Here is a 144,179-nt window from a genome sequence, read left to right on the forward strand (position 1 = left end):
CTCCCAAAGCAGATTTTATTGTTCTTTAGTTTCTGTTTCCCACACCTACAATCTACTACCCTTTCTAATCAATCAATTAACTCAGCATTGTGTACTAAACGCTGGGGATTCAAAGAAATGCATATATACAGTTCCTGTCCTTTAGAAACTTACATTTTAGTGGATGAGATAACATGCAAGAAACTAGATATATATGAAATAGATACAGAATACATAGAAGGTAAACTCAGTGAGGAGGACCTTTGCTTACAGAAAGTGAGGTTTAAGCTAAGTATTGAAGGAGATAAGGGAAACTCAAAGATGGAGGTCAAGGGATAGAGCACTCTAGACATTGGGAACAGCTACTCTAAAGACTTGGAGTTGGAAGATGAAACCAGGAAGTTGTTGGAGCTCTCCCCAGATTCCCTCAAAAACTATACTAAACCAAGCCACTGAATAGAGTCTGACTGAAGGAAACCACTCTCCAGCTCAAGATAGACTGGAAGTACTTCAGGAAAGGTCAGTCTTACTGGGGTGAAAGAGATGTTCAGCCCAGCTCAGAGGAATCTGGAAAAGCCAGTGAGAGGGTCTTAATCACAGTTGATCAGCAACTGAGACCCTTGGTCCTAGCTCAGTAGGCAAGCAGACCAGTGGGGCAGCCTCCAGTCCCAGCTCAGAAGACAAATTCTGGAAAACCAGTCTGTTTCCTGGAGAGTTCAGGTAGGGCTACTCTTTGCTGTGAGCAAAACACCAAACACAAAGGTCCCTGTGCTCAAAGCCAAGGTTGAGAACTGCACAGGAAGCTGGGAACAGCACCATCTTTACCCTAGGAGCAGAGCTTAACCACAAAAGTCACAAAAGAAAAAATGTGAAAAGAGAAAGGAAAGAAAATGAGCAAGAAATAGAAAAGTACCTTAATCATAGAAAACTATGATGGTGACAGGGAAGACCAAAACACCAACTCAGAGAAAGGCAAAATGTCCACAGAAGAAATCTCAAAGAATGATATGAATTAGTTTCAAGTCTAAATAGGTTTCTTGGAAGTGCGCATAAAAGACTTATATGGTAATTAAAGGAGGTAGAAGAAAAAATGAGGAAAGAAATGAGAGGTATGTATGAGAGGGTCAACAGCTTGGAAAAGGAAGGAAAAAAATTGAAGAGTTGGCATTGACTTTGGAGAACAAGCAAGCCAGTATAGTCATTTGTAAAATGCATGGAGGAGAGTAAAGTGAAAGAATACTGGAATAAGGGGCCAGAACTTTAAATTTATATTTGATCCTGGAGAGTCTTGGAGCTATTGGCAGGGGCAGGGGAAAGATATGACATAGTCAGAGCTATACTACCAAAAAAAATCACTTTTTCATATGAATGGAGGGTCAATTAGAATGGAAAGGGAAAAAGACATGGACAGCAGGCTTCTTCTACCAAATAATTTTTTCCTTTGCCTTTTGATCAACCATATTATAAACTACAGAGGGAAAAGAGGCCCAGTGCCATCCTGTTATATATGGAGGGTAAGTAGAATCTTGCATTTGAAGAGATCCCCAAACTCCTTTAGTGGTTAGTTATTAACTAGGTACTATGATTCAAATTTCAACAGAACTGAGAATGCAGGCTTTTACATTTCCTTCCTCATTTCAACTGCTCTGAAACAGGGAAATGCATTTTCTCCTCTGAAAGTCAATCTCAAGTTTCTTTTCTGTCTTTCTTTTTTTCTTTTTAAATAGCATTTTTGTTTGTTTGTTGATGGTGAAAGCCACAAACCAGGTAGAGCCCAGAGACCAAAAGAATAGAAGCTCCATTAGCAAAGTCCTTTCCAAATTGGGCAGGACTGAGTTTGGAAAGGAACTATGTGAAGAGAAAGTATCCAAAAGGAGAAGCCTTGAATATATTTTGCAGGTTTACCTTAATTTCATCTATTAAAATAAGAGTCCTTAAAGTCCAAAGTATAATTAAGTTAACTGATTGTAAAATGAAAAGATTGGATTAAATGACCCCTGACATCTCTGCCAGCCTCATGATGATCCCATGAGCCTGTGCTCTTTAATACTAAGATGGTGGACTACCACAACTAATGTTTCCCTAAAGAGCCTCTGTCACAAATTGGCTCTGGGATCTTTGGAAAATTAGTTCACATCTCTGGACTTCTATAAAAGGGGTATACTGGGGTAAATCATCTATCTCATAAGATGCTCCCAATTCTAATATTCTTTTATCTCTCTTGTCTATGGAGCACCCTTTGTAATTGATTGTTAACCTCCTCTCTATTACTCCTCTAGTGCATTTCTTAACATTTTATCAGAATCATAGTCTTAGATGTGGGTTTTAGAACTTGTGACCCCCTTCCATCAAATATTATATAGTCAACTAATTCTTTGATAAGGGTTCACCCTCAGCACTTTGTTGATTCAAAACCACCCTCATATCTGACTTTCTTAATCACTATCACTCAGCTTTTGTTTTGCTTCTTAGCTTTGCTTTTTTTCTTGAACTATGTTTCAGAAAGTTTGAGAAATCCACCTGCCTGACAATTTAGAAAACATGGCAGAGGTGGGGACCTTGGAAAAGACCCAGTAACTATGATTTCATAACTGAAACTTTCAGGTTTTGGTGTGTCACCCCGATATTGTAAGCCACACACAGGAAGCCCACCTTCATTTCTATAGTGTTTGACTCCAGATATTATCAATGATATTAAATTACTCAGGACTGGCACCATTTCTAAATATGTCTTCATCTAAAAGTACACATTGTTCTCAGATATTAAAAGATTAAGGAGACTTTCATTTTCTACCCAACATTGACAAATAAAGTACCTACCACAACAGGTGAAATCATAATCTTCAGCTAAAGCTATTTGGAAATTTCCTGATATTTTGCTAACATAATTATGGTCTGTGCTTTGAAGTCTCTGCCTCTCCACCTACAAGACTGCCTTGATAGTAGTATCTAAAAGGATTTTGATATTCTCTATCCCTATGGTTTCCATATTCATCATATTACTCATACATCAAGAACTTCTAACTTACCTGATGAGTCAGAACCAAGAAGTTTTGACATCTTTGATTTGGAGACCTTCAGATGACATTATTTGTAGAGTACTTATCAATACTTTATCAACACTTTCTAGTTTCCTCCTTGGTACCTGAGGAAGTACAGCTGGGAGGATGAATTTGTGTGCATATGCGACCATATGGTTAGTTTCAACTGTATCCTGACTTGCAAAACCATTTTAAGAACTTTCTTAGTTGATGTTTTGGCACTTAATATTCGAAAATATCTGTAATCTCATCAACATTGCATTTCTTTCCAATAATGTACGATCTAGCTATCCATGTCTGCTCCTCCTGTGAAACTCTAAATCATATTCCCCTCACCCCGACCTCCACCCCAAATTCACCATAAGCAGTCCACTCAACATCCTGGAGTCCTTCTTGCTATCTCCCAATACCACAAGGGTACTAATGGGAGATTTTCTACTTTTCATGCTTTACTCTTGCTATGTGACCAGACCTCTTTTTTATTATAAAATTCCTTGATGATTTTCTTTATTTCTCTTTCTCTTCAGAGTTCCAAGTTACTTACATGTTATGGTCTGTTCATGTTCACTATACATCTTTCTATTGCCTTCCTACTATTCATCTTAGAGTTCAGAGAAATTTCACCAGTCGTTCTTGTAGTCTAACCATTATCTGAAAAATGAATTCTCTCTACAACTTTCACATGGGATGATCTGGCATTTTTACTTGAAAACCCTCAGGGAGGAGGAACTCATTATTTATCCAGGCAAGCCATTCCGTTTCTATATACCTCTTCCATATCCAGAGAAAACTGTGGAGTCTGAATGCAGATTGAAACATACTATTTTCACTTTGTTGTTGTTTTTTTTTCCTTTCTCTTAGTTTTCCCCTTGTGTTTTGGTTATTTTACAACATGACTAATGTGGAAATCCGTTTAATAGATTGTACATGTATAATCTATGTAAGATTGTTTGCCATCTTTGGATTGGGAGGGGAGAGAGGGGAAAACAAATGGAAATCAAAATCTTATAAAAGTAAATGTTGAAAACTAAAAACAAACAAAAGAAATAGAATTAGGAGAAAAATATAGGAAATAACCATAAATCAAAGGAAAAAAAGAGTGGGCAGCTGATATAGGCATTTTTATCGCTTTTGCCTGCACACTTCCACCCATCCCCACACTCCCACCCAGTCTCTGTTCAATTTTAAGTTCTCCACAGTTCAGATCTTCAAACACATCCCAATATTTTATGTTATGATCTAGAAATCCAAATCTTGTTCTCCAGTTCTAAATCCCTAGTAGCTAGTTATTTCTCATATCATCCTTTCTTTTCTCAAGTTCATGTCTTCAACTGGAAATAGTGAGGAAAATGCCATCGGTGTCTGCTAATGCTGCCCTCATCTTCAAAATCTCTAAAGATGCTTTCCAGTTCCTTTTGATTCTCATGTGTCTACTTCCCATTTTTATCACCAAGAGGAGTGTATAGCCTTGATTATTTATGTCAGGTTGACCCTCAGACTTTTCTGGAGTACCCTCACCCTTGTGGGAGTCACCATCTATCACAAAACTTCCTGTGGTAAAATAGATATTTTTGCTACTGGTGCCACCTATGGAGTCTTTTTATTAATTGTATGGAGATTTAAAGACATATTCATTAACTAGCGCTAATGAAGACTAGTATAAAAGACTAGTTTCTCGTTTTGCTTGTTTTTGTTTTTATCTCTTTGAATGTTTACTAGAAAAAAACTACATTTTGGGGAAATTTTGTTTCTTTTTTTTTTTTATTTAGTATTTTATTTTCCCCTAGATATATGTAAAGATAATTTTTGACATTTGTTTTTAAAACTTTGAGTTCCAGATTCTTTGCCTTTCTCCCTTCCTCTCTCCACCATGCTCCTCCCTCAATTGAGAAGGCAGGCAATTTGTTATGTTATACAAGTGTAGTCATGCAGAACATTTTCATAGAAGTCATGTTGTGAAAGAACACCCCCCCCCCAGAAAAAACTCAAAAAAAAAAAAAAAATCATGTTCCAGTTTGTATTCAGACAGCATCAGTTCTAGGACTCTAGTTTTAACAAACAAATAATTATTATTGATAACGTACAAATAAGACTATTAATTTACTAATTGGCCTTTCCTGGCTTAGGCTTGGTCTGATCTTTAGCCTATGTATTCTCCTTTTACATAGTTTTGTATATGTGTGGATATTGGGTAAATTAAATTAATTAAAATTGAAATTAATTACTTTAAATAAATACTTGCTGAGTATTCTTTCCAAAATCATTTAAAGAAGACAAAACTGCCAAAGTAGAGACATGGACACACATGAATAACTTATTTATAGTTAATGGGCTATGAAAACTCATATTTTAATGCTTATTAAAATAGATGAAATTATTAGAACCCAGATCCTAATCCCCTGTCAAGGTAAAAGAGATTGGATATTGAAATGATAATGCTGTTTTATCTTAGCTGGAAGAACAAGAAGCAATATTCAATTCAATGGAAAATTTGACAGGAGAATATTCTAAGCTTAATCTCTATCTGGGGCACCTTTTGATCTGAACAAATAATTGATTTATAATGTTCATAGCCTTGGGTTATCTACTGGGTAAAATTATTAACCCAATGGATTCATGATTATTCTCTCTGTGGGTTATTGATTATTTGATAAAGGTAAAAGAAAAGGTATAGACTGTGATATTCTATCATAATTTGTACAGAATAAGAGAACTTCAGAGTTGGAAGTAATGAGGGGAGCCCCAAAACTCTCTGATTTTGGGGAAAAAGCTTGAGAAACTCCCTCAGAGAAGCTTTCCCCTGAGAGACCCACCCCAGGGAATCAAGATAAACTGGCTTCATTCTGTTATCTGGGTGGGACTAATTGAGTCAGGACCACTCCTACTTAGCTGGAGATCTAGATTTTGGCCTCTATTGAGGTGGAGATTAGTCCAGGGACACTCATTCAATTGGCAGATTCTCTATTCTGATTTCAACTCAAACTGCTCCCAGCCCCCTCCAAGAGCTACTCATATAACAAGCTTCCTTCAGCTCAATTCCTTGCAGAGAGTGCAAAAGCAGGAATCATGCCAAGGAACCTCTCTCTCCTTAGCATAGCTGTGACCCTCTGCCTGCTGGGAAGACATTCTCTTTTCAGTGTTACTCCCTCTTTATCTCTCTCACCTATTTTCCTAACAGGACCTTACCCCTCTTTACCTCTCAGTCAGGATTTCTCTGTTAGATCTTTACTTCTCTGTTGGTACCTTGCCACTGAGGAAGTCAGCCTGCAAAAAAAAAGCTGACTTCTCAGTTCTAATAATAAACTTCTTTAGCCAGTTTAACTTTTCAGTTGGTAAATTCATTCACGAAGGACCTGTGCCAACTAGAAGGGGGTTCCCATAACTCTCTGCCCTGAGCCAAACTTCATCAGAAGGAATATCAATAATCAACTAGTCTAACTATTTTCCTAGAGAAATAGCCTTTGTTTCTTTGATGGTCTTCTAAACTTCTGATTGAACACTTGAATGATGAGTTAATTGCTTTGGCAGAAAGACCATTCTAAAGATGAATAACTTTAATTATTAGATTGTTGTTTAATTATGATAAATTATTACAAATTATAATTATTATAAATTACTTAACAGTTGTATCATTGTTATTTATTCTTCTTGATCAAAAATTTGTAACTTCACAGCTACTGTGTCTTAGTGTTGGGGTTCAAAGGAAACTCCAAAAAGTGGGGTCATAAGGTATCTTAAAAAATTTTCAGGCTCGGACCCATCTCCAAATCAAAAGGCAAGTTTATTATAAATGAAATACCAGTTACAGCTGGCCAAGTTATGAAAGAATTTAGCAAAGAAACAGGAAAGAGAAGATATTTTTATAGGAAAAAATTAAAAAGACCAAGTGCTTCATGTCACAGGTGGATTTAAGGAGTGATTTGGTATGCACCTTTTTATTGTTATCACAGACCAAGAGCTTGTTACCTGACAGCCAGCAATGTTTGTGGAGCTACAGTACTCCCAAGGCCAGGGGACCTTAGGGTTACTGACAAAGAGCTTGCTATCTGACAGCCACCAAGGTTTGTAGAGCTATAGCCCTCCTATTGGCAATGGGCTAAGTTCCAAAAAGGAGTTAACTTCACCATTACCAAGGGGAAACAGTGGACTAAGTTTCCTACTAGAACTAAAAATTAACAAAGGGGAAAATGCCATAGCAGGGCAAAGCTCCTAAGGAACTCACTATCAATGGATGGGAATGATAACCTGACACCTTAAGGAAAAGTTCCTAAAGAACTAGCAATTAACAAGGGAGAGGGAACAACTTTATACTGTCAACAAATGACCTGAGGGTTATAAAACAAGCAATTCAACGAGGGTCTTCTGCAGCAAAGGCCCACTTACAGGCAAGATAATCTTATCAATGCCCTTGGCAATGGTCTGTCTAGACATTGGATTGCTAGTAAGGACATGGCCTTTTGCTGGAGTTTTATTCATCCCAGCATCACCTTAAGCACATCACTTATTTTAGTGCTTTCATCTAAATTAAGGGCAATTAGATGATTTTAAAGGTCTTTTTCATCTTCAACTGGCCTATTTTCTTCAATAAATATTTGTTGTGATTGATTAATTAGGTTCTGGAACAATTATCTAAACTAATCTATGTCCCTCCTCAAACTGTATTAAATTTCCTGACCTGGTTATGTGTAATATCGCTTTGCAGAATGTAATCTCAATCAGGACAGAGACTGTTTTATTTTCTAGCTTCCCCCATACAACATGTTATTATGATGTTGGCTTTTCTTTTTTTTTTTTTTTTGGGGGGGGGGGTGGTCATATCTAATTCTTTGTGTCCCTGAATGGAGTTGTCTTGGCAAAATACAGAGTAGTTTGCCATTTCCTTAATTGAACTGAACTGAATTGAATAAGGGTAGACTTTTTCTGGAGCAGCTAGGTGGTTAAGGTTGGAACTGGGTAGGACTGGAGTTAGGAAGAAACTGGTCTTCATACCCAAGAGGAAGTAATGGGACCTTTCTTACTTTGCTACTGCATTTTGATGATTCTGCACAGCTCTTTCTTATTTAAATCCAATTCAAGTGCAAGTCAAGACATGCTCCTCCTGATGTCTTTGGTCCTCTTCCAGAAAGGACAAAGAACATCATCATCATCATGGTCCTGAGTTCAAATCCAGCTTCAGACACTTTCTAGCTGAATCACTCCAGGCAAGTCACTTAACTGTTCTCTCATCCCTACAAAGAGTTGGAGAAGGAAATCACAAACCACCTCAGTGTGTTTGCCAAGAAAAGCCCAAATGAACAAGGCTTTTCATGGGATACATCAGTTAGAAAATTGTTCTTTATAACTCTCAGGAGTAACATTTTCAGTTATCAAGGGTGTGGAAATAAGCCCAAGCAATTCCATAACTGAGTAGGAGAAAGCTGTGTTTATATATAATTAGGCTTTTTTAGCTCCTTTTAATCTCTTTTTTTTTTTTTTTTTTAATTTAATAGCCTTTTATTTACAGGATATATACATGGGTAACTTTACAGCATTAACAATTGCCAAACCTCTTGTTCCAATTTTTCACCTCTTACCCCCCCACCCCCTCCCCTAGATGGCAGGATGACCAGTAGATGTTAAATATATTAAAATATAAATTAGATACACAATAAGTATACATGACCAAAACGTTATTTTGCTGTACAAAAAGAATCAGACTCTGAAATATTGTACAATTAGCTTGTGAAGGAAATCAAAAATGCAGGTGTGCATAAATATAGGGATTGGGAATTCAATGTAATGGTTTTTAGTCATCTCCCAGAGTTCTTTTTCTGGGTATAGCTAGTTCAGTTCATTACTGCTCCATTAGAAATGATTTGGTTGATCTCGTTGCTGAGGATGGCCTGATCCATCAGAACTGGTCATCATTTAGTATTGTTGTTGAAGTATATAATGATCTCCTGGTCCTGCTCATTTCACTCAGCATCAGTTCGTGTAAGTCTCTCCAGGCCTTTCTGAAATCATCCTGTTGGTCATTTCTTACAGAACAGTAATATTCCATAATTTTCATATTACCACAATTTATTCAGCCATTCTCCAACTGATGGACATCCATTCAGTTTCCAGTTTCTAGCCACTACAAAAAAGGGCTGCCACAAACATTCGTGCACATACAGGTCCCTTTCCCTTCTTTATAATCTCTTTGGGATATAATCCCAGTAGTAACACTGCTGGATCAAAGGGTATGCACAGTTTGATAACTTTTTGTAGCTCCTTTTAATCTCATCAATCCCAGCAGGTTTTCTTTGAAAGTTAAAAGGTTTCTTTGGAAGAGCCTCATAAAATGTCTGGCTTTGGGAAAGGGGAAAAGAGAAAGAGGAAGAAATACCATCAAATACAACTTTAGCTTAGAAACAAGAGTACATTTCAGTGTGTTGGCTTGACTTGGCTTTTCTTATTTATAGAATGTAGCATGTGTGTGCATCTTTTCTCTTTCAGCCCACTTTGAAAATATTACCCAATGTACCCAAGAATACCAAAACATGGCATTAAGATGCTGTTGCCCTTAGATTCACCCCCTTATATAACACAGCGGGCTATGCCCATAGGATTCTGGTTTTTAAAAAGGAAAAATGGAAAATCCAATTATTGTATCCCTAGGCTGTAAGGCAGAAACATCTTCACATGAAAATCAAAACCATTCTTGGCGTTGCTTGAGATAATCAGATAAGAATAGGACCTGAGTGGCAGAAGATGAGGGGGTTTTACTTATCTGAGAATAGTTTCAATTCCATGGACATATCATGAAGGCAACTGTGACAGGTGGAGAGTTAGCACAGCATTGTCATGCTGGCAGAAATCAAGGAAGGCTTCTAGTATGTTGAATGGACTCCCCGTGGAAAACTTATGGAAAGTCATGGGGAAGAGGGGAACATATGGGCAGATTTTCAATTGACATTGTTAGGGAAAAACTTCTGATCAAGACCATTTGAGTATTATGAGACTTAGAAAATGAATATTCAACTCTGTACAGTTTGTTTCATAGGCAATGGCTGGGAACTCTCCATGAGAATAAGTAATGGCTTCCAAGTTTGGGGAGCTGGGAAAGGGAGAAATTTGTTGCACATTCAAGGAGACAAGAGTCACAAGGGGATAAACTGATCACAGAAATCGGGAAAAATAGAGGGTGGAGCAGAAGGAGCAGAGAAAGCAAAGACAAAACCAGGAATTACAACCCAGTCCAAAGGAAGACTTGGGGAAGAAAGAGAGAGATGTAGGAAAATAATTTTGGACTAGACTACTTTAATATTGAACTAAGAAATAAACAAACCATGAAATTTGACAAAGAATTCTATTTTTTATTCGAGCATGTTCCATGGGAACATGCCTATTTTTATTACTGGACTTGAGCAGCTGGCCCCACCCTTCAGCTCCTTCTGAATTCCCTTCAGTGGAAAAGCTCTCCTGGGCATCCTTCTTACTCTCACAGGCAGGAGCTAACTTTAGGAGGAGATGTGGAAGACAACTCTTTAATGAAGAAAAAAACTTCCTTTTATAAGAAATCTGCCTTCCTTTTTTTTTTTTTTTAACTTTTTGATACAAGGAAAGGCTCTTAGACAGACATTGTAATTTTCAGATGCCTTCCAGTGAAAATATTCAAATGATATATACTCTTACTGATATGTTTTGGTAGATATCAAAATATATCCTCTGAAGATTATGCTTCTGGCTTTTCTTTAAAGAACATTTCTATCATGAAGATGAGAAGGTCAATCAACTTCCTAGTATTTCATTGGAAATCAGTATCTCTTTGGTGTAAACAGATCATCCTATGACCTCACTGAATAATTAGGGATAGCTATTTCTTCACCACCATTAGTAGTAATGAGATGTGGGAATAAGGGGGAGAGGTTCCCTCTGCTCTGAGATGGGCCAAAATGCGAAAGAATTTGTGAACCCCAAAAAATGTGGCAAAAGGAAGTCTTGTTGTTCACTAAGAGGTAGATTATTCTCTTAGTGGGCAAATTCTTAATGAAGAGATTTGCAGAGTGTGTAAACAGAAACCTATTTTATGAGCAAATCTTGGTGGGGGAGGGAAGGCTGGGGGACAGTTTGAGCTGATTATCAGACCAAGATTTCCAATTGAATGAAATAATTTTTAAGGCTTCTGGAATTTCCTGAAGAGGATCGACATCCCCAAAGGATCAATGGAGAGTGATTTGACCAAGATCTCCAATTGAATGAAATTATTTTGAAGGCTTTTTTCTCAGACTCTGGAATTTCCTGAAGTGGGTCTGTGCCACCCTAAAAATCAATGGAGGGTGATTTGACCAAGATCTCCAATTGAATGATGCCACTTGACTGGCTTGCCTGGCGAAATATACTTTTTCCCAGACTTTTTGAATCTGAGACCCCAAATCTAATTTCATTCCAGTCAGTAGGTGGTGAAAAAAATCAATTAAACACTTAACCCTTATTCCTAAATTCATTTACAAATGAGACATGTACTTATATATGTGTGTGTATATCTATATCTATCTATATCTATATATAGATATAGATATAGATATACACACACACATTTATATAGAGAAACACATATATGTACATATATGTAACAAAAAGCTAAAACATTGGGAAAATGTAAGTTTTTTAAGTGATTATGAAACACTCTGAAAATAAGCAATCAAGAATAATAATTAAGGAATAATGATTACTTCTTCTTTCTGGAGGAATACAGAATAGTGCAGGGGAAATAGCAATGAACTTAGAGCTTTGTCATCAGCCTGGCCACAATGTGTACTTACAGTTACTCCCATAATCTTTTGTGGTCATCTTTGCCATTGGAATGATCACATAAACTGACCTCAAAAATCCACTCAGTGTCCTGCTTTGCAAACTCTATGTCTCCTTTCAACAAAAGTGAGCATATGACTTCACTAAAATGATCACATTTTAGGAAGCCCTTAGGTACTTTCACCTGTGTGTTTGAGTTCAAGGTCTTTATAGAAACAGAGATTGTTACTTTCTTTTTAATCAAATAAAATTAATTTTTTAAATAGACTTATTTTAAAATGCATAGACCCAAACTGGTCAGATAAGTATTATATGTTTTGCATTTCCTTCTTTCTTTGTTTTTCTTTTTTTTTTCCTTTAGGAAAAAGACCTCTAAGTAGTGTCATATAGTGGAAAGAATAATAAGCATAGAATTTAAATCCCAGCTCTTTAGCTTATAATGAATGGCTTTAGGGAAGTGACTTTACCCCTGAATCTCAGTTTCATCATGTGTAATATGTGGGAGTTGGATCAGTGATGTCAAACTCAAATAGAAATGCAAATCAGAATAAGAATCTCTGTGACTGCATATTAACAAGTTTTAAGACAATGGACAATGGGCCATAGCAAGGTTGCCCCCAACATGTAGTGTGAAAGTCTCATTACAGTCAGTTGTTGTGTGGCCTAAAGGGAGGCAGAAAAGACATTCTTAGCTTCTTCTCCCATTCTCTTCTCCCAAGAAGACATTAATTCAGACCAGGAGAGGAAGCAGGAAGTTGGAGCTAGAAGCCCTCTTTTTGCTCTCTTCAGAGAAGAAGAACATCAGAAATGAATCTATTTGCTCCCTTATTATTATTAGGGAATGTGATTACTTTCAATCTAACTTCTGATTATTATATCATTATTAGGGAGAAGGGATACTCAAGCTTTATATTCAAGGCTTGATCTCTTTCCCACCAAATAATAGTTCTATAATGAACACACATAGTGAACAGCAAAGAAAACCCATTTATCCAAATCAATAGCAAAATAGATATTAGAAAAGGTATAAGTAAGAGAACATATACCAGACAATACCAAGTGAAGAAGTTCTCTCATTGGGAGTGAAATATTGCAGCTCAACTGGGAGAAAGAGTCTTAGATCTCACCCCAAAGTCTCTAGTGTAGCAAAGTGGGAATAGGGACATGGTGGAAACTGCCAACTCTTCTTATTTCAGCTTCTTGTCAGTCTTTTCCTTCAGCAATCTGAAGCAGGATTGACAAATTCCATCTTTCCTCTCAAAGCTTTAAGTCAGAAGCACTGAACATGATTGCAGAGAGCCAAGAGAATTGATAAAAACTGAAGAGCTCTCTTCTCTCCTATTCTCCATTGGCCCCCGGCTCTTCCCAAAGGGCAGTGCATTCTGCAGAGTCCTATACGAATAGGCTTCAAGACAGGAGGTCGTATTTAATATAATGTTATTTATGTTTTATTGTATTTTTATTTTAGGAGATATTTCCCAAATACATTCTAATATGATCAATGTGTTTGATATCTTAAGGTTAGATAACCTGGAAGGTCCCTCTTATTTCTATGATCTTTTAATGGACCAACACAAGACAAATTCAGGATTCAGTTTACCAGACATAAATGACATTAGTTACATAGGCTTTTGAACATTAAAGTGAGATTTCCAACTTAATTCACAGAGTTTAAGTGAAGAATGATGAAAATGATAACAATTAACAAATAAAACCTAATATGAGTTAATAAATAATAACAATACTATAGGAAAAGAAGTGGACTTCCTTTTATACTATCTAATGAAATCTCTCTTGGGATGTTTTAAACTCTTAATCTTAAAATCTAAGGAAATCACCCTACCTCCCCTTCACACCTCTCTTAATCCCTCTTCTCCTCCTGACCCAGGCTAATTTTAGAACATTTCATCTTGTTTCACATGAAAGGAATAGAAAAAAAGAAAAATAATCTCATTAGGGAAAGTTCTCATTTTATTGCACACTTGACATTACAGTGAAGATATATTGCATGTGTCAAGGGAACATTTTTTTGTTGGGCCAGTTTTCACTTCAAGGTTTGGGGCTTTCCCTCCCTGCCTTGTGTATCCCTCACTCAAATAATTCTGCTCCGCTGGGCAGCCCTAGCCCCCTCAATTAACACAGAGAAGAAGAAGTAGGCTTCTAAGTGGTCAGATTTGCAGAGATGCAGGTGTGTTAATACATGATGTAATCTCATTGGACTGGAGAGGTTGAAAGGTTAGCATTTAGCTGTCCAATTAGGTTAGAAAAAGAAAGCAAAGGGCAGCTTTTCACACCAAAGGAAAAAGACAACAGTTGCTCACATTAGCCCATTTTTGTCAGATGCCAAGATATTATGAGTGTTGGTTCCACTGAGTACATGAGGCTGTTGTTATATAACTATACAAGCTGTCCATTTTTCAGTTTTTTGTCAGCTGGTGGAATTATAGGTACCTGAAATTCTCATAGGTCTTGCTGGTTCCCTTAAATTATTATTTCCTGGGAAAGAGGGATTTAATATGGTTATAGGTCTAGCCAATCAAGAGTCATAATTCAAATGAGAAGCAACTATTAGAACCAGCAATCTAATTCATGTCAATCAGGCAAGGGTTTCGACTTTTTGTCAAAACTAGAGAAGGCAATTGGCCTCTGGACACTGGAATTTAGAGAGCACTGGCAGTTCTAATACTCCTTTAATATCAAAGAAACAACTGAGTTTAGCAGCTAATTTGCAAGAATGAGGGTTAAAATGGAAACTACAAAAATCATGTTTCTTACTCTCTACTGGCCACATGCCAAGTGAGCTACTCTTTGCCTTTAGTGTTCTCCTCAGCAGCAGCCTTACAGGGATTAAGGTCTTCCCTAACGGGAGCAGTGTCCCAGGACTCTTTCTCCTAACAGGGGCTTGAAGTCCCACCTCAGTGCCAAACTGAATTTGAAAGGTTTGTTTGAAGCTATTTTGTACTTTTTGTCCCAGGTGCCAAAATTGCTAATCATTTGTTAAAAATTGTTGAGTCAATATAAGTCATTATTCCCAGCCCTGCTTATCAATTAGTGGTGAGGAAAGGTTCTGATGGGGAAGGAGACACCAAGTGTATCTCCTTTTTGTATTTACCCACTTTTCATCACAGTATCCTGTACCTTCATATTATCACATTCTTACAAATAAAGTCTACTAACTCCAGATTCATGATGCCTTTGTAGAAGAATATTGGTAAAAACTAATTTACAAACAGCTTTTGTTATATTGTATCCAGGTCTCCATGGACTCAACACTCTAGTTCCTATTTGCAGAGCTCAGTACTCCTTTGGTATCATTAGTTTTCCAAGACTTTTGGTCCAAAAGCAAAGCCTTGTATTGAAAGGAAAATTCTTCTTTTGGGCTTTTCATTCTAATTAATGAGGACAAAAACTGAGGACAAAGAGTTATAAATTAGTTATAAGTAAGTCAAAGTAGCAACACACTGATGATCACTGAATGGAATTAGTAGATTTCCATTTGAATCCTGAGGTCTTCTACTTACTAATAAGTGACTTGACATTGGATAAATGTCTTGAGTTCAATTTCTTCATTTGCACAGTATGGGAATGGGACTACCTGATCCCTGAGATCCCTTCTAGCTCTAAATAGCTGACATATTGATTTACCGTATTAACTTAAAGGATGAAAGAAAGAAAATGGCTAGGGCTATTCCCAAAAGGCAGTGAAGATATCTCAGGATCATTACCAAATAACCTTCCTAGTCTTCAAAAGTGGGAGGATTGTAGCAGTTTAGCTCAATCAAGTTTAATAGAATGCTGAACTTGTAATCAGAAAACCTGAATTCAAATCCTGTTTGAGACAAATCCCAGCTGTGTGTTTCTGGGTAAATCACTTAACTTCTCTCAGCTGTAATTTTTTTTTTTTAATATAAAAAGGTGATATTAATAGCACCTACCTTTTAAGGTTGATGGGAAGCTCAAGTAAGATAATTTATATAAAGTACAAGTGCTCAATGAGTATTAGCTATTATTAAAAATAGAGCAACTTGGTGGCACAGTGGATACAGTATCTGGTCTGGAGTAAGAAAGATTCATCCACCTGAGTTCAAATCTGGCTTTGGATATTTGTTATGTAACCCTGGGGAAGTCACTTAAGTCTATTTATCTAGAGAAAGATTTGACATTGCTATTCTGAATTTTGTTATCTTTTGCTATTGTTTTCATTTACATTATTGTAACTCTTCTGTGTATTGTTTTCCTGGTTTTATTTTCTTTGCTCTGTGTTACCACGTAGAAATTTTCCTGTATTTCTCTGAATTCCTTATTTGTTGTTTCTTATAAAGTAACATTATTCTGATACGTTAATATGCTTCATTTTATTCAGCCATTTAATAATTGATACTTTTGTTTCCAATTTTTAAAGGCATATATTTATTATGGAGCTATCAAACCATAAGAAATGTAAAAATATTTTTTGTAATCATAAGAATTATTAGATAGGGCTTTTGGATGGCAGTACAGAGAAAAAGAAAATTCAAATTCAAAACTCCTATCCACACTAACACTCCTTTCTGTACTTGGAGAAAAAAGGAACTAAGCATTATAAATGGGCCTTGGACTGTGAGTTTGAGACCAGGACCAACAAACTAATTTTAATCCTTCTAATATGAGAGCTCATCTTGTATTTAAACCAGTAATCCCAGTTATTACAAAATCTTAGAAGAGACTTTAGAGTCTAATTCTTTCATTCTAAAGATTAAGGGACTCTATTTGCCTCAATTTCCTCATTCATAAAATGGGGATAATTTATCACCCAACTCTTAGGGTTGTTGTAAGGATCAACTGAGATAATTGTAAAGGGCTTAGACCAGCAACTGGCACATAGTAAAAGCAATACATGTTAGCTATCATCATCACTATCATCAGTTATTATTATAGTTGAGTTTATATAAGCGATCACCTATGAGATTGAAATACATTTCTTCTATAGACCAGTTCTGACATGGATCTGAAGTAGGAATGAAACTTCAAAAGTACTGGAAGAAAAACAATGGCAATGAGGACAATAAAATATCTGTATTCATCACAGCATCGTTTAAATTGATGTTAAACATTCCTCATTTAACTATCACATTAACTGTCACTGCCCTCTATTTGCCTCTGTCCAACAGAACCTTCCAAAGGACCAGAGAGGTATTCCATATCTGACAACATATGCCTTTGTTTTGATTTATAGTTCATTTCTTGATCAGGAAGAGGGAGGTTTTAAGAACAAAACTTCTTTTTTTTTTTTTTTTTTTTTTTTTTTTTCCGTTTTTTTTTAACTTTACAGCATTGACAATTGCCAAACCTCTTGTTCCAATTTTTCCCCTCCTTCCTCCCACCCCCTCCCCCAAATGGCAGGATGACCAGTAGATGTAAGTATACATAACCAAACCGTTATTTTGCTGTACAAAAAGAATTGGACTCTAAAATATTGTACAATTAGCCTGTGAAGGAAATCAAAAATGCAGGTAGGCAAAAATGTAGGGATTGGGAATTCGATGTAATGCTTCTTAGTCATCTCCCAGAGTTCTTTCACTGGGTGTAGCTGGTTCAGAAGAACAAAACTTCTTAAACTGTGTGTGAGGGTTACAACTCCATATGGGGTCATGTAACTGAATGTGGGGATGCAAAATTATGATTTATTATCAATAAAAGTTTGATTTGTATACATTTTTATATACTTACATACTTGGGGTTGTATAAAGATTTCTTGGCCAAAAAGGGGTTGTGAATAGAAAAAAGTATAAGAAGCCCTATTTTAGTGACAGTCATCTGAAGTCAGGACTAGTCACTGCATTGACCAAAGCAAACAACAAAACAAAGTTTTTTTGTTTTATTGTTTGTTTTTGTGGACACTGTGCCAACTGTTCTCTTGATTCTGCTTACTATGCTCAGCATCGGTTCATAAAGTCATCCTAGATTTCCCCAATATGTGTTGTCTCTTACAACATTCAGGGGGGTTTTAGAGACAGCTCATACTGGCGCCTGAGAGATGATGTAAAATTTTCCCTGTGAGCATTTACATTTCAGAAACCGGCAAAACTTACAAATCAGAGCTTGACTTATTGTTTTGTTGATTGTTTATATTTAAGAAAGTAAAGGAGATGTTAATGAAGATTCAACTTTTCATGGCCAACTTTTTCCCTCCCCCATGAGAGAACTGGTTGTTAAACACTAGCACACCCATGAATTTTTTTTTTTTTTTAATCAGTCCTATCCAATTCTTTATGTCCCCATTTGTTTTTGGGGTTTGCTTGTTTTTTTTACAAAGATACTGGAGTAGTTTGCCATTTCCTTCTCTAGCTCATTTTACAGATGAGCAAACTGAGGCCAACAGGGTTGAGTAATTGCCTCTGGTCACATAGGTAGTATCTGTGGCTGAATTTGAATTTAGGTCCATTCTTTCTACTCTGCCACCTGGCTGCCTGATGATTACATTTACACCATTAGTTTTTTGGTTTTTTTTAATCCAACAATCACTGGAAATACATTTTGTTTCTAGTTCTTTTCTATGCAAAAATGCTGTCATATTCTTTCACAAGGAAAGGGGACCTTTCCTCTATCTTTGAGCTTTTGGGGGCCTATGCTTAGTGGACATCACTGGATTAATAAATATAAAGGAAATAAAAGTTTAGTGTCTTTTTTTCCAGTTCAGAACTTCCAGAATGGTTGGACCAACTCAACATTTCACTAACAGTGCATTATTGTGCTAGTTTTTCTACTGATTTGATGAGACAAAAACTCAGAATTGTTTTAAAGTGCATTTCTCTATTATTAATTATTTTTATCTTACATAGTTGGTGACAATGTATATTTTTTCTTTTGAAAACTATACAGTCACAACCTTTGATCATTTATCTTTTGGAGAATAGATATTCTTTTATTCTTGTATCACTCTCTATATATCTTGAATGTCAACTCTTACCAGATATTTACTGGGAAGTTCCCCCCCTTCCTCCCCATACATGACTTTTCTTCTGAATTGTTTTTGGTTTGGCAAAACATTTAAACATTTAACTTAATCAGAATGTTTATTTTTAATCCCTTGTTCTTTATTAATTGTTCCTTTATTTAGAGTTGTACAAGTTATATTGAACTTCCTCTATTCTTTTCTAATTTTGTTTTTGATGTAACCTTTTGTATTTAGGTCACATATTCATTAGAATTTGATATATGGTGTGAGATGTTTTTCTAAATCTAATTTCTATCAAAATGTTTTCCAGTTTTCCTAGTGGTTCTTGTAAAAAAAAAAAAAAAGTGGGGGGAATCCTTGTTAAGTAATTTGTGGTTTTGGGTGTAGTGAGTAGGAGTCTATCAGGTAGGATTGCATCTGTGCCTGGCTTAACTAATTTTTTTTCATTGACTGACTTAAAATTTTTAAATCAGACTTAAAATTTTTAAACCAAATAGCTTAGTGCCATACAATGACAGAACCAATAAACAGAAAAATCTGGGTTCAAATTCTGATACATGTTGACTGTGTGAAGTGGAGCCAATTATTTACTTTAATAGTGTCCTACATGGGTACTAGGAATATAAGTTGCTAAGAAGGTCATCCCTATATTGGTGGAGGAAGTTTCTTCATCTTCTAGTTCTCTAACCAATGAAATCACAAGTGTAGTTCTCATTCCTATTTCAAATGGTTTGATAATTGTTGTTTTATATCAAGTTGAAGATCTGGTAATGTTTTGTTCATTATTTTCTGAGATTCTTGACCTTTTTTGCTCTTGTGTGAGTCTGAGAAAGTCATTGAGCCTCTTTTTTTGCCTTAGTTTCATTTGTAAAATGGAGATAAGGTTATCAGGATCAAAACACATGGTAATTTTAAGCTGTCTATTTTTGTTGTTATTCTTTTGTTTTAAATTGTGTCTGACTTGACACAACTTGAGGTTTCTTGGCAAAGATACCAGATCAGGTTTGCCATTTCCTTCTCCAGTTTATTTTACAGATGAGGAAACTGAGGCAAGCAGGATTAGGTGACTGGCTCAGGGTTACTCAGTCAGTGCTAGGATTTGAGTCGAGCTGCCTTTCAGGATGCTAACCTCCATATTTATTGAACATCTATGACCAGCAAAACATTGTTTCTAGGACTTAGTTCCTGCTCCTTGACAGCTTATAATATCCTTGGTGAGATAAGACACAGGATCATAGATTTAGATCTGGAGATCTTTGAGGTCACCCAACCTCCCCTTCAGCTTTCCTTTGAGGGTCTTCTTCCCTATTATATTGTCATGAAATGATTGAGGGAAGCATGCAGAACCAGAACAATTTATATAACAACATCGTGAAGACTAACAACTTGAAAAAATTTTTAAGGATGCTGATCAAGAAGTTCAACACAGCACTATTGATGAAATATTCTATCCACTTCTTGATAGAGAAGCTATAGACCCTGGGTGCAAAATGAACCATGATTTTGGGGAGCTTTTAAAAAAAATATGTCCAATTCAATTCACTTCACTATGCATATTTATTTAACGACTTTTTACTTATTAGTTTCAATGGGGGAAGGGAAGAAAAATATTTTTGATAATTCAAAAAAAAATAACTTTAAAAAGGAGGGAAATGTTTCTTGAATGGAAATGCCGCAAAGCCATAAAATGAATGTGGGGAACACTGGATCCCCACCTAACCTAATTCATCTATCACAAAGGGGTACAGTGCAGGGGATGTCCGAAGTCCCAGTAGGGACAATACCAAAAAAAAAAAAACCCAAGCAGGTTAGCCCCGGAGTTCTGATTAGCACCATGCTCATTCAGGCATTAAAGTCAGAGCAGCAATTTCTGGTAATAGACCTCCCTGTGTTTCAGACGCGCTAGAGAGAAAAAAAGTCCCAAATTTTACTTAGAAGCAGACTTAGACATATCACCTTGTAACCTTATTTTAGCCACCCTGTCTGCAGATCACCAGACACAGCGCTGGTTTCTGCCACCCACCAAACCCGAGCTTCATACATCCTTCCAGGAATGAAAGCGTAGCAGCAGCAGCAGCAGCCCAAGCAGTCCGACCGCGGCTGCGGCGGAGCCTGCACGCTTCAGGCAGAGTGACTGTCACTGCCTCTTCTCCTCCGCTTCCCTCCCCCCGCTCCCATTCTCCGCGAGCTGCACATCGGAAGTTGTAGTTCTCCAACCCGGGGCCGAGCCTGCCTCCCCTCCAAGGGTGAGACTACAAATCCCGTGGAAGGAAGCGAGAGTCGTGCCGGGGAGGGGTGCGGCGAGGGCCGCGGAAGGGTTAAGAGGAGCTTTTACTTGACTCACACGTGGGGGCGGAGAAGGGCCAAGCTTAGAACCCATTTCCTGGCAAAAGAATCCTTTTACTTCAGTTGGTCTCGGGCTCGGGAAGTCCCTAGGCGCCCGATCTTCTGGCGCCGGGAGAAAACCAAAAAAAGGAAAAAAAAAAAAAAAAGAAAAAAAAAGAAAAGTATAGAAAATCTCCCTCTCTATCATTAATTATTGTTATTTATCTCGCGTGTAATCCATTCCTTCCTAGTGCCTCCTCCCTTTCCTGCTTCTCCTCCTCCTGTTGTAACATGCAATTAGCGATCCTGCAGCCACATTTCCAGGGGTGCTAAAGTTCATTTCGCTTATAGCCACCATGGGGAATGGGATGAACAAGGTAATGTATGTTTCTGTTTGTTTGTGCTTGCTTGTTTGCCTGCTCATCTCACCTCTAGGATCGACGACCGGGAAAGGTGTAGGAAACCTTGATTCTTAGCCCCTTCCCCCTGGTTTCACTCCCCATCCTGCTACCCTTCTTTAATTGTGCTTAACCAACTCTCGGGGGGGCGGGGGGAGGCGTAAAGGGGGGTAGAGAAGCATGCTTTGCATCTCCGTTCAGAAATATGTTGTCATTTTTAACACTGGCTGCAGTTATTATTATTTTTTTAATATCTGGTTGGGGCAGGGACATGGATGATGCAAACGGTGAGGAACGGACCTAGGATGAGATGAATGCTTCTGCAATTTTTTTTTTTTTTTATTGGGGGAAGGGGGTGCGGATAGAGGTCAAAACTTGAAAATCCCCCGCCCTCCCTTTTGGGAAGGCTTCCCGGCACACAGCCCCCAGGCATTTTCCCTGCTCGCTGGATGCCGTCTGCGGCTGAGCACCACTTGTTCTCTCCAACCACCGTGCCCTTTTAAAAGCTATTTACATTTGCTAGGCAAGAACATGGTTCCGACCTGTCCCCAGCGGGAGCACGGTGCAGCTGAGAACCTTGCGGTTTCTTATTCCCTTCCCTCCTTTCTGAGACTCTTTAAATGTCGCCCACCCATCTCGTGGGTCCTTCTGGGCGTCTTCTCTGCTGTAATTTCCTTTATCTCTTTGGATACCTCCCCACCCTCCTCTCCTCTATGGTCTTTCCCCCCCATGTGCGTTTAGAAGTTGCATGGGACAACTCTCCATCAGGTTGGTGGAGTGTAGAACCCTTCTTAAAGACAGCTGTCTGTCGAGGAGGAATCGAATTTAGAGTCAGCTTTTGGCACTGTTTGTGCTCGCCTTCTTCTCCTTGGGGGAAACCTGTTGTCTACCCCATTCCCCATCCCCACCTCCCCCACCCCAGGCTGAATGACCGGGTTTAGAAAATCTGCGCCTTACTGCTTTTGCCTAAATAAGACTCATTTTTCTCCTGCCCGGTGCTTTGTCTCCCTGCTGTCAGCCCCACCCTGGGCTTGTCCAGTTTCCCCTTGCCCCACCCCTAGGCGGCTGTTAACTCCCGTGGCCCAGGCTGTTCCTTTGACGTTCTCAGGAAGAATCCAGGCTCTGCTTTTACTTCTTAGGAGAATTGTATTGAACTGCTAGCCAGAGATCCCTTGAAAGGAAATGACCCTTTTCAGTTAGTGTCACATTCCCCGGACCAGTGCATTCATTCCCTTTTTCAAATAGTCGGACTAAGTGGAAATTGTTGGCATAGATTCTGCATCTTTTAACTCGGGCCAGCATCATGGGCTGTAAAAAATGGCCCATGAATGCCACCAGTGGAAATACCAAATAGTGGAGAGGAAAAAATATAGATGGGGGATAATAGAATGAGAGGGAAAAAAAATGCATAGAATGACGAATAACATAAATTGTGTAAATTTTTAAACTTTCCAAACTAATAGTTTCCAAATGAACTATTGAAAAGTAGTGTGGAAAGGAATCATTTTGTACACAAATTTGGGTCAGGGTGTCACCACCCTGGTTTTAGTTCGGAGGATCACATATCTGGAAGGACCTTAAAGGTCATCTATTACGATTCTCTTATTTTAAAAATAGAGAAACTGAGGCTCGGATTTAGCAGAATTGGGATTTGAAAACGGGTGTTACTATTCCAAGTTCAGCATTCTTTCAACACTACTGGCTGGGTCTTTATAACAACTTTTTTTTTTTTTTTTTTTTTTACTCTCCAGAACATGTTTGAATGAGAGAAATAATTTCTAAATATGGAGATATTACTTTTATTATTATGTCCTTTACTTCTTTGATTCTCGGCTGTAAAAAATGTCTGTTACCAATTCGTGAGATAGATCAAGCTTTGAATTAATAGCAATTATAATCTAGTTAACTGGGTTCGCCTTTAAAATGTTTCTTAATTGAATTGTTACCTCTGAATATTTAATTGATAGAACTGTTTTTTATGCATTAAATATGTATACAGATGAAAATGATCAGGAATTCTACAAGTTCATAGTTTTAGTTTTTATGAACAAGTGTCTTTTTTTTAAATTTGCCCATTTCTTCCAAAACTTTTTCCAAGTGTGTTATTCTTATTGCTAATTTCATCCTTATTGCTAATTCACAATTGCTAAATTCATGCTAATTTCACAGCCACTTGCAATTTGTAAACATAGACAGTGATTTGATCAAAGCCATGGACCAAGTTATTGCTAGAAATGGGATCAAAACTCTTACCTCCTGACTCCCTGACAAACAGTGACTTGGTTGGTTAGATCTGTACTTTTTTAATGCAGTTTGGCAGCATTGTGGAGAATGGTTTGTAGAAAGGAGAAGCTAGAGCAAGGATCATTTTAGAAGACTGTTGTAATACTCTGTAAATGAGAGATGAAATGGGTCTCAGACGAGCAGGGAGAAGGGAATGATGGATGAAGAGATTTTGTGGAGGTAGAATGAACAAGATTTGGCAGTTGATTAAATTTGAGTGTGTGTGAAGAATTGAAAATGACTTTGAGATAGTGAACTTCAGTGACGAGAATAGTGGTGATGCCCTCTACAGAAGGAAGTTTGGAAGAGTTATGGGTTTGGTGAGACATAAATGAGTTCTGTTTAGGACATGTTGAGTTTGAGGTGCCCATGTGACATCTTGTTTGAAATGGCCAATAAACAATTGATGATCAAGAGAGACTCGCTCTGGAGACCCAGATTTGGAACTCAGAGATAGATATGTAGCTAGAAATGATAATTAACCATGGGATATGATGAAGTTACGAAGAGACTGTGTAGACAGAAAATGAAGACAATGCATTGTCTGATTGAATGCTATGAAGATAATGTTTTCAAGTTCTCATACAGACTAGAAATTAATAGACAACTATCAGGAAGCATTTTGGTAATAATAATAATAGTCATCATTTATACAATACTTACACCTGTTATCTCATTTGATTGTCACAAGAGAAAGGGTGAGGAGGCAGAGAAGGAAGGAGGGGTGTAAAGATCGCGTATTTTAAAATCAGTCTGAGTCAGGAATTCAGGTTAGGGGAAAATCGTCTATCTTTATTTTTAGTGAAGAAGGATCGAAGGTGGAAGAGAATCAGCAACAGCAATGTGCGTAGCTGAGTCGAGAAGCTAGCTAGACCAGCAGCCACACGACCAGCAGCTAGGAGTATCGAACCCAGGCCCAATCTCCCCCAGCTTCTCTTCCAGTCTCCTTCTGCCTCCACCCACCAAAATCGTCATTTCCTCTACAACACATCAGGACTTGCACAGAGAGTGGGCAGGGACCATTCTTTATCCAATCATGTATATTAGTAGAGTATAGCCCAATTACTATTTAGCCTCACGTACTTGGGACCTCAGTGCATCAACTCAAACCTCAGCCCATTAAAGAGGGGAAGCAGAGAAGGTAGGTGTTAAATGCCTTGGATCACACAGTTGTCATTAAGCAGCAAGATTTGAACTTGGATCTTTTAGACTCTAACACTACATCCCCTGGCCCACCTAGTTGTTTAATGTTGATCTTGTCAGAGGTATATACTTGCTGAATATTCAGTTTATTTAAAATTTGTATTACAAGTAAATGAAATACTTTGTGATGTCTTGGAAAAATCTGATAAGAATGTGATGAAAGTTAAAGGTGTGCTGGACTTGGATTCTAATCCTGGCTCTATCAGTATTTGTGATTTTGAGCAAGTCAACTTTGCCCATCTGGGTCTTAGTGTCTAACTATAAAGTGAGAGAATTTAACTTTAAAGTCAGATGGACTTCTGAAATTAAATCCAAATCTGGCTCTAAAACTATAATAATCCATTGGCCCCTTCAATCTCTGAACATCCACATATGAGTGGGGTGGCTTAAACTCACAGTGGCTTAATTCCTTCACCTATCACATGAATTCATTAGACTAGTTAACTGGTAAAGGTTCCTCTTTACTTTCCCAATTTCCGTGGGTGACCTTGGATTTTAATCTCCTTTCCCTTCCAAATTCACAACTTTTAAAGATATATATCTTGAGACAATCTGTGAGGTAGATAGTTATTTTTATCCCCATTTTGCAGATGAAGTAAAGGACAGTTGATGAATGGCAGAAACACAGGCTTAGTGTCCTTTTCAGTATATCAGGGTAGAGTGGTGCTTCCTTCAGGACAAGAACGAGAAGCTTATGCTCCGTAATGTTGCTCAGTTTCATTAATTCTTCATAATCATGACCTCTTGTTGCATTGATCATAATTTACAGTTATTTCAAAGTTTACATTTGTAAACAAAGGTTTACAGTTGTTTCATTGCTGTTTGTCTTTACAGTATTTTTATTGTTTAAGTTATCCTTCTCGTTCTTCTCATTTTTTTATTTTTCAAAATTGTTTATTTGTATAAGATTAATCCAACAAGCATTTATTAAGTACCTATTGTATATGAGGTTGTGTTACAATCTGATTTACAAGTGATTATGGTTGTAGTATCTTTCATGTGTTATACTAGGATATTTTCTTTTGTCCACACGTGGAATGATTCTGTCATCCTTAGAAAGATAAGCTTTAGCTAAAAAGTAGTGATAGAGGAGTATAAGAAATCTTTTCTGGATGCTGCAGTGCCCAGTCCAGTAATCAAGAAAATTTGAGTTCTTCTCTGGGATCAGATACTTAGTAATTGTGCAATGTTGAGTAAATTATTTAACCTCTCTCTGCCTCCATTTCCTCAGCTGTAAATTAGGTATAATAATAGCATCTCTTCCAAAGTTGTTTTAAAGAAAAAGTGAGATGTTTGTAGAAAGTGCTTTGCAAATCTTAAAGTGTTATTAAATGCTAACAGCTGTTATCTTTATTATTGCTGTTGTTGCTGTTGCTGCCATTCCTACTATCAACATTCTTTATAAGTTTCAAGATTTTCTTGTTGTAGATAAAATCAAAGATATTTATGAATTATAGAAAGACACAGGAAGGGAAAAAAACATGCTCCTCTTGTTCCCAAATGCCTCATAACTTTCATGATGCTGTATCTATGTGGCCTCATGTAGGAGAGGTGTCTGTACCTGTGGGAGGTCTTGTGGTACAATGGAAAGAATGATGGCTTTGTAGTGGGACGACCTGAGTTTGAGTCCTAGGTCTGTTGCCTACTAGAGGTAGCTTCACTTGGTGGTGGAGCACTGAGTTTGGAGACAGGAAAATGTAAGTTCACGTTTAACCTTCTACTAGGTGATCCTTGGCTAGGTAAGATTTAGGCAAAGAATGGCCTAGTTCAAAAAAATAAAATAAAATCCAATCTGGGACAGGGAGACCTCAGGTTTTTTGGCCAAAACAAACAATTGCTATTTATATTTGTTCACAGTCTAATCAGAGGCCCAAACCTTGATCCACTGGAGCTTGCCTTTGGACCTTTTGTAGACCAATCCTTGAGAGCAGGTGTGATTTGGGTTTAAGGTGTGGTCTTTAAGAAAGAAATCTATCTTGGGAGGTTTCAGCAGTCATTCAGTCAACAAATTTATGTTGCTTTGGGTGGTACAAAGGTATAAAAATTAAGACCTGTTAAAGATCTTAACCTTAGAAAGGTCAAGGACTTTCATTGCATATGGGACCATCTCCAGGCTTGTTCTATATCTTGCCATTGGACCCTGATGGCTCTGGAAGAGAGAGTGAGGCTGGTGACTTTGTACAACCCAATCTCATTTAAATCCAATTTATTTGTATTTGTAGGTCATGATATGACCTCCCAGACCACCTTGGCATTTTCCAGAAGGAAGGAATAGCAACACATAAGATAACTTTTGTAAAAATGCTTAGTTAGCATTGTGCCTAGCCTAGAACACAATAGGTGCTATATAATTGCTTATTCCCATTCCATTCCCCTTTTCTCCCCAGCCACCAGTCAGATGAATGCATTAGACTAATTAGCTGGTGGTAAGTTTCCTCTTTACTTTTTCAGTTTGGAATTTTTAGTTCCTTTCTCTTCCATCCTTTCCTTTAAAAGCTTTTTTTTTTTATTTTTTTAATATGGAGGGGAGAAAATATAACATTAAAATTTTTCATGCATCAGCTTTGAGACCCTTTCCTGTATAAGTGCAAACCTGTTGGCCCAGTGGCATCAAGTAACCATCTGTAACTTATAATTCTTTGGGAAGACAACTAAATCTTCTTCCTGCTTTTATACATGATGACTTGGACTCAAAGGAAGTCTTACAGTGCCTGTTGACTTTGAGGAAGGAAATCCAGTCTTTCTGGTTCCCAGTCTTGTTTATTGAGATATTTTGTAACTTGTGCCTGTTTGGATATGTTATTAGACCTAGTATCCCAGACACTCAAAGTTGAATTGAGAATTGTGGGTAGATGTATCTGCTTCAGATACAATTAATGATACAAATATCAAGTACAAATTAAAAGGTAGGAATTTTTTTTTTTTTTTTTAAATGTTAGACCCCCATGCATTTCTTCCTTTTGAAGCACTGGGTCAACTTTGTCCATCCTAGTTCATGCCATATACTCCTATAGCATAGTATATGATCTCCAAGAGTGGAAGGCACTGATTGCTCAGGAATTGGGTGGTTTTATTTTTAGGAAGAATCATTAGGAAGATCTCAAACTACTAATAAGCACTTCCTTTCTCTTGGAAGGTGAGTGCCTTTATTGTTTATCCATTAACAATTCTGTAATACAGACCAGAACACTTTGTTTCTTTCTGACTGGTATAGCTTCTCCTTTTGTTTATGGGGTAGCATTAGGCTGGGTTTTGTCTCAACCACTCTTAAAGTTTTGTTGTTTATTCCTGCCACAGTCACAGAAGAATTCTTGAGGTGCCTATGCTTAGTTTTGGGATCTATCCTTTTTTCACTTAAAATGCTATTCACTAGCTACTGCTTCAAGATTTTCATCCTTCTCATAGTCATTCAGTATAAGCTATTTTTCTTGTGAGACACTTTTCTTCTCTTCATTTTCTTTTGGTAAGGCTACTTGTGTTTACTTGTCTGACTAACATCTGAGATTGTCCTATAATGAGATTTTTATTTTATTTTTTGCGGGCCTTTAATCATATAGGATCATAAGATTTATAGCTAAAAGGGAACTTTTAGAATACCGTTATTCCAAACCCCATTTTACAGACAGGGAAACTGAAATCCTAGGTTAATTTTCTGGTTGGGGTTTTTTTTGATTCCAAGTCCAGTGCACTTTCACAATGCCTCTCAATGTGGAGCTGTTGACTAAGTAGTGGTGTGGTGGTTTTCTCACTTTTCCTGAAAATATACATTTTAAAAGGTATCTGCTGCTGACTGCCTTCTTGTCTTTTAATCATAAGCTTTAGAGTTGGAAGAGATCTTACAAGCCATTTAGTCCATTTACTTCATTCTACAGATTAGGAATCTGAGGCTTTGGAAGGATAAGTTACTTGTAAGATCCCAAGTGTTCTGTCTCCAGAGTTATTGATCTTTCCATCATTCTAAATAACTTAATATCTTGTTATATACAAAAGTAAGGAAGCCATGGCCTGAATATTGGATGGGCTATTTGGTATTCATAAGTCCATCTCCAGCTTTTGAAAGTCTGCTTTGATTTCCCAGTTTAACATTGGGATAATTTCGCCTTATTGTTCGTACACATGTTTTAGTAGCATAACTTCATCTTCTGATGGCTTACACTAAGAAATGTCTTCACATTGCATTTGAGATGCTCATTTCTCTTTTCCTCTTTCTCAGTTCTCCAACTCTGATTTGCTGTTTTCAGGATCCCTAGTTGGCTTTTAGCACCTGTCTCTCTTCTTTTGTAGCTTTAGTTAGTGACTTCATTATGGATGCTCATAAAATGAAGTAGGAAAGAAGGTCCATTCTACTTCTAGCCATCAGCCCCTCAGAGTCCTCTTGTATCTGCTATTTTCCTCTCATATTTGTTCCCACATTTGTTTGTCCCACAGATATTTATTCATTAGCTACTATGTGCAAACCATCATTCATAGTGGGCAACTTGGATCTTCTGGGAGTTTGTAAATCTAGTAGGAGGAGGAATTGAATTAAAGGGGGGTAAACAAATTACCAAGGGAGTCATCTGCAGAAGTAAGGGCAGAAACTCTAGGACTGGGGGCTTTAGCTAGAGAGGGTGGCTATGGACAGTATCTTCGGAGCTAGATTTGGAAACTGGGATGAGGAAAAGGGATCAGTGGGAATAGAAATATTCCCATATGAAGTGGCACCTGAACTGTCTTAAAGGAGGTGAGAGATGTTTATTCTCTATCATATTAATAACCTATTTTAAATTAGAAACTAAGCTTTTTATTTCCACATGCACTGATCAGCCCATGTAAGTCAATCACCAGTCTCTAAAGGTCTTGGCTGATAGAGATTTGCCTTAATTCTTGGACTGGGTTATATGCTTCTCTGTGTTGGGCAGGATCCCACTCAACTAGGAGATCTTACTTCTATTTGAAGTGTAAACAGAACCTATTTTAGGGGAATTCTTGCCTTGAGGGAATAAGCTCTTGTTCTTGCACTCCCCCATTGACTTTTGGATAACTGGAAAAAAACTAGTGAGAGTGGTCTGGTCTATGTAGTGATAGATTCCATTGCCCTTATTATTGAAGGTGTCTGAGCCTGGTCATCAAGACTCTCAGCTGGAGGAACTAAAGACATTAGCTCACCCCCTTATTCACTAATCAAGGTTGATTTTCACCTGCTGGGGCACCCCTTTCTCTTAACAGCATATTTAGCTTTCCAGTCTCTTCATGTCTTTGTCTTTGATTACTGGAAGAAACCACCAGCCATCAGTTAATTGGTTATTAGGTTAATTATTCAACTTTACCCCAAGTTTTTCATTGGTCACAGAGGCTAGGGTTATTTGTTGAGGTGAGAAGGGAGGATTCTCCAGGTATGAAAGGCAGATTTGGGGAAATGGGATCAGAAATATAGAGCTAGTAGGGATGTTAAAAACTCAGCAAGTCTAACTTCTTTTTTTCCAGAGGAGAAAACTAATGTTGAGACATGAGATGACTTGATAGGGATCATACTGCTAAGTGTCTGAGGGAGGATTTGAACTAGACTTTTTCTGATTCCAAATCTAGTGTTCAACCCTGGCCCAAATAGCTATCATAGGATCATAAGATTTCCCCATACAGATGGGGAAATTGAGGCCAATTGAGCCCCAACTGATAGGGTTAAACTTGTAAGGAATGCCAGTCAGAATTTGAACCCAGGTTGTGTGATAGAAAATAATATGAAATAATTTAGGAAAGTGGGCATCTTCCTATGTGTTTGATAAAACTTGAGTAGGTAACTTTGTTGTCCCAGTAGTAAATATCTGCATGGTACACTTGAGGCAGGGTCCATCTTTATATCATCAGGAAATACAAGAAAAACCAGGACACAGGTTTCAATTGATTGGACTGGAATAGAATAAATGGCAGTTTTCCCTTGGAACAAGTAATATCTGAAAGAGTACGTGCTGCTTTTGTGCTGACAAGAGGGTGTTGCTAGGATGTCAGGAGGGAAATGTCATTAATGATGGCATGTTTGGTATGCACTTAAAAAAAATCACCATACATTGGAGCTGACATATTTTTAGATATCCCAAACTCTTGGACATATATGGATTTGAGAATGCTGGTGAGGTATTCTGGCATATCAGAAAGCTCCTTGGATGTGAAAGGAGTGTGTGTATGTGTGTGTGTACAATACATGCCATGAATGCCTTTAGAATCTCTATTTTATCTGCAATCTGATTTTTGGAAGAGTGGAGGAAAGCCCTTGACTTTTTATATGAAGTTCCATTTTATCTTTTTAGGGCTCATCTGAATTTACAGATTCAAGAAAATTGAGTGAAAAAGGATTTGGGGAATTTAAGATGGCAGGATGGGCAGAAAAGAAAAACCAAGAAAGTTTGGTTAGTAGTAGTAATTTTGAAGGACTCTTGTTAACACCTGCCTCCCATCACCTTGATGAGAAGGTCCAGGAAAAGGGCATTTGTCCCCATATCATCTAATTCCTGTGATTAGAGTCATAGGATGTAAGACCTTGAAGGCATCCTAACAGTATTCTGGTATAGGATTTCTTAACCTGGAGTCCATGAATAAGTGTTAGGAAATCCATGAATTTGGATGAGAGGGAAAAAAAAAAAAACAATACATCTTTATTTTTACTCTCATCTAACTTAATTCATAAAAATGAATATTGACAACAATAGACTTACCAGACTGTTAAAGAGATCCATGACATAAAAAAGTTAAAAATCTATAATCTAAGTCAAGTTTTTTTGTTTTTATAAAGGAGAAAGTGATTGTCAGAAAGGTCAAGTTACTTCATCAGATCTCTTTACACTGGTTACAAGTTTGGTACCAAAGTCTAAATATTGACTCCTCATTCCAGTGCCATATTCAATACAGATGCATTCTTCTGGTTGCTCTGAGTTTTTCTTTGCCATTGGATTACAGATTTAAAACTGAAATGGACCTTAGAGTAGTTATCTGTATTAACTCTTATTTTACAAATGGGAACACAGAGGAGGAGGTCAGGGGAAGTAGTAGGAACTGCCTCCCAAGTGCAAAGTCTTTGCTTGGAAAATGGTCAGTGGATCGCCTAGAGAGAAGAAATTGGGAAAGAGTGGAACCCTTTCCCTGACCTTAGCTCTCATGAATTTGACAATGACATTTGACCTTTCATAAAGCCCTTAGAGTGGATTTCTAATGGGTCTGAGAATTAGATTATAAATTCCTTACAACATGTTGTTATTAAAATAGTGTCTTTTGGACTTGCTGAAGCTAGAGGAGCCCAACTAGACTCTGAATGGACCCCACACTGCTTCTCTACTCTGCCCTTTCCTCAGTGCAAATGAATTTGCCACCCTTTGTCCTAGTATTTACATTTTTGTGTGTTTCTCTTTCCCCTAGATCCTGCCTGGCCTCTACATTGGCAATTTTAAAGGTGAGTATCTGATCTAAAAGAATATTTTAAACATCCTTATCTGGGTTTGGAGGCAACTTTCACAGATGGAAGAAATGTTTTTAAATGCATTAAATGAGATCCCCAAGGAAACCAATTAATGTTGAAATACAGTTATCAAACTACTTTTTTAAAAAGAAAAAGTTCACAGAGACTCAGTTAAGAATCCCTTCTCTACTTTGATGCAAATTCCTAGATGTTTATTTTCACTCTAGAGGAGAAAAATTGGTTTTGATTCCATCTCTGATTGAGGATTTATTTTATATTCTCTTATCTGCATACTCTTATCTGCTACCTTAGTCAATCAACAAGCATTTATTATATGCTTATAATATTCCAAGCATTGTTTCAGTCTCTGAGGATCCAAAGTGAGGTCTTCCTTGACTTCTAAGAGCAAATTATAGCCTGTTGGGCAATCAGTGCATACATAGATAAAACACTTGGGATACACGTATACATAACCAAAACACCCTGATTAGAAAGGATCTAGTGGAATGTTTGTTACCTCTTTCTTTTGTTACTGAAATTATAAAATAGCCTAAATTCTTGACAATTTCTTAAATCCATGACAAGGACTCCTCTGGTAGACTTACTATTGCCTTTTTCCTTCATCGTGTTATTTCTTTTTAGAAATTTTTCTTTACTCCCTTTCAAGTAAATTTTTGTAATTTATTGTTATTGTTCAGTCTTATCCTGAATTTTTATGACCCCATTTGGGGTTTTCCCCATAAAGATACTGGAAATTTCCATTTCTTTCTCCAGTTCATTTTATAGATGAGACTGAGGCAAACAGGGTTAAGTGACTTACCTAGGTCACACAGCTAATAATTGTCTGAGGCTGATGTGAACTCTAGAAGATGAGTCTTAGTCTAGCCACTGTGTCACCCAGCTGTCCCAGTTTTGTAATTATAATAACAATAATATTACATTTATTTTTTTTCACACCAGTTATTTCCCCTTAATCTCTTTCAATTGAACTTTTGTAATATTAGCTAGCATTTAAATAGTGCTTTAAGGTGGTCAAAGTACTTGATGTGGATTATTTTATCGTATCTTCATGGCAATCCTTGTCATGAATTGGTAGATCAGTATTCAATTATCAGTTTCCTTGGTAGGATATCCTGGTCATTATACGCATGAAGTTCTTTAGAACCAGAAGTGATGTGAGTAATGGGTGGACTAGATTAAGAAACTTGATAAAGACCATGTTGCTACAGGTACCAGACTAAAGCAAAATGGCCTTTTTCCACACACGCCTGCTAGCACATCCTCTTCCCACATGGGAAAGCCAAATATAACCTGGTTAAGGGGTGGCACAGTCACTGATGTTAGGCATTTTTAGCTACTGTTTTAATTTGTATGCTTTCAGATGCTAGGAATGGTTTTTCTTTTAAATTGATTTTTATAAGGAAAAAATCCTACATAATATTTACTTTCTCCTCTTTACTCCATACGCTCCTAGTGCCAACTATTTGGCTTCATAGGGAGCTCAGCTTAGGGAGCTGACAGATACTAATTGTGATTAGAGCATATTGTTAAAAATAATACCATTTATAATTATTTTTGAATTGCTAACTTAGTAAGCTGTGAAATTCTGAAAAAGCAGCCATGGTAGTGGGGGATGTTTGTGTACATACCTTTGGGTCCTCACTTAATAAATTATATATGTAGGGAATTCTATTTTCCTCTGCACTAGGTGTTTGTATTTTTTTTTTTTTTAAACAGACCTTTTCTACTTCAGGTCCACACTTTTTTTTTTTTTTTTTTAATTTAATAGCCTTTTATTTACAGGATATATACATGGGTAACTTTACAGCATTAACAATTGCCAAACCTCTTGTTCCAATTTTTCACCTCTTACCCCCACCCCTCCCTAAATGGCAGGATGACCAGTAGATGTTAAATATATTAAAATATAACTTAGATACACAATAAGTATACATGACCAAAACATTATTTTGCTGTACAAAAAGAATCAGACTCTGAATTATTGTACAATTAGCTTGTGAAGGAAATCAAAAATGCAGGTGTACATAAATATAGGGATTGGGAATTCAATGTAATGGTTTTTAGTCATCTCCCAGAGTTCTTTTTCTGGGTATAGCTAGTTCAGTTCCTTACTGCTCCATTAGAAATGATTTGGTTGATCTCGTTGCTGAGGAAGGTCCACACTTCTAAAGTAGCCTCTCACATGGTCTCCTGATTCAGTCTTTTTCTTTTTTTTTTGGTCTCTACTGTATTCTGAATACCACCACCAGATTAATATTTTTGCATCCCTACTTTTAGCATCTAATTTCTCCATTCATAAATGGTCCCCTATTGCCTATTCAATTCAAGGAGCATGTTTGAGCTACTATTCTATGCCTTGGGTGCTGTGCCTAGTTAGGGACTGTTATTCAATTTTTTTTTTTCCCAATTGTGTTTGATTCTTCTTATATTCTCCATTTTACTATCATTAAAGTATTGTCTAGATAGTGGTACTAGGATGATTCCCTTCATAGTGGCTTCATTATGCAGAATATTTGGCTAGTTGCTCTTCTTCCTTCTCCCTTTCTCACCTTGATTTCCTTTTCTGTGAAATATAGAGAATAATGATTATTTTCCAAGGCACTGGGCAAATAATCCGACTCCCTTCTGACGCTAGCTCAATATGGCCCAAATTGACTGCCTATTAAAAATTATAGACTTAGGATTGGAAGGATTTTATAGAACTCAGGCTTTATACCCATCTAAAGCAAAATCCTGACCATCTCCTCCCTGATAAGTGATACTTTACCCTCTACTTAAGGGCTTCTAGAGAGAATGTAATGCCAGAGAAACTGAGGCAAGATAGAGATTAGAGAGTTTTTAATATTTTATTTGAGTTTCTGAGAGGGAGAGACTGTTTGGAGGCAGAATCCATTTGTCCCCCAGGCTGAATTGGACTTTCTTCTCAAAGAATTCTGTATCTCGTGAGATTCCAGTGACTTTTATATGGCTCTAGTGATCAGGGGAGACAGAGTCAAGGGGTGGAGTCCAAACATTGGTGAGGTGGGAATTTCTATGAAGGGACCATAAATTAGGTTCTGACAGGTTGGGGGTAGGACCATAAATTCTGAAAAATTGGGAGAGAAGGAGGTATTCACCTAGAAACAGAAAGTCTGGAACAAGAGATATGCTTACATATCTCTAAGTAACTTTTCTGCAATTTATGGCTCTATGGAATGCTAATGGTCAAGGTTCCCAGCCCTAATCATCTCAGTCCTAATGGTTAGGAAGGGAGTTTGCAACCAGGGGGATTGAGGCAGAATAATTCAAGGAACTGAGGCAGAACAATTTAGGGAAACTGAGGCAGAACAATAAAAGGAAACTGTGACCCAACAAAGAAACTGTTAAGTGATTAACCAAATACCTCTTAGGGAAGCTCATTCCTCCTTAGGATAGGTCTCTAATCATTAATTATTAACTGTTAATTAAGAAATGTTTGAATTTTATTGAAATTCTTATGTCAATCTGAAATTTACCTTCCTATAATTAGGTTACAGTTTTGCCCCTCCTGGGCCAAGTAGAACAAATGTAATTTTTCTTTTATGTGGTAGTCCTTCAAATTTTAAAAGATGGCAATTGTGTCATTCCTCCTGCCCACAAAACCTCCTCCCTGCCACATGTTTTCCAAGCCAAACATGCTCTGTTCATTTATCTGAGCCTTAGGATGATGTGGTTTCAAGGCTCTTACCAGACTTGCCATTGTTTCCCAGATGTGGTCCAGTTTATCTGGGTCCTTTCTAAAATGTGGTGTTCATCATTAGATTATGATCTAATGATCAGATTGTAGTCCCACCTAGACAGGGCAAAATGGGTCTATTACCTTCCTCATTTGAGACACTTTTCTTCTGTTAATGAAATGTAAGATAACATTGCCTTTTAAGGTAGCATTATTATTACCTGTTTTTAGCAGCCATGATATACACTGATAACTCTTATCGAGCTTGTACTTCACCCAGTGATAGATAAGATCATTTATTAAATGCCCAGTACTATATGAAATGCTGGAAATACAAATACAAGTAAAAGTAAAGATGGTTCCTTCCCTCAAGGAGCTTATAGTCTAATAGAGGAAGACAATAAGTAAAAGGGAGCTACAAATGAGTTTGGGGGACAGAAGGTGCCCATCCAGGTGGGAATAGAGTGAAGGAGTGAGCATGGCTAACCTGGATACTTTCTCAAAATGGGAGTTTTGAAAGAAACTCACCAGTGGGAGATAGGGGTCATTTTCTGGGGTGAGAAGGCTGATGTGGGAAGAAATGGTGAAATTAGGAGAGTCAGGGATGGATTTTTATTTCTCCGTGTTCTCTGTGAGGATATAGTAACTGATTTTGCTAAATGTTCCTAGAAGTGCAAAAACTGTAATGTTCAGCTCATCTTGAAGGAGACACAAGACACACCCTGAAAATAGCAGTGTTCTCCAGAAATTCTGTCATGGTCCAGCTTAGCCCTGCAACTATTATAGAGAGGCGCAAACCTCCTGTTGGAAACATCCCAGGATGCTGAGCCCAAGAAATATCACTTCCCCATACCTGCCCTCCATTATGACTGGTCCTGCTTCCATTTACCCCTTAAAGCCATTGGAGAGGAGAATCACCCTTGTGAAAAAGGGGCCCAATATCCTTGCCACCAACTGTCAGCTAACTGCCACTGAATGGCAGGTAAGCAAATGAACCTTGAGATCAGTAGCAACCTCCAGAGCACCAGCTTGGTTTTCAGTCCTACCCCCAAGACATCATTTAGGGAAGCAGCTCTTGTAGAAATATGACCTGGCAGTTTTCTATGCAGGTACTGTAGTTCCTGCATCCTCAGTAGTCAGAGTTACTGAAGGCTCAGAAAAGAAAGCTCTTGTCACCAAAGTCCTGGGCACTGTCAAATGATGTAACATCAGAAATAGATATGGTTTTTATTAATGGAGATGACATTAAAGAAGGTGTATTACCATCTGCTTTGCTGTTGCACCCTAAGTACCACTAAAGTTTCCATCTGACTTGTAACTGAAACTTCTTATATAGATTGTCTCTCCTTATTAGATATGAGTGTCTTGAGAGCAAAAACTGTCTTGCTTTTCTATTTGTATCTCTAGTGCTTAGCCTAGACTTGTCATGTAATAATTGCTAAATAAATGCCCTTCATTTATCTCCTTGATGAATTAGCCTTGTAGTCTTGTCAAAGAATTTGACATGACTTTTTCTTAGTGAACCCATAAAAACTCAAAGTAATCACCTCATTTTGTTTTTCCCCTCTAGGTGCTTACAAACCATCCCTTTTTGGCTCTGTCCCTGAATTTTACCAATATTGTACATAAAACTAATTAACTTTCTTGGATAAAATTTGCTACTTTTCTATGATATTTCTCTTGTTAGATAACCACTAATATTTCAACAGTCACATCTGTAATTTCTTTTATGGTCACAAATGTGACCATAGTCACTTGGGCTAAATAATAGGGAAAACTGGGTATTTTCTGAAAGTCTCCTCTATTCCATTTCCAATTTTTTTTTTCCCTATTGTAGGCAGTTTAAAGTTTATGGAAGCAACAAAGGTGCTTCCCATTGTCCATTATTTCCTCATCCACTATAAAGAATTGTTCTTTGCCTTCTCTCATTTTCTTCTTGGCCATAACACAGCTTTCAACTAAAACCTTGTGTTTTTTGTTTGTTTGTTTTGTTTTGTTTAGCATTTATCATAATTCTTTGCTCTTGTTAAGCTTTAGGTTCTTCTTGACACTATTCTTATGGTACCTGCCATTCTTTTGTATTTATCCTGTTACCTGTCATTGCTTCTTTGTCTTATACAGATGACCTCAGTCGTTTTTGATTCTTTTCTTCCTTCCCAACCAGTTGCCAATTCCTATTGATTTTACATTTAGTCATTTCAACAAGTATTTAAGTATCTGTTGTGTGTGTCCAGTCCTGGGCAAGAAGTGATGATGGTGATAAGATATAACCCTGCTTTCATAGAGCTTAAAATCAAAAAGAGGGGAAAAAAACACAATGGTGTTTGAAAAGGTAGAAAACAAAATGCCATTTGTAAATTGCTTAGCACACTGCAGGCACTATATAAATGCTTCTACTCTTTCCTTTCCCCTATATTTGTTTCTGTTCCAGCCTTTTGATCTGCCTCAACAGTCCATCAGCTATCTATTATAGTGATGTGTAGCATTTTTAGTGCCAAGGATGGTATTTTGAACATGGAAGATGTTTTATAAATTTTTTGTTAACTGGAATAGTATTTTCTTAGCAAGTATCATCCTGTTTATCCCTGTTGATCTTTACCCACATGCTTCCTACTATGCTTTTCACTTCAAGTTTATGGATTTTCATGCAGTTTACCTGTTCTTGCTTCTTTCTCTTTTACAGATAATCTTTTTTTCTTTTCAAGACTTGTTCATTCCCCCCTCCCCATTATTTGATACTTTATTTTCCCTAGTTACATGTAAAAAGTTTTTAACATTTGTTTTTAAATTTTTGAGTTCTATATCTCTCCCCTCCCCACTTGAGAAAGCACATGTGAAGCTATGCAAAACATTTCCATAAAAGCCATATTGTAACTTTTCATGCTTCAGTCTTTTACAGATTATCTTAGAAGTATCTTTGACTCTTTCCTACTTCTGTCCCTCCACATCCAGTCAAATCGGATCCAGTCCAGTCAGAATTGCCAAATTCTGTTGACTAATTTTTATATTCAATTTACCAAATAATTCTTTTGTTATTTAGTTCTTTTCTTAATTAGTCTATTCCTTTTGAATGAGGTGTATTTTTTTCTATTGTTGTGCTCCAGATGTATTGTTTGCCCTACCAAATCTTGCTGACATCTATGAGCTCATATTTAGTGACTCAAGTTAAGATTTCTAGTTCACTTTCTCTGTTACCCATAATTAGTGATTAAGTGTATGGCTACTGAGACTGTGAATGTCATTTAAAAAAAAAACAACTTTCCTGATTATTATATTTACTGACTGATATTGTACCTGCTTAGAAGAAACAGGATATGTAAAAGGAAGGAGAGAAAGAAGCATTATATATTTAGAGAAAATGTTCCTATGAGCAATTCAGATAGAAAATGTTAGAGAGATTTTGGGAGAAGATCATGGAGGAAAAAGGAAAACTATCTAGAGAAATTGGTGTAAATGCCTAGGGAACTCATGAATTAACTTAGATCTTTAAAAAGAGGCTACTTCCAAGGTCAGGTAATGGAAGATGAGTGCCAAATGTGGTACATTTATATAAGAATAGTATCAAGAAGGCTAAGATTCAGAATAAGCTAGTAAAAAAAAACTAAGGTTAGAAAGGATTTAAAATAAAAATCATGGTTTGGGGGAAAAAAGAATCAAAAGCATAGGACTTCATGAATAAAACAGTGAAAACTAATGACAACAAGAAGCTAAATCTACTTAATTCTTACTTTCCTTCTGTAATATACTATCACTTTTTAATATATAGATATTTTCTTTCCTGAAAGGAGCAAAAAAAAAAAAAAACCCGACATAAGTAAAGAATATAAATCAAAGCAATTTGATAAGGGAGACTTTGGGTGAAAACATACTCCTTAATGTCACAGATACTTACTTATGGCAGGAACAGCTGCAAGGCATTGTTGTCCATCACCTCATTTACATATGACTATTTCAGGCTTTTGAAAGATCTATTCCAGAAACTATAAATCAAAAGAACAATTCAGGGACTGTGAGAAAACTTTAAGTACTCCATAGTTATAGTTTGTGTTTTAGTTGCAAAAGAAAATGAGATGCTAGAGATCAGAAGAAGATACAGTTGCTAGTGACTGAAGAGAAAGCTAATATGGAGATCGAAGCAGAGAAATCTTTTGCTATTTGGAAGAAAAAACTGGATCAGAAGAGAAGAGTAACTGCTTCAGACTTAATGCCCAATATGCTTTCAAGCTCTAGGAGTCGTTTTGTTTGGTGGGGAACCGTAGAGTTGCTGAGAGCTTGTTGGAAAAAGCAGAATCTTGTATGAAGTATTGGTTTGGCTCATTACTTAAAGTTTGAGAACTGACTGGGAATAGGCAAACTGTGCCTAGATCAGCAGATCTAGGAGCTGTTTTGATTGGATGAGAACCCTGTTCCTGAGAACTCCTTGAATTCCTGGGTACTCATTGAAGAAGCAGAATTCTGCTCTGTGAACTGTTGGCTGGGCTTGTCTGTATTGCCCAGAAAACAGATCTTAGGAGCTTTGCAGTTCCCTGCAATTTAAGGGAAGTGTTCATTATTGAAATAGCTTAACACTGCTTCAGCAGCCTAAGCGTAGCATAGAAGAGGATTTGTCCAGTGGGGCGTAGAGAAAAGAAGCTATGTGACAGATTTATCCCTAAAAGAAATTTATCAATATCCAGGTCTGCAATAGAGTTGTGAACTCTGATTACAGTTAGAATAAGTGCATAGATTGTGATTTTTTTATAAAACGTGATTGGGGGACTGAAGAAGATGACAGTTTTAGTCTATTATATATAATTTAATTAGTAGATTTAATGATAATCCTGTAGCCAGCTCTGCTTAACACATTGTGAATTTGTCCAAATATACTTGGCCCTGACTTAGCATTTTTTTCAGAACTTAATATGTACTAAATTGAATGTCATCTAGTTGTCTAAGGAAGCACTTCTAAGAACCAAGGATCTTAGACTTGGAGCTAAAAGTCGCTTCAGAAGCCATGTAGTCTTTGACTTTACAGAAGAGTCCTAAGGTGGTTGATTTGCCTCAGATCAAAGAAAGAGTAAATGTAAAAAAATGGGATTTGAATCTTGATCTTCTAACTCCAGAACTCAGGGTCTTTTCCACTGTATTACGGTACCTTCTACTTTAGGTAAATAAATACAATTTACTTTTCTTATCATGGTGCCTGGGACTTGTTGTTCATTCATTTTCAGTTATGTCCAACTCTTTGTAATTCCATTTTGGGATTTTCTTGGCAGAGTTACTGGAGTGATTTGCCATTTCCTTCTCCAGCTCATTTTACAGATGAGGAAACTGAGGCAAATAGGGTAAAGTGACTTACCTAGGATCCCATAGCTAGTTAAGCTTCTGAGGCCAGATTTGAATCTGAATCCAAGTTCTCTTCTAGCTAGCCTGGAACTTGGTGGGTGTGTAATATTTGTTGAATTACATTTTATAGAGAGGACATTTTGTTGGCCCTTCCCTATATCAGAAACAAAAAGATGCCATACTTAAAAATAGTTGTATGGGCTGGCTATCACAATGTCACATGTTGGAGTGATGACTATGATGGTAAATTCAGTTTTCTGACTTATCAGTTATCTTTTTTTTTATTCTACTATCATAGAAATGCTTGATTTAGTCCATAAATTAAAAATAAAATAAGTAAAAAATATTTTAAAAAGGGGGAAAACAAAACAAAACAAAACTAGGTAGCAGAGAGGAATGACTTTATTTCGAAGATGCCAGTCAACTTGTATATTTCTCCAAAAATTTGTCCAGGTAATCCCATTGCTGTTTTTGTATTAAGGGGGAAGTTACTCAAAATCTTTGGGTCCATGCATAATTTCTGCATGTGCTGCTGCTGATTTGTAGTCCCTGGCTGTTTAGAGATCTATAAAAAGTGTTTAATCTCACAGCTTTTGGTTAAAAGAGCTCTAGAGAAAAAAAATTGGAGTTTTAACTGAGTAAATAGAAATTAGAAGCATGTGAGGTTTACCTTCTTGAGAAAAAAAGTATTTAGTAATCACAGTCAGAATTTCCGAGCAGGAAGGAATCTCGGCAGCTAGCTAGGTCAAGCTAGTATACAATATACCCAATGAGTGGATTATCTGGCTTTTGCTTGAAGGTCCTCAGTGAGAGGAGAATCTATTCCATCCCTTATCCCGATCCTAGATTCCCCTTTTGGCTAATTTCAGTTGTCAAGGAGTTTTTCCTGTCATCTAACCTTAACTTTCTTTTTGTAACTCCCACCCACTACTCCTAATTGGGTTTTTGGGGACCAAGCAAAACAAGTACAATTTTTTTGAGTATTTGAAGGTAGCTTTCTCAGCCCCCTTGAACCTTCTCTTAAGGACATATATCCCCTTTTATCTAGTGCTGTTGCCTAGAGAAATAAGGTAGTCATGGTGCTGCTTCCAGTCATCAACTCAATAGTATCTCTACGGATAAGGATGTGGGCAGAGAAGGGTAGGGTACATTTTTAAAAAATGATGTGGAAAGAGTTAAGCTCATCAACCAGCAGATCTTTGAGATGCAATGCTGGATTTGAAGTGAGGAGTTATAGATTTTAACTCTTTCTTACATTCTTTGCTAGTTGTGTGTTTGTGGGTGACTTGCCTTAATTTCTTCACCTGCAAAATGGAGGTATTTTGCAAACTTTAAAATTCTATAGAAATATAGTGAAGGTGGTGGTGGTGGTGTTCAGTCATGTCTGACTCTTCATGATACTGTAAATCATAACTGGAGTTTGCCATTTCCTTTTCTAGTAGATTAAGGCAAATAGGTTATGTGATCTACCCAGGATGATGCAGTTAGTAAATGTGTGGTTGGATTTGAATTCAGGTTTTCCTGACTCCAGGGACAGCTCTCTATCTACTGAGCTAACTAGGTTCCCCATAGAAATGTGTACTACTAGTTTATTTTCATTTATTTTTTATATGCTGTATTTGTTACATTGACATATATGCATAGATTAGTATTGGTAGTCATCGGGATACGAAAAGGTTTTTTTTTTAATCTAAAAAAAGCATCTTTTATTTCGTGTTTTAGAAGTGGATTTGAAATTTGCAGATTTATTAAAGTTCAAAATATTAGGCAAAATTAAACAAATCCTTGTATATAGGGTCATAAAACCTAGAGTTGAAGGGAACTATTGGGCTACTCTAAATCAGAGCTTCTTAACCTTTCTTTGTGTCATTGACCTTGTTGTCAATCCAGTGAAACATGTGGACCTCTTCTCAAAATTACAGTTTTAAATGCATAATATAAATATATAGGATTACAACAGGGGAAACAAATTATATGAAATTATAGCTTTAAAATTTTTCATGGACTCTACATTAACTCCTTTAACTAGTCCAGTCCCATTTTATAAATGAGAAGACTAAGACAAGGAGGAGTTAAGTTACTTGTGCTTGCCCAGACAGTTATTATGGTGTGACTATAGACTTTGTTAGCTTATTTTAGTGCTTCTCTTTGTTTACATATCTTCCTACATGCTCATCTTTGTTAGTATCACACCCATTCAGTAGGGTAAGCTCCTAGAAAATAAGGCATCAGTTGTACATTTGTCTGAAGCATAGCATTTAGTATCAGCCTCTGCCATTTGTGTTGGAAACCCCAATTAAATCCATGTGATTTTAGTATGGGATGAATGTACAGTTGTCCTTATTCTGCTGTTCCAACTTACCTCTTTCCTTAACCATTAGTAATTGTAAGAGTGATGGAAATTCTATCAGTTGGCAGCATCTGGATTTAAAAAAAGATGTGGTCTGTGGGGACAATTATAAAGTAAAATCATCATTTGAATTTTACCTTTTTAAAAATAATTTCTGCCTTTCACCATCTTGTACCAAAATCCATGACATGGATTTGAGCTGTTAAAAAGGTTTGAGAATCATAATTTCTGGGTAATTTAATTGTTTTATTAATAAGGTAAATATATTATTAATAAAATAATGGTCATTTGGCCATCTCTCTTAGATCAAAGACAGTCATGGTGATAGACTTACTGTTTATATACACTTCAGAGAGTAGTTGTTCTTGAGGGGTGGCAATTAACTCTGAATAGATATCACGAAGTAGCTAAGAACGATAGATATTATATCACCTTTGGATAGACAGGCTATATAAAAAGATTATATCCAGACCACTTCTAGCCTTGGACAATTTATTAAAAGAATTAATAAAATAAAATAAAAAATTGAGCTCTGTGGACTTCCTCTAGGGAGAGATCTTGAACCAGAAAGCTAGTCCAGTCCCATTATTAGCCATATCCTTCTAGAGATTGAACTTTTAAAATCCCTTTAGACAAGGGAGGAGCTCTGAATCTCACTGAATCATTGATTATTAGTGATCATTTCTCACCTTGAACTAATGACTTCAGTCTAAGATAGGAGAGGAACAGGGATAATTCACATTCTTACCTCCTTTTTTGGGGGGTGCTCATTTGTCTAAGACTCGACAGATGATACTAGTTCCTCCTGCACCCGAGCAGCCCTGATTTCTACAAAAACAAAGTTCTCTTTTTTCTCTTTCTCTAAGCTGCTGGGATTCAAGGAGAATGAGGTATTTTGATGTCTTGATGATTCAGAATGCAAATTATTCTGTAGCCAACAAATGATTTCACAAAGATTTCTTTTGGGATTCTGAGACTGGAGAGGTTATATTTCTACCACTATTCTAAAGTGATTATAGATGATATAGAAGAAACCCCATTCCCATGTGAATTTACTCATACCTGGAGAATCTGCCTGACAGATTCTTGTCCCTTCCATGTGGTATTGTTTTGTTGTTGGTTTTAACTAGGGTTTCTCTCATTAAAAGATAATTACCTGGTTTTAACTTTTGAAACATCTGAATTGTCATTTGGTTGTATTTCAGCACAGCCTCTAATTTACAAAAGCCATCTGAGGACTTTGCCTCTCTTCCTAAAGATAGTCAAGCATTTAATGAGTTTCATCCTTAGAAGCTTGTTAAAAATATAAAACCATAGATTGTTCTTTAAGCTGCCTTTCTTTTTTTAGAACCAAATACATTCTGAGTATTTCAATTTATGAAGTTTCAAGAAAGCCAAGTTCATATGAATATCACTTTTATCCTGTCTTGAGCTTTAAAACGAATTGTCAGAAATTATAAATGTGCTTTCTTTTCTTCTTTTTTTTTCCTTTTGCTTACAGATGCAAGAGATGCTGAGCAGCTGAGCAAGAATAAAGTCACACACATTCTCTCTATCCATGATAGTGCAAGACCTATGTTGGAAGTAAGACCAAACACAGCTTTATCAAGTATACGCAATATATGTCTGTACCTGCCTAAGAGTCTATGTCTACATGTAGAACTTGTTTTAAAGCTTTAACTTCAACCATTATATAATGATGGTGAAACCCAACATTTCCCTAGCATTAAATATATAATTCAAAGTTAATCTATTATACAACTGACTGCCACAGATTTGTCTTCTGGCTGTGAAATCCTTAGTTGTATTAATTCTGCCTATTGTTCATCCTTATTTGTCCATTTGGCTGTTTTTGGTACCAAATCAAGTCAATTTCCATTGACTCAGTGGCAAGGGAGAGACCTGACTTAGCATTTTCCTTTGAATTTAAAACACCTCATTTTCTTCACCTCTTCCAAAGCCAGCTCCTGTGTCTAGTGCTCAGAAAAGCTTAGGTACTTCATTTCTTGATCTTTCCCTCTTAGATTCAATTATCCATGGTTGGCATTTAGGAAAAAGGCAATTATATTGCCTTGTTATTTTCCTGGGGCTCTACAAGCAGCTGAAGAAGCTGTTATTGTACTTTAAGTGTATCAGGGTAAACAGGGTGTGTCTGCCTGTTAATGTACACTAATTCCAAAAACATTTTCAAGTTTTAGCTGACGGATGGTTTGAGCTATTCGTCCGGAGTAAAATCTATTTCTGTGAATTAGTGTTGACCATATAACTTACAGATGATGGCCACAAAACCTCTTTTTTTTTTTTTTTAAAAGGTGTGTATGTTTTTCTTTTTTTAGGGTGGGGTGGTTGGAGGGTGGGGGACCTGGAAAGCTTGTTCTGAGAGAATTCTGCTTTAGCCTGTTTTCATTGAAATTCAAATGTGTCTGGAGTTAAGTAGATTTTGCCTGTAAATTCTGTTTTCTTTAGGGATTCCATCTGTCTGAGTTTCCAGAAGCCTGAAACATCTTAATGTAGGGTAATAAATGAGTCTTTAGTTCTCTGTATATTCAATTGTTTTCAGTCCTTTCAGACTTTGTGAGTCCACTTGGGGTTTTCTTGGCAAAGATATAGGAGTGGTTTGCCATTTCTTTCTACAACACATTTTACATGATGAGAAAACTGACAATTAGAGTTCTTACTTTTGCCCAGGGTCACCCAGCTGGTAAGTGTCAGAGGCCAGATTTGAACTCAGGTCCTCCTGACTCTCTCCCTGGCACTTTATCCCATGTAATACTAGCTATTCTTTGTATAGCCAGGACTTAATAGATAAACATTAGCTAGATCAGTGCAGTAGCTAAGAGCATTGGATGTGGATTTAAGTTAAAATCTAGCCTTAGACACTGGCTGTGTGATTTGAAGAAGTCACTTTCTGCCTGTCTCAGTTTCCTTATCTGTAAAATGGGGATAATAATAACATCTCTCCTCCAGGATTATTGTGAGGATCAAATGATATATTTATAAAGTACTTTGTAAACCTTTTAAGTACTATATAAATAGCTGTGTTGACAAAGCAGTTATAAGGTGTATTTGCTTTTTAGTTGGATTAGAACTTAGATTCTATTCTCTGTTGGATATAGAATCAGGTTCTCAGTTCTGCTACTTTACTAGGTATGTGAACTAGGGCAAATCACTTAGTTTTCTGTAGAGGATTGGTCTAGGTCAGTGATATGTTCTGCCCATATAAACTTTTTATTTTGTTAATTTCCCCCCAGTTATCAAATCTGATTCTGGAGGCACTGGGGCAAGCCAATGGAACCCAGTCACTGATTTGACACATGTGCTCTAGCTGACGTCTAAAATTTTCTCCATCTCTTAAATCATTTTTTTGTATTGCATAGCTTTGCTTTGAATTCACGTCTCATTCCTAGTCTCACTGAGTACATTTCAACTTGCCCCACAATTCTTTTACCAAGAAATGCTTCTTTAAAAAAAGACCAAGTAGTTTAAACTTTCCTGATAGGCAGTAGAGAGATCCATTGAAGATTTTTGACAAGAAGATAATTTAATCTGGGAGCATCATGAAGAATTAACTGAAGGTAGATTTCAGATGGGTGATAGTGTCCTTGTAATTCCCTCTGTTGGCAGAGGCAATGAAGTTTTTGTTTGCTGAGAATAGTTCATCATCAGAAGAGGAGCCAAGATTTCCCAGGGTTGTATTCTGTTTTAGTTCAACTGCAGTGAGTGGCCTTTAAATTCACTAAATGAGGTATGGAATTTTCTTCATTTTGAGAGAAATGTCAGGAAGATCCCAAAGATTGGCCATTCTCTGTGATATTTAATAGAGCAGATCAAAATCTGACCCAGGTGGTCTATAACCATGCAGACATTAAATTCTACTTGGACCCTGAATTACAGAATCATGGAATCTTAGAGCTACAGGGGGAATCATCTAGTCTTATTATAAAAAGCAATATGGTAGATATAATGAAGCAAAGGGGTAGACCTGTAGTTATGAGAACTGGGTATGAACCCCTGCATCATTTACTAGTGATGTGAATATGAACAAGTAACTTTACCTATTGGTGCCTCAGTATTTTTATGTGCAAAATGGGGATAATGCTTGTGCCACCTATTAAAATCATATGGAGGAAACTGTTTTGTAAATCTTAAAGCATTATGTAAATTGGAATTATTGTGATATAGACTTTCCCTCTTTTATTTTTATTTTTTTAAACAGTTGAAGAATTTAAGATCACATAGTTGATGAGTGACATTACTGGAGTTGGAATTCAGATCAGAAAACCAAGGACAGACCATTTTTTCCCCCTCTTCCTACATATTTTTTTTCCTTTTCTCACTAATATTATGTTCTGTAAAGATGACATATATATTGTTTATTTTTGTTGTTTTGTATATTTTCCCCTTCCACCTAAATTGTCTTATAGTTGTGACATTTGAGCACTATTATTATTATTAAGTGTTTAGAAAATACCCAGTATTTACCAAGTATTTGTATTCTGGTACAGAAGCCAGGGCTCCAACAAGTTAATCTAAAAGAAGTTATATGGTAGACGATTAGAATAAAGTTCCACTGGCTTTGGAGTTGCCAGATAGCACCATTACATGGGTCCCCTGTAATCACTTTCTGACTAATTGACCATTCCCCTTCCTGTTTCTGATTGGTGAAAATTTCTGAAATTGCTGCTGCTGTTGCCATTGCCTCCAAGGCCCACATAGCTGGTGGAGCCACCTTGTTTCACGCCCAGGGCAGCCCCAGCCCCAGTGTTATAGACCATCTTTCTGACCTCCTTGGGATGGAAAAATGTCTCACCTTGACTTGTGTTGACTGGAGAGGAGCAACACTCCTTCCAAGTTGGGAGGAGGGGAGAGGCAGCCAGGTGGTGCAATGGATAGAGCACCAGCCCTGAAGTCAAGAGGACCTGAATTTAAATCTGGCCTCAAACACTTAACACTTCCTAGCTGTGTAACCCTGGGCAAGTCACTTAACCCCAATTGCTTCAGCAAAAAAGAAATTAAAAAAAAAAACCAAAAAAAAAAAAAAACAAAGTTGGGGGAGTTCAACTTGAATGTCCCTTCTACTTTGCCATCTTGCTTCTACCACAAAACTATTGGAATATAATTCTTTTTTTTTTTTTTTTTTTTAATAGCCTTTTATTTACAGGATATATGCATGGGTAACTTTACAGCATTAACAATTGCCAAACCTCTTGTTCCAATTTTTCACCTCTTACCCCCCCACCCCCTTCCCCAAGATGGCAGGAAACCAGTAGATGTTAAATATATTAAAATATAAATTAGATACACAATAAGTATACATGACCAAACCGTTATTTTGCTGTACAAAAAGAATCAGACTCTGAAATATTGTACAATTAGCTTGTGAAGGAAATCAAAAATGCAGGTGGGCATAAATATAGGCATTGGGAATTCAATGTAATGGTTTTTAGTCATCTCCCAGAGTTCTTTCTCTGGGCGTAGCTGGTTCAGTTCATTACTGCTTCATTAGAAATGATTTGGTTGATCTCGTTGCTGAGGATGGCCTGGTCCATCAGAACTGGTCATCATATAGTATTGTTGTTGAAGTATATAATGATCTCCTGGTCCTGCTCATTTCACTCAGCATCAGTTCGTGTAAGTCTCTCCAGGCCTTTCTGAAATTATCCTGTTGGTCATTTCTTACAGAACAGTAATATTCCATAATATTCATATACCACAATTTATTCAGCCATTCTCCAACTGATGGACATCCATTCAGTTTCCAGTTTTTAGCCACTACAAAAAGGGCTGCCACAAACATGGAATAGAATTCTTTAGCGTTCCCTAGCTCTTCGCTTACCCCAGTGGACCCTATACTTGATCCTCCAAACCAGTATTCTGGCTTAGGTTTCAAGCCTAGTGGCAAAGGCCATGGTCCAGGAACAGAGGTGAGTTAAAAGATCCAAGAGGAAAGTGATGTCTGGACTGCCTTTTTAAAGACCGTGGGGTAAGAGTCTAGAGTTCTTTATTCTCATAGGTTTGAAGGGTTCTTCTTGAACCTTGGTGGAGATGAGTAGTGGAGGGGAAAAGGGGAAAAGATAAGACTTTCCTTGGGCATCTGATGTCGTTTATTGAAGCACATGAAGTAAACTGATTCCTAGCCAACCTGGTGAGTTGGCCAGGAGGATAGATGGGGCAGAGATGGAAAGAGAGAGAGAACTAGAACCATCTTACCCATGTAGGCACTTCATAAATGCCTCTTTTAAAAAAAATTGAATTGAAAAATTTGGAACACAAGATTTTGTAAGGGTGAATTTTGAAAATTATCCATGCATATATTTGAAAATAAAAAAGCTTTAATTACAATAAATTGACTCAAGAGTTCTCAGAATCCTCTGGTTAGCGTAGCCCAGCATCTTCATGATTCTGCTGTGCCTGGGCCAGCCAAGAGATTACAGCCCATCTGGCAGCATGAAACACTGTTCATTCAACAGCTATTTGAATGCTTGTGATATGATCAATAGTGCTTTATTGCTGAAGCTGAAAAGATGAGACAGCAAGGTTCGGGCAAGCAGTCATGAAGGCCTGGACTTAGAGCTGGGACAACTCTGCCTTAAAGAGATGGATTAACCTATTTGGACGGAATTTATTAGATATACATTAAGTGATGGGCAAGTAGGATATAGATAGCTATTAGAGACCAAGGAATAACAACCAAGCATGATTCTTACTTGTTTTTATTGATATCTTGCCTGTTTTAAAATGGAAATTTGTCAGCAATACATGCTCTATAGAATGGTGAACTGTCCAATTTCACTTTTATTGCTGTCCTGTTGCATGTGTTACTGAAAAGACATTTTCCCAATTTGTTGAAACAACTTGTGATTCTGTTGTTTAACACTGAGTGTGAAGTAATAACACTGTAGCATGGCCGGGGTAGTAGGGATAGATCTGGGGAAAAGGGATTCTAAAAAGCTTTCCTATTGATTGACATGCATTGATTAATTCATCACCAGTGCTACATCATCCATATGGGTCTTATGACCTTAAAGAAATTAGAACTGATTCTTACTGGTTTCCATCATCAGTGTTCCATAATGGTGCTGTCCAGCACTGTTATTTTCAATTACTTGAGGCAAAAACAAACCTGGACATATAAAATGACTTTGAACCTCATCATTGCATCTTGGGTTCAAGATTTGGGTAAATTTTGATTGCTTTTTTAACGAATCAGTAAAGGATTTATTAACTTCTTTGAGCATAGGGTTGGTTAACTATATGTTGTGAGTAGAATTGGACCCAGTATTGTGAAGGGAAAGGATATTATAAAAATCAGACCCATATTGTGAAAGGAAAAGATATTGTAAATATTGCTTTTTCAGATGAGTCTATTGTTAGCTAGTGTTACATAGGCTAGTCACTTTAGCCACCCTTGTCATCTGGTTCCTTAGGGGTAAAAATGAGAGGAATGGGTTTGTGACTCCTGTATAGTCCTTTCTGTATCTAAATACATAATCCTATGATCCTATGTAGAATTATAGGGTGAAGTAAAGTGGAAAAATTGTAGAATTTCAACTTATTTTAGCAGACTGAAATGAAGGAGATATGAATCAATAAGGAAGTTCCCTCCACCCCCCCCCCCAAAAAAAAAAAAAAAAAGTTCTATACATCATTTCCACCTCTAGGGCTACCCAAGACTCTCTAACATACATTCTGGGGGAGTTAAACTACATACTTGAAAAAATTATATGGAGAAATGGTATTTTAGAATTGAAAGGGACTTGGAGATCATCTCAGTCAAAGATTTTTAACTTTTATTTTATTTTTTTTAAATGTCATAAGGCTATCTAGCGTTTGGATTCTTTTTCAGGATAATGTTTTTCAAAGCATAAAATATATTACATAGGATTACAAAGGAAATGAATCCTTGAAATATGGTTATGAAAAAATATATAAATGTATAACCAAAAAAATGTTATTTCACATGTTACTGGGGGAAATAAAAAAATTTTAAAAAAGCTATCACAAGAAAAAAAAGTTTTTACATATATATAAATAAAAAACTTGTGGACTCATGAGCCCATGGGTTCATTTTACACTTAAGAAAACAGCTGTGGAGAGAGGGGGAAAAAAACTTGTCCCTCAATCCCAATTTAATGCTTTCCCCCCACTTTGCTGTGTATTTTCTGTTCTGATTGTTACTTAGTTCTGGATCCAGCCTGAGTGAAGAAGCAACTTAGATTTTTTTTTTTTCATTTTTAATATTGAATTTGAAATTCTTCTCTGTTTATCATAAGGAAAGCACTTCCCAGGTCACTTTTGAATCCCTTTCCTAGGGAATTTTTTTGGGGGGTGGGGCAGAAGTTCTGCAGCAAATAAGTATTTGTCAAATTTGAAACATGGGGAGAGAGTAAGAGAGGGGATGGGGGGAGGAAAAGGGAGGGAAGGAGAGAGGGAAGCTTATGCCTGAGAAGATGAGAGAGAAGGCTTCATGGAAGAGGTGACTAATGAATTTGGCAGAACAACCCCAGACAGCCTAAATTCCTGTAGAATCCATTCTAATTATGAAGGACAGAATTAAAGATACAGAGACAACAACAGGACAAGAATGGTTGCCACAGAATGGCTAAATTGTAGAATATGTAAAGGGGCTTAGTGTGGAATGAGACTGAAAGACAACTGAATGCCAGATTGTGGAGGCTTTAAATGCCAAAATTGGGAATTTATACTTTAATAAGCAGTGAGGAAGCACTGATTATTTTTTCAATAGAGAAATGATGTGATGACAGCAGCCCATTATGATAATTAACAGATCACTTGGAAGACATTATTTTAATTTCAAGATTAATTCTAGATCCTGTGTGATGAAGTTGTTTAGCACTTGATATTCCTTATTTTGAAAGTGCTAACTGATATTTGTCTCATTGAAGAGTGAACAGGTGTGAGCATGGTGCTATTTTGGTCAAGACCCATTACTTGTCACTGGTTTGGAGGATAGTCATTCCTTTTTACCAAAGTAGGTGCTTTTTTGAGTCAAAACCCCACTGTTGTACATGTGGACTATCATCTGTTGTTTGTTGGTGCAGAAGAAATAATATTGGGTCCCTGCCAGTAAAAGCTTTTTACACCCCCCCCCCCATATGTCTTTCTAATGTAAATTTTTCAGAGTATGTTTCATTTTTCATTCTTTGTCTTTTACCAGAGCACCTGCAGGAAGCTTGAGTTATTTACTTTTTACATATTTATTTTTTTTAGTGTCCTTATCCATTGCAGTGCTAAGATAGTCATTAGAATGTAAATTTCCATCCTATGAGTTTTCTGTCATCCGTAGATAACATATTCCTATGCAATCCAGTAATGTATTGGGTGTATACCAGATTTTGTGAGATGCTGATTTTAGATTCTGCCATTTTATATGAAAAATTGATGACTTATAAATTTTGTATCTTGAAGAAATAAGTTTAAATAAAAATGAGATGAATTTGACAGGTCTGTTCTTGAAGATAGCAAAAAAAGTTTCCCCTCCCCCCTCACTTTAAAAGTCCAAAGAATTGGACTTAACAAGATGCAGGAATCATAGGCTCATGTATAGCTAGGTGGAAGACAACTAGTCTAATATCTTGATATTTTTCCCTGTGTCTTTAAATATTCACAGGTCTCCTTTATCCTTAAAAAAAAAAAAAAATGCACCCCTCCAAAAAAAAAAATCCCCTTCTTGATCCTTTGGCTCTTCAAGCTGTAATGTTATTATTCCTCTTTCCTTCAATGCCCAATTCTAGGATAAGTAGTCCACACTCTTTTCTATACTTTTCATTCTTTATCCCTTTGCAGTGTTATCTGACTTTCTCTAAAATTGATATCAGAATTTCTTCTTTCCAAAAATGCTTTTAATGAGCTCCTTAGCACCTAGTAGTTTTAGTTTTTCCCTTCATTGATTTCCGCAGCATTCAGCATTGTTAGTCACTCTTTCTCCTTTCTTGTGGTTTTTCCCTTTTGTTCTGATTCCCTTCCCCACTCTTTCTTCTTCTCTCTCGAAAAATCCCATCTCTTTTGACTTCCAAGACACTCTATTCTTGCTCTCTAATTTCTTTTGTTCCTTAAACATACAATAACCTGTGGGCCTCCCTCTCTCCCATGCTCTCTATACTGTTTGCTTTTGTGACTTTACTCCCATGGCTTCCATTATTATCACCCCTATGCAAATGACTTCTTAGTCTGACTCTTTAGCCCAAATTCTCTTTCTCCAATTTCACATATCTCTGCTTGTCAACATCCAAATATCGGACACGAAAGCATCTCAGAATCAATATACTCATAACCAAAACTCATCCTTTCTCCTTCCTTTTTCTGTCTTTTTTTTTTCTTTGCCAAATTTTCTCTTCTTCTTTGGTATTAATGTTCTTCTAAGTGCTGAAGCTGGAAACTTCAGAGTCATTTATGACTCTTCCCTCTCATTCCTCACATCCAGTCAATTTAGTCCAAGAAGTATTGATTAAATGCCTATTGTGCATGAGGTGCTATATTAGGCACTGTAAGATATTTTTTAGTATCTCTCATATCCATTTATCTTTCCATCCAAACATCTTTCCATCTAATCATTCATCCATATTTATTGCAACCAATATCTTGAAGGCATTGGACTATTGTATAGCCTCCTCTGCAGTCTTGCCTTAAGTCTGCTCTTTGCAATCTGTCTCTCACACTGATATTCAAGTAATCTTGCTAATGCAGCTACACTGATCACATTATAACTCTTTTCTATAACCCTTCATTGGTTCCTAATTACCTTCCAAATAAACTATAATTCCCATAATTTGGCATTCAAGGTCTCCCACAATCTGATTCTAGTCTAATGTTATTTCCCTTTGAGTATTGAATTCCAGAAAAGTTAGACTTCTGGAGCCCCATTCTCTTTCACCCTCTTCTGTTATACCCTTGTTCATCATACTGTCCTTGTGTTTGGCAGGAACTCTTCATCTTTCCCTATGTTGTCCATTTATCATTGTCCATTTCTCTCAAGGATCTTTTCAGTTATCATGTCCATGAAGCTTTCCCTGATTTTTTTCAACTGAGACAGAAAACTGTTCTTTTGAAAATTCTAATTACCTTTTATGAACTTCTCCCTTTCTGCTTAAAAAATTCTTCATTGTGTCCAGATCTATTTGATTGTGAGCTCCCTTGAGGACAGGGACTATTTCTTATCATAACTCCTGTACCTAATCCAATGAGTTATCACTTAGTAAATATTGGATTGAATTTGTTATTCTATTGAATTGTTTAGCTTACAGTTAGTTGAAAGCCAGTTATGGAAAAAGAATCATACTGTGATCAAAGTGACTATATTAGCAAGATTACTTGAGTAGCAGTAAAAGAGAAAGATTGTTGAAAATCAATAAATTAAAAAAACCTAACTTTGATAATATTTTGATTTACATTTTTTTCTCTCCCTCTCACATGCCCAAAACAAGCAAGCAATATGACACAGGTTAAATATGTACAGTCATATTACAATTTTTCCACATTAGGCAAGTTATAAAAGAAGAATCAGAACAAAAGGGAAAAACCACAAGAAAGAAAAAAAATAATAAAGTGAAAATAGTATGCTTTGATCTGCATTCAGATTCCATAGTTCTTTCTTTGGTTGTGGATAGAATTTTCCATCATGAATCTTTTGAAATTGCTTTTCTCAGTAATATAGTGATCTATCTATCACTGTCTATCACAAAGTCTATCAAAGTTGATCATCTGCACAATGTTATGTTACTGTGTACAGCGTTGTTCTGATTTGGCTCACTTCACCCAGTATCAGTTTAAGTCTTAACAGATTTTCCTGAATCCACCATTTCTTATAGTACAATAGTATTCCATTACATGCATATACCACAATTTGTTCAGCCTTTCTCAATTGATGGACATCTCCTCAATTTCCAATTGAAAGAGATTGTTGAGAAAAGACTTAAGGCAAGATCATAAAGGAGGCTTTACAGTAGTCCAAAATCTTCAAGAGAGTAGTCGCAGTAAATTTGGATGGATAGATGAATGTGAGAAACACCACTACAGTATCCTTGATGTTTCATACATAGTCTCATACTTAACATTTGTTGAATCAAGATTCTTGAGCAGCAGTTCTTAACATGGAGTCTGCTAATTAAAAAAAATTTGACAACTATTTCAATATAAATGAATTCTTTTGTAATTATTGTATTATGTTTGATGCATTTAAGAATATCATTCTGTAAAAAGGTCCATAGACTTCACCATACTACCAGAGGGGTCTATAACACAAAAAGGGTTAGAACTCTAAGACTAGAGGAACAAAACTTCTCCATTTCATTTCCAAAGAGACTTACCAGGAGAACATGGACAAGAATCACATAAAAGGAACAAACATAGATAGCAGTGTTGGAAAAGTAGCTCACTTAATGATATATAATTCCATCTAAACATTGAATCTTCAACTGGACTTGAAGTTCTTTATTCAAATGATTTTAGGAAGAGTTGTTGAATCATAGCATTGATGACTTGTTTGGACAGAAGAATAATACTCTAAAAAAAGATCTTTAGAGTTAAGATTTTCAGAGATGCTGAGGATCTGTAAGGCAAAAGTGTAGGCATTGTATAGGTGTGCAAAATGCCTGTGGCTTTTTCTGTTGTGTGTCCTGGTGAGGTTCACTGCCCTCAAAAAAGCCCTTCTTGACAGCCTGAACTTTGTTGCATCTCCAGTGCCATCTCTTCCCTGAACACCAAAGGCTTGCAGCAGCTTTGATGTGTGTAGGTGAATTTATTTGAAGCCAGCTGAGATTCTAACAGAAATGACTCAAATAGAAATGATGAAAGCAGGCATCGGAAACTGTCTAGTCGTTGCTATTTGTTCAATTAAGTTATATCTCAGTTTCTTGTATTCAGGGAGTCTAGAGCATGGAAAGGTTTCCTGTGTCTGGCTACTTTAGGCATTGAAGAGTAATCTCACATTGAAATGGAGCCACATTAGTGCTTTCAGAGAGTGTAAGAGACTTTGGCACTGGCTTGGGCAAGTTTGCATTTGGAGATTCCAAGAGGCTAACCCTGTTCTTGAAAAGCTGATTCTTTAAATAGCCAATGAAAGAACCAAAATTAAGATCATTTTTTTATTGCTTTAGAGATCCCAAGGTATCCAGTCCTTTCTTTCATGAATTTACATCTCTTCCCCTGTACATTCATAAAACTAATGGCTCTCATTGAAACTGTTCCTTGACTCTGGTAATTCTCTTTAATATACTTAAAAGATAGGGTTTAGATAGGAGAAAAGAGGGATAGAATGAAAAGTGTAACCAAAAGCAATATATATATAAAACAGCAATGAGCTCGCCCTTGGCAAGCCTTAGTGAAGTGACATATCTAACTGGAGAAATGGACAATGAATTGTTTGCAGGAATAAGGGGAAAAGTGGTTCCATAGGAAGAGGCCAGGTTTTTTAATACACGTTTTATCTGAATTAAGTGGGCATGAACTCCATGGCTTCTCAAAGATCTAATCATGTCCATTCTAATTGAATAGAATGTTAGTGGGTGGTTGGAACACACTCTGTTTTTGTTTCCATACACACACACACACACACACACACATATATGTATATGTATATATGTATGTGTGTGTATATATATATATGTGTGTGTATATATATATATATGTGTGTGTGTATATATATGTGTGTGTATGTATGTGTGTATATATATATATATATATATATATGCATTATATTTTTTCTGCTGATCTCCAAGACCTCTTCTGTCAGTCCCATGCATTGGACTGAGATAATTTCCATTGGCTGAATAACTCCTGAACTTTGGAATAGCCCCGGCAGTCAGCAACTAAGTGTCTCTCAGTAGGTGTCTGTGTTAGAAGTGGTTGGGAAAAGGAGTGTTTAAAAAGTTGTAATCCATGACCTGAAGTTATTCTAGGAAAATCTCCAAGGAGAGTTCCCATTTGGCTCCTATTTAGATTTCCCTAAATGTAGTCTAGTCTTTGTTAAAATACTCTAGCTAACAATGCCTATGGCTCTAGCCAGCTTAAAAGCTCTTATCAGTCTTTAACATCCCTCCTCCCCCCCAAAAAAAATATTGTCAGGTGATTTAATTATCCTTGCATATGTTGGGCAAACATTTATTTTTTAGCTTTACCTAATTGACGGATCTAAATTTTGATAAGTTGGCCCATAGACAATCCAAGAAACTTTCTGGTCAGTAAAGATGTTTTTGTAAACATAGCAGATTATATGTCTTGATCCCTGGCAGGACCGATTTTCCATTATTTATTAGCATTAAATTCATGCCCACTCATAAAATACTATAGATATTTGAAGAAATGGAATGATGAGAGACTAAAGCTCAGTGAATTAGTTTGGAAAGATTCCCTGGAAAAGGTGAGTGAGTCTTGAAGTTTTGAAGGTGAGGGACATTAATTTGGTAGAGACAGGTATGGAAGAATGTGTGGCAACAAGGCATTCTCTGTGAGAAACTAATATGTTTCTTGATTTTCTTGATTCAGGGGCTGGAAATGATGAAGCATAAAATGTGATGAGGTAGACACACCAGAATCATTTGGAGGAAAGGGAGGGAATATGCATTTATTAAGCTCCTACTCTATGCCAGGTAATATTTGACAAATATTACTTCATTTGGAGAGCATAACTTTGCTGAAGTGAATCCATCTCAATACTTGTACCCTAATATAAAAAACTGAAATAAGTTTGAGGTTCTTCCCTTCCAGATATGGGGTTGGGATATGATGTTATAAGTCAAGTGTTTGATAGCAGACCTCAGCCTACAATCAAGTTTAAGTACGATGTAAATAGTCATTGGTTAGGATCCCATATAAGGGCTATTGGTCAAAAAATTAAAACGATTGGGTTTCCTTGCCACTTCCAGGGAAAAATGTTTCAGGCCTAATCTGACTTTCATATTAACTCTTAATACTTTGTATCTAAAAGGTGAGAGCATATGGTCAGTGTGTCTTCCCACATCTGGAAGGGGAAGGAGTTAAATCAGTTTTAATTTTCTATATAAATAGAATAAGCATTTACAATGACTCATTTAATTATTAGTTTTACATCTTTTCCCTCTCTGTGGTATCTTGGGTACTTGGAGAACTTGGGGTAGAGGCATAGGCATGGTGTGGCTGAGAGAGTGAGTACTTATGTTTGAAATCAGAAATTATCTCTACCCTTTCATTTATGACCACAGCAGGAGCAAATGTGTCAGCATTCATCAGCAAATGTGAGCATTGCCCACTATTTAATGATGACTTTTTCTTTTCACTTAATGGTATTTTTTTCACCAATTACATACAAAGAGAATTTTCAACATTCACTTTTGTAAGATTAAGTTCCAAATTTTTTTCCCTCCCTTTCTTTCCTCCCTCCATCCCCAAGACAGCAAGCAATCTTGATATAAGTTATACATATGTAATCATTTTAAACATATTTCCATATTAGTCATGTTGTGAAAGAAAAATCAAAACAAAAGGGAAAGACCACAAGAAAGAAAGAAAGAAAGAAACAAAAGATGAAAATAGTATGCTTCAATCTACATTCAGTCCCCATAATTCTTTTTCTGGAAGTGGATGGCATTTTCTATACCAAGTCTATTGAAATTGTCTTGGATCACCACACTGCTGAGAAAAGCTAGGTCTGTCATAGTTGATCATCACAGTCTTGCAATTACTGTCTATAATTTTCTCCTGATTCTGCTCACTTCCCTCAGCATCAGTTTATAAAAGTCTTTCCATACTTGGAAAGTGTCTGGCCAAATTTTAGTTTCCTTAAGACCACTGCACTCTATATGAACTCTGATTTAGAGCCTTTTGTCTTAAGAGCCATTGTGTGAACATCATATACATGTTCATAGGGAGACAACTTTAAATTAGAGCCCTCAAGACCTAGGTGAAGAAGTCAGTAATTCATATTCCCAAAATTGTGTTGAGTGGGCAAAAGGTGGCAATGTAAATGATTTGAAAGAGTCTTGGACTTTGATGTCCAAAGACCTGAGTTTTAGTTGTAGATCTGACTGTCACCTCTAGTGAGTTATGGAATTAGCAGAATTTGAGATTTGGAAGAGATCTTAGCAGTTGGCTTGTCCAATCCCAATACAAAAGAAACCCCCATTTATAACTATCTGAAAAGTAATCTTCTAGCAGCTTCTTGAAAAGTTTCAGAGCAGGGGAACGCATCACTTTTTGGGATAGCCTATTCCACATTTGGAGAGGTTGGGAAATTTTCCTTGATTTTAAGCCTTTTTAATTTCCATCTCCTGATGCTGGTTCTGCTCTCTGAGGGCAAGCAAAGTCCTTTCTGCGAACACAGTAGCTTTTCTCATGTCCTCTCTGAGCTTTCTCTTTTCCATGCCCAGCTGCTGTATGGCTCAAAACCCTTTGCCCTACTGGTTGAGTTCTTGACATGCTCCAGCTCATCAATGTCCTTTTAAAACTGCGGCATCTATAAATGAACGTGGCACTCTAAACAGATTCTCATTTTACCAGTTTTCTCTTTCCTCTTCTATAAAACAAGGAGGATTGAACCAGATGATTTCTCCTGCTTCTTTTAGTTATAACATTCTATAACTTTGTCCATATTTTGTAGGAGTGAAATCAAACCTGGAAGAGGAGGGGTAATTTGGTCAGTGTCTGGCTTAGAACTCAGGTCTCTTAATTTCTGGTATAGGACATGACACCTTGGATTTCTGTGGAAGACATTTCCACTGTCACCTATCAGAGACGACTTTGCCAATTGTTTAAATAGCTTGACTACTATCAATATTCACCCTGAAACCATATTTTCTTGTAGCATCAACACTGAAAAAACCATCTCTGTTAAACTGAACTGCTTCCCACCAATTAAGGCTGTTATTTTCTTCATAAGATATCTTCCTCTTGACTCCCCATCCTCTTATTTTTTTTACTTTATTTTATTTTTTGGCAGAGTCACAGCATCCTGAATCCCTAAGCAGAGCTTTTCCTAGCTCTGCAATGATGATGATAGAGGATCCTACCTAGCTGGTGACCCTTCCTCCTATACTGGGATAGAAGAGGGTGCAGCTGTAAAAAACAAAAATAGTCTGTTAGATTTCTTTAAATGGGTCCATCTGTCTGCAGAGAAGTGGGTGGAGGAAGAGAACACTTTGTGAGTTGGTAATTCTTAAAGGGACCATGTTATTTTGGACCTTTCTTCTGTGCTGACTCTTTCAAAGAAAAAAAAAAATATCCAGTATTGTTATGCATGTGATTGTGTTTTGGGAATAAAATAACCCTTGGCCACCATAATGCCTATTGGCCAGCATCTTTGAGCAAGTAGTCACTTCCTCTTGTTTAAACATTTTTTTCCAATTTACATTTTTTTTTCTTAAGGCCATTACATTTCTTTTTTTTTTTTTTTTCTCTGAACACATTATGTTATCCAAGCTTTTATCTTCTCTGCAAGGATATAGGTTGTAAGCTTTCTTTGGCCTGGCATTCTATGCTTCCCTCAAACTAACTTGAACCTACCTTCCAAATATACTTCATGCTACTTTTCCTTGATTCCTTTGTCAGTCCATCCAAACTGGATTCACTCTACTCCTTTCTCAGCATTCTCTTTCAGTTATGTCTTAATTCTTCTTGACCCCATGGATCATAGTATGCCAGTGTTACCCATGAAGTTTCTTGACAGAGATAACTGGAGGGATTTGCCATTTCCTTCTCCAGCTTATTTTACAAATAAAGAAACTGAGGCAGGCAGGGTGATGTGACTTGCCCAGAGTCACACAGCTAGTAAGTACCTGAGGTTGAATTTGAACTGGGGCAATCTACCAGCTTCCTTCCTCTGTTTATACCAGTAAGTTGTCTCAATCTATAATTCATCTGTGGAAATCTCTCTCTTCCTTCAAAGCTTAGTTCAGGTGCCATCTTCTCCATGAAGTCTTACTTCATCAAATACTGCCTCCCACTGAAGGTGATCTTTCCTTCATCAGGTCTTCTTATAGAATTTTGTCTGGCTCTCAAATATTTGATATCTCTAATTAGAACAGAAACTTCTAGGGGACAAAAACATATGTTTTCTTATGAAATCAGGTAATTCTTGTGAAAGCATTCTGGAAATCAAGATTTTTTTGTATTCTTCAACTGGATATAAGACAGTGGTTTTTACATGCAAGATACTCTGTAAATTGTGAATGATTTACAAAAAATATTTCTGCAAATTAAATGGAGAGAAAAAAATTGTGACTTGTTGGAGATGGATTCCAAAGTATTATATACTTTAGGAAGAGGATTAGAAAGTCAAGGACCTAAAAATTGTTCCTCTGCAAAGCAGATTATCTGCACCAATTGACAAGGTCCAGCTCTAATTCTGGCTTTACAAAGATTTGCCTTTTGAAGTCTTGAATTTCATTGGTGGATAGGAAAGGTTAATAATGGGGAAAAATAAAGGACTAAATAGGGCTGTCCATCTTGCTGATAAGTGGCCTTATGTCCTGTGTCTGTATTTTAAAAGGAATTAAATCATGTGCTAAGAAGAGAGGGTGACTGATGATAATTACCTTTATTCAAGGGACTGTGATTCAAAAGAAAGAGAGCATAGAACTGGCAGTTCTTTTTCCACTGACTCACTGGGGGATCTTATGTAAATGATTAACCATCTCTGCATCGCCTGCATCCCAGTTTGATAATCAGTATGGAGTGTAATAAAGGGGTAACGTCTATGAAACATTCTTCCCTACAATTCTCAGTAAAAAGATCTCCTGTACTAACAAATTATTTCATTAATCTGTCTTTTTTGCTTTTTTGTGGAGATCCATTGTCGAGAGAGAGAGAGAATTGAAAGAAATAAATTAAGATTTTTTTGCAATCTTTGTGAAGTAAACCAAGTAATTTAAATAAGCTTTCTCCACTTGTAACTTGGGGGATTCTTATCTTGAAAGGAGCAGAGTGAAATATCAATTAGTTTCCTATGTGATTTGCTATCTTAGTTCTCCCAATTCATAGCACTCCCTTAAGTGACTCAGTGCTTGCCTGATGTCATCTTTATTTTCTTTTGCCATTCTTAAGTGCTGTCTGGTCATCCCATTCTTTTTTGAACCATCTATGAAAGCCTACTGAAATTCAAAATTGGGATTTTTTTATAGGGATTTTATTTGTCTGTCATGATCCAAACATACAAGTCTTGTTTTCTTTCCTGATAGCACTTGGGATTATTAGGGGTGATATTTTGGGGGCTAAAAATTTGAGACCCTGAAAATAAAATTCCCCTCTTCCTTCTCCTCCTCTGTTTCAACTCCAGCTCTATTCAGATAGAGAATGGTACCTCTAATGACTTCCAAGAAGTAATAGATTCATGTCAGTTTTTTGTTTTTTTTTCAGTCCTGTCTGACTCTCCAGTCATGTCTTGGGGTTTTCTTGGCAAAGACATTGGAGTGGTTTGCCATTTCTTTCATCTTTATAGATGAGGAAACTGAGGTAAACAGGATGAAGTGACTTGCTCAGGATCATACAGATACTAAGTGTCTGAGGCCAGATTTTTAAACTCAGGAAGATGAATCTTCCAGACTCCAGCCTGGCTCTGTCTATTCACTGCATCATCTAGCTGTCCATTAAGGCTCATAGGACCATAGGTTCAAAGCTAGAAGGGACTTTTGATCATATTTAATTTTATAGATGAGAAACAGAGACTCAGAGAGGTAGTGGCATATCTAGGGTCAGAGAAATAGTAAGTGTTCAAGGTGATAGTGGAACTGCTATATGATGTCTGCAAACTCCAGTGGTCCTATCGCTAAATCATAGATTTCAGAATCCTCATCTGCCAGAAAGATGAGACTTATACGCAGAAAAGATAACTAGATGGGGTATTGTTTGATTCCTGAACCTCTCGTGTTTTTATTTTATTTTTGTTTTGTTTAGATTTTTTTACTTTCCTATAATAAGGGTCCCATTTCATCTTTGGCAGTTTTCTTTTTGTGTGTATCTTCAACAGAACTTATAAAATAATTCTGTAAAATTAGGCAAGTTGAGAATGATGGTTGAAACCCTGATCCTATTTTCATGAGTCATTAATATATCTGCACTGCAGTCCAGAAACTTAACCGAAAGGACAGTATGGATGGAAGGATTTTCAGTTGTGTTTCTCTGGTCGACTTTGACATCCTCCACTGATTCTCAATAACTCCTCACCGACTTGATGAAACCATGGGTGCTGATTGCTCCTACTTTTGGCCTTTCATTGAAATACCCTAAACAAAAATAAGTCCTTGGGCCCTCATCTGTTGATGTGACAAGTAAAATACACATCATTTTTTGAGTAACCTGAAAGAAGCCTACAGGTGGTGGAGGTTTGTAATTTGCATCTGGGCTTACAAATTCAAACCAGGGGCTAAATCTTCTCCTCAGTAACCTCCCCCTCAACATCAAATATCCACATATTTCTTGGAAGTCGTTATTGGTATTGTTTCAGAAATTTGACAAATGTTGAAAGGATTGGTCTCACGTGTGCTTTTTAAATAGAACTAAAAACCAAATGAGAACTAAATTTTGAAAGGTGGTGGTGACTTGCACAACTGAACAACCCTCTTTATATTCATGCAGTAATTCTTGAAAGAGGGAAAGATAAAATATTATAGAATTAGTAGTGATACTTTCCCTTGAATACAGAAGCATTGTATTCTCAATTTCCTCATCTGAAAAAATGGAAGTAATAATATACTACCTACCTCACAGAATTGGTGAAAAGTAAAATTCTATATTATGACAATAATTATTGCTATTGTTAGTCCCAATATAATGATTCTAAATTGTCTTCATATTGGTAACTATGCTAGGGTTTTGTTTTGTTTTATATTTTTTCCAGCAGAAATGAGTGTATTCTGTTCCATAAAGACATTCAGTATTTAAACATCTAAATTTTTAGAGCATATGAATTGGAATAAGGAGGTGTTGCATTACCTGGTAGGAAAGTTTCCTACAGGGTTCCATGAAACACTGGACCTCTGATGCATTTCCAAATTGGTTAATTTTATAAAATCTTTTTAAACATACATGTTAAGAAAATTTTTGCTCTGTAGATTGAGGAACAATTAGGATGAAATGGTTCTCCATTGCTAAAGGTTAAAGCTTCTGGATGTAGCTGCATCATTCACAGCTGTTTGGAATATAGTTATATTTTTGGCTTCTCTTCATCCTTCCCCATAACATCTCCACCCATGTCTTTGATATTGCTTACTCCTTTCTAACATTGACTAAAGCTGTTAGAAACATTTCTGAAGGTTTTTCTTATTTTCCTAGCCTGAAATCATCTTAGTTTTGTGCTCTGTTATTGAAGAAAGAGGTAACTTGAGGAAAATGTTTTCTTTTTCTTATTTTTAGAAAGTTTCTTCAGCCTCTTGGAAAAACCTTTGCTTTGATGCTATCAATATTTTCAAGAGCTCCCTAACTTGCAGTGTTATCACAGAGAGTTGAGGCCAGTAAATTTTAGAAATTGTACTTGAAACAAGCGAGAGTTATATTTCTTGACTGCCTTGAAATCGGGATACTTGCCCTGATTTTTGAGGCTCTCACTGTATGGTTTTAAGTGTAGCTCTTAGTTTCAGGGCCAGAGAAAAGAAAAAAACTTAAGTTTTGGTGGTTACTGCGTTTATTGAAACAGAAAACTGAAAAATATTAGAAATTTTGAAAATATTGACTTACAAATTGCATTAATAACATTTCTATAATTCACTTTTCACTGTTTTCTCTGTTAATGCATGTTTATTGCTATCCTTCAAATCTGACTCAGAGCTGATCTACTCCAGAGAGCATGACTGATCCAACACAGCAATTCATTACAGCTCTGTTCTGGGTCCCATTATTTCTTAGGGAGCATTACTAGAGCTGGATTGTTTTGTGTTGTCCTTTGACTATCACATGGCCCTTTCTCTGGTAGATTATGAGCTCTTAAAAGAGAGTCTCTTTTATATATATCTTCTTTTCATTTCCATTCCCTATTCCCAGTATTACATATATCAAAAGCTTTTCCCTTACTGTGCCACTCAAGAAAAACAGAGCTAGTCCTATGAAGTATCTGTAATGTTTTATTTGTATATCATCACAAGGACATCATAGTTCCTTTTAGATTTCTGTAGTTGAGTGAATGTGGAAAATCTGGAATAAACCTTAGCATCAGGCCAAGAACATTCAGAAACAGAGCAGAGCTGCTAATGAATTTTTGTTTTATTCAAAGATTTCTTTTAGTTTCTTTTAAAATAAAATTTTTATTGATATTTTTTACTTCTACATAATTTGCATTTCCCAATGCCTCCCTTCTTCTTTCTCACTTGTTTTATTTCAAGGAAAAAAGTCAGTATACTGGTGTTAGAAATCATGTGAAAATTAATTAATTGATGATTCTGAGGGATTACCTCCCACATCTCAGATTGACTAAGACGATAAAAGCTGGAAGAGATATGGCACACACTAATATGCTTTGGTGGAGCTGTGAACACTGATCATTTCGGAAAGCAGTTTGGAATGATACCCAAAAAACTATTAATTAAGTTGTGTGTTAATTAATTAAGTTAACTAAGATTTAATACTGTTAGATCTATATCCCAAGGAGATCAAAGAAAGGGAAAACACCCATATTTACAAAGATATTTATAGCAGCTGTAATGGCAAAGAAGGGGAAACTGAGAGGATGCTTCTCAGTTGGGTAATGACTGAAAAAGTCTGAATATGATGGAATATGATTACTACTGTGCTATAAGGAATGATGAAGATGGTTTCAGAAAAATTTGGGACAGCTTATATGAACTGATGGAAAGTAAAGTGAGCAGAATCAAAAAAATCTATACAGAAATATTGTAAAGATAATTTACTTTGAAAGATCTTTAGTAGTACTGATCAGCACAGCTCTAAATGATTCATGCTATCAGCTCTCAGAGAATTAATGGACTCAGGGTAAACTGAAACATATTCTCTCTCTCTCTCTCTCTCTCTCTCTCTCTCTCTCTCTCTCTCTCTCTTTCTCTCTCTTTCTCTTTTTTTCTCTCTCTTTTTGATGGGAGGGGTGGGAGTTGGGGGGTGATGGTTGGGGGGTGTGGGGGAGGGTGAACATGACTGATGTAGAAATTTGTTGTGCATGCCCATATGAATTTGTAATGGTTTTTTATTCCTTTACTTTTCAATGAGTAAGAGATGGGGAATCAGAGAATTTGGGATTGAAAAATAAAAAATAAAAAAGTTTCTGTGCTTTGAAAAAATTCATGTGAAACAATAAACATCAACACTATATACTACACAGAAGGCTAACATTCAAAGGATTTTAAAAGTATAAAGTTTTCTCAATTTTTGGTGATTATACAGTTTTTAGATTGTGCTAGAATTGACAAAAGTTTTAATTTTGATTTTTAAATGTTAACATTCAGTTCATAAAATAACAGGAAGTCTCTGTGATTTGATTCCAGACAGGTATAAATTGCAGACACTGGATGTCTACTTCCAGCACCAAAAAATAAAAAATAAAAATAAAAAACAAACAAAAAAACCCCCTTCAAGATGTCATAGTAAATGAAAAATCTAAATTCCTATTACCCCCCCCCCCAAAATCAGAAGTCAGTGTCTGTCTCTCTTTTTTCAAATCTCCCTCATATCAAGATAATCTGAGTTTTACTGTTCTTGTATTCTATGCTTATACTTTCTGAAATAGCCATTAACTGCTAGGTCCTAAATTTCAGAAATGAGTAATTCATGAAGACTTCCCCCATCTTCCCAAGTAACAATAGGACTGGTGTAGCCTGATATCTTAGGAGACTGACTTGGGGAACCTTTCACAATGACTAAGGTAGGCTAAATGGGCATTCTTAGGCCATAAACAGTGATTCAAGTGTGGGCATGTTTGACTCCTTTTGTTCCAATTGTGAGTCCTCCCATGGTCACTGCTAATATGGGTCCTGTTTGTGCACAGGGAAGTAAAGGGTCCCTGGAGCATATTAGTCAGAAAATCTATATTTACCTGTTATTGGGTGAATTCTGGGTCTTCCCTTTCGGTAGAGGGTATAGATTCAAATTGCATCCTACCTTCTTTAAGGATCACCACCTGCTATTAACCTGAACTTGACTATGATTCAGTTGTGATTAAGCTTGGAGTGTTCTCTGCCTTCTTTCAAAATGCACTGAAAAATTTGTATCTTCTAAAAATTTGTATCCTCAGCATCTAAAACATAGTAAGTGCTTAATAAATGCATTGGGGGACTACTGGCTATGTGATTTCTCTCCTAGCTTTTGTTTGCTATGAAGTGAGCATCAGAATACCTGCCCTGTACATCTCAGAGGGGTGATGGAGATCAAGTGCAATTACTTTTGAGAAAGCACTTACAAACTGTAAAATCTTGAACAAGTATAAGACATTCTTCTTGTATGGCAGGTGCTCTAAATGCAGGTGTCTTTTTTTTCTCCCCCACACCAACCCTCTTTCCTACTGAAAGTACCTAAAAGGAACTCCTTACAGATTCTTGTTTCACAATGAACGTTCCTAAGCTGTCCCTTTCCCTCTTCCTCAGCTTTTCCCTCTTTTCTTCCTCTCTATAAACTAAGGCAGATTTTGGATTTTATCAAGATTCAGAGAAGGGGAGTATCAAGATTCAGCTATTATTTATTAGAAGTCTTCACTAGCTTCCCATGACAGGTTAACAGCCTTTTCATCGTCTCTTGAAGGCAGGCTATTTTGTACAAATGAGTTGATTAAATTAGTCTTCCCTAGTGGTTGTGGGGAGCAAATGATAGGAAAGTCATACGGATGAATAATCCTTGGGAAACTTTTTCAATTCTAATTTTTAGCAGTCCTAAATGTTGTGTATAGTATTTCATGATTATAATAATGGAGATAATTATACACTTCCTACCTCATAGAAAAAGCAAAAAGTAAAATAGTACATGATGACAATAATAACTGCTCTTGTTACCTCCAATGAAATGATTCCAAATTCTGTTCACCTTGATAATGCTGCTATTTTTTTCAATAAGAATGAGTTGTATCATCTTTCCTTCTAACAGGGAATTTAGGTATTTGGCCAAGAAGACATTCCATTTCTATTTGAGTAACTATCCTCTTTACTCAGAAAGTTTTAATTAAACATAGACTGAAGAGTACAGTATTTTTAATTAGATTATTCTGATTACCCTGTCATTCAAGGTAATAGCAAGATACCTTTAATTGAGACATTATTACGAAAATTAGAAGAAGGTGTCGTTTATATGCCTGTATGTTTCTAAGAGAGAAGGGAGAAAGAAAACAAATTTTTAAAAGGTAATATTTTCATTCAGGATTTCCTTTCTTTTCAGGTTTCAGGTTTGTGGCTTTAGTATTTTCATTCTGGGAGAATGAGGCTGCTATTCTGACTCTAGTTTACTTACTGCCCTACTATCAATAGGTTTGGAGATGTGTTGGAATTTCAGACACACATTTCCTCTGAAACTAAACTTCATAAAACCCACAGGGAAACCCTCTGCTATATAGTTGTTTGCTCTTGCAAAGCAGGAAATAATGTATGAGGAAGGAGGATACTGGAGGGAAAACTTTTTCTTGACTTCTCAAAATTGGGGAGAAGCAGACAGGAAAGAATACGTTAGGGAAAATGTAGCAAAGAATCCTTGAAGAGATAGTGTTCAATTGGTGCTGCTCAGAAACTGATTAAATAGCATGGTGAAATGTCATTGTATGAAGCAGGGATGCAAAGGTCTTCTTGTTTGAATATCTTGTTTGTTCGAGGCAGAGGACTTTACAGAATGACATCTTTCTCCTGAAGCAGGAATCATTCCCATACCTGTAATGTGACCAAGGCATAAACTATTGAGACTTATCTATATTTCCTTTATTCACAAATTATCTCGATAGCTTCATGATGATAACTTTTCCTATTTCTTGATGATCACTTTTATTTTCTGTACTGAATATTATATGGGAAGTGTTAGGGGTCCTTCTGAGAGCTCAATCAGTATAGTTTTGCTTTTAAGACTTTGCAAGGCTCCTTCCTAGCTTTTTTAAAAGCCCTATCTTCTGAGCACAGCTGTAGAAACGGATGCTTTGGCAACCCAGGTATTTATTTTGTGTGTTCAGAACTCATTTTAGGAGCTACTTTAAATCTTTTTGAAGGAAGCAGGGTAATCCCCACTTGCCCTCGGAGATGTGCAGTGTGGCTTCGAAGAGACATAACGGCGAAGCAGGAATAGCAAGGGGACTTTTCCCTCAAAATGCACAAGTTATAAATGAACCATTGGTTTGGTACCAAAAGCACTATTAAATATTTAAAAGTTAACAAATTAAGCAAAAGCAGTTTTGGTTGTAGAATCCATTAAAATTGATGCTCATTAGCAAAGAGCAATATAACACAGTAACAATTCTTTAATTTAAGGCTTAAAGCATTTTGCTAACAATCTTTTTTGTTTTGGATAATTTTGAATCCTAAATGGGATGGACATAATGCAAAGTGGCATTGAGGGAGTTTGAAACTTAATTAGAAACCACTCAGCATTTTATTTTTTGGTGCAGTATATGGATTTGGCCTAAAAACATTTTGAATGTTTACATGATGGCATAGGAGCATTTGTTTCTACAGTTGTGGAAAATAACCAGGAATATGTAAAAAAGTGCTAATTTGGATGGTTTCTTGGCAACAAAATGCTCATGAAAAACTTCTCTTTTTTCCTTTTTTTTTTTTTTTTTTTTTTGACCTTAGCAAGAGGTTCCTTTAAATTGGATGTGTGTGGGTGGGAGTATTTTACATTTGGGGTAACAATATTTTTTTCTATTCTACAGGGAGTTAAGTACCTCTGTATTCCTGCCGCTGATTCCCCTTCTCAGAACTTGTAAGTTTTTCTTGCTATTTTATGATATTAAAAACTAAATAAAAGAACAGAGCAGTAAGAAGCTATTAAAGGCTGAGAGAATCTTACAGGTTATTCATATAAAGTCAGTTAGATGGCAGATGGATGGAACATCAGGGCTGGAGTCAGGAAGATCCAATTTAAATAGCTATGTGCCCCTAGGGATATGAGGATAATAATCACACCTATTTCTCAGGGTTGTTGTAATGATCAAATGAGAGAAGAATTGTAAAGGACATAGTTTAACTGCTATAGAAATTATTGTTGTCGTTTTTTGTTATTGCAGGGAAAAAGATTTGCTGGAGGTTACACAACAGGATAGCACATTGAAGTTAGGATTAGAACCCACATTTTTGACTTAGTTGAGCATTCAAGATTCAGGTTAATTGTCTCATGGAAGATTTGAGATAATTATTTTTAAAGGAATAACACATTCAAACTGAACCATGTAACCATACTTATTCAGTTGATATCTTGTTCTTTAATCAATCAATTACTTCATGCCTTCATTCATTCAATATTTTTTTGTTTGTTTATTGTTGAGGCAGTCAGGGTTAAGTGTTTTGTTCAGAGTCACACAGTGTCAAGTATCTAAAGCCCAATTTGGTTTTGTTTTATTTCCCCATGTGTCTGTCTGTCTCTTATAATAATAACTTTTTGTTTTTCAAAATACATGCAAAGATCAGTTTTCAACATCCACCCTTGCAAAACCTAGTGTTCCAAAATTTTCTCTCTCCTTCCTCCCCTCCCCAGGACAGCAGGTAATCCAATATAGGTTATACTTGTTTAATTCTTCTACATATATTTTTACATATATCATGCTGTGCAAGAAAAATCAGATCAAAAGAAAAAAAAATTGAGAGAAAAAAACAGCAAATAAACAACAATAACAATGAGAGTGGAAAACTATGTTGTGTTCCACATGCAGTCTCCATAGTCCTTTCTCTGGATGCAGATGACTCTCTCCATCACAAGTCTATTGGAATTGTGAGGTCCAATTTGAATTCTGGATCTCCTGACTCTAGGAATGGTCCTCTATCTGCTATGCTGTCTAATTGCCCTTTATTATATTGTTCTTAAAGAAAAAACTCAACTTATATTGCTGATTTTCTCCCTGAGAATCCTGTGAATAGTTCTTTATTCCAGTTCTCTTTTTCTTTTCAGCACTCTGACCACAGCTAAGCCACTTAATTTTTCTCTGCTTTAGTTTCTCTGTTGTGAAAATAGTTCATAACATCTACCTGTACCCAGGTTAGAGAGATATCGAGATAACAAATGAAATAAGTCATTTGAGCCTGTTGAAGGTAAAGGTAGTACATGAATCTAAAGTATCAATAGTAATGATACTAATTTTAATATCCTAATTTCCATGTTTTCTGTGGATACAATAGTTACTCAAGATTATCAAATACTTTTATATCTGTCAACCTTGATTTTACTTTCAGCAAAGCTCTTGGTATAAAGAGGCCACAAATTGGACAGTAACTCATGGACTTTTTGAGCTGGCAGTGTGTCTGTCTGTCTAGGTCTGTGTGTCTCTGATATACAACCTATATTGGGATGGGGATCATACTTATGAAGGATATAGGGATCTCCTCAATGAGGAAGGTTTAACCAGTTCAAATGATAACTTTTCAGTAGTCTTAAAGATTGCCTGGAGCATTGAGAACTTGTTTAGGGTCACAGAGCTGGGATAGTTCCCAGCTCCAAGGCCAGCTCTATTCAGGGTGCTGTGCTATTTCTATAAACACATACACATTTTAGAGAAGAGTGATCAGAATTGCATTGTAGCCAGAGAGAGAGAGGAAGCATGGGCAGGTTGGAGAAAGTAGTAGGAGAATGTGACCTGTTGGCCCATTTTCACTCCTAACTTGACTCTGGCAGTGAAGGTGTCCCATTCTCTGCCATCTCCTGTTGTAGAAGAGGGACTTCAGTCACTGTTCAGAACTCACAATCCCACAGTACACATAAGCACATAAGAAGGGGAGGAAGGCTTTCAGAACTTCCCTGGTAACTAGCTGTGCCGAGAAACAGAAGTGGTTGAAAGGGCATGCTATGTACGGAAGGAAGTACAGCTCTGGGTTTCTCTGAAGATCATAGCAGCTCTGGCCGATGTTTTTGGTGGCTATTTTTAGCTGGGTAGTATTTCTCTAATCTCAAGAGATTCTACCATGCTCATGAACCTATTTCTCTGATTTTCATTGCAATCTTTGGCAGAGTCCCCATCTGTCAAGTGGCCTGAACTTTGGAAGGACTGCCCGCTCCATCTCAGGAACCACTGCTACCTCAGACCGTGGCAATTTGGCAGTTATCATGATGCATCTGTGTCAGCAGGAAAAGACAAAGTTCTCTTCAGAGTATTCAGATAAGGCAGGGGAGTTTGTGATAAATTTTAGAAAGATTTTGATCAAAAATGGTTAAAAAAAACCAAATTTCAGCCCTTGAAGGAGGGGGCCAGTATCAGTCACCAGGAGAATTCTCATATGTGAGACAGTTTATTCAGTGATGATGAACATGTAAGGCTAGTATGTGAATTTGGTTTGTTACATGGGTTCAGATATGCTGTTTGTCAGATCATGGCCCTGAAACATAAGCATATCCCCAAATTGACAATCCTATATGGTTCTTTTATTGGATGTGAGTTATTTCCTGTCCATACATATTCATCTACGTATCAGTGTTCTAAAGGGGGCATGCTGTATCTGATTGCCTGCCTTCCTGCATAATTTCACTATAGTGGAGGGATGAGAGTTCACATTAGGGTCTTAAGTCATGGTAGATGGTGTGGTTTATAGCACACACTCATATAGGGTTTGTTTTCAGGAAGGATGTTCAGAGAAAACAACTGAACAGCTGATTGATACAACCAATCTATTGTCTTCCTTTTGACTGTTTCAGTTGGGAAGGAAGGAAAGAACATAATTTATCTAATGGAGAAAAAGTAACTTTCATATTAATCATTTGGAAAATAATATTAAAGCATACTTGGTTAAAATTTGAATTTTTAAGCCATTAGTAATCCTAGTGAAATCATGCACACTCTAGCCTTTTATAAATAAAACAACTATTCTACAACTGTTTCATTTTTCCTTCTTATAGATACACTATTGAGATCAGTTTTTGAACATGTTTTATTGAAACCTTTTGTTTTTGACAGTCTTTCACCCCCAACTGCTCCCCCTTTGACTCTTAACTTGTGGCAAAGAAAGCAATGAAGCAAAAACATCCAAGAGAGTAACCACTTTTGATTGTATATATTCTGTCAAGTGAAGGGAGCTATGTTTCATCATCTGCTCGCTGAGAACTTTTTATTTTTCATTTATTCAGGCATTCAGTTTCTGTTTATTGATCTTTTCATTTGCTGTAATCCAGTTTAATTTAATTTAAAATTATATTATTATTTTGCTATGTATTTGCCTGGTAGTGTTCATATACAGCTTATGAAATACACTGAGTTTTTTTTATATCCATGGAAATGCTTAATCTCAAAGGATAAACTATATTTTAATGGTCTTTTGTTAGGGGTTAGCAATTATGGCCTGCAGGCTAGATGTGGCCTGCCTGTTTTTGTAAGGCTCATGAATTAAAAATGTTGTTTACATTAGAAAATAAAATTTTATCATATTAAAAAAAAATAATCCTGCCTCAGTTACCAACTGTGTGACCCTAAGCAAGTCACTTAATTCTGTTTTCCTCAGTTTTCTCATCTGTAAAATGACTTGGAGAAAGAAATGGCAAACAACACTAGTATCTTTGCCAAGAAAACCCCAAATGGAATCAGAAAGAGTTGGAAGTGACGGAACAACATTCATCTCTGTGATTTCAGTTAATACTAATATGAATAATAACTGGCATGACAATGTTTTAAGACTTGAAAACCATTTTATTTAAATCTGTCATTTCATTTGATCCTCACAATAACCCTCGGAGGCAGGCACTATGATCTTCCCTATTTTACAGAATAGGAAACTGAGGCTGAGTGACTTTTCCAGAGTCCCAGAGCCACCTTTTTTTGACTCCCAAGTCAAAAAACATCACATCATACAGCACACATCAAAGCATATCTATAAAAGCTGATAAATAGCTTTCACATAAGTTATAAAAAGTGGTTGGAAGATGTAACATATCTTTTTACTGATTAGAAATAGGCTATTGCATGTTGACATCTATTCCTTAGTCTGATTCTTCATTTTTGTATATTGTTATCAAATTGTCAGTCTCTTCGATCCCAATTGCAAAACAAAATACCAAAGTTCTCCTATTCTCTGCTTTCAAATTAGAATAATGATTTTAAGCCATACCTATAAAAGCTGATAAATAGCTTTCACATAAGTTGTGAAAAGTGGTTGCATAAAGACACAGCATATTTTTCTAATGATTAGAAATGGGCTATTCCACGTTAATATCTTCCTTAGTCTGACTCTTCATTTTTCTATATCATTATCAATTTGTCAGTCTTTTCAATCCCAATCCCAAAATGAAATACCAAAATTCCTCTTACTCTCTGCTTTCAAATAGGAATGAGATGACAGAGTAATGATTTTGAGCTTTGGATGTCATCTGATAATCTCATTTCTTCTCACCTTAACTTTTCCTCATCTCCCAGCATTCTAACAAACCTTAGGCCAAAGGAGACTTATTAGACTGGGTACAACATAATTTGACCTTTGAAGATTTGTTTAATGTTGTATTTTAGCTGCTTTTTCTGCTGCTGCTGTTTGCTGCTAGGGAGGGTGATTAATTATCTAAATGTCACTTAAGTGTGTATTTTTGCCTTAGTCCCCAATCATTTCCTCACGTATTTCCAACAACTTAAAATGCAGAAACCCCCGATGACATAACAGAAAGACTTAAGAGTTTTACCTCACTTCTGCCAATATTTTGTTGTTCAGAATCAGGAAATGTGAAAGTTCAAGTTCTCAGAGTTAAATAACCTCATAAACCCAGGTTGGGGGAGTGGAGGGAAGGGGAGGAGAGGACAAGGGAGGAAGAATGCTACAGGAACACCTCCCAGTTAAGGAGATGAACTGAAGAATGAATTGATAGCTGATTCCCATTTTCTAACTAGCTAGTCATGTAAGGGATTGTTCTCAGAGACCAAAATCATATCCCTGTGGTAGAGTCGAGTTACAGTGTATCTGTCAGACTGTGGCTGATCAGATCAGTGGGGGCTTGGAAAGCTCTGCCACGGGTTAGAGATAAATTGTCCTTATAAACATAGGAAGTGGCTGCCCTAACTTTGTGCTTCTTGTATTGCTTCTGGGCTAATTTAATTTTGCTTTGTTCATAGAGTACGTTGAGGGCACTCCATGCTGGGCGGTCCTGTGCCAGTGTCTCCCATGTGTATTGCATAATGTTGGAAAGATTGGGGTAGAGGGGGTGAGAATTGTGGACGTATTTTTTAACATGACTGCATGTATAACCTCTGTCAGATTGCTTGCTATCTTGAAGAAGGGGAAGAGAAAAGAAGGAGGGAGAAAAATCAGGAACTCAAAATTTTATAAAAATGAATGTTGACAATTATCTTTGTATATAATTGTAGGAAAAAAATTAAATAGAAAAAATTTCCTTTTTCAATATAATAAAAGGTTATATTTATAAGGTAATAATATTTGTTAACTATTCAAGTAGTGCTGTGTTTTATACATACACATACACACTGATATACATTATATATATATAAACATATATATGTATATATAAACAACAAAACTTGTACATAACATAAATGACATGTTTATATGTCTGTGTGTCTGTGAATCTTCATTTGATCCTCACACTGTCACTGTAAGGGAGATGCTTTTTATTATTCCCATTTTACGGATTAGGAAGCTGAGAGAGAGAAAAAAAAATTAGGTGATTAGTTTTTAAAAGGTCCCATAGCTAGTAAGTATTGAGACAGCATTTGAATTCAAGACTTTTTCTTCCATATACAGTGCTCAGTCCAATCAGGTGGTACAGTAGATACCGTACTATGCTTAGAGTTAAAGAGCTGAATTCAAATTCAGTCTCAGCATTTAAAATCTTTTCCTTCAGTTTCTTAAACTGTATCATGAAGATAGTAATAGCATGAGGATCAAATGAAATAATATTTGTAAGGCACTTACACAGTTCTTTGTAAGTCCTATAGAAATACTATCATCATCATCATCATCATCATTATTATGCCACAGATATTAGATTTAGCTACATTAATATGTCAGAATGTTCCAATATGTCATAAATACATGCTGCACAATGATATTTAAACATTGTTTTTATATTTAAACATTATATTATAAACATTAAATATTTTATATTTAAACATTAGAAAGGGGATTTTCTCTATGTAGTCTAAGGAAATTTGATTCAACTCAGACTATGAAGTATGTAACCTTAGTAAACTTGTAATATTTAGCACCAGGCTTCAAAGATCTCTAATTTTTCAGGGTCTTCTTTTTTTTTTTTCTTTTCCCTATCCTTGATTTGGGTTTCAATAGTATAGAAAGATTGTATTTAAAATATAATAGCAATAGTGGTTGCTAATACGAAGTACTTCTGATAAGTCTATTTCAATTTATTATCTATTAGGTTAGATTATAAGCTTTGTCTTATTTTAAAAGATAATAATTAAGTCAAGATATTAATTAAATTTGTCTTTGTGTCTTTTACTTCAATATGTAGTGCCTTCTGTATGGGATATGTGGAATATTCAGGGAGGACTGGGACTTGCAGAGTCCTTTTCTCACTTAAATCCAATTCATGCAGAAGTCAAAACATCACCTTATGATGTCCTTGGTCCTCTTCAAAAATAAAGGGCAAATAACAACAGTATCCAGTATGGTGTTCTGCCTTGTATCATCTGCAAATGTGATGAGCATGCTGTCTAACCAAGTTCATGATAAAAATGCTAAAAATGAATTTAACACCCAATGGTTAACAGTAGAGGGAAAAGTCCCTATGTTAAATGCACTCCCACTTTCTTAAAAGCAGTATTGTTTATAGGATATAACTGGAAGGAAATTCATTGGGGAATGACTGAACCAAGAATGGTAAATGAATATGCCTTAATTGGGAGCAAATAAGCAGACCATGAGAATTATTTACACAGTGACTAAACAGCATTGAACAATTTTGGAATTTGGAACAAATTCCAAAAAACTTGTGAATGCAAGTTAAATTGTATTTTTAGAAGATTGATGGTTATCTCTCCTGACTTTTGGGAAAGAGCGATGGACTTGGTGTTTATTCACTCATTTCAGTTATCTCCAACTCCAGTGATTTCCCTTCTTCAGTTAATTTTACAGATGAGGAAACTGAGGCATGCATGAGTGAGTAATTTGCCCAGGATAATATTGCCCCTTAGTGTGTGAGACAAGGTTTGAATTTAGGAAGATGCGTTTTCTTGACTTCAAGCCCAGCATTCTATCCATTGTGTTGCCTGGCTGCCCCAAGTGAAGCATCCATTGTCACATAGGAAGGGTGGATTTTATTTTGTTTACTTGCTCTTCTTTGTTATAAGGGAGGTTTCTTCCTTGGCTGGCAGGGATGTGGAGAGAGTCATTAGGAAGTAGAAGTGCTAGGAAGAGGGAGGGAGAGTTGGGTAGTGATAATAATGCCACAAAACAAGAAGAAAAGAAATAAAATGAAACATTTAAAAATACAAAGTAAACAGTTGAAGGAAGCTTAGAGACAGATAAAAACAGGATGGTTTTGTTACTATCATGTTAAGTTAAATGGATACTTTAAAAAACAAACCATTAATAACAGATGTATTTTCATATACAATTTATTCATGTTTAATACATATTAAGAAAAACTAAGAAAGGGAATGACCATGATAAAATACAAAACAAAACAAAAAATTATAAAAAGGATGATCTGAGCAACTGCCAGATATCAAAAGCAGTCAGAATGACAATCTCTTCAGTCTCAATCCCAAAATGAAATGTTAAAATCCTTTTACACTTTCTGCTTGAAGGACTCTTGAGTATATGTGAGACTTAGTGCAGTCTCTGGTGCAATAAGTGCTTAATAAATGCCTGTTGCCTGGTACATTGTAAATGCTTAATAAATACTTGTTGACTCCCAAAGAAAGGACACTGGGAAATGAATGTAAACTGTTTGCATTTTTTGTTTTTCTTCCTGGGTTATTTCTACCTTCTGAATCCAATTCTCCCTGTGCAACAAGAGAACTGTTCGATTTTGCACACATATATTGTATCTAGGATATATTGTGCCATATTTAACATGTATAGGACTGCTTGCCATCTGGGAGAGGGGGTGGAAGGAGGAAGGGGAAAAATCAGAACAGAAGTGAGTGCAAGGGATAATGTTGTAAAAAATTACCCTGGCATGGGTTCTGTCAATAAAAAGTTATTAAAAAAAAAAAAAAGATGCTCTGGGGTCAATATTTAGTCTCTAGGTAAATTAGAACTCACCAACTAATGGGAGAAAAAATTGGAAGGTGAGATGGGGGCTTCTGTGTTAGGATCTATATAATCCTGTGTTTGTAGCTTCTGCTTTGCACTCCTCTATGGACACCTTGTCTGTTGGGAGTTGCCCTTTCTCAAAATAATAAATCCTTTTTTTGCTTTTAAAAAAAATAAATACTTGTTGACTAACTAATAGGAATAGCAAAAAGACCCACTTTGACTTGACTAGAGGACGTACAAAGCAAAATGATCTAGAATGTTGGGCAGATAGGTTGGGAGCTAAATTGCAATGGATTTCCTATTTGGTTCCAGTAATAGGGAGCTACTGAAGTTTTTTGAGTAGCAGATTGGCATAGTCAGATCCTACTTTTGGAATGTTCCTTAAGTAGCTGTGAAAAAAATTGGATTGGAGGGTCAATCAAGGAGATTAAATAGGATGTTATTTCAGTAATCCAAGTGAGAGGCGATAAGGACCAAAATGGGAGCAGTAGATCTGTGAATTGAGGAAAAATGTGATTGATGGGAAAGATATTGTAGCGTGAAAAGCATCAAGACTTAGCCACCTGATTGAATATGTGGAGGGAGAGCAAAGAGCTGAGATTGGCTCTGAAGTTGTGAATTTGAGTGACTGAAAAGTGTTCTCCTGGGCAAGAAGGGTGTTGTGTGGAAGACAATGAGTGCAGTTTTGGACATGATGCATTTGAGATGTATGTGGGGATGTTTTATTTGCAATATTGAATAGGCAGTTAGTGATACAGAACTGAACTTCAGAAAAGAGTTGGGGGTAAGTGTGTATGTATTTATATATAGATACATTTATATATGTATATTACATATATCAAGATAGAAAGTGAAGTGTAAGCACACTTTTGTCAAATTTATCCCAAAGTTTATGATTTTAATTGAACAAAAAAGTTATTTGTAAGCTATATTTATCAACTCTCTTAAATTGTCTTTACACAAAATCCAGTTTCTATGTTATCAGAAAATAGACTTAAATTTTTTTGTTTTTTTTTTTTTTAGAAAATATTTTAACAAAATAAAAAGAACTTTAAAAATTAAAATTAAACTTTAAAAAATTAAGTGACAGAAGATTTATATGTGTTTTATCCGAATTTATTCAATTATTTTTTTCTGTTCTTCCCTTCTTGGGACTTGTGCAGATAGACATAGAAACATTTCCTTCTAGCGGACCTGGGGTCCTCTTTCACGCAACCACTGCTTTTTCTGCAAGACTTCATGTTGCCCTAGAAGTGGACTGCCAATCAAATGAGTGGCAAAAAGGGGAAACTTGCATTTATTGAAACAGCTTGTAGCAGACATAGTGCTGTCAGTCGGTGCTTCTGCTTCAAATTTGAATTAAGTGGTAATAATGATTTGAGGTCTGGGGTTTTTCCCAGGGTGGAGGAGAGAGGATTTAATGATCACTGCTTGGTCTTATGTCACAGTCTTCCCTGGAAATACCCTGCTCTGAGACACATAAACAGGTCTGCGCCAAAATCATAATGTGATTTCCCACCTCTTGATTTTCTTGGAAAAGACATTTCTAGGAATGTAGTGTCTGGTTAGGCTAAATTAGTCTAATGCTTAGCTGGTTGTGAGTCATACATACTTGAACATTTCCCTCCCTAACATTTTTTCTTTGTTGTCTCTTTAGTAGCTTTGGAGAAACTATCAAATAGTCCTGCCAAAGGTTATTGACTATGGGGTCTCAGATGCTACCTTATATTGCAACCAAGTGATGGAAAAGATTTGGAAAAAATATTGTAACCAAATAGCCTTGGTTACAATATTTTGTCACCCATCATGGTAGACCCAGCTGTATACACTGAAGGAGGATGTAATAAGCATAGGGTTTGGGCTTGAGTTTGAGGGTTAACTCTGATCCTGTCTTGAACATTTCCTTTCTGGAGCTCAGCTTCCTCATCTGTAAAAGGGGTTGGTGAGATTTCTCCTCAAGGGCCTTCCAGGTTTAAGGTGCCTCGGATGCTACGTTGTCTGTCTCTGTTTCCAGACTTGGCCAAACTTAGTTTGTTCTGACTCAGGGAGATGCTGCCTTGTTGACTGTGACTCCCCTCCGTCCCCTTAGTTACATAACACATGAGAGAGGCCCTGACTTTAATACACATGGTACCCAAAAATAAGATGTAAGAATCTAGGTTTCGTAGTGTGGGTGGGGAGCGCAGGTGTTAAGAGCCAGATGTAGGAAATTGTCCCTGCTCACAGGTTTCGGTAAAAAGGATCGGCCTGATGTCCTCAATCACACCGTGTAGATTTTGGTGGTGCTCACTGAGATTTTGGAAGGCCTCGTGGGGGAACGAGGTAGTGGGTAGATTTTTGTATAATTTGAAATGAGACCTTGTCATTTATGCATCCTTTTCTACTTAGATGATTGTCACTTCTTGATTTTTCTTTTTGATTTGTTCTTATGTACCCCTTATCATTGACCCAGATCTCCCCTCTACCAGAAAAGTATACCACAAAGAAGAGGGAAAGACCTTAAACCTGGGCACTTGTTGGGTGTGAGAGGGAGATGATAATGAGGTGGGCTGGGTGAGTGGTAAGATCTTTTCTGAACAGGATCCTAGCATTCAGAGCTGGGAGGAGCCTTAAAGAGCACCTTGGGGAGGGGAAGCAACTTCCTCCAAGGTAGCAGAATTAGGATTCCAGCCCTTCTGCCAATTCTATTGGTCCTTCCGTTACACCATATTGCCCTATAGATGTGGGGTGGAGGGAGCAATCTCAGCTCTTAATTAGTTTGCCTCAGGAGCCAGGGTACAGGAAGGCATCCCTATTGCCTGTCCAAGAGCCCACTGTCTTAAATAATAGTTCACACCTGAGAGGGAGAGGTTAAGCCATTTTCATATATTTCTGATTATCATTTATAGCTTTGCAAATAGCTACTGTATAATTTTCCAGGCTCTAGTAATGAGAGAATTTGTGTAGGAGGCAAAAGTTGGTGGTCTTAGTTCTACCTAGAACTTTTCCACTGGGTGGAATATATTTATTCTCTACAGATATTGGTTATAGACATATATATATATATATATATATATATATATATATATATATATATATACACACACACACCCATGTATGTATAAACATAGAGAGGCAGTATGGCATAGTATATTGTATTCTGAGCATGAGAGTCCAGGAAACCCAGGTTTAAATCCCACTTTATGTGGTTTGTGGTCAGTCATTTAATTCCTTTGAACCTCAATATTCCCACCTGTAAAATGGAGATAATAATACCTGTGTTCCCTATCCCATAGAGCAGTTATGAAGCTAAAATTAAAAAAAAAAAAAGTATGCAAGTCTTTGAAAACTTTAAAGCATCACATTTATGGTATATAGAAATGAATTATACATACATATGTACTTATATATCTATATCTTTATCTGTGTAGTTGTGTGTCTATAGAAAGTAGTTGTTTTTTTCCTATCTACTGCCGCCTCTGTGCCAGTTGGCTGTTCCTTAGTTCCTATCCTTGAGTTCTTTTTGTTGTTGTTGTTTTGTTTTTTAGTATCCTTCTCTTGTGGCTAGGCTGGAAAGCACAGTGGTTCTGAAAACTAATCTTGGACTGACCCTTCCTTTTGAGCCGCCTTACATTTGACTGCCATTCGGCTGCTCCTTGAACACAACATTCCGTTGCTGATCTCCCTGCCTTAAACTGGCTGGTCTCCATACATGGCTTGTATCCCTCCTCACCTCCCCTCTCTTACTAAGACTCAGCTTAAAGTCCATCTTCTACAGCAGATTTTCCCTGATCTGTCCATCTGCAATCTTCCTCAGATTACCTTACATTTATGCTATAGATCTCATCTACAAATAGCTATTTGCATGTTATTTCCTCCATTAGAATGTCACTCCTTGAGGGCAAATATTGTATCAAAACACACTATTTTTTATGTCTTTGGGGCTTAGCTCAAGCATGGCACATAGTAGGTGCTTAATAAGTAATGGTGGAGTACCACTGGAATATTTACAGTATGTATGCTCAGGATAGTCCTATACTCATTCTGTAATGTGTCTTTTAAAAAATGTGTTTTCCAATACTATATGATGATCAATTCTGCTGGATCTGGCCATCCTCAGAAATGAGATGAACCAAATCAGTTCCAACAGAGCAGTAATGAATTGAAGCAGCTACACCCGGCGAAAGAACTCTGGGAAATGACTATGAACCACTACATAGAATTCCCAATCCCTCTATTTTTGTCCGCCTGCATTTTTTATTTCCTTCACAGGCTAATTGTACAATATTTCCAAGTCCGATGTACTTTGTACAGCAAACTAACTGTTTGGAAATGTATACATATATTGTGTTTAACTTATACTCTTAACATATTTAACATGTACTGGTCAACCTGCCATTTGAGGGAGGGGGTGAAGGGAAGGAGGGGGAAAATTGGAACAAAAGGTTTGGCAATTGTCAATGCTGTAAAATTACCCATGCATATAACTTGTAAATAAAAAGCTATTATTTAAAAAAAAAATAAAACTATGATTGAGCCAAAAAATATGTGTTTTCCATAAATGATTTGATTTTATAATAGACAAGAATGACACAAAAAATTTTAAGAACTATTTTCAACATCGTTATATACTCCAAGATTTTTGATCTCCCCCCAAGAGTAACAAGGTGTGGTTCCTAATAGCAAGTAAACAGCTGAGACTGTGTGTAGAAAAAGGAAGAGAACCATCTAAGACATAACATGAAGGGAGCTCCAGGTTTCAAACAGTGTGGGAAGGGAGGGCCAAGGGAGGGTTGTCAGACCTGCACAGGTAGGTCATTTACATTCCTTATTCTTGCTGTGACTGTACAATTAAATATGGCCAGAGTTGGAGGGACTTATATAAACCCGTTGTTAGTAAGGTCCCTAAGATTAAAGATCTTCATCTTAATCTCCTAAGGGCATCTAGTTCAAACTATGCCAACTCAGAGTGAGCAAAATTTGGGGTTTTTTATTTTATTTTTTAATTTTTAAATAAAAAAATTTATTGTATTTTTAAACTGTGAAACTATTCATAGCTCATAACCTTGCAAAAGCAGAGAGTAGGATAGTTTTGACCTTCTGACAGTAGTTTGGAAACCCCTGATCTTGTCTGTCCATCTCTCTTTATATGTATGTATGTGTGTGTGTGTGTGTGTGTGTGTGTGTGTGTGTGTTTATTTATTTATTTATTTTTGCCGAGGCAATTAAGGTTAAGTGACTTGCCCAGGGTCACACAGCTAGGAAGTGTTAAGTGTCTGAGATCAGATTTGAACTCAGGTCCTCCTGACTTCAGGACTGGTGCTCTATTCACTGTACCACCCAGCTGCCCTGATCTTGTCTATTAACGGTGGGTTTTGAATCTACTTCCTCTGACTCTGGGGGCTACAGTATATAGTGTGCAGGGCTTGGAGTTAGGAAGAATCATCTTCCTGAGTTCAAATCTGACCTCAGACATTTACTAGCTGCATGAGTCATTTAACCCTGTTTGCCTTAGTTTCCTATTCTATAAAATGAGGCAATCCTGGTATATGGTATATAGAAATGAATTATACATACATACATATGTACTTATATATCTATATCTTTATCTGTGTAGTTGTGTGTCTATAGAAAGTAGTTGTTTTTTTCCTATCTACTGCCACCCCTGTGCCAGTTGGCTGTTCCTTAGTTTCTATCCTCGAGTTCTTTTTGTTACTGTTGTTTTGTTTTTTAGTATCCTTGTCTTGTGGCTAGGCAGGAATACCTAACCCTGTTTGCCTCAGTTTCCTATTCTATAAAATGAGGTGAAGAAAGAAATGGCAAACCTCCAGTAGTTTTGTCAAGAAAATCCCAAATGGGGTCATGAAGACTTAGGCACAGGTCTCGTACTCTTTCCACTACATCTTGTTAGCTCTCCACAAAATGACTTTTAGGAATTCTGGAGCTAATTCCCATGCATATTCCCATGCAGGTAACTGTGCATATAGGGATGGCCCTGCTTAGTCCGTGTTATCATTATATTTGTCACCTTTAGGCTTGACTGTGAGGATAGGGGGCTCATCTGTTGCATTCTTGGTCATGGATTTTGACCTAGGAGAGTGGGTTTGACAGGAAGGACATCATGAATCCCTTAGTTCAGTAGAAAACAAGAAAATAATATATAGAGGCTTCTAAAATTTCTGGCACCCTTGTGAGATTCATGTGTTCATTGATGTTGTTTATAGATGGAGTCAGACCTGGGCAGGTTGGTCTATATTTTTGAAAATTAAAGAATTTTCAAAAAATTTTGATTATAATTTTTTTTACTTAAGAGGCTGCTTAACATTGAAATTTTCTGCTTAAATATATATATATATATATATATATATATTTTTTTTTTTTTCTCTCCTCTGCCCAGGACAAGACATTTTAAAGAGAGTATCAGGTTCATTCATGAATGCCGGCTTAGAGGTGAGGGCTGTCTTGTACACTGGTACGTATGTTTACTACCTAAGAATATTTTTGTTAACGAGCTTGTTACTTTTACCAAGCTATTTTCTGGCTATCTGTTTTTTCCATATAGTTATTAGTTTGGTTCCTTTGTCAGAGTTTCTACCTACGCATAATCCCAAATATTGGGAAATAGCAGAAAAGGCCCTGAATTTGAGAGTCAGCAGAATTGTATTCTAGTTCCTGTTCTGCCTATTTAATATTTAGGTGACTGAGAAAAATCATTTAAATGATTCTAAGTGTCAATTTCTTTCTTTCTTTCTTTTTGAAAATTATTAGATTGGATTAAACATTTCTTCCAACCCAATTAATTAGCTGTTTTTATTTTTATTTTTTGTCTTTATCTCTTCCCTAATATCTGTCATAGTTCTTGGCATAGAGTAGGCACTTAATAAATTCCTGCTGAATTACATATTCTACTACACTTTCCCCTCCTGCCATTTCATATATTTAATTGATATTTTCATTTACCAAGGATTATACCCAGGATCCCAATTGTTTTTCATTCTGAGCTGCTACTGGGGATTGCTTTGACCTTTGAGATTTATTGACAAAAGAAACTGCTTTTTCTAAGCTTTCTCCTAGCATTCCAATAGAATAGCTACAGGTATGAGTTTCAGCCTTGAAATTTGAATGCCTTTTAGACACTTTTTAGGCATGTCTTTTCCACTTGCTTGGAAAATTTTTTCAACATGTAGGTGTTTCATTTTATTTAGTTTTGTGTTACTAAGATACCACTGGAGCATTTCGTACAGTTTCTCTAATTATAAACTGTTTTATTTGTTTTTGATGATTAATTGCATTGCTTTAAGTATTAATAAAACTTGGTTCATTTTACTGGTAGTTAAATGCACATATATGTATGTATAGAAACATACATGCATACATACATATATATGTAATATATGAAAAGGGGAAAGAGCTGTTATATAAAAGGTAAGATGGTAAACTAAGGTGGCTTTAAACATATTTTCAAAATACTTTATTTTAGAAACATGAAAGAATGTTGTCAGTTTTATTTTGCAAACACTCTGTGCCCCAGCTTCTTAAACTGTGGATCAAGACCCCATATGGGGTCTAAAACTGAATGTGGAGATTACAAAAACGTGGTTAATTATCAATAAATGTTTTGCTATAACCTGTTTCATATACTTACATGTTCAGGGTCATGTAAATGAATGGGAGAAAAGTTTAAAAAGCCCTCAATATATAACATATTTAGACACAATATGAGGTAGAGTACTAGTGTATACTTTGTAGGTGAATAATAGGGGTATCTAGGTCACACAGCGTACTAGGCCTGGAGTCAGGAAGACCTGAATTCAAGTCTGGCCTCAGACATTAGCTATGTGATCCTGGGCAAATCACTTAACTCTATTTGCCTCAATTTCCTTATCTGTAAAATGACCTGGAGAAAGAACTAACAAACTACTATTCTTGCCAAGAAAACACCAAATATTGGGTCACAGAGGGTTGAATAGGACTGAATGAACAATATCTGAGGGAAAAAAGATAACTGGAATAGTTTGCCAGATCCTTCTCTAGCTTTTTGTCCAAGAAATTTTTACATGACCCTGGATATATAGGTTTAGAGCTTTTGAGATATCTGGAATGAAGATTCTATGTAATGGTAAAATGATATTAGTTAATGAAGAGTTCTTTATAAACATAACAGTTCCTTCTTAGCAGGGGACAGTCTACATGCTGATGGTAGCTCCACCATTCCAGAAGAACAAAGAAGATAAGGCAGGAAGTCAGATAGCTTAATTGCTCCAAAATAGGTTCTGGAAAGACATTTATTTATTTTAAAAAATATTTAATATGATGTGACTTAATATTTAAAAATTAGACTTGTCCCCTTTTGATTATGGGCAAAAATTTCAGGAGACTTACTGGAAAGTGATGTGTAATTAAAGTCATGTACTCTTGCCTTGGTACTCAAATATCTATATTTGAATATGACTGTATCTTGGACCTAGCTGTTCATAATTCTTTAGGCAGACTGCCCTCCAAATACTTGAATTTTAGGACTTAGAATTTTTATCCTCTTTCTCTATCTCACTCTCCCTTCTTAGGCCCCTCCCAGATTCCTACTTTGTCCTTGAGATAACATTTCTCAGTCTAAGCTGAGCTGCAGCTTTTTACTACACTTGTGTTTTAAGCTGCCTTTCAGGTAGCTGAAGATAATTAAATGTTTGGTTTTTAAAAAGTTTCTCAATTAAGAGAAGGAGAAGCTATAAACTCCTGCCATATTTATTAATTTTATAAAAGTGTTTGGATCCATAGAGCAAAATGCACCCTGGAAATGTCTCTACTGATGAAGTATTATTAAAGCAAAACTCTACAAAGTTCCCCCAATGGAGGCAGACAGAAATAATTTTTGTTCAGAGATGCACTGAGTATAGACAACAACTGAAACGTTACAGCAAGAAGTTTGCCAGCATCATAAGAAACGTCCTGGCATAAGAAGGATTCTTTATAGATGATGAAGTTCTGCAAGTGTTTCTTATTACAGATGACATTAATTGCATGATTAATAATTAATAACAATTAAGCACCAGAATGCTTCAAAGCCTCCTTAGTGAAATAATAATACATGTCAAGGCATCCATTTTGCCCATATTGTAAAACTATTTTATTGAATAAATCCATCAATGTTTACATATCAAATAAGCCTTGAAGAAGGATAATAAATCAAGTTTGGAGTCAGATTATAGGAGATCAGGTTGTATTGTATTTTAGAAATGGTGTAGATCTTTATATGATGTCAAATTGCTTATTGCTCCAAAAAACCACCTTTGGTACCCATATTCTTCTGGTGATACTATAGGGGGGAACATCTTGGAATTAAAATAACATAAAAACCAAAAAGAAAACCAAAGAACCACATGGTGTGTGGCCATCAGTGATTTGGGCAAGAACAACAGCCATGTGTCTGACCAGTAGGGTCAACTGCTGGACATTTAGGTCAGCTGTCCAGAGGAAGAAGCAGAGAAAACCAGAGCCAGTCCAAGAGGTCCATTTTTGAGTAAATTCTCTGAGAAGAATATTTAGGAAAATATGGACAAGAAGGGCAGGATGAAGTGACCAGCATGGAAGAGCTGCAGTTCCTAGCAGTGAAAGGAATAACCCATGTTAGTGAAAACACTGAATCTTCAAAGCATTTTTATAGATTAACTGGCTACATTTAATTTGTAACATCGAGAGGCCTTCAGAAACCAGCTATATACAAATAAAAGGAACATTTTTCACAAGTGATCAAGGATGTTGTTACTGGCATCAAAAATTCTTTAATTGACAAATTCACTTCTGCATTTCTTCACATTTCATCCTTTCCTCACGTATTTAAATGATTTATTGTTCACAAATTACTGGAGGTTAAGGAAGCAGTGGAGATTGAACAAAGTAAGCTAAAATGTTAAGAGATTTATGATGGCAAAGAACTGGCAACTAAAGGAGCACCCATTTATTGGGCAATGAATGCCCTAAGAAATTATGGTATATGAATGTAATGGTATTCCATTGTATTCTTAAAAAATGACAAAAGCGATGATTTCAGAGAAATCTAAGAAGACTTTTATGAACTGATGCACAATGAAATAAGCAAAATCAGGACTGCAGTTACTACAATACAATGCTGTTGTCAACTTAATAAAGACAAAAAAAAATTGAAAAACTTAAGAACTCTGATTAGTGCTATGACCAATCACAATTCTAAGGAACTATCAAGAAAGTGTTTTACCAACCTCCTGATAGAGAGGTGATAGTCTCAGAATATAGGAGTCATATATATTTAGACATGGCCAACATAGGAATCATTTTGCTTGATTTTGTTTATTTGTTGCAAAGATTTCATTTTATTTTTTTCTTCCGAGAGAGGATATAGCGGGGAGAGAAAATAAATATTTATTAGTTGAAAAAATTAAATTAAAAAATTAAAAAAAATTGAAATTGCAACTTTATTCAGACTCCTTTGTCTCTTTGCTCTTCAGCTTGGCTGGTGTTTCCAGAAGTGTGACCTTGGTGGTTGCTTACATCATGACGATTACTGATTTTGGCTGGGAAGATGCCCTACACATGGTTCGGGCAGGAAGGTCTTGTGCCAATCCCAACTTGGGCTTCCAGAAGCAGCTGCAGGAGTTTGAAAAGAATGAAGTTCACCAGGTAACGTTGGGAGTTTCTGTGTGTGTTGACTGAAGTATTCCATTCTTAAAGCTGTGGAATCATATAATTCTAGAGCACCCTTTGTATAATTAATCATATAATTCCACAGGCCCCTTCAGCTACAGAGATCATCTCTTAGCCCCACCCTTTCATTTTACAGATGAGGAATGAGGAAGTGATCCACAGAGAGCAGACTGAAGTAGTATCTGGTATCCTTTCTCTCCCTGTACTTGCTCCTTACTCAACACTCAGAGGGTATTTGTCTTTTGGGCTCCTGCAGCACTCAGGTCACGTTCCAAACTGACAGGTCAAGCATTTTTTGACTGCAGTGGGCCTATAGAATAAAAAAACTTTGCATGGAGGATGGGAAGTGGGGTACCTGTAAGGTGAGCCTAGAAACAGAAAGGGTCATGGAAACGGCCTAACTTAGAGGCATTTATTTGCTGCATGGGAAAGAGGGTATTCTTAGACTACTAGAAATAGAAAATCAGCTTGTGAAATGGCATTCAGTAAGACCTCAAAAGATTATTGGCAGTTCCAGACATTTAAAAAAGCCCTTTTCTTGACCTTCTTTTACAAAAGAACTTGAAGCCCAAACAGCTTTTTAGCACTGAGCCATTAACATTTCCACTGTGTTTTGAATTTACAGGGAGAATAACTTGCAGAATATTTCTTTCTCCCTTTGTTCCAGATTTCTCAATTCTTTCCATTCTGTTCCAATCCCAAGGCATTGTATGTCTTAGTTTTTTCACACTCAGGTTGTTGACATTATTGCTTCATTTTGCTTTTTTTAATGACCTTTCAAGTGTAATGATGGCTCTCAACATTTTGTTGTTGGTTCAGCAGATGGTGGGGCCATTGAACATTAATTAGTCATTCAATAAGCATCATGTGCCTGGCACTGTGCTAAACTCTGAGGGTGTAAAAGAAATTAGAAGGATGATCTCTGTCCACAAGAGCTCATTTTCTGCTCAGACAATGATACACAAAATATATACAGTTAAATAGAAAGTGGTGATGCTTTTCATCCTTTATTTTCAAAGTTTAATAGGAAAGTAACCAGAGATGGAAGAAATTAGCTTCTGGGGGACTTGGAAAGGCTTCTCACAAAGGTGGTATTTGAACTGAGGAGTAAAAGGGACCAAGAGGTATTGGTGAGGGTGGGAAGAGCATTCTAGGAATTGGTGGAAAGGATGTGGAAAAGCATCAAGGAAGCCAGTGTGCCATGCCTGGTAAGTGCATGGAGAAGAATAAAGTATCCAAAAAAGAATGGAAAGGCAGGAAAAAGGCAGATGATGAAGGAGCTTAAAGAAGCCAAACATAGGATTTTATATTTGATCTGAAAGTAATAGGGAACTTTTGGGGTTTATTGAGGAGGGAAGTGAATGGTCAGACCTGTCTCTTAGGGAGATACTTTGGGGAAGAAGAAGAAAATGCAGAAAGACCAATCAGAAGTTCTTATAGTAATCCATCCTTGAGATGATGAGGGCTTGTATAAGTGTGGGTTTTTTTAAGCCCCTCCTGTTGTGTGTGTAGAGTACCCCTTGCCTCCCTGTTGCTGTTTGAGAACATTTAGACAGTTTGGGTTATCGGGTCCTGTGCCCGTACGTGATGGCTTTGTTTTTGAATTCTCTAGTTTCGGCAGTGGCTAAAAGACGAGTATGGGGAAGATCCTTTGAAGGATGCAGAAGAAGCCAAAAACATTCTGGGTAATTACAAAGAGCAAGCCCGTGCAGAACCACCCCAGCAGAATCCCAGCGGGAGGCGGTGGAATAGCTTTTCAACCCTGCCATCGCTAGCCTGCAATAACTATACTACGGAGACCTAACTCAACAGGATGCAGTCTTCTTCCTCTTCTTCTTCCCACTTGTCTTTCATATTTTCTGTATGCATTGTGGTATGCTGGACCCCTTTACAGTACAGATGGTGTGGGGATTCGGAGGGCCGCCGGGGTGGCTGGGTGATGGTGGTGGAGGTCTGAGAGTTGTAGTGGTGAAGGAATCGGGACTTCTCCTATGCAGATCTTCATGCTCCGAGCTCCCTCTCCTTGCCCTGCCCTTGCAGTCCCTCCCCCAAGCAGCCCCAGCCTTAGCTTGCTTTGCAAAAGGGGTGCTGCTGAGTTACAGTGTCCTACTGTGGAGGGGAGGGGTGTGCTTGCACACACACACATGTGGGGGTCTGTGTGCACAAATGTGTCCTTATATATATAATGATTATACATATTATACATGTGTGTGTGTGTGTGTGTGTGTGTGTATATATATATATAATACCACCAGTATTAGAATCATGAGTAGCTTTTTGTGGGTCCAGGCCTCTATGCACAAATATTTAAGCCATTCATTAACAAAAAAACTCTGGAATAAAATTGCACTGTATGTGTGTGAGCTGACATTTAAAAGAACTCAAGGACATAAATTGGAGGGCTGGAAGGAGGAGGACTCTTCCCTGGGAAACTAGTTTGGGGTGATTTGGGGGAATGTGGTCCTTTGAGATCGTTCGCTGTCCAATTAGCCTTGAGCCAGAGGACTCTGGAGGGCCAGGGTTTCTTCCAGGGGACTTTAGAGCTGTCTTCGGATCATCTTGGTCTAGTCCAGGTGGGGCTCCCCATCTTCCTGGGAGGTGAGCAGACTGCTGAGGTCTGCCGGGTGTTGACCACTGGTCACTGTCCCACTCCTTGTCAGCAGGACCACCTCCAAGGTTCCTTCATGCATAGATTTATTTTTCGCCCCCACTCTGTAATAGATTTATCTCAGGATTCCTCTGTGTCTGTAGGGATCTGTGTGTTGTGTCCAAAGAAAGTGTTTATTAAGCACCTGGACAGTGTTCATTAATAAATGCCTGAGCATTGATTAAGCACTTTTGTTTGTACTGTGGACTTGGGAGTTGACCTCAGCTACCTCATAGAAAATGGTTGGCTTTTTTGTTGAGGGATTGCTTCTTTTTAAAAATTTTATTTTATTTTTTTTAACTGATTTGAACCCTGATTAGACATGCTCACTCTTTTTTGGAAGAGAAATGGAAGGATTTCAATGTCCACCCAAGCCAACTGAGAATTTCTAACTTTGGCTTGAATACTGATGCTTCTGATGGGGCTGAACTTAAGTATTAAAGCAGAGAACAGCAGTGTATGGGAGCAGAAGTATAACTTCTGCCTTGTGTGCACTGGGGAGCAGTAGTAGGTATTATTTATTGGGCTCTGCTGTCTTCCAGGGAGTCTCCACTCCCTTGTGCCAATTCAGACTTTTTAAGCACGCAGAGCTCCGAGAATGAAAAAATGTTCCCGTCCTCTCCCTAAAAAGATGTTGCGACCCTGTTCCTCTGAATGCCATCACAAAAGAACCCCTGAATAAGAAGAGAAGCAAGCTATCCAGTGCATTGTAGGGTCTGTGTTAAAGGTGAGCCATCTGGGGGCAGGGAAGAGTGGAATCCTATATTTCTAGATATAAGCTATTTTGCCACAAACATAGTAGTGGAGGAGGGAGATGCTATTGATGTAGTTATAACTTTGCACTTCAGACAACAACAGCAAAAAAAATCCCTGCCTTTAAAAGCATTTTTGTCAAGCCAAAAAGGAAATTTTATTTAAGTTAGAGTATTGAGTTGTTAACTTCTAAGTACATAAATATGTGTGTGTATAATTTAGAATATTTAAATATCATGCATAACCCAAAATGCTGTTTTAAATAGTGGTTGCCAGTGATACTCTTTCTCTACAGCAACAGCCGGAGTTCTGAAATATTTGACTTTACTGAGAAGACTAGTGGACAGTTGAAGATGTCTGCTTCTTCCCATATTTGCTGGGAGCCATGTTTGCATAACTGCAGTTTCTGAGCTTCCTCTCAGTGGACTGAGTTGCACTATCAAAAGGAAAAAAAAAAGGAAAATAAATAATTGTGATTGTTTTCTAGATTTCCAGTTTTAAATGTCTACTGATCTTGTTGAGGCTCCTGTCTTTTTTGATTGAAATGGGATGCTCTGTTGTGACGCGATGTATGCTTTTAGGAACTGGGGTTACACTGTGGCCAAAAGAAAATTATTTGCATGTTAGAAATTTGTTTTAGTTGATTTTTAAATTTGGATGACTTGGGGGAGGGGGAGGAGACAACAATTCATCATATTAGACTAATTTTTCCCCCGATCTGGTTTCTGGTGTAATGCTGATTGTTCTTAAACTTTATTTGAATGGAGAAGTTGGTGACTTCGAGGGGCTTTCATCCCATGAGCTCTTTGGCACCTCAGGGGGACACTGTGCAAAGCTTTTCACCCCATTTGTATTTTCTCCATGATATATATCATCTGTGACGTGTGTTTAATCAAAGCTCCATGTTTTTATTAATAAAGACTACCTTTCCTAACTTTACCTCTGTACTCTTTCTTCATTGAAGGAAAGTCATTTTATTTCTACAGGTAAGACATTCCAGAGTGGTATTCCCCTTTGGTTATGTTATCTTGGACTGCTTGTCTTTATGTAGTCCTTGTTTCTATTATGTCTCTTAGTATAGTTTCTGTTTCCAGTTGTGAGATGTGAATTCATTTACATGAAAGGAATCAGAATAAGACTCCCTTCCCGTATGCAAAGGGATAGCTAGCATTAGACCCCCAGAAATCATTCACTTTGTCTTGGTGAGCAATAGTTGCTGAAATAATCTCCTCATTCGCAGTTTAGAGTCCAGGGGTCCTCAAACACCCAGATGCAGCAGCTGAGGATGATTATCCCCTCACCCAGGGCTATGAAGTTTCTTTATTTAAAGGCCCATGAAACAAAGTTTTTGTTTTTACTATAGTCCGGCCCTCCAACAGTCTGAGGGACAGTGAACTGGCCCCCTATTTAAAAAGTTTGAGGACCCCTGGTTTAGACCATATCACTCCCCTGCTTCAAAGTACTTGTTGGATCCCCATTTCCTCTAGAATAAAATAAAAGCACCTTGTCTAGACATTTGATGTCTAGACATTGATAGTCTGACTGGGGCAGTTAAGTGGGACAGCAGATAGAGAGCCAGGCTTGACATCAGGAAGGTGAGTTTACCCGAGTTCAAATCTGGCCTTAGACACTTTAACTTTGTGAATCTGGACAAGTCACTTAGCCCTATTTCCCTCAGTTTTCTCATCTGTAAAATGAACTGAAAAAGCAAATGGCAAATCCCAAATGGGATTGCAAAGAATTGGACACTGCTAAAAAACTGAATTACAAAATAGCTTGACTTCAATCTACTTTTGCCAAATAATTACATTTCATTTTATCCCCTTCTCATGCTCTCCATCTCCAGAAAACCAGACTATTTCCAGCCCATTTCCTAGTCTTATTTTGTTCTCTGCCACTCCTTCATGCCTTGTCTCTCTCTCTCTCCCCAAGTCTGCTGGCTGAAATCCTCCTCTTTCATGGATCCTGTCCGTGAAATCTTTGATCCTTCCAACTAAAAGTGATCTCTCTCTAGAGCACTTTGGTCTATCCCAGACTATATTTAACTTATTTGCATGGATGTTATGCCCTCCCTCTCTTCAAGAATAGATTATAAGTTTGTAGCAGAAATAGGCATTTTTCCCTTTATATCCCTAGTTCCTTGCACACAGTAGGTGCTTAACATGTTTGTGGAACATATTCTGTTTTACCAGCATGAACATTGTCATTCCGTGTGGTGCTTTTAAAATGTCAAAAGGTGCTTCCCAAAGTTGTGTTTTCTCTCCAATTGTGGCAGCTAGGAGACTCAGTACCGCACTGGCAGGTGAGCCAGGAGCTGAGGGATTCGGGCCCCTGAGCTCTAGGTGGCAGGCTTGACTGTTGAATGCAAACCGATTCTCATTTTCCCCAATCTCATAGGAGTGCAATTCAGGAGAAAACTGGCTCATCCAGAGAAACGGAAAGAGTTTGGGAATCTGCTGGCAGGAATGACACCTGATAACCCTGAGGAACGTTTCTCCAAAAATCCCAAACTCCCCAATAAATATTTGAAATGCTCGTTTAGGTTCCACAGGGATGTGCTTGGAGCAGCATAGGTAACAACCCTGGTGCTGTTTACATACATAGCATCTGCCCTATGCTTATCCCAGTCACCAGAGCCTTGGGGCAGACAGACCTGGTTGTGTGTGTGTGTGTGTGTGTGTGTGTGTGTGTGTGTAAGGGGAAGCCACCAAATCCAAGTTCAGATTAAAAAATCTATATAATACACACACACACACACACACACACATATAAATATATACATATATATATATGTGTTTGAGGAGGTAGACTTAAGCAATTTATAAGTTTGGTGATCGTTAAAAGTGAAAATCATCTTCAATATGTTTATCTTCTGCATGTGTATGTTGCCATGTAGGCAGCTGCTTATTAATTCAGTTCCCATGGATTTATCCCTTCACATTTCATGTCAATAAATACTCCTTGGTCTCTGTTGAGCTTTTCTCTCTGCTTATATATGAAATATTAGGAAGAAGGCAGTAGGAACTCGGTAATGTTTATTGGGAAGAATCTTGCTAAATGAGGTGTTGGGTCATTTTAAATTAGGCTAAATTTGGCCTAGGCTTATTAAAAAAAGCTTTGAAATATTATGAATGATTCTGAGGTTACAGACCCAGAAAAACAGCAGAAATGTGAGCATAGCTATGGAAAAGAGAAGCCTGTGGAGTAGACTGCTCATTGGTCAGATTTAAGTCTGTCTCACACAGTCTATCCTGGAACAAAAAAAAATGGATCCCTTTCTTAGAAAAGCAACGGGAAGCTGGCCTTGAAGTCAAGCCCTAATTCTGAATATATTGGCTATATGACTTGGCAAATGATGTAGTCCTTGGGTGGGCTAAGCAACTCTAACACCAGTTCTTAACTTGGGAGAACCATGATTTTTGTGGGGGTTGTTTGAACTGTTTTAATAACTGGTTCAATATAATTGGTTTCTTTTTAAACTTAGGTATTTTAGGCATTTAAGAACATCATTAGATGATCAACTTTGATTAACTTAGCACTTCTCAGCCATACAATGATCTGACATTTCCAAAAAGACACATGATAGAAAACGCTATCCACATCCAGAGAAAGAACTGTGGAGTTTGAATGCAGATGGAAGCATGCTATTTTCATTTTTTGTTTGTTTTTTTTCTCTCATAGTTTTTCCTTTTTGTTCTTAGTCTTTTTTTCACAACATGACTAATGTGGAATTAAGTTTAATATAATTGTACATGCATAATTTATATGAGATTGCTTGCTGTCTTGGGGAGGAGAAGATGAAAAAGAGAAAATTTTGGAACTCAAAATCTTATAGAAGTGAATGTTGTAAACAATCTTTAGCTAAAAAAATTTAAATACTATTAAGTGGGGAATGGGGGTGGGGTGGGTGGAAAGCATTACTCAAAGAAGAGATCTGGAGGTTCAACCAATTGCCAAATAAGTCCATGTCAAAAAAAAAGTTTTAAAAACTACTGCTTGGAGATGATAAATTGCTGAGAAGATGCCCACCAACGTTGAGAGAAGCAATTTCTCTACCTGTGAATTTCCTCTACCAGTGCTTCTCAAAGTATGAGTCAAGGATTTTCTGGGGATCCCCCAAGACCCTTTCTGGAGTATTGTGGAATCAAATCTCTTTTTCATAATATGTTATTTGCCTATTAAAATACTCCCTTCTTTTCCATCTATTTGCCTGTGTGAGGCCTGATTTTCTTTATGAACTTCAACCAAAACAATATATTACAACAGGTCTAATGAAAAAGCTGATATGAGAATCCTGTCTTCTGTTAAGCCACACATTTACAATATTTGCAAATATTTGTAAAATAGTGCCACCTTTCTTACTATTTTTGATTTGGAAAAAGTTATTTTTCATAAAAATATTTGTTGAAATGTTATGGATTTAGTGTCATGTAATTTGAATTAAATATTTAAAAATTTTTAACTTCTATTGTAAATATTGATAGATATAACCTCATTTTTTTCCTCTTTATTTCTCTTTCCTTTCTTCTAAGTATTCTAAGAGGTAGAGTTAAGAAGGGGTACATTACAGAAACAGAAAACAGTCTTTGCAAAAGTATAGAGGGAGGAGAAAGAATACTGAGTTTGGGGTACACCTTGAATTAGAATTAATTTTAATCCTTGGTTTGTTTTCTTCTACTAGAATATAAGCTCCTTGAAGATAGGAACTATCATTTTAAATATTTAAAAATCTCATCTTCTGTGAAAGAATACAAATAGATGGATATCTCCCTTTCCCAACATACACAGAAAAAATTGGGGGGGGGGGAGGGAGGAAGAAGGTTGGATAAAAATTTCAATGGACCAGTAACTAAGAGACTTGGATTCCAGACTGGAATCTGCTACTAACATCCTCTCACCCAGGCAAGTAATTTTTTAGTCCTCATGACTCAGTTTCTTCATCTGTAAAAGAAGAACTAGACTTGATGGTTCTTAAGCTCCTCCCAGGACTAACATGGTATAATTTCATACTTTTGAGTGCTATCATAGTACCTGGAGACTTTTTATTTTTACTTCAGTCAATCATGGCCTCATGTTTGCAATGATTAATTTACACTGAGCTTTGCGTGAGTATACACTGCCACATCCACATAAGCCCACTTGCATTCACACTGCACTAAAGAATCCGTTTTTAAAGGGTTACCCTGTATATACCCATATCTAACCACAAAAATAGGGAACAGATTTAGAATCAAAACCCTGTGATCCCACATTGGATGACTCCTCCCATCCTGACACGGAGTTATTAATAATCTTATTGAGAATATGCTTTCAACATGCTTGTATTTATATCCTTAGCAAGAAATCACCAAGACTTGAGAAGGAAGTTCCCCTTCCCTTTCTTTTTAATGTTCAAGGAAAGGGAGAAATGGAGAAACCAGTCTCCTGGGGATATTGGAGTTGTGGGGGTTTTTTTAGGCGTGATTGCCTCCTTTCACATGACAGCATCCTTTATGTATGGCCCACCCTCACAAGTAAGGAAAATATGGGGAGGAGGGCAACATGGTTTATGGCTCATCAGAAGGGAGCCAAGGGCTCATAGAAGCTTTCAATTACTGCAAATATTTTATCACAAAGCTCTAAATGGTCAGAGAACTATTGACATTTGGCTTCATAATTTTTTAGGCCCTTCAGGAGAGTTTTAAGACAGGACTGCAATACGGGGATGGAATTATAACAACTGCATTCTACCCAAAACCAGAATTAGGCATCTGTTCTACTGTATAGAAATAACTAACTTAAATAAACAGACAAGGCGAGTTTGCAGCTGCCTGTTCTGTGACTCTCTCAGAGGGATAAGACTTCATTGATCAATAGACGAACAGCTGCAAGTTTGGAGTTATAGTTGTCTTACCTCATGCAAATTTCAGATCATGAAGACTGGATCATATGCATTTGCAAAACTACCTGCTTTTTCTGAAGTTTCTGGTTTAATTATTATAGACCTATCTCTAGTGTTTGTTTTAGCAGGTGTCTGAGATCATTGAACAAGTCTGATCATTGAACAGCTGTTTGCTGAAAAGTCTATTATTAAGCAGAAAAGGTACATTTTGAGGGCAGGATCCTGGATTAATATGTGGGGGAGGGCCTCTTTATTTTGTTGTTTAGTCATTTTAGTCACCATGCCTCTTTGTGACCCCATTTGGGGTTTTCCTGTCAAAGTTACCAGATTGATTTTCCATTTCCTTCTCCAGTTCATTTTACAGAAAAGGAAATTGAGGCAAACATTGTTAAGTGACTTGCCCAGGGTTACACAGCTAGAAATTGTCTGAGACCAAATTTGAAGTAAGTTCCTCCTGACTCCAGACCCTAACCTATCTCCTGTCCCACTTAGCTACCACCAAGCTATGCTAAACAGTCTAATTTTAAGAAATTCTTTCCTCAGATTAACTTTCCCCTAGTTTAACAATATGAAGTGCTGGCTGTGGATGAGACCCAGTGCTGGGTGTTAGGCTACAGAATTGAGCAGTGTGGTGTAATTGGAAAGTGTTGGATATGGAATCAAGAGAGTCCGTATTCAAATCCTATAGAGGGCACTTATAACATATGTGACTCTCAGTGAGTCATTTTCTCTTTCTAGTCTTTAATTTTTTTTTTTTGTCTATAAAATGGAATTGAACTAAATAATCTCTAAATTCCCATCCACATCTAAATCTGTAGTTCTGTGATCTTATAGTCCCTTTGAGGGTGGGTCTAGTGGGTCCTCTCCAGGGTAGGACAGTTTTCAGAAATATGTCACATTACTCTGATTACCCATTATTCCAAGAGCTTTCTAATCTAATGATTGATTGCTTGTTGGCCCCTTGGCCCCTTTACATATACAGTGCTGAAGTTCCCTGTGAACTGGATGACTTGTATGGAAGGACATTGGGATTCATGGTTTTTCTAGCTCTAGAATTGGAAGGAACCTTAGTTGCAAACTAGTCTACTCCCTCATTTAACAGATGAACAAACTGAGTCTCAGAGATATTAAATGACTAGTTCACACAAGGTAGTATTACATTGCTTCCAATTTGATCGAGGATATGTCTCCTGAAGAGCTGGGGTTCCCACCTTGCTCATTGAATCCCCTGCAGTGCATTAAATCCTCTGAAAAGTTGCCAAGCTTTAAGTTCTGACTGGAGATGCGCATCCCCAAGATAATCTTTATTTCCTGAATTTTGATGTGTCCCCAGTCCTTGGGAGCAAGTATTCTTGGGAGGGAAAAAATTAAAAGCCAAGAACGTGCTTGGTGTAGGTGACAGGAAATTGACCCAAAAATTTTCTTTGCTAAAGACAGGAGTGGAACACAGCTGTTCTTGAACTAGTCTTGAACTAGTGAACACACACTAGTGTGTGTGTGTGTGTGTGTGTGTGTGTGTGTGTACACAATTACACATGCAGGATGTGCCAGCAGCCAGAACTTGTGTGGTTCTTGGATTGGTTTTTGTCCAAAAATTCATGATGATAGAAATGAAAGGAGCAGGGTTAGCCAAAGCCTGATGGTGCAGCAGTAATGTTAAATTTCAGAAGCATCTGTTAAGCACTTGCTGTGTACAAGAGAATGGGGGGTAACAATCATAGCTCACATTTATATGGATTGACAAAGTTTTTTCAGACATTCCCATTGGGTGCTCATGGTTCTATCAGTAAATTCCAATATTATCTCTAATCCATGAGAAAACAGGGAGATTAAATGACTAACCCATGGTTATCTAGCTTGTAAGGATCTGAAGGATTCAAATCTAATTCCTTTTGACTTCAAATACAGGATATAGTCATTATATGACAAGTACTTTTCTATAGACAGACAAAACCAAAATGATCTTTGCCTCTAAACCAAGCCCTTCATTTTACAGATGAGGAAACTGAGACCCAAAGCTGTTTAGAGAGCTTTAGAATACCTCGAGTAGAGGAGAGCATAGGGATGCTACTGAATGGAGAAGATAGCTTAGAATGGGAAGAATAGAAGCCCTGAAGATCAATATTTCACTTTTTTTCTAAAGCAAAGATTTACCTTAAATGTAAACACCATAATCATTAGACACCCTGCTGACCTGCTTCCTTCATCTAGGCTATTAGGAGTATGCAAGGATATTCTGATAAAAACACCACAGTGTATCTCACTCTTTGATGGACTGGCTGAGAGTTCCATAGTCTCCATCAGTAGTTTTCTCCATGTGGGATATCTGATGCATCTCTGTTCTTGTTCCTTAGAATAAAGAAGCATCTTGGTCCAGGGCAAATGTCTGTAGTGAATCCAACAAATTGCTGTTATGTGCCAAGGAGAATAGCAAACCAACTATGCATGAGGCGCTAGGGGGATACAAAAGGCAAAAATCAAATAGTCACTGTCCTTAAACTCACTTTCTAATGGGGACAACACTTTAGAAACACCTATGTACAAACAAGATACATACAGGATAAATAAGAAGTAACTTCTATGTGCTTTCACCCCTCATTTCTAACCAAGGAATCTATATCCCTGTGTTTTCTTTTATATTTAGAAAAATGATATCCTTATAGGATTCTAAGACTTTATTTGAGCATGTTCTCTAAATTGTGGGGCTGAAAACTCAGATAGAAATCCAATCCCTGTTTTTTATGAGCTGACATTAAAAAAAAAAAAAAAAAAACAAAGGGAGGGATTATAGCAATGCCCATCATCCTTTTTGGAGAGGCTGTATAAGGAAGTGAAAAAGATGCTGGTATTAAGGACAGATGACCTGAATTCAAATCTAAGCATTGCAGTTTACTACCTGTATAAGCTTGGATAAGTCATTCATCTTTTCGATCCTGATTCTTTATCTTTCTTTTTTAAATTTTCTTTAAAAAAAATTTAATTTAAAAAAATTAATTTATTTTTCCAAATACATGCAAAGATAGCTTTCAACATTCACTTTTTTGTTGTTGGTGAGGTAATTGGGATTAAGTGACTTGCCCAGGGTCACACAGCCAGGAAAGGTTAAATTTCTGAGGCCAGATTTGAACTCAAGATTCTCCTGACTTCAGGACTGGTGCTTTCAACATTCACTTTTGCAAAATCCTTTATTCCAAATTTTTCTTCCTCTCTCCCTCCCTCCCCAAGGCAGCAAGCAATCCAATAGGTTAAACACATGCAATTTTTCTAAACATGTCCGTATTCATCATGCTATGCAAGAAAGATCAAGAGGGAAAAAACATGATAAGGGGGAAAAAAAGCAAACAATAAAAACAAGAAAAAGGTGAACTTTTGATCCACATTCAGTTTCCCTAGTTCTCTTTCTGAATGTGGAAAGCACTTTCCATCACAAATCTATTGGAATTGCCTTGAATCATCCCAATTAATCGTCACATAATCTTGTTACTGTATACAATGTTTTCTTGGTTCTGCTCATTTCACTTACCATCCATTTAACATCAGTTCATCTGAGTCTTTCCAGGCTTTTTTGAAATCATCCTGCTGATTATTTCTTATAGAACAATAATATTCCATAACATTCATATATTCATATATTATAACTTATTCAGCCATTTTCCAACTAGTGGGCAACCAATCAATTTCCATTTCCTTGCCATTACAAAAAGTGCTGCTACAAACTTTTTTTGCATATGGGGGTACTTTTCTTTCTTTTATGATCACTTTGAGATACAGACCCAGTAGTGAGACTGCATAATTTTATAGCCTTTGGGCATAGTTCCAAATTGCTCTCCAGAATGGTTGGATCATTTCACAACTCCACCAGCAATGCATTAGCGTCCTATTTTTTCTCCACATTCCCGCCAATATTTATCATTATATCTTCTTTACAGTTTAGCCAATCTGAAAGATGTTGAGTGTTAATCTCAAAATGGTCTTATTTGCATTTCTCTAATTGTAATGCCAAAGAAACTGAGGCAAGACAGAAATTAGAGAGTTTTTAATAATTTAATTTATTAGAGTTAATCAATTGACTGGATCAGACTCTCGTCTCCAAGTATCCAGTATTGAATGTGGGGTACAGAGAGTCTTGATAGGATGACAGGAACAATGATGTAAAGGGGAGAGGCATCTGGAGATAGGGAGAGGCATCTGATATTCTGATGGGGAAAGATATCTGATATTCTAAAATATAAGATCTTTTATCCTTATCAAATATTCTGATGAGTAAGAGGGAAGTGTGGTATGATGGTCTGGGGTTTGGGGCAGAACAACTGAGGTAGGGCAATTCAAGGAGACTATGGCATAACATAATAGTGATTTAGATCACTTTTTCATGTGACTAGAAATGGCTTTAATTTTCTTCATCTGAAAATTGTCCATTTATCAGTTGGGGAATAGCTTGTATCTTATAAATTTGAGTCAATTTTCTATATATATTCTAGAAATAAGTCCTTTATTAGAAACACTGGCTATAAAGATTCATCATCTTTCAAGGGAGGACATTGGACTAAAAGCTTCTTCTTCTTCTTTTTTTTTTTAGAATTATTTTATTTTATTTTATTAAAGCTTTTTCTTTTTCTTTTTTTATTATGTAGCTTTTAATTTACAAGATATATGCATGGGTAATTTTTCAGCATTGACAGTTGCAAAACCTTTTGTTCCAATTTTTCCCCTCCTTCCCCCCACCCCTTCCCCCAGATGTCAGGTTGATCAATACATGTTAATATGTTAAAGTATAAGTCAAATACAATATATGTATACATGTCCATATGTGATGACGGCATTTAGCACCCAGGGTATTTTAAAATCAGCCCGAGTCAGAATAAGTGAAAATCCTTGATCTTTATTCTTTGTGGAGGTGAAGGGGAATAGCTATAGGAAGTGAGAGCAGTAGCAACACAAATCAGGCCAGCAGTGCCTCTGGCTCTCACACTCCACCCACCTAATCCTCTATCCAATCTCCTATACAACACATCAAACTTGCACAGAGAGGGGCGGGGCCATTCTTTCTCCAAGCATATATTAATAGAGTTTTGTCCAATTGCTAATTTAGCCATAAATGTTTGGACCTCACCTCAGTGCATCTGCTCAGCTTCAGCCCATTACATCCATACAGTTTTTTTGCTGCACAAAAAGAATCAGAGTTTGAAATAGTATATAATTAGCCTGTGAAGGAAATAAAAAATGCAGGCGGACAAAAATAGAGGGATTGGGAATTCTATGTAGGTTCATAGCCATCTCCCAGAGTTCTTTCGCTGAGTGTAGCTGGGTCAGTTCATTACAGCTCTATTGGAACTGATTTGGTTCATCTCATTGTTGAAGAGGGCCACGTCCATCAGAATTGATCATCATGTAGTATTGTTGTTGAAGTATATAATGATCTCCTAGTTCTGCTCGTTTCACTCAGCATCAGTTTATGTAAGTCTCTCCAGGCCTTTCTGAAATCATGCTGCTGGTCATTTCTTACAGAACAATAATATTCCATAACATTCATATGCCACAATTTACCCAACCATTTTCCAATTGATGGGCATCCTCTCAGTTTCCAATTTCTGGCCACTACAAAGAGGGCTACCACAAACATTTTTGCACATACAGGCTCCTTTCCCTTCTTTAAAATCTCTTTGCGATATAAGGCTTTTTATTTTTCAAAACATGCATGGACAATTATTCAATATTACCCCTTGCAAAATCCTGTGTTCCAATTCCCCTCCCTTCCCCCATGTTCTCTCCTAGATGGCAAGTAGTCCAATATATGTTAAACATGGTAGAAATATATGTTAAATCTAATAAATACATACATATTTATACAATTATTGTACTGCCCAAGAAAAAAAAAGAGAAGCAAAATAAAATGCGAGTAAACAACAAAAAGAGTGAAAATGTTTTGTTCTGGTCCACACTCAGTTCCCACAGGCATCTCTCTAGGTGTAAATGGCTCTGTTCATCCCTGAACAATTGAAACTGGTTTGAATCATCTTGTTGAAGAGAACCATGTCTATCAGAATTTAGGTCAGAGCTTCTTAAACTTTACCTACTTCAAATTCTGTTTTGCTCAAGAAATTTTCATGTGAACCCAGGTATATAGATATATAAAATAGGTAAACAAAGCAAACATTTAATGATTATACATCATAATTTCACTATTCTCACATTCAGGTACAAAATCCCATGGGGTCAAGAGTCATAATTTAAGAGCTGGGGACTAGATGGCTCCTGAGGTCCTGTTCACTACTGGATTCATTCAATAAGTATTTCTTGAGCACCGCATTGCCAGATGCTGTCAAAAATTAAAAACAAACAAATAACAAAATAACGACATCAAGGTATTCATCCTTCCATAAAATAGCTTGCAGTCTAGTCAAAAAGACAGGGTCATAAGTAAATGTGACACAATCAGAAATTCAGTATATATGATTGTAGAGAAATGAAAGGTAGAAAGTTTGGAGGATCCAGGAACACTCTTTGAAGGCAGTTGTAGTGGGACAGACTTTCATAAATGAGGCAGAAATTCTGTTGAGCCTTGAAGGGTAATTAGTTTTTGTACCATGTAAAGAAAAGAAACATGAGGGCTTTCTAGGCAAGGGAGGCAGCATGGACACAGGTGCAGAAACAAGAATCAAAATAATGTTTAGGTTTTAGTGAAGAAACAGTTTGTCTGGAGCTATAGGATGTATGGGATGAGAGTGGGAAGGAGGAATAATACAAAATAGTGAAGATAATTGGAGATGCTTCAATATCACTGTCCTCAAGGGGTTTGTATCTTAGCAGAGAAAACATACACATAAATTTATATAAAATATATACAGATCAAATACATAAATACATTCAAAGTAACTTCAGGAAGAAGGAGAAGACATTATGAACACAGGGGATCATGAAAGACCTCATGTAGAAAATGGCTTTTAAGTCATCTTGAAGGAAGCCAGGGAATCTAAGAGGTAGGGTAGAGAGAACTAAGGATGACATTTTCAGAATAATTATAGTTAGTATTTATGTGGCACAGTGGTTAGAGTGCCAGGCTATCTGTTAGAGTGTTAAGATGACTTATCTTTCTGAGTTGAAATCTGGCCTCAGACACTTACTATCTGTGTCATCCTGAGTAAGTCACTCTGTACTATTTGCCTCAGTTTCCTCACCTGTAAAATGTGCTGGAGAAGGAAATGATGAACTACTCTACTATCTTTCCTAAGAAAATCCCAAGTGTGGTCATGAAAAGTCAACATGACTAAAATAACACAACAAAATCCTATGAAAGAGAAATTCTGGAAGAACTGGAAAGAACCCCCATTCATTTAATCCAAGCAGTATCTGGAACAGGAATCCCAAATTTCTTTAGAGGTCTCCAGTGAAGGGAATCCCATGATCCCCCTGGAAAGTCCATTCACTCCATTTTTGAAAAGGTCTAAGGTTTTTCTTACATAGTGACAAAATTTGCTAAAGCAGCTAGGCGGTGGGTACAGATCTGGATTTGACATTAGTTGAGTCAGCTCTGGGCAAGGCACTTAGCCTCTTTGACCTATTTCCTTAAATCATGGACAAGTGAACAAGTTTTCTCATTTATAAAATGGGAATAAAGAATGGTATCTACTGATTCAAGCCAATTCCAATAGATTTGTGATGGAGAGAGCCAACTGCTCCAGAAAGAGGATTGTTGGGATTGAATGTAGATCACAACATAGTTTTTTCACCTTTTTGTTGTTTGCTTGCTTTTTGTTTTTGTTTTTGTTTTCCTTTTTGATCTGATTTTTCCTGTGCAACATGATAAATGTAGAAATATATATATAAAAGAATTGTATATATTTAACATATATTGGATTACTTACAAGGGGAGATAGTGGGGGAAAGGAGGGAAAAATTTGGAATACAAGGTTTGCAAGAGTGAATGTTGAAAATTATCTTTGCATATATTTTGAAAATAAAAAACTATTTTAAAAAGAGTAGTACTTCATAGGTTTTTGTAAGATTCAGATGAGATTTGTATATATGCATATATATAAAGACAAATATACATGCATCTAAATACACACATGTATTTATGTGTATATACATATATATACATTTGTGTATACAAACACACACACACATATATATAATGTTACAAACATTATATATATATATATGTATATATATATATATATGTATGTATGTATAATGCAACTGCAACTTTTAACTACTGCCTTTGTGTACCAACCAAAAAATATAATTTTGAAGAAGTGTTTCTTTACACAAAATAAAAGTTTTTCTCAGCATGGTAAAATGGAATGAACATTAGTTCTGAAGTCAGAATATCTGGATTCAGGTCCTTCTTATGAAGCTGAGTAAACTTGGTTAAATCACTGAATCTCTCGAGTTCACTTTCCTCTTCTGTAAATGAGGCATTGGACAAGATTTCCCTCTAGTTCCTTTCTATCTCTAGATGTATGATCCTGTTATCTATGTGTCTTCATAATGTCCTTGGGGAGTAAACAACAATCAATAAGCATTGATTAAAAACTATGTAATAAGGGCAAGGGATAAGACAAAGGAAGAATCTAATGGGAGAGAGAGCATGAAATGTGAAAAGAACTATATACAAACAAGATATAGGATAAATTGTTTAGCATGTAAAAGAGATCATATACAATGATACATTCATTGTCTTCAAATATTTGAAGTTATTAAATTTGGTTACTTTTTAAGCCTGAATACTCAGAATAATCCTTGTGCCACAGTACCATGATGGAACAGAATTTTGGCAGAGGGATTCAATATGCTAATAGATATTTTGGGAAGTTGTATATAGGTTGGGAAGTATGAAATACATCGCAAACTTCAAACTGCAATTGAAGCCCACTTCCCTGTGTATATTGGTTCCATTAAAGGTTCCTTAAGAGCAAGTACCATCTTTGCTTTTGTACTTATATCCCCCATTCTTAGTGCAATACTTGGCCTATTTTAAGAACTTATTGTTTTTTGATTTCTTCCTTTTATTTCCCTTGGACATAGAGAACTGGTTAGAAAACTTTAAAAATGGCCTTTATGTCCTTGGAAGTTGTAATCAATTTATCTATCCTTTGGCTTTTTCACCAGACTAAAAAACTTCATTATCTTCAACATAGTTTTTCATAAGAAATTCTATTGATGCGTCATGAAATGATATCAGACATTGTTAGTTTTTGTGAATACATTTTTTCCCCCTTATTCTAATATGGCTTTTCATTTTTCTCTCCCAACTAAGACTTGCTTGGTCAATTGTTTACATTTGATCTCTATAAAGACAGAAGTGAAAAAGACATTAAAATCTTCTGGCTATTCACAGTCCTCTGTTATTAGTTTTCCCTTCCTGTCTATAAAAGGGTGTGTAATTTTCTCTGGTCCTCTTTTTCCCTAAGACAATTGAAAAACTGTTTGAGTTATTTTTTGATATCTCTTGCCAAAGTACATCTCATTTCCACTTTTAATTGTTCTTATCTAGTGGTTTATGCCATCATGTTATTCCTATGGATAAATATATCTCACTATAAGAAATTTAATATGTGAAACTTTATATTGGATCATCCTCCCGAAAACCTAACTAGTTAGCTTTGTAAGGGTAGGGAATACTTCATTTTTGTTTTTTGTAGTATCTAGAACAATACATGATATATAACAGATAATTAATCCTTTTTGACTGAATGATCATTGTGCATAGAATGAAAATTGGTCAATAAACATTTAATAAGCACATACTACATGCTAGGCACTGTGCTAAGTGTTGGGTATACAAATATGAAAAAGAAAGACAATTCCTGCTCTTTTAGAGTTTTCAATCTAAAAAAGTCTAGTCTTTATATGAATTTACTAGTTGTATGACCTCAGCCAAGTCACTTAATCCTGTTTGCCTCAGTTTACTCTTTCATAAAATGAGCTGGAGAAGGAATGGCAAACCTTTCCAGTATCTTTGCCAAGAAAACTCCAAATAGGTTTATGCAGAATTGGACATGACTGAACAACAACAATAACAGCAATAAAGATAGAAGGAACCAACAAAATTCCTGAATTCAAACCCTTCCATTTGCGGATGAGAAACCAAGTCCCAGAGAAGTTAAGTGACTAACTTAGAAAACAAAGCTTATGAGTGGTGGAACCAGGATTTGAATCCACACTTTTAATTATCAAGTCTAGTGCATTTCCTTAGTATCACCTCAACTCAGTCAATAGCATAATTGCGAACATTTTCTTTCTTTTACAAAGTTCACTGTCTTTAACTCTTGCTGAAACATATTTTCCTTAAGCTCCTCAATGTGACTATTATAAATGAATTCTCTCAGTCTTTAATTATCTAATTATCATCTAGTTATCTCAAAGCATTTATCTATATTCAGCCATCAAAGTAGATATTTATTAATCATCTACTATGATTCCAGACCATCCTGACTAATTCAAAGAGAAGGATATGTGCTCCAATGAATTCTTGTACATTCCGTCTTAGGATAGTGTTGCTAAACCTGTTGCATGCAAGATCTGCAATTGAGAATTGTGTAAACAATTATACAGAGCAAAATGTTCCATTACCTCCAGATTCTGACCTGAACTGGCCTGGATATGTTTATGGCTCATTCACTTTTTCCTCTCTCTTTGGACATCACTTCCTTTCCTATATAATCCAATCAAACTAGCTTTTTTTTTTTTTTTTTTTTTTTTTTTTTTTAAACTGTTCCTCATACACAACTCTCCATCTCCCATCTGTACCTTCATACTGACTGTCCTCCAGGTCAAAAATGCACTTTTCCTTTACCTCCACCTCTTAGACATTTTAATTTCTTTCAAGGATCAAGTCTTTCCTGGTTTACTCACCTGCTAGTACTTTCCTCCCAAATTCACATTGATCAATGTTGTATGTAGATATGTGTGTACATATATACATATATAAACACATTATATCTCCCAGCTATGTTATAAATTCCTTGAGGGCTGGAAATAACTCCTTTTTGTTGTAGAATACCACCATATAGTAGCTAGCACATAGTAGGTACTTAATAAATGATTGTGTGAGAGATTGCCAAACCCTTTTCAGACCTGCTCATCCAATTTTGATGTGCACTTTATTCACCCAAATATCACCTGTGGCTCCAAGAAATGATAACCTGTGCAGCAGCCACACCCCAATAATCTATCTTGGCAGGCAGACTAAATCATGTTGAGGATAACTGACAAGCCTTAAATCTGTTGGTGAGTTAGGGAAAAGTCCACCCAAGCGTTGTTAAGACTTTCCCTGGAAGAATGGGCAAGTGAGAATAATTTGTTGCAATAGTCATGCTAAAACAGGCTCGGTGGAGTGCTTAGAGCTTGATCAGAGTATCAAAGACACCAAGGTCACCCACTTTTGTCCTGCCACTGGACTTTGATGACTCTGGAAGAGAAAGACTGAGGACTGTGCAACTGCCTCACTTACTTACTCACTTAATTACTCACTTAAATCCAATTTATGCACAAGTAAAAATATTATCTGTGATATCATTGGTCCTCTGGGGAAATTAAGGGTGAACAACAACAATAATTATATATGGTATAAAGGAAAGGGAATGTCAGAGAGAAGGTATGAGGGTGGGAGGGGGGGCAGAAAAGTGCTTTTGCAGACAGAGAAATTCTGGATGAGTCCTGTATGAGGCTGGGAAAGCCAAGTGTTGGAAGTGAGGAAGAAGAACATTTCAGGTATGAGAAACAAAGAGTTAAAAGGCACAGACTTGAAAGAGGTGGGAAGAAGACATTTAATAGGGTCTATGACTTCCTTCAAGAATCAGTTCAGATGCCACTTTCTGCAAGGGGAGCTTTCCAGGTCTCCTTTGCTGTTATGCTTTTCCTATAAGATTATTTTTTCATCTACTTTGTGCTTCTTAGGGGATATAAAGTACCTATTTAGCTATCTCTCCCTTCAGAATATAGGGGAAAGACAGATAAAAAAAATTTCCTGTATATCTCCAATACTTAGTGAAGTAAATACTTGATAAGTGGTAAGTTAGCATTTAAAATATACATATATATATATTTATATTTATATAATATATATTATATTATATATATTATGGAAGTGTTAGGTATCTGAGACAAAATTTGAATGCAGGTGCTCCTGGCTCCAGGGCTGGTGCTTAATATGCTTTTTGATGACTTTATTAATTTAAAAAAAAATTCCATTTGTTTTGTGATAAAATTAATACTGAGGAATATAGACAGAAATTATTACAGAGGGGACTTCTGGATTGTATGAGCAATAAGTTGTAGTACTAGATATTTTTCTGGTCCTCATGGTCCTCACAACCTCTCAATCTTTCCAAAACAAACAAAGAAAAATTATCCAATTAAAGATATAGAAGGGAATGATATAATGTGTTCCAAAGAACAATGGGACTCCAGATGCTGCCTGATATGACCTACCCTGCAAATATGAGCTTAACTGTATCTGAAAAAAGATGAATGTTCAATAATAAAGAAACATTGAAATATTTTCAGAAAAAACAGAATTAAAGAGATTATTTGTTTCCTAAATATCCCAAACAACAGAAGAAAGAATGAATAAATGCAACAAGCAAAGGACAGCAATAGCAAGAGTGACAATAAAGAGAGGGCCTAAATGTACATAAGGAAATAGGGAAGAACATGAAAGTATGGTAGAGACAACAGTGAAAAGGTGGGTCTAGTGCATTATGGATGAAATCTTGTTACAGGTGACTCAATGTATTTTGTGGGACTACATTACAATATAGGAGGCTATGTAAAGGGGGTAGGGGAATAGTTTAGAGAGAGGAATTTGTATTGTGCAAAGGACAAATTAATAGCTAGCATGAAGAGAAGGTGATCTCTGTAGTCTCCAAAAGAGAAAAGCCTAGAGGGAAATGGGTGAGGAGGAGGGGGAAGGATTGAGAGAAAGGAGGAAGGCCTTGCTTGGATGGTGAAAAATGATTCCACTGATGAATGTTCCTATGAATGTAAAGAGATGGTCTCTAAAGGCAGATAAAAACCTTGCACTGAGTATTGTTTAGGGAATTTAGTGCTTGAAAAGCTTATCTTTCTTTGGAAGGAAGGGGGACATTGGAACTCCTAAGGACAACTGAAACTTGGAGTGGTAAAGCATGGACCTAGAAAGGAGATTTTTGAGGCGATTGGAATAAAAAAGGTAACCAGGAAAGGTAAGTAATAGATCCATAATGGGTTATATAATCAGGGACATCAGTGGAGGGAGAGAAGGTTTTAATATGGGACAGTGTCTTCTCCGACACTCATGATAGTTGGCATTGTTCTGGAGAGGAAGCACCATGGAAAAGGGGAATACACGGGGCAAGTTTTACAAGGCAGTAGTAAAAATTACTTATAAGGGAGAAGCTAGACTGATTATTTTGTGGAAGTATTGGTTGCATGAAAAAATATAAAATAGAGAGAGATAAGATATTTAGTAGCATTATGAATTAGATAATGAGGATCCAGAGTAGAGAGAAAAAGAAGTCGGATAATGAAAAGAGAAATTCTTTTTGGAAAGAGGTGCAAAAATGAAATTTTTAAAAAATCTAATGAATAGCATTATTTGAAGGAGTAGAGAGAAATGGGGAAGCTACTTGACTGAAATGGGAAAAGAGAGAAAAATTATATAACCAAATAAAAGCATGAGAGAAAAAGGAATGAATAAAAAAAACTCCAAAAAAAAAAAAAAAAAGGGTTAACAAATCAGCAGTAAAAAGAAAGATAGTGGGAACAGGTCATCTTAAAAAAGATTAAGGTAGGGGGCAGGGAGGTGGTGCAGTGTATAGAACACGAGCCTGGAAATCAGGAGAACCTGAGTTCAAATCTGACCTCAGACACTTAATACTTTCTAGATGTGTGACCCTGGGCAAGTCACTTAACCCCAATGGCCTCAGCAAAAACCAACCAACCAAAAAAAAAAAAAAAACAACAACAAAAAAAGATTAAGATAAAGAAGCTGAAGGAACTAATTCTGTATTTATAACAAAAGAGGGGAACTAATCATATTTTAGGGAGAAAAAAGATTACAGACAGATGGAAGAGAATATAAGCCTAAATTCATAACGTTAAATGTGAATGGATTAAACAATTCAATAAAACAAAAAAGAACAGGTTGTATAAGAGAACAAAATCCTATAATCTGTTCTTGCAAGAAGCACATCTGAAAAACAAGACACATACAAAATAAAACTGAGGAAATGAAAAAAATTCTATACAGTAAATGGATTTTTAAAAATAGGGGTTTCAAGCATGCTATCAAATAAAGCAAAAACATTCAAAAATAAAAAGGAATAAACAAAACTATATTATGTTGAAATAATATCTTTATTATTTTTTCATATTTATGAACTATAAATGAATATATAGTTTCATGAACAATGAACAATATCATAAACAATAAATCAATATCAATGCTTAAGCATTTGACTAATGGGCACAAAGATACTGTAAACAAATTTTAAGAGAAATATTAACAAATACCCTTTACAATCCATAACACAATTAAAGCAGTAAATTGACTCAGGGACACAAAAGGTGCAGTCCCAAAAAGTGACAAAAAATGAAATCATAAATAATGAATGTGTCAAAGAACAAATCATAGAAACAATTAACAGTTATGTAAAAGAAGATTATAAATGATGAAACAGCATAGCATTTCTAAATGCATCATTTCTCTGGGACAAAGTCATATTTTTTACAAACATATATGAACAAAAGAGAAGATTAATGAACTGAATGTACATTTTTAAAACTTAGAAAGTCAACAATAACTTTAAAATCAGCACAAAAAATTAAAGGGGAAATAAATTGGAAACAAAAAACCCCATAGAAATGATATGTAAAATAAAAATCTTATTTTTTGAAAAGACTAATAAATTTGATAAATCCTTAGCTAATCTGATTAAAAGAAAGAGAGCAGAAAATCAAATCATTAAAATAGTAAATGAACAAGGGGAAATATTAGCTAAGATAAAATAAATTTTAAAATAATCAGAACATATTGTGCAATTACATATTAACAAAACTGAGAACATAAAAAACTCCAGAAGAATACTTCAAAAATATAAAATATTCAAATTATCATTATAGCAAATAGAGATCTCAAATAAACCAATCTCAGAAACTTGGCATAATTTTCATGATCTGAGAAACAAGATATCAATAAATACTTATTAAAAAAAGAAATTGGTACAGAATAATGTGTGTTTCGTCTTTTTCACAGTTACAGGAATCTAAAGAAGCAAGTAAGGCAGTTACTAAAAAAAAGTTTCAGATTCCTAGATACTAATGAGTACTTAAGACTTTTTTGCTAGTTAGCATAATTACTCTACCCAAAAACAAGGAGGAAGTTGCTGGTTGCCCAGAAGAGGAAAATTCATAATAATGCAGTTCATTGCTTACACTGTGCCTTGCTATTAGTAGAGTATGATAAGAAATCTTCTAGTCTATACATTTCCTCACACTTTAAAAAAAATCACTGCTTTTTCATACCCCAAAAGTATAGAACAAAGACTTTATAGTGTATAGGTTACAAGTGCACAGACCAAAGCCTGTTTGATATTTATGCATCAATTCCTGCCACTTGGCGGTCCAACTACCTCTTCCTCTTGTTTTAAGAAATCTAATCAAGTCAATACTATTTATTTTTAGAAAGACATATCAATTAACGTCATTATGCACCATCCCCGTTAATTCCCAAACCAAGCATCCTTCCCTGACCCCCACTCTTTAATACATATTGCCTCTTCTTCTTAGAATATGAACTCCTTGAGGGAAGGGATTGACTTTTGTATTTATAACCTCAGAATCTTAGCAAAGAGCTTAATAAATGGGTTTCATTTGCTCAGGAAGAATTCTGTCTCCTGAAAAAAGGAGAAAAATGTTGGAATACACAGGAGTCATCTGACAATGACTGCTGGAGATCCAACTCAGACCTGCAGAATGGATCTCCTCATGTGAGAGGAAGATACAAGGAGATTGAGAGGCAGTTGCTGTCCTCTGACTTCCTTACTGAGAAGCCATTGCATTGGCTGAACTCTCCCCTCTTCCCTCTGCCTCCAATTTATCTCATTGCCGGTCCACGATACCTGTGTCAGCAAAGGCTGCCCTGCAACTCCTTCAGATACTATGATCCACAGCTGTGGAGGCTCTCAGAGAATTGACCTGTCCCTTAACAGAAAAGTCCATAATTTGTCTTCACAGATAGGAGAACTTTAGGTCAATGTCTACAAATTAACAAATCTCTTTATAAATTAAGAAAAGAAAATCACTTCTGTTATCCTAGTATGGTAGAGCTGAAAGGTATTTTGGGGATCAGTTAGTCCACCCCTCTTACTTTACTCATGAGGAAACTGAAACAAATGTGAAATGCCTTGTGTAGAGATTCAATTTTGGAATATTAGGTTTTCTGAATCCACTGAAGTGCATCAGTTCTCTTGAACAAAATCATATTCTTACAAATTTATAGAAACAAAATAGAAAAGGAGAAGATTAATGAACTGGATAAATATTTTTAAAACTTAGAAAGTAAACATATTGGACACACTTTCCCTTTATTCTGTTGTTTTAACATAGATTATAATTGAGATGCATTAGAAAGAAAAGGATATTTTAATTTTGTCAACCCTGCTTAATGACCTAGGACCTCATCACCCTATAATTCTGTTTTGCCAAACATTTGTAAAAATAACGAAGTAGGTCTATGAATTACAAAAATATATATACATAGGTGAAATTATTTGTTAAGTGGATTAACTTATTTAAAAAATAACCATAAATGTGTAGTTCAGAAACTGATATAATCAATCTGGTGTGTTCTTAATCAACAGTTACCTCATTCTCCTAGGGGAATTTTTAAAGGGCTGGTGATCAGTATTCCAGTTCCATTTAACCATTAACACTGATTAACTTTTAAAAAGAGATTTTTACTTCAGCGCTTTAGCCAAAACAGACAAACATTTTGTCTAATACCTCCTCCATCCAATTGGGGGGAAGGAGAGCTGTGCAAAAACATTGTTGGATTAGCAGAGGCTTCGCCACGATGTAAAATAATTAAACTATCCTTTTCTTTCTAATGTATCTCAATTATATTGTATTGTTAAAACAACAGAATAAAGGAGAAGTGTGTCCAATATGTTAATTTTCTCAGTTAGACTGAGCTCTAACTCCTGGATCCCTCTAGCTTTTTTTTTTTAAGTTCGTTTTTAAAATTCCTTTGGTTAAAGATTTCATTCACTTCACCAGACACTGTGAGCAGAGGGGTGATTTTAAGGATAGAGACAGAGATGGTACTGGAAGCTAATATATCCTTGTGAATTCCCCAACAGCCAAAGAATCTTGTCTTGCACACAAGATTAGCTGACCAGAACCAGTTATGGAAGATCAAAAGACACTACATAGTCTGTCTCTCCAAGGTATCCCTTGCCTGTCATTATGTTTTCTCCAGAAGCAAGACTTGCAGGTTGTTCACATGAAGAAACAAAGTGCTTTATAGATATATCAGATCCCTGTTACACTTGTAGCAATCTCTTTGAGTTTCATTTTATTCACCCCTGAAATCATAATTGGTAGAGCTCGAAGACCTTAAAGATCAACAGGTCCAATTTATCCTTTTACAGATGAGAAAACTAAGGGATATAATATTGATACTGTCTTCAAAGAAACCCTTTGTAAATGTAATAGCAACAACAGTAATAATAACAACTAGGATTTATACACTGCCTTAGAAATAAGATGTCTATATTTAGAAATATTCATATATCATTTTTAAAAGTCCTTTAGAAATATGATTTCATTTGATCTTTACAACAACCTTGGGAAGTGGTTACCACTATTATCTCCCCATTTTATAAAATGAGGAAACTGAGACAAACAGGTTGCCCAGGATCATGCAACTGGTATGTGACTGAGGTTATTTTTGAATTCAGGACTTCTTGTCGCCAGACCTAGTGCTTTATGCACTGATCCTCCTAACTTTCTCATAGTGTTAAAGAAAAGTAGAACTATCATTATTGTTGTTGTTGTTGTTGTTTTTCAACATAATATAGTTGATAGAGAACTAAACTCAAAGTCAGGAAGAATTAGCCCAGGTCCTTTTTCTTATTTTCTTCTGGGCAGATTTGGATTCATATGTGAAGCTTGGGAATCCTGGAACTGTAGTACAAAAAAGCTTCATTTTATAGGCGGCAAGGATAGGGTGTGGGACTTGGAATTAGGACAACCTGGGGTTCAAATTCTGCTTTACATAACTTGCTATGTAACTGTGTACAAGTCACTTAATTTCAGTCTACCTTAATTTCTTCAATTGTAAAATAGGAATAATAATATCTATCTCCTAGATCTGTTGTGAGTATCCAAAGACATGATTGTATTTTGCAAATATTAAAAGACTTTTGAAAAAGCTGGCTATTACTGTAGTTATCATTATTAGTCTCACACATATTATTGTCTGGGTAAAGTCCTTTAACTTCTCAACACTCCCAAGAAGTTCTCTTTGACTTTCGAATGGAAAAAAAGTACTGACCTGCCTTGGTAAGGGAAGCTTTTCATTGGGAGTTTCCTCTCCCAATGAAATCCTATCTCTAAGTAATCAAAAGTTATTTTTAAAGAGAGCTAAAAAAAATTAAATCTAGAAGGCTTTAAAAAAATTTTTTTTAGCAATTTGGAAGCACATTGGATAATTGGTAGAATCTTTTATTGTTCAGCCTTTTAAATAAACTTTCTCAGTAAAAAGAAATCAATATTAAGCACTCACTTTGTGCAAAGCACTTTGCTAGGTAGACACTGAGAATGATATAAAACTTAACCAAAACAGGATCCCTGCCTTCATGAACTTCATGGTCTAGTAGTCAATTAGGCAACAAGTATTCAACAAGCTCCAGTGCTGGAAATACAATAGAGAAGGCAAGAGACAAGAGATTGAGAATCAAACAAAAGTTTAATTTCAAAGTCAGGGAAACAGTTTATAAGTAAGGAGGGGAATTAAATGTATCAGGGACCCACCCTTAATGGGAGGACTCAATGAAGTGTGCAGAGATCTCAATACTTACATCAATGGCCAAGAAGTGAGCTATAGCCCTGACAGTGATAGGTAACAATCAATAATAAAACAAATTTGATTTATAGCAGGACTATATTTGTCTAGTGCTTGTCTGAGCTCAGAGAACACCAGGTGCTAGTCAAAGCAATATAATAATTATGTGATTTTGCTAGAGGGTGAAATCATCCAGGAGCACAAAGGATTGTTGTTATGTCAAGCTCAGGTCACAGATTGCTTGCTGAGTCTTAGCTCTGGAAAATAGGATGTCTCCTAATATTTTGATAAAAGCAAAAAGAAATGTAGTTCCTGTCTTCAAGAGGCTTACATTCTAGTGGGGAAGACCACACATAAAAAGAAGGGAAAATGGAGGGAGAGGAGAGAGAGAAACAGATGGAGAAACACACACACACACACACAGAAAGAGAGAGAGAGAGAGAGAGAGAGAGAGAGAGAGAGAGAAAGAAATAGAGAGACAGACAGACAGAGACAGAGAGAGAGAGACAGAGAGAGACAGAGAGAGAGAGAAAGAGAGAGAGAATATTTAGCCTAAAATATGGTGAGAAGAAATAGCTGGTCTGGATGACTTCCTTAAATAGATCTTGGAGGAGCCTTCTACCCTCAAATTAGGAGTTACATTGGGCATTGGTGTGTCTAGGGTCAAAGCGATTTTCCAGATTGAAGAGATTCATGGAGTCTAATGGAGAAAACCAGAAGAATGCAGCTTGCTGGGAAATGAAGAATAGGAAAAGAAGAAATGCTAACACAAATGGCTTTCTGACTGACATCTCTCAGCTCTTGTATGGAAAGAAGTCTCTTAATACCTTCTTTGCTGACTTTCCCCAAATATTGCAAGTCCTGGGGAGGTTATAGGGAATATGTATCTGTTAGAAAATTTGGTTCTCAAGCTCAGTTTTTGCTTGATCAAGACATTCTGATTCCTTCTGGCTTTACCTCTATGTGGCTTTAGCCAAGCAAGGGGATTTTTAGTAAAAAGAAAAGTGCAATGTTATTGTTCTCATAAGGACTAGGGAAGACCCCAACACATTAGACAAGAGCTTTCAAAAGTGCTTTTCTATAAAATGAATATATTTATAATAGGTATGTACAGCTATAACAGTAAATTGACATACATTCTTCACCAAAGATATCCATTTTGACCTTTGGGGTCACATTTACAATAAGTGAAGAATGCCTTTAGAATTTCTTTCAACAGACCCAACAGCTGTCATTTAATGGCAAACTGTACTTGCCATGTTTGAACTGTGAGTGGGCGGGGGGAATTCGGGTAGTATTTTTTAACCTTTTACATGTCATGCAACACGAAGCATGCCTCATTATTAATGTGAATCACTTTGTATAATAAAAGAAAAGCAGTTTTATGGATTAAAAGAAAATCCCATGCTAATTATCTAGCCTTTTCCTTCCTGTTAATGTTGAAGTCGGGTAACCATGCATATACATGCTCTTTTTTTTTCCATACTAAAACAACCAAAGCTAATAAAAATGGCCCATTAAATTACATCGGTTGTTAACAGACATTGCAGCTGTCTATCCGTCAAAAATATTGTGGGCTAACACCAACGGTCATTTAAATCAAGGGCAGCCTTGGGAATCTTGGCCTTGAATTGTCATGGTGCTTAGATATTTATGGCTTCTCGCTAAGCATATGATTGGCAGGTAACATTTAGGTTTTCTGCTTTGCTTTTATTCTTCTCTCATTCTTTTCCTTCTTCCTAGATCCTATTCATTTCAATAGAAAACATCAGGGAACATGGTAAAAATTAGACTTAAGTCAAAGGAACAACCTTCAATTCTTAAAATATATACATGCCGATGTAACTTTCTATATAGATATAGCTATAGGTAGTATATATGAATATGTGTTTTTTTATATTAGACATAAAATAGACAGATTGAGATAGATAGATAGAAACAAACAAATATTATATTGGAAACAACACCATTGGTGTTTGTTTCTTTTTATAAAAAAAATTCAAGGTTATTTTTATACATAATATATGTGTGTGTATGTTAATTTCTATAACACACATATATCCAGTGTGTGTGTTATGTTTGTGTACATATACACATTCCTTAGATTTTTTTTATTAAAGTTCTTTATTTACAAAGCATATGCATGAGTAATTTTTCCAACATTGACCCTTGCATAACCTTTTGTTGCAAAGTTTCCCCTGCTTCCCCCCATCCACTCCCCCATCTGGCAGGTAGTCCAATACATGTTAAATATGTTGAAATACATGTTAGATCCAATATACATATATACATATATTTATATATAATATTATATTATATATATTTATATACAATATACATATTTATACAGTTATCTGGTTGCGCAAGAAAAATCAGATCAAGAAGGAAGAAAAGGAAAAATTGAGAAAGAAAACAAAATGCAAGCAAATAAAAACAGAGAGAGTGAGAAGGCTATGTTGTGTTCCACACTCTGTTCCCATGGTTCTCTCTCTGGGTATAGATGGCTCTCTTCATCACTGCACAAGTGGAACTGGTTTGAATCATCTCAATGTTGAAGAGAGCCACATATATCAAAACTGATCATCATATAGTCTTGTTGTTGCCGTGTATTATGATCTGGTTCTGCTCATTTCACTTAGCATCAGTTCATGTAAGTCTCTCCAGACTTCTCTGAAATCATCCTGCTGGTCATTTCTTACAGAACAATAGTATTCCATAGCATTCATATACCATAATTTATTCAGCCATTCTCCAACTGATGGGCATCCACCCATTCTCCAATTTTTTGCCACTACAGAAAGGGCTGCCACAAACATTTTTGCACATGTGGGTCCCTTTCCCTCCTTTAAAATATCTTTGGATTATAATCACAGTAGTAGCACTGCTGGATCAAAGGGTATGCACAGTTTGATAACTTTTTGAGCATACCTTAGATATTTTTTAAAGAGAAATAAACATCAGTGGGATTTTTTTAATACAATACCTGTGCTAGGTTATAATGAGTTGGATTTTGTTTTAAGGTTTGGGTTCCCTTCCCCACTTATGGCAATTTTAAGCTGAGAGAACATTAGACCCTAACTGGGCACCTTTTCAGGGTGGGAGTAGGGATAAAGAAGTCAATATAGGTTTTAAATTTGAGTGCCTAGTTCTTAAATCTCAAAAATGGAAAACAACATACTATGGGGGTTTTTAATGTATAGCTAGTAGAATTAGACAGCAATAGGAAGGGTTTAGAACTAAGATATTTAATGAAATCTGGTCTGAACATTTAATACCTGGGTGATCATGGGCAAGTCCCTTAACCCAGTCTCACTCAGTTTCTTCATTTCCCATTATCTTTGCCAAGAAAATCCCAATAGAGTCACATAGAGTTAGACATAATTAAAATGATTCAACACAACAAAAATAACAATTTAAAATGGCATTTTAATATGTAATATAGAAGCATATAATATCATTTGAATAGAAGATCTAGTGTCAGGGAAAGATCTTATTTCCCTAGATGAGATAATGAACAGATTATTGGTGGTCAAAAACTGATAACAATTCAATAAAAACAATATTTATACAGAACCTATTTACATATAGACATTGTGCTAAGAGCTTTAAAAATATTTTATCCTCACAACAATTCTGTGAGATAGATGCTATTATTTTCCCCATTTTACAGTTGAGGAAACTGAGGCAGATAGAGGTGAAGTTTATTGGTCAGGGTTACACAGCTAATATGTGTCTGAAGTAGGATTTGAACTCACTTTTTCCTGACTACAGATCTGACCCTCTATTCACAGTGCTACCTGATTGTTGCCTATAAAAGTGAGAGTGTCTTTGTTCAATACAGTTAAGAGACATATTCCTTTAGTTTACCTCTGACCAGCTAAATGGGAGTCTCTAGTTTCTGTAAGACATTTTTCGCATTGATCAATTAAGTAAATTGTAGAATCATAGATTTAAAACAGGAAGGTGTCTAGGAAACTACATCCCAGGGAGATTAAGTGACTTATTTACCTTTAACAATAGTATATATGTAGAAGCATATGACATTGATATAAGTAGCAAATGTAACAGTCAGAACCTAGGTCTTCTAACTCCAGAGTCAGCATCCTTTCTCTGAACTTAAACTATCCATCTCTGCTTAAAGTTGCTGAAGAATCTTTGTTGTTTATTTTACAGGGATAGAAATAGTAACTAGACCTATGATTTGATTGCTGTAGGGAATTCTCATACATTACTCTCTCTAGATAACTAACTCCAGTGCCTATCATCCCTAAGATAGAATAGGAAATCCTTTGTTCCACATTAAACCTCTTCCCTATCTTTCTAGTCTTCTTCCACCTTACTCCTCCCCACCTTCCCAAGACACTCCATCTCCCAACTCTGGGCATTTTGACTACCTGGCTTCCCTTCTCCCATCTCTCCTACATACTCACCCTCCACCCCTCACCCACTCATTTTCCAATGCCTCCTCATTTTTACCTCCTGGCATTTGGCTTCTCAAGTCCCGGGTAAATGTCCTCCTTAGTTCTGGTCCAAGACCAGTTTTGCTATAGAATTCTGATTCTTTCTTATTCTTTCCTAAAATTATGAATAAAGTTTGTCTGGAGGTCAAGGATTAAGAGAACCACAAAAATCTAAAAAACAAAAACAAAAACAAATCCCTTATCACTTAGAGTTGCTTGCTACAGAGAATCTCTAAAGAATAAGAAGAAATGGTTCAATCTTAAAATGTTTTGTTTCATCTGAAACCAGGGAAGTGCTGACTGTTGGTTGTTTCTCTCAGGGGTGGAAGTGATTGATTCCAAAGATTGGAATTGAATTACTCCCCTTCTCCTCCCCCTCAGGGGTTTTGTCTCCTCTAGGATTTAGAGATGAAGTCCTCAGTTCTGAAGCTCAAGAACGTAAAGAGAGGTGGATGTGTTCCAACTCCGTAAACCCAACACGTCAAATGGACCCTCTGGGATTTGCAAACAAGTAGTGGCGTAGTAATCACTGCCAAGGAAGCAGCAGCAACGACAGCCTTGACTCCTCCTTTGCTCCTGTGGGTAGTGATGATTTGGTCTCAGTCCCAAAATTATGAAAAGCCTGGAGCACAGGAAGTGTCCCGTGGAAAGTGGGGGGAAGTAGGGAGGGTCCAGGGACTGGGATAGTAGCTGTCCCTGCATGAGGAAAGGCAGACTTAACGGTAATCATATTCTTGTTTTTCTGCTTTGGGGTGTTTTTCTTAGTATTATCAACACACCCTGTTTGCATAACAATAAGCCAAATATGAAATGAAAGGTAAAGATCAATTAAATTGAGGGAAGGAAAGGAAGATGGCAGAAAAATAATTCCAAGGTAATAGGAAAATTAATAATCGAAAGATTAAAAAAAAATTTTAAAATAAATTTCCATCCAAATGTAGAAACTTCCACCAGCAATGCAAATGGACAACTTCTGCAATTTATAGTCTTACAAAATTGTCGGGCAATTATTGACAGGTTAAAGATTTGCAGAGGGTCACACACCCAGAATTAATAGAAATAGCATTTGAAACTGGGTCTTCCTGGCTTTTTATCCACCTCAGGGCAAGAGCACTGATTATGAAGTCAAAAGTTCCTGGATTCAGAGATTGTTTCTGATGCTACTATCTGTGTGACCTTGGGAAAATCACTTAAATTTTTAAAATATTTTTTTCTTTTCTTCTATTTTTCTATTTTTTAATTAATTATTTCCCTCCCTCCCCCCATTGGAGTTAAGTGATCTACCCAGGGTTGCACAGCTAGTAAGTGTCTGAGGCCAGATTTGAACTTAGTTCCCTTTGACTTCTGACAGTATAAAGTGAAAGGATTGAAATAAATGACATTTAAGGTCAAATTCAGTTCTAGGGCCATGATCTGATGATCATGTCAGGAAAAAAAACTGAGCCAAGGAACTAGCCTTACATTAATTCTTGCTTTAGTATGTTTTTAAGGGAAAGAGACTGACTTTTTTGGAAACAGCTCTTAATTTTAACTAAATTTGTGTATTTGTGTTGTGGGGGAGGGGGAGATTCTGAGAGATAACCTTTTGTTTATCTTATCACTCCAAAACTGACTAATAAATGAAGAATGTCAGTCATATCACAGAGAGGAAATATTTTTTATTATTATTATTTTTTTAAAAGGTTACAATTGACACCAAGAATGTATCTATTGTTCCATATTGGGCGTTTCTCTGGCTCCCTCAGATATTTTGGCAGCCCGCTGAGTTCTAATGCATCACTTTAGAGAGTGAGCCATAAGCAAAGACAAAGAGACAGAGACAGGGACACTTATTTAATTTCAACGTCACTCTTCCTTCCCAAAGCACAAAATTGGTGAAATGGATGTGAGCAACAATATTTAAGTTCAGCACAAAATCTGTTCTTTCTTGAACTTTACCCCATATCCTATCCAGGCCCTCTGAAGCTGCCCTCCCAGAAAGACTAGGAGTTTTAGCTTGGACCTCTTTCCAATTTTCTTGTGAAATTGGTGTTGTCTTTTTTGAACACATTGTGGTCTTTTTTCTCAGCGTTTGGATTTATTTTAGAAACAATCAATTCTTTAAATAAGATTTCTTTTGAAATGGAAATCTGTTACTGTTAAAATTTGGGAGACAGTGCTCTAATTACAAACAGGAAAAAAAAAAGTTACATCAGGACAAAGTGATGAAATAGAAGAGTTAGTTCTTCCTCTGTCAAAAAAATAATAGGACAAGCACATTTTGTGTTTGTATCGCATGTTTTCTACTAAAAAAAGCATGAAGTACTCTTGTTAAAGAATCATGTAGGAAAGACTCTCAGGGTTCAAATCCTACCCTGTCCCTTGTTAGTTGTGTGACTGGGTAAATCATAAAAACTTTTTGTGTCTCAATTTCCTTGTTTGTAAAATGCTGGTATTTTAATGATCTTTGAAGTCCTTTCTAGTTGTGAATTTATAATATCTAATACTATGTCTGTCATAGAGACCCATCACCTGGAACATAGTGGGCATTTAACAAATATTTTTTGATTGATTAAATAACCATATCCCATCCCAGGCACTCATTTATTTTATTTTATTTATTTATTTATTTTAAATTTATTTCCTTAGTTACATGTGAAAAACATTTTTCTTGGTAATACATGTACATTCTTCTTTTTCTTCTTCTTTTTTTCCATATTTCCTTTTGAATCAGAGTAAAATCAGAATAAAAGGGAAAAACCATGAGCAAAATTAAAAAAAAAAAAACAGAAAAAAAGGAGAAAAAAGTGAACATAGCACATGTTGATTTATAGTAGTTCTCCCTCTGGATGAAGATAGTGTTTTCCTTCCAAAGTTTATTGGAGTTACCTTGGATCTCTGAACCTCTGAGAAAAACCAAGTCTGTCATAGTCTATCATCACATAATCTTGCTGTTGTGTGCAATGTTTTCCTGGTTCTGTTTATTTCCCTCAGCATTAGTTCATGTAAATAATTTCAGGCCTTTCTAAAATGAGTTTGTTTAGCATTTTTTATAGAATGATAATTACTTTCATGTACTGTAACTTATTCAGCCATTCCCCAGTTAACCAGCATCTACTCATTTCCCAATCCTTTGCCACCACAAAAAGGGCTGCTACAAATATTTTTGCATATATGGATCCTTTCCCCTGTTTTATGATTTCTTTGGTATGCATAGTTTTATATCACTTTGGGTACAGTCCAAATTGCTCTCCAGAATGATTGGATCAATTCCCAACTCCACCAACAATGTACTAGTATCCCCATTTTTCTATATCTCCTCCAACATTTATCATTATCTTTTCTTGTCATTTAGTCAATCTGAGAGGTGAGATGGTGTGTCACAGTTCCCTTTTATTGTCCTACCTCAGTTTCCCTAATTGTCCTATCTTAGTTTCCATAATGGTCCTACCTGAGTTTCCCTAAATTTTTCTGCCTCAGTTTCCTCAATTGTTCTGCCTCAGTTCCTTGAATTGTTCTGCTTCAATCCCCTTGGTTGCAACTCCTCTTTTCTGTTCATTAGAACTGAGATAATTAGGGCTGTGGAGATCTGGCATTCCAAAAGATAAGACTCTAGATGTCCTATCTCAGATACCTAATTGGCATTGTCTATATCTCTAAGTTTCAGACTTCCTAGATCTAAATGGACACCTCCTAGTCCTCCCAGTTTGTAAGAATTTATGGTCCTCCCAGTTTGTAAGAATTTATGGTCCTACCCCAAACCTGTCAGAACCAGATTGATGGCCCCTTTCTTGGAGATTCCTGCTCACCAGAGTTTGGACTTCATCCCCCTTTGTCTACCTGAGTTTGGAGCTATGTGTACATATTTCATGGTCAACTTACATTAGCTGCTAGATGTTTTGAGACATCAGCCCTGGGGGCAACATGTCCCCAGCACAATCTCTCCCTCTCAAATAAAATATTAAAAACTCTCTAATCTCTATCTTGCCTCAGTTTCTCTGGTACTTCAGAGTTCTTTTGATTTGCATTTCTCTAATCAATAGTGATTTAGAGAATTTTTTCATACAACTATATATGGCTTTAATGTCTTCATCTGAAAATTGACACCATAACTATGTGACCTCAAGATTATCTGGTTTTACTTGTGCTATAACTGTATGTCCCAAGGCAAGTCACTAAAACTCTGGATCTGTTTTCTCTTTTGTAAACTGAGTGGATAAGATTAGCCTCTAGATCCCAGTAGCTTTAAAACTATAGTGTTTTTAACCCTTAAATTTACTTTGGCTACATGAAAGATTCTTATTTTCCAAAGCCTGGGTAGATATCCAAAATGGGTTAGATATCCAAAATGGAAGATAACATTTAAGAGAGCAGGGAAATACACTAGAGAAACAGATTTTTATATTCTCTCTCCCTTCACATTTATTTATTTATTTTTTTGGTTGCGTCTAAGAGAGTCTGGAAGAGCTTCAGTAAACTGAATTTTACCAAGCCCTCTTCACATAATCTATACTTACCTGCCTTCTCTCATTTCCATAATTGTAACAGACTCCCTCTTGTCTCATTTTCACTCTGGAAATTCTTCCCATTCTTTAAGGTCTAACCAAAGTGCCATATCTTTCACATTCCCTCATCATCTTGTCCTCACACATTGGCCATTTAGTCCAATCCACCTCATTTTCCAGATGAGAAACTGAGGCATGAAAACATGAAGGCATTTGTCTAAGTGAAAACAGGAGTGTGATAGAAGTAAAACTTGAGCTCTGGTCACCGATTTCAGAACCAATGATATATCCACCACAATACTGCAGGTTAAAATAATATCTCTGTGTTGTTCCTCATGGCATTTTGTTTTGATAACCCTTTTGAACTGATCACATTTTCTGTTATTATATAGTTATTTATACACACACACACACACACACACACACACACACACATCTTTCTCTTGTCTCTCCCATCTCAGATTATAAGAGGTGTAAAAGTAGAGATTGTGACATGTCTTCTTTGCTCCCCAGTGCCTATAACAGTGCTTTGCACATACTAACCACTTAATAAATATTTGCTGAATTACAATAAATTGAACCAATATTTTAAACTTTTATACTTTAGACCAGTTTCATCTAAGCCCCTTCCTAGAGATGCCTGAATCAGTCTAATACCACGTGAAATTTCTGGTCTCTTTTTGAAGTATTATTCAGATTCTAGGAAAGAAGATTGGGGATGCTCCTGAGATAATCTGAGAATTCAGGTAGCATTGTAATGGCTGTGGATCAGTTTTAAGATTATAAGACATCAGTCCCTTCTGTCTTTAGCCTAGATTGACTTCTCTGAGGCAGTTTAACTTTTCCACTGGGGTTAAATCAGGAAACCTAGGGCTCTCTGTTTTATCCTGGTTCTAACATAGAATCACCTGAAAAGGTTTGGACCCACTGCTGGATCATAGTAATCTTTTGGTCATAGTTCCAAATTGCTCTCTAGAAGGTTGGATCAGTTTACAACTCTACTGACAATGTACTAGTATCCCAGTTTTCCATAACCCCTCCAACATTTATCATTGTCTTTTCCTGTCATTTTAGCCAATCTGAAAGCCAAATCTAAGAATTGTCTTAATTTTCATTTCTCCAATGGATAGTGAGTTAGAGCATTTTTTCATGTGTCTAGAAATGAAACCATTTCTTTACCTGAAAATTGTTCATATTCTTTGACTATTTGTTAATTGGAGAATGATTTGTATTCTTATAAATTTGAGTCAATTCTCCATGTATTTTAGAAATGGGGCCTTTATCAGAATCCTTGGATATAAAAAAAAGTTTTCTGCTTCTCTTCTAATCTTTTCTGCATTGGTTTTCTTTGTACAAAACCTTTTTAACTTAATATAATCAAATTATCCTTTTTCATTCCATAATGTATTTTAGTTCTTCTTTGGTCACAAATTCCTTCCTCCTCCACAGATCTGGGATGTAGCCTATCTCTATATCCTTTTAATTTACTTATAGATACAATAGATTCTTAACTCTCTTCAGAATGTAGATGCCTAATAACTGGAGGGATACACTAACTATCTATATCCTAAAGAGGGAGGGAGATAAGACATGAGAAGTGATACTGAAGATTATGAAATGTCTGATAGGAAAATATAGGTACAGCATCGATTATTAATAACTCAATTAACAAGCACTCATTAAGTATGTACTATATACCAGGCATTATGTAATACCTTAAGAATACAAATATAAAAGTAAAACAGTAAGTAATTCAATATTAAAACATTAAGAGGGAGACAATCTATACACTTGTAGTTATATAGAAAATATAATATGGGAGGTAAAGGGATGAGATATAAGACTGGAAAGGTAAGTTGGGCCATGTCTTAAAGGGTTCTAATTACCAGAGGAGTTTATGCTTATTGCTAGAGGTACTAGAGAAATTGCTGGAGTTAATTGGTAAGATGAGATCTGGGCTTTAGAAAAATTGCTGTATGTTTTAATTATAATATTTCTAAAGCATGTTTATCTTTTTCATTCCTAATTTCATTTCTTGCTCAAGTTGTTCTGGAAGTTTCCTGTTGTCTCTGGGATCAAATACAAACCCTCTATTTGGTATTTGAAACCTTTAACATCCTGTTTCTAACCTATCTGACCAGATTTATTATATACTCATTATTTTTTTTATTGTAGCTTTTTATTGACAAAACATATGCATGGGTAATTTTTCTTTTCTTTTTTTTTATTTAATAGCCTTTTATTTACAGGATATATACATGGGTAACTTTACAGCATTAACAATTGCCAAACCTCTTGTTCCAATTTTTCACCTCTTACCCCCCCCACCCCCTCCCCTAAATGGCAGGATGACCAGTAGATGTTAAATATATTAAAATATAAATTAGATACACAATAAGTATACATGACCAAAACGTTATTTTGCTGTACAAAAAGAATCAGACTCTGAATTATTGTACAATTAGCTTGTGAAGGAAATCAAAAATGCAGGTGTGCATAAATATAGGGATTGGGAATTCAATGTAATGGTTTTTAGTCATCTCCCAGAGTTCTTTTTCTGGGTATAGCTAGTTCAGTTCATTACTGCTCCATTAGAAATGATTTGGTTGATCTCGTTGCTGAGGATGGCCTGATCCCATCAGAACTGATCCTCATACAGTATCATTGTTGAAGTGTATAATGATCTCCTGGTCCTGCTCATTTCACTCAGCATCAGTTCGTGTAAGTCTCTCCAGGCCTTTCTGAAATCATCCTGTTGGTCATTTCTTACAGAACAGTAATATTCCATAATTTTCATATATATGCATGGGTAATTTTTCAACATTGATCCTTCCAACTTTTCCCCTCCTTCCCTCCTTCCCTCCACCCCTCCCCTACATGGCAGATAGTCCCATACATGTTAAATATGTTAAAGTATATATTAAATACAATGTATGTATACATATTTAAACAGTTGTTTTGCTACACAAGAAAAATCAGATTTAGAAAGAAGATAAAAATAACCTGAGAAGAAAAACAAAAATGCAAGCAAACAATAACAGAAAGAATATAAATGCCATGTTGTGGTCCACACTCATTTTCCAGTGTTTTTTCTCTGGGTGTAGCTGATTCTGTTCATTACTGATCAGTTGGAACTGATTTGGATTCTCTCATTGTTGAAGAGAGCCACTTTCATCAGAACTGATCCTCATACAGTATCATTGTTGAAGTGTATAATGATCTCCTGGTCCTGCTCGTTTCACTCAGCATCAGTTTATGTAAGTCTCTCCAGGCCTTTCTGAAATCATCCTGTTGGTCATTTCTTACAGAACAGTAATATTCCATAATTTTCATATATATGCATGGGTAATTTTTCAACATTGATCCTTCCAACTTTTCCCCTCCTTCCCTCCTTTCCTCCACCCCTCCCCTACATGGCAGATAGTCCCATACATGTTAAATATGTTAAAGTATATATTAAATACAATGTATGTATACATATTTAAACAGTTGTTTTGCTACACAAGAAAAATCAGATTTAGAAAGAAGATAAAAATAACCTGAGAAGAAAAACAAAAATGCAAGCAAACAATAACAGAAAGAATATAAATGCCATGTTGTGGTCCACACTCATTTTCCAGTGTTTTTTCTCTGGGTGTAGCTGATTCTGTTCATTACTGATCAGTTGGAACTGATTTGGATTCTCTCATTGTTGAAGAGAGCCACTTTCATCAGAACTGATCCTCATACAGTATCATTGTTGAAGTGTATAATGATCTCCTGGTCCTGCTCATTTCACTTAGCATCAGTTCATGTAAGTCTCTCCAAGCCTCTCTGTATTCATCTTGCTGGTCATTTCTTACAGAACAATAACATTCCACAACATTCATATACCACAATTTACTCAGTCATTCTCCAATTGATGGGCATCTATTCAATTTCCAGTTTCTAGCCACTACAAACAGGGCTGCCACAAACATTTTTGCACATGTGGGTCCCTTTCCCTTCTTTAATATCTCTTTGGGATATAAGCCCAGTAATAACACTGCTGGATCAAAGGGTATGCACAGTTTGACAGCTTTTTGAGATATACTCACTATTTTTTATTATGAAGTTCCATCTCCTGTATCCAGGTTAGCCCCATCTCTGCAATGTACACTTCAAATTTTTTTTCCTTTCAAATCTTCATTTTCTCCCTTCCACTTTAACCCATTCTTTAGAAAGCAAAGAAAAACCTAAACTGTTAACAAACACATAGAATCAAGTAGAATAAATTCCTGCATTGGCCATATTAAAAAAAATGAATCTATTACGTCTCTATCTGGAAGTAGTAGCAAGGGAGCAGGCATTCTTTGCCTGGGAAAAACATGAAAAATATCTAGCTACATAGTAGCTTTATACAGAATATGAGAAAATACTTTTAATTAGGAGCTGAGGGATAGGGAGAAAGGAAATGACTAGAAGTGGTCTCTTGAGCTGAGTTTTGACTAAGGCCAGGGATACTGAGACAAAGGTGAGGATGGAAGACCATATACAAGAGAAAAGATGTAGTATGTGAGAATGGGGCCACCTTTCATGCATCTTTGCAAATTATGGCTTTTTATACCTTTATGTTATTTCTAAGTCCAATAATTCTTGCTGAATTCTGTCCCTCTCCCTCATTTCTTATTTTTAGCAAAAACCAATGAAAGAAGAATTTTTTTTTCCTGAACTATGTGGTTGAAATGTCATTTCTGAAATTTAGATAGTTCACATGCATGTCTGAATGAATGAAAACATACTCTTGATTTGTTTCTTTATTCATTTTAATATGTAGTATTTGATCATGGGCATTCTGTTTCAGTCTTCCAGATTAATCACTTTTGAGGGGATTCAAAATTTTAGTCTTGTAGCTCTTTTGTAATCTTTGTACAATTGAATTGTACACTTTCTGAGTTGGCCATCTTTTCCCATTGAACACAACGAAGTAAATCCTTTAGAATTTATTTCATAGCCACTTTTATCATAATCATCTGAGATGCATGAACTAATCTGTTGGCTGGGATCCTGCAGAGTGCTCAATAAAGTCTGTTTTCCTTAGACACTATCATCCACAGAATTCAGACAGAGATTTGATTCCTGGTTTCAGGCTCCCCAAACTGGCAGAACCTGGAATTGCTTCAAAAGGAACAGGCTTCTTTTGTAGGAAATAAGAATTTCACTTATCATGCCCCATCTAGCCAAGTAACAAAAGGCCAAAGTAGATCTATATCCACCAGATTGTTGTAACCCTAGAGATGTGATCATGAAGTAGGATTTCCTAGGAGTGAAGGTAGGATGCATGGATGAAGAAGTGCATATAAATTCTGGCAGCTATTGGCTAGGGAAATGAGGTAATTGTGAAAGAAACCATTTGGTATGTATTGGCTAATCCAATGTTGAAAAAATGGAGGAAGGTGACTTAGATGTCATTTAATACAACCACTCTGTTTATTTTAAAAATGTTAAATTTTATTGATGCTTTTTCCTTTTGTATCACAGACATTTCCTGGTATATGCCTGTTGCCCTCCATATCAAACTATCCCTTACAATGAAGAAAAAGAATCAAGCAAAACCAACTGACTCCTTAACAAAGATGGTGTATAATGTAGCAGGTTTTTTTTGTAGTAGCAAGGAATTAAAAATTGAATGTATGCCCATAAGTTGGGGAATGGCTGAATAAGTTATGGTATATGACTGTAATGGAATATTATTGTTCTACAAAAAATGATGAACAGATTGATTTCAGAAAAGCCTAGAAAGACATACATGAATCGATGCTGAGTGAAGTGAGCAGAGTCAGGAGAACATTGTGTATAGTAATAACAAGATTAGATGATGATTTACTGTGATAAACTTAATTCTTTTCAGAAATACAGTGATTCGAGACAATTCCAATAAACTTTGGATGGAAAATGCCATTGAATCCAGAAAGAGAACTATGGAAGTCTGAAGGAGTTTCAAAGAAGACTATTTTCAACTTTTTTTATTTGCTTTTTCTTTTTGTGATTTTTCCCTTTCTTTTACTAGATGACAAATATGGAAATACACTTAAAATAATTGTACATGTATAACCCACATCAGATTGTCTGCTGTCTTGAGGAGGGGAGGTAAGGAAGGAGCGAGAAATAATTTGAAACTTAAAATCTTACAAAAATGAATATTGAAAATTATCCGAAATTTACATGTAATTGAAACAATAAAATACTATTGAGAAAAAAAGACACAAAAATGGTATATGAACCCTCCACTTATCCTTCATCGGAGAATAGAAGATCATTTCATTGTTTATCCTCTGGGACCAAGATGGATTCTTATAACTGCTCAGTTGTGGGTTTCTTTTAAGTGTCCTTTACATTTATGTTATTTTAGTTATCTTGTATACCAACTCCTGGTCCCACTTTTTCCTTCTGTATCAACTGATGAAAATCTTCTTATGTCATTTATGATCTGATGACTGGAAGAGACTTAACTGACTACCTCAACACCCTCATTTTACAGATGAAGGAACTGAGACCCGGGAATGAGACACAAGGGGCATAATCCCTAATCTAATGGGAGATATAGGGCAAACAAAGAGGAAAATGTAAAAATATAAAAGCAAAGATGAAATTATACCTATAACCAATCACTGCTACTCAGATTGTTTTCACTTCTGCTTAGAGGATGGCTATCAGAGTTTGTGTGAATACAACCATCTGGAAACTGGGTGGGAGATAAGTTGGGGAACAGTATTTTCAAGACTGAAAGGGATGTGGTTGAATAAAAAGCTTTCAGATCTGGAGGATTATTATGTATGAAAATCTTGGAAATAGAAAAGTAAAACTATGTAGAAAGACAAGAAAGAGCACCAATTAATTTTTCTTGGTAGGAAAGATTTAAGAGAATGATTCTCAAACTTTTTGGCCTCAGGACCCCTTTACAATTCTTAAAAATTACTGAAGATCCTCAAGAGCTTTTGTTTATATGAGCTATATCTATCAACTTTTCCACATTATAAATGTAAAAATTTTAGTATTATACTGAAAATAGTTTTAACTTTGTGGATTCCTTAAAAGGGGCTCAGGGACCTCCAGGTATTCTTAGACCACACTTTGAGAACTACTGATCTAAGCCATTATGGAAGAAATGAGGGAGGATCTAAAGAGCTGGTGATAGAATATTGGTAAAGACAATCATTGGAGAGATTTGAAAATTTTAATTAGAAAGCCTTTTCTTAACCAAGTGGAAATTCAGCTCTCATAGGCTTCTGAAAAGGAGGAACAACACTTGAGGAAGATGATTCTTAAAGCTATGTTATGATAGGTTAGAGGAAGAGAAACCAGCTAGAAAGCTATTGTATTAGCTGAAGCTTGATGTGGCTAGGCCCTGATCCAAACCTGTGGTTATAATAACTGATATTTATGTAACTCTTTAAAGTACATAGCATACTTTATAGCCATAATTTCACTTGTACCTTATAACAATCTTGTGAGAGAGGTATTCCAAGCTTAATTTCTCCATTTTATAAATGAGGAAACTGATATTCAGGTTAAATGCCCTTCCCATGGTCACAAAGCTAGTAAGTGTGAAAGACAAGATCCTATGCTAAGCTTTCTTAATTTCAAGTCCAACACTTTCTTCAATGTGTCACACTCTTCCTATATAAAGAAAGAGGAAGGGGCCAGGTCTAAGAAATACTGTAGTGGAAGAAGAGAAGATGGTGAATAAATACTGGAGTAAGAGACATATGGAGTGAATTAGGATTATTGGGATTCTTCAAGTGTTCCTGAGGACTAGGATAAAAAAAAGGATTCGAAAATGGGAGTTCCACTCTTGACTGACTTAGAATTAACTGAGTAACTTTAGGCTATTTCACAGAACCATAGAATTAGAAATTTGGAAGGGTTTTCAGTAACCATCTAACCCAATTCAAGAGAGAAATTCTTTATTCCTTTCTTGGGCCTGTTGACTCCTTTCTAATTTGATTAGGAAAGTATCATCATGGACCTTATTTTGCAAATTTTTTTTCTCTCAGCTTTGTAGTTTCCCTCTCTTTTTCTCTCTTTTATTTATTTTCTCTCTCTTTTATTTTCCCTCTCTCATTTTTTCTCTTTCATTCTCTCTTTCCTTTAATATCTCTGTCTCTGTTCTGTCTCTGTTTCTGCTTCTCTTTAAAGATGGAACAGTAAAAAAAGCTATGACATTTCCCCCATAAACCTCTGGGTTCACTCTCATGCATATACATATAACATCAGTCAGAAGAAAGACTACAAATAGAGTATATTAGTAAAGAGACACATGGGGAAGTCATATGGCCAAGGCAATTCATTCTTATACTTCAGAGCCCAGATTTCCTTTCTCTCCTTATGAAGTCCTCAACCCTATCTACTACTCTGCTAGATAGGTGGTATAGCTAGGGCCCTTGGATTTGCTACTCTTCTCTTCTGAAAGCATAGTAATCTTTGTTTCATGCTGCTTAGAGATGTCTCCTAGCTGGGTCTGTGTCTCCAAAGAGAGTGAGATTGCCCCGTTTTTGGCTGGTACACCTCTTGGGCTTGGGCTTCTCTTAACCCATAGTTTTTCCTTTTTCTTTTTCAAAGCTTTTAGACAGGAGTGTTTCCTGAGATGATACAAATTGAAAAATGAGTACAAAACTTCTTTCTTTCAATGTCTTTGACACACTCTCTTGAACACAACTTCATACAGAATCTAGGGTAAAGTAGATTCAATCTTAGAAAAAACATATGGCACATGTGTAATCTATATAGCAAATTGCTTACTGTCTAAGGGAGGGGGCAGAGAGGGAGAGAATTTGAAATTCAATTTTTTAAGGGTATTAAAATTGTTTTTATATGTAATTGGGGGAAATAAAATATTATTTAAAAAAAAAAACAAGGTGAAAAGGTAACTCAGCTTTTGGTTTCGGGAAATCCTTTCAATTCTGTAATGAAAAAAGAAACTATTCTGAATTTAGACACCTAAAAAAGAGTATTTTTATACACTTTTATAATACAACATAAAAAAAGTTCTATATGAAACTGTGGTCTCCATTTCATACCCTTTGTTTTTTTTTTTTTTAAAAAAGCATACCACAGGGGAAGCTAGATGGCATAGTAGGTAGAACACTGGCCCTAGAGTGAGGAAAGCTTGTATTCAAATCTGGCTTCAGATATTTAACACTTCCTACATGTGTGATCCTGGGTGAGTCACTTAACCCCACTGCCTTGCAAAAAAGATACCGTAAATTTCGTGCATTATTTTATTTTATTTATTTATTTATTTTATTATTAGCAACTTTTTGCATTTAATTTCTAATTTCATTTTTTAAAGTTTATGTAACAAATATCATTTGTTATTCAGGTTTGGACTTTCTTGCTTTTTAGGGAGAGTGTTCTACCCAACTTTTTTTTTTTTTTTTTTTTAAATTTAATAGCCTTTTATTTACAGGCTATATGCATGGGTAACTTTACAGCATTAACAATTGCCAAACCTCTTGTTCCAATTTTTCACCTCTTACCCCCCACCTCCTCCCCCAGATGGCAGGATGACCAGTAGATGTTAAATATATTAAAATATAAATTAGATACACAATAAGTATACATGACCAAACTGTTATTTTGCTGTACAAAAAGAATCAGACTCTGAAATATTGTACAATTAGCTTGTGAAGGAAATCAAAAATTCAGGTGGGCATAAATATAGGGATTGGGAATTCAATGTAATGGTTTTTAGTCATCTCCCAGAGTTCTTTTTCTGGGCATAGCTGGTTCAGTTCATTACTGCTCCATTAGAAATGATTTGGTTGATCTCATTGCTGAGGATGGCCAGGTCCATCAGAACTGGTCATCATACAGTATTGTTGTTGAAATATATAATGATTTCCTGGTCCTGCTTGTTTCACTCAGCATCAATTCATGTAAGTCTCTCCAGGCCTTTCCGAAATCTTCCTGTTGGTCATTTCTTACAGAGCAATAATATTCCATAATATTCATATACCACAATTTATTCAGCCATTCTCCAACTGATGGGCATCCACTCAGTTTCCAGTTTCTAGCCACTACAAAGAGGGCTTTGTGCATTATTTTAAAAAATTTCCTGCTTGTCTATACATTCTCCTGAATTTCATTCTTTTCCTTTATTTATTTATTTATTTATTTATTTTTTTGTATTTTTCAAATGTTACAATGGTCCTCTCTCTTTTTTTTTTTCTTCCTGGCACCACTACTACTCATGATCTCCCTTCCTCCCTTCTGATACCTTTTTTCCATTAAAGAGAGACAGAGACAGAGAGGAAAACCCTCTTGTAACAGATAATCATAGTTAAGTAAAAAAAAAAAAAATCTCCATAGTGACCCTGCCCAAAATGTATGTCTCTGCACCTTGTCTTCTCTGTAGGGAGGTGGGTAATCATAGCTCAATAGGAGACAATGTTGGTCAGTGCTTTGATCATAATTCTTAATTTTTCCAAGTTGCTATCTCTGGTATAAATTGTTCTAGAGCTGCTCACTTCATTCTAGTACGGAGGATTCTCTGAAATTGTCTCATCATTTCTTTCCATGTAATCATATTCCATCATATTCAGATACAACAAAAGCTTTGATTTCTTGGCTTAGTTCTCCTTGATAACTTCCTTGTTTTCTCTGTTGAAAAAATGAATCAGATGTCTGATTCTTCTTCCTGGGGTAGTAATATCTACAATAATACAGTTTATTCTTTAGATATTGTTTTTTTCTTTTATTTTGTTTTTATATCCAATATGGGTGTCTTGAAACTAGCTCCTACTGGCTCTTGAGAATCAATTGGCAAATTTTTCATGTGAGCATTTATATAAGACAGGAAAACATTTCAAGTTGGGGCTTAGTTTATTATTTTGTTGATTTCTAGACTTAAGAAAGTGACAGAAAATGTTAATAATAAAGATTAAACTTTAAAATGTGGGAAATGAGTACATTTTTCTCTTTGGAGAGCTAATTGTTAAATAGTTATTAGCAACATAGATGATGCTCTTCATTTCTGAATATATTCCTCCCCTTCCCTTCCGGTGAGCCACTCCCTATAACTAAAAAATAAGAGAAAAAAAATTTCAGTAATACCAACGAAGACATCAACTATGTTTAACAATATAGGCCATGTTCTATGCTCTTAGTCCCTCACGTCTGCAAAGAAGAGAGAAATAGTATATTTTAAAAACAATTTCAGCTTGTATTACTCTCTTAATCAAATAGCTCTATATTATCATGAATTTATATATATACATACTTGTGTATATATATATATATATATACATACACGTTATGAAATATCTTCTTAATGGAAATTAAGTTTTGTGGGACACTAATATACTGTTGCTAAATAGTGCATTGATCTCACTATTTTGGAGAACAATCTTAAATTATATCCAAAGAGTTATAAAACAGTATATACCCTTTGACCCAGCAATACCACTATTAGCTTTGTTTCTTGAAGTGATCCAGGAGCTAGTTAAAGAACCTACATATTCTAAAATATTTATGATAGCTTTCCTTGTGGTGACAAAATAACTGGAAATTGAGAGGATGGCCATTGTTTGGGGAATGGCTGAACAAGTTGTGGTAGATGATTGTGATGAGATACTACTGTGCTGTAACAAATGATAAATAGGTTGATTTTAGAAAAACATGGAAAGACTTGCAAGAAATAATGAAGAGTGAAATGAGCAGATCCAAGAGAACATTGTATATAGTAACAGCAATATTATTAGAGGAATAACTATAAACAAATAATTTATTAAGTTAACTTAAATATTCAAATCAAGTACTATTTCCAAGAAAAAAAGCTAATAAAATGATGTATATATAGTATGGTTCTACATATATCTTTATATATGTACACATACATACATATATCTGTTATGGGCCAGAACTCTGAACTTTAAACAAAGGATTCTTATAAAGTACTAAGTCAGTGGAATTGATAGAGACAGTAGTTATCTAATTTAGCATGGTGCTTAACAGTTCTCTAGTTCAGTTAATACTTACTATAGTTCTACAAGATCTTTGATAAGAGAGCATATAAGCTCGGACAAACTCAGCCAGAATCAGAACTAGGGAAGACAGAGAAGTGGTGGCAGGCTCTCTTCCTTCACTTCTCCACTGAAACCAAGATCTGGAAGGCCTCCAGAAAACTAGCAGAGCCCCAAGTGAAGAAGATAGGACTTTGAAGGAGATAATAAAGGATTTGGACTTTAATCTCTGGCTGCACTTATGGTGATTTCTGAATTGAAATGAAGACTACTCCCAGAGACCCCAAGAAACCTCAACAGAGAACATTACATTTTAAAGAGAATATTACATAAAGCTGTTTCAAATGTGGTGGCCTTTCTGATTCTTTCTTCTCTAGTATTCTGGGCCAGCTATATTTGAGTTTAGTCCAGTGATTTGAGTTTAGGATTAGAAGACAATGAGAAACTTGTGGGCCATAAAATACAATTAAGATGGCTTTATTAATAACAAAAATACAACTTAGGTTAAAAAATAATTGAAATAAAACACTACTTCCATATCCCTCTACATTCATGTCAGTAATTATCAACATTTGTGTCCTCATAGTGCAGGAAGAGATCTGCTAAACACCTCTCATGTACCAATTTCCCATAAGCTGAGCCTTTTATGTCTCAAAGGTTTAGAAAGCTAAACCAATAATTCAAGGCCCAGGTCCCTAGAGCTGAATAACTTCCATAGGGAGCCTTCTGCTCTTTTAAAGTAGAACCAACTCAACCTGCATTAAACTGGTGCTGTTCCTATTATATTTCATCTGTTTCCTTAATTGATGTTTCTATTTCTTTACCAATTAATAATAATATTAGCTAGCATTTATATAGTACTAATTATGTATCAGGAACTATGCCAAGTACTTCACAAATAATAACTAACATTTATTTATATAATGTAATAACATTACATATATTATACATATAATATATAACATATAATAATATATAATATATAACATGACATATAACAATAACATGTGTCAAGAAGTTTACAATTATCTTCTTATTTGATTCTCACAACAACCCTCTGCAGTTGATGCTATTTTTACCCCCATTTTACAGTTGAAAAAACTGAGGCAAACAGAGAATACATGCTGTGTTAGTGGTTGTACAGTTAATTAAGTACCTGAGGTGGGATTTAAACTCAAAACTTCCTGACTGCAGGTCCAGTACTCTGTCTACTGTACTATCCAGCAATTTAGTTCCAAAGAGTTTTGATTGATTATTGTTTTATAATTTAATCTGAGGTCTAGAAATGCTATTCCTCCTCATTCCTACTTTTACAAAATGATTTTCCTTGAGATTTTAGTCTGGCAGAAAACCTAATCTGTTGCCATAACCAAGCTGATGTCAAAGGGACTTTGTCATTCCCTGTCCTTTACCTGCCCCCAGAGTTTTCCTTGTCTTCTAAATAAAGAATGAAAGTCCTCCAGTGTTATATTTGTTCTCCTCTTTCATATTCCCATCAAGGTGGATGAGGATGATAAGGGAAGAAGAAAAAACATCTGGAATATAGACATGATCAGATATAGAGCAGGTAGTTGTATTCCTGCTCAGAAAAGGGAATGCTAAGCAATTTTTAAAAGTCACTGATATTCAAAGCTCATTGAGAGGTTTGCAACTTCTTTGTGGGGGCTACTAATTAGCTATTTTACATATTTCCTCACTGAGTACAGCCCAAATAAATACCAGGTAGATTCTCCCTATTGGGCAATGTCTATGGTATTGACTTTTCCTCCTTTTGTATAGTTTTCCTTTATGATTATTTCTGCAGCAGTTGTTTGGTAGTCACTGTCCAGCTTGGGTGCCTGGGAGAAGAAGGATGCTGGCTGCTTTTTAAAATATCTTACAAAGTCCTATCCCAAAGGACAAAAGAAACCAAAGGGATGAGGTTGCATTCCAGATCCAAACTTGCCTATGAGTTAGTCAATAAACATTTATTAAATGCCTGGAATGTGGTGGGTCCTGTGCTAAGTGTTTGTTGTTATTGTTTGTCTTTTGTTTTTGAAGAGGACCAAAGACATTATTAATGATGTCTTGACTCATGGGGGAGGGAATTGGATTTAAGTGAGGCAGAGTTACACAAAATCATCGGCTTCTTTCTCTTTCAGCCAGGCAAGTTCAGTGGAAAGATAAAAATAAAGATGACTTGGTGATGGTCTGGAATACAGGAGATGCCCTTGGCATCTTCAATGTCTGACCAAGCTCTAAGCATTCCACAGAGCCTACTTCAGCCACCTTCATGGCCATTGGAATAAATTGTCTTCAATATCCCCTTCCACCAGAGGAAATCTTCACATGCTTGGGGTAGACAACCTGCTAATCACTAATGGATTGGAGGCACATCAGTTACTCTCAATTTGGTTCGGCCCATCTTTGAAGACTGTTCACCAAGGTGTGACTGATGGGTGTGCTACAATAGCTTCTGGGAGCCACAGGGAAAACTATGTAAAAGGAGGAAAAGTCAGTACCATAGACAGTGCCCACCAGTAAGAAGAACACAGGTGAGTTTTGAGTACCCAGATGGATACCAGAGATGAATGTGCAGCCCTAAAAAGAATTCAGGCTTTTACACCAGAGATGCTAGTCCTCCTTGAATACTCCATATAACCAGGTCAAGTGCTTAAGGAACAAAAAAAGGCAAAATATAATATCTGCCCTCAAGGAAATCTAATATGGGAGAAAGCAAGCAAACAAATATAAATAAAGGAAGCTATATAAAGGATAAATAAGAGACAATTAACAAAGAGAAGGCATTAGAATTAAGGGAGGTTGGAAAAGACTTCCTATAGAAGATGGGATTTTAGTTGAGAGAAATCAGGGAAGTCAGTAGTGGGAGAGGAGGTGGGGAGTGCATTCCTGGAATGGTGGGCAGCCAGTGAAAATGCCAGGAGTCAAGAGATGACATGTTTGTGGAATAATCAGGTGGCCAGTATTACTGCGGTCATGAACACATGGGCCACTTGGACATTCATTCTGATGCTTCAAAGTTTATAGAAAAAAGAGGCCTAAAAGAGGCCACTTCTTTAATATATCCATGGATTTCTGGCTTAGTAACCATTTCAAAGATTTTCATTGCCAAATAGTATGAATTTCATGGCCAATAATCATCAATCAGAAAATAACTATATTTGTTCTGAAGTGTTTGGGGTAGGGTAGGGAAGACCTTCATCTTTCATGTCCTAAAGTATCCTGACCTCAAAATTCCATGAACCTGCGTGCAGTGCTTACTGATTATGTTACCAGGAGGAGCTACATTAGACCTTTTGTCTATATATATTTTTGTTATTATTTTTGTCCAATTATATAATTATAATATTCTACATATAATATGTAAAGTATTTATTTGATAATTTAATTGGTATAGAACTAAATCTGTAAAACAATTTAGGTAGCATTTATCATTTGGGTGGCATTATCATAGCCAAGACACTAAATATCCCTCCAATTATTCAAGTTATTTATTTTTTTGAGGAACATTTAAAAATTATATTTGTACAAATATTGTGTTCTTTGATAGATTGATTCCAAGTTATTTTGTGCATTTTGTAATTATTTTGAATAGTATCTTCTCCTTACATTATTCCCACTTAGAAAATTTTTTTAAATTGCTAAGTAGAAATTTTATTGATCTTTGTGAGTCCATTTTGTATGTAACATACTCTTTCCCTAAGGGACCTGTATGTGCACGAATGTTTGTGGCAGTCCTTTTTGTAGTGGCTAGAAACTGGAAACTGAATGGATGTCCATCAGTTGGAGAATGGCTGAATAAATTGTGGTATATGAATATTATGGAATATTACTGTTCTGTAAGAAATGACCAACAGGATGATTTCAGAAAGGCCTGGAGAGACTTACACGAACTGATGCTGAGTGAAATGAGCAGGACCAGGAGATCATTATATACTTCAACAACAATACTAGATGATGACCAGTTCTGATGGACCTGGCCATCCTCAGCAATGAGATCAACCAAATCATTTCCAATGGAGTAGTAATGAACTGAACCAGCTACGCCCAGAAAAAGAACTCTGGGAGATGACTAAAAACCATTACATTGAATTCCCAATCCCTGTATTTATGCCCACCTGCATTTTTGATTTCCTTCACAAGTTAATTGTACAATATTTCAGAGTCTGATTCTTTTTGTACAGCAAAATAACAGTTTGGTCATGTATACTTATTGTGTATCTAATTTATATTTTAATGTATTTAACATCTACTGGTCATCCTGCCATCTAGGGGAGCGGGTCGGGGGTAAGAGGTGAAAAACTGGAACAAGAGGTTTGGCAATTGTTAATGCTGTAAAGTTACCCATGCATATAACTTGCAAATAAAAGGCTATTAAATAAATAAATAAATAAATAAATAAAAAACCATACTCTTTCCCTTTAGCTTTTAATTGTCTCCACAGGTTTTGTTTTTGTTTTTGTTTTTCACTGGTCTCCTTATAATGCCGGAGAAACTGAGGCAAGATAGAGATTAGAGAGTTATAATATTTTATTTGAAAGGGAGAGATTTACTAGGACCAAATTTGGTCCCAGGGCTGAATGAGACTATCATCTCCAAGAATCCAGCACCAATGTGAGTTCTCGATGACATCGTGGCTCAGCTACAGGGATAAACTGAGAAAGGGGCAGAGTCAGAGCACTGAGAGCAGGAATGAGACTATCAATCCAGTTCTGACAGGATGCGGGGAGGCACTGGACATTCTGATAAATTGGTATTACAGAATGGGGAGAGGTACCGGACATTCTAAGATATAAGATCTTTATCCTATCAAACATTTTGATAATGTCATGATTAGAAGGGAAGGTGGTGTTGCAAGGATTGAGCATTGCAATTAGGAACTGAGGCAGAACAATTTAGGGAAACTGAGTCAGGCGAATTCTGGAAACTGAATCAGGACAATAAAAGGGAATTGTGGCATGATACCCTATGGTTTTCCAAATAAACCATGATGACCTTGACAAAGGGAGGATAATAATCTTGTTTGCCTGTCTTTACTCTTCTAATTTATTTTTCTTGTCTTATAGTTATTGCCATCATTTTTAGAACTATGTCAAATAATAGTGGAGAAAGAAGGAATGTTTTGTTTATTCTTGTGTTTATTAGGAGGTGATTTCTCATAAAATTACTATGTAATTCTTTCTAACTTTTCCCTAGCTATCCAATCTCGAAAGTAAAAAATTGCAGAGGCTCACAACCTACCACAATATCCAAAATAGTTATA

At 36.3% G+C, this 144,179-nt stretch overlaps 1 protein-coding gene across 5 annotated transcripts; it reads left to right on the forward strand.

The window, feature by feature from the left end:
* The first annotated feature begins 20,999 nt into the window (after positions 1-20,999).
* Positions 21,000-94,001, forward strand: DUSP22 (dual specificity phosphatase 22). 5 transcript variants are annotated; one of them, XM_023496371.2, is made up of 9 exons: positions 21,003-21,434; positions 32,331-32,364; positions 45,262-45,344; positions 70,525-70,574; positions 85,383-85,457; positions 89,467-89,638; positions 91,275-91,347; positions 92,891-93,036; positions 93,358-94,001. In XM_023496371.2, exons 1-8 carry the CDS (start codon positions 21,414-21,416, stop codon positions 92,989-92,991), a joined length of 609 nt encoding a protein of 202 aa, XP_023352139.1. In that variant the 5' UTR covers positions 21,003-21,413; the 3' UTR covers positions 92,992-93,036; positions 93,358-94,001. The 5 variants fall into 5 exon arrangements, with proteins under 5 accessions (XP_031802801.1, XP_023352139.1, XP_031802799.1 ...); XM_031946939.1 differs by having other exon boundaries at positions 21,004-21,434; positions 92,891-94,001; XM_012541678.3 differs by lacking the exon at positions 92,891-93,036 and having other exon boundaries at positions 21,004-21,434.
* Positions 94,002-144,179: the final 50,178 nt, after the last annotated feature.

The sequence above is a fragment of the Sarcophilus harrisii genome, chromosome 1 (genome assembly GCF_902635505.1).
Source record: "Sarcophilus harrisii chromosome 1, mSarHar1.11, whole genome shotgun sequence".
Classification (NCBI taxonomy): Eukaryota; Metazoa; Chordata; class Mammalia; order Dasyuromorphia; family Dasyuridae; genus Sarcophilus; species Sarcophilus harrisii.

Excerpts from the sequence above, each read along its gene's own strand:
- DUSP22 (XM_012541677.3), top strand. The coding sequence starts at position 21,414 with ATGGGGAATGGGATGAACAAG. Across the intron at positions 21,435-32,330 it reads TGGGGAATGGGATGAACAAG|ATCCTGCCTGGCCTCTACAT; the intron begins GTAATGTATGTT and ends TCTTTCCCCTAG. Across the intron at positions 85,458-89,466 it reads GAGGGCTGTCTTGTACACTG|CTTGGCTGGTGTTTCCAGAA; the intron begins GTACGTATGTTT and ends TTTGCTCTTCAG.